Genomic DNA, 106,243 nt, shown 5'->3' with positions numbered 1-106,243 from the left:
GTCCTCCTTTATTTTTTTTTGTATCAAGTTATTATAGTCATGGATAGCCAGGATAGGCATTGAAATATTTTTTTTTTATATTGACTAGTGACTATCGCTACCGCAGTACCGCACTGGGAAAGAAAAAAAAAAAAAAAAAAACTGGGACCGCACTACCGCAACCGCACTACGGAAAAAAGTAGCTACCGCACTACCACAACCGCACTACCGATTTTACAGTACCGCGCCCACCTCTGATAATAATAACAATAGTATTAATTATTATTGTTATGATAATAACAAAAGCATGCGACGAAGATGTTTCCATGGCGAGCTTGTTATGTTTCCGTCACGCACTTCGGCGTCTCCTCTCTCACCTACCTACGATACCGTTCAGCGAGATTCATGCTACAACAAACATTTACATTCAAGTTTTTAACATCACATGATAAAGTACAGTTCTTTAGCTTCAACATTATGCAAATATATTTTCTTTATAGTAAATAACATCTCTGCTACAAGCAAAGCAATTCATCTGCTACAGTCATATGAAACACAAGGCGCCGTCACTCGCGTGGCTGGAGCTGGGTAATCAAAACTCCATCATTATCCACAGCGGCATTAGCCTATATATGCCGGCATGGCTGGAGATATGGGGGGCGGGGGCCCGGGGGTCTTGTCTCCTTGTGGGGTTCCCCTCACACGTCTACAAATGAGTATGGCAACAAATGGGGGCTCCCAAATGGACCGTTTGGGGGGATATGACCCCAACACGCCAGGACAACAAATCAACGTCCCCCCCCCAAGGAGGAGATCGGTCACCTTCCTGCTGACCTGCAGACGCTCGCTCACCGGCACGCAGTGAGGGCTGCGTAGACCCGGGAGTTTGTGTGCTGACCTGCCTCTGTCCCGAGTGAAATGAATGGTGTCTTAAGCAGCCAACAGAAGAGCAAGGTGAGTGATGTCAGAATGATCCAGTGTAACAGATAGCAGCCATGGAGACATCATAAGTGGTATATACAAAAATATGGGCCAATACTGCTCTCTCTCTCTCTCTCTCTCTCTCTCTCTCTCTCTCTCTCTCTCTCTCTCTCTCTCCTGGATGAAAATAATTTAATTGTCACGAGTGTCATAAACAAAAATATAGTTCAGCTTTATCAGTGTAGGCCGGACTCTTCGCGCTTGATTGTGGAGAAAGCAATCACATGATAAAACAAGATAAATATTTTAACGACCTCATTTTGCACACTAATAGTAAATCCACACCCGAGTGGCGTCGCTGGGTCACCATGGCAACGTGACGTGACCGCCCCCAGCAAGGCCGCGGCGCCGCCCTGCCATGGACTCACCGCCACTGATCGGGACCGTGTAATAAGCTTGTGAATCCCAGGGCCATATTTTTAAACATTTCAGCGCCCCAAGAACACGTAATTTACTAGCCTTTCGTGGGAGGTTAGGGCATTTCCAGGGGTACTTTTATGACCCTGGTGGTAGTCTGAGCCTTTTTCTGTACCGTGAACCTAAAAGAACACTCATTAGAACTCGATTAACCTCCTTTTTGGCCTCTGGAAATAGTTGGTGTGAGGGGCGGGAGCTGACAATACCAACCCCAGCCTCGGAGCTCAGCCATGACCAAGCTTTTGTCGAGGTACGTGAGTTCAGCCGTGGAAATAGCAGTCCAGTAGTGTGCATAGAACTGGAATAGCCTACGGTACCTTATGCCAGTGCTTTGAGGAGGTTATAATAATATACGTTGATCATGCACGGTGCTGCGTTTTGGTCTTTCGTCAGTAGTCTCATATTGGGCCGTATTACTAAACATTTCGTCTCCAAAGTTCACCTATTTGACAAGGCTTTCCTAGGAGTTTGGGGCATTTCCAGAAGTAGTTTTATGATCCTGGTGGTAGTCTGACCCTTCCTCTGTACCGTGAACCTAAAGAAACACACATTTGACAAGGCTTTCCTAGGAGTTTGGGGCATTTCCAGAAGTAGTTTTATGATCCTGGTGGTAGTCTGACCCTTCTTCTGTACCGTGAACCTAAAGAACCACTCACTAGAACCCGACTGATTCCCTCTTTGACCTTTAGAAGTAGTTGCTGCGAGTAGCCAAAGTGTCTTAAAATACCGACCATTTTGTTTCGTCCACATTCATCACCTACCAGTATATGTCGAGCACTGCATAACGAAGGGGTAATAAATAGGCTAACTGTGCTTTGATATACTCGAAAAAAAGAAAAATAGGTGGTCATCTCGTTAAACGGACTATTATATTATGGGCTGTCGGCTCGAGTTCTGCTAAAACCAATACACAGCACTTACACATTTGGCGGTTCATACTGTAAAGTCACCTTATAAATGATCATGGAACATTGCAAGCCAAGGCGTGCTTCAGAAACGGGGACCGGAGCCCAGCGAGGGGTGTCAGTGGCCGATAGGGGGGGGGGGGGGAAGCACAAAAATCTATAATGGCGGCGCCGAAATATAACTAGAATATTTTCTCAGAATCCTCCAAGTTCGGGATAGATAGCCACTCAGAGAACGCGACAGAGAAATATGTCAGGATGGTCAATATTATGCATTACGAAGGACCAACCGGCTAGATCGAATTAGTGTTGGATTAATTAATGGAATGTATATATAGTAGCAACCAATTGGAGTTCCTTTACATCAGGGATCTTTCTTTTAAACCCATATATTTTTATCCTATTTTAGAAGTAATTAATTATTGTGCAGTGGGTGTTTGGTAGCATAGGCGGATCCAGGGGGGGGGGCCACGGGGCCATGGCCCCCCCCAAACGCTCTGAGAGTATGTTTTGGCCCCCCCCAAAGAAATTCGTTACAGATACTGTCAGCCTCCCTCAATCATATACATATTTATGAAGTCTGGCTCTGGCACTCGCCGAGCGCAGCTGAAGTGATAGACTACTGTGTCATCTGGACTGGACAACGACATTTGGCTCTTGCGAGAGTAGGTCCGATTTTTCAAAGAGGCACAACTGCATAAACATCGTGTTTTTGTCTTTTATACGCTCGTACATGTATGACATTTAGACGTGGGGATTTCAGTTATGATGATAGAAATAGGCCTATAAGCCATACTACGAGCAAAGCAAACACGAGCAAACATAATTGCATCTGAGCATTTCATTATTATTTATTATATCGCATGACAAGTGTATATGGTAAAGGTCAAAATTTACATATGGAGGCAAGAAGACGGGGTTGTCAAGATTAAAAAAGGTCAAGGCTGATGAAAGCAATGTTTTTAAATATTACGATGTGATTATTGTGATTCTTATATGTTATATATTAATATATGCTTAATAAAGACCAAAAGTATTCTGGATCTCATTCTTGAGTTATGCCCCTGAAAAACACAATGCAATCCGATGTGACTTAATTCCATGTGTACAGTCCGTCGTCGATGAACAGTTGGCCCCCCCCAAAACTCAAGGCTGGATCCGCCCTTGTTTGGTAGTATTACAACTTTATTCTTGAATGAATTATGAAAAGTTTCTGTTAACCTGTTAGCTGCTACGCGCCTCCAAGGGGACATTTTTTTTTTTTTTTTTTTTTTTTTTGGTACTTCGTTGGGGATATACCCCAATGGAGGAAGGCGCTGCATGCCGCGTAACCCCCCAGACGGCTGGTAGAGAGATACCCAATTCTTTTAAGGAGGAGGCCCAACAACGGGGCTGAGGGTGTCGGAAAGAGCCCACTTTTCCACCTCCATGGCACGGGATCCAAGGTGGACATTAAAAATTTTAAGCACATGCGCGATGCATCCCCGAGAGCCCCAAGGACCCTTCTATAAAGAAGTCCAAAATTAAGTTCGCTTTATTTGCTGCATTAGTGAGTGTGTGTGTGTGTGTGTGTGTGTGTGTGAGAGAGAGAGAGAGAGAGAGAGAGAGAGAGAGAGAGAGAGAGAGAGAGAGAGAGAGAGAGAGAGAGAGAGAGAGAGAGAGAGAGAGAGAGAGAGAGAGAGAGATTTACATAGATAGATATACATAGAAAATCAGACCACACAGACCCCATGGTCCAGACTTGGTGGTCTGTCCTTAAACCTAAGTGATTTTACATTAATCAGAAGACTCCAAAACGTTGCATTTCTACTCTAGTTGATATTAAGTTGAAGGAAGTGACGGTCGAGCTTATTTTTGAAGGAGTCAATCGTGTTACACTGGACCACTGATGGTGGAAGCTTATTCCATTCTCGCACTACAACGTTGGTGAAGAAAAATTTGGTGCAGTCTGAATTTACTTGTCTACATCTGAGTTTTACGCCATTGTTCCTCGTGCGCAAAGTGTCATCGATCATAAACAATGTTGATCTGTCTACATTCGTGAAACCATTAAGTATTTTAAAACATTCGATCAGTTTTCCTCGGAGGCGACGTTTCTCAAGAGAGAACATGTTAAGGGTAGAAAGCCTTTCTTCGTAGGATTTGTCGCGCAAGGAAGGGATCATTTTCGTTGCCCGACGCTGAACACCTTCTAATTTAGCAATATCCTTTGCATGGTGGGGAGACCAAAACTGTACCGCATATTCCAAGTGGGGTCTGACTAAACTGTTGTAGAGCGGGAGTATTACATCTTTATTCTTGAATACAAAGTTTCTTTTAATGAAGCCCAACATTCTGTTCGCTTTATTTGCTGCATCGATGCATTGCTGTGAGAATTTGAGGTTTGACGCGATTTTGACCCCCAAGTCTTTGACGCATTGAACGCTTTTGAGTTTAACGCCGCGCATTTCATATTCGAACTTCTTATTCCTCGTTCCAACTTGAAGGACCTGGCACTTGTCTACGTTAAAGGGCATCTCCCATCTATCCGACCAAGCTGAAATTTTGTGCAAATCCTCTTGGAGGCTTTGCCTGTCTTCGTCAGTGAGAACCGAGTTACCAATCTTTGTGTCGTCTGCAAATTTACTAATGCGGTTATTGAGTCCAACATCCACGTCGTTGATGTAAATAATGAAGAGCACTGGGCCAAGGACCGAGCCCTGAGGGACGCCACTAGTGACCGGTGCCCACTCTGAGTTAAATCCGTCAATCACTACTCTTTGTTGTCTGTTGCTCAACCAATTCGCGATCCATTGGTTTACTTGACCGTCAATACCTATTTGCTTTAATTTGTAAAGTAATTTATGATGCGGGACTTTATCAAACGCTTTCTGGAAATCAAGATAGACTACGTCCAGTGATTTGGTTACGTCATAAACAGTGAAGAGGTCGTTATAAAAGGTTAATAGGTTTGATAGGCAGGATCTTTTGTTTCGGAAGCCATGTTGTGAGTCCCCAATCAATGAGTGGCTTTCAAGGAGAGAGAGAGAATTTAATTAATAAGGCATCATGCACTTCTATCCTACCACCAGGGAACGCTAAAGGACTCTGGGGGTTATGGCCGGGGTGGATGGAGACCGTGAGAACTGGGACCTGTTGGGGGAGTACACGAACAAGACGCTGAGGCTGAAGGCTGACCGATGGGGCAAGGCCGTGCAGAACGAGGAGAACCGATCCACCATCCTCAACTTCCTGGATGCGGACGCCGAGCTGGTAAGGAGAGAGAGAGAGAGAGAGAGAGAGAGAGAGAGAGAGAGAGAGAGAGAGAGAGAGAGAGACTTTAATAACGCAGCATGCACGATCTATTCTGCCATGCCGTTTCCTGGTGCTACTTACACATGTATCCTTAGTTGTATAATCACACTCTGTACTGCCTGGGGGTTGGGATGGTATACCACGCCACGCCTCCTACGCCCACGCCCACCAAGACCACGTAGAGATGAGGAACCCACGCCCACACTCACGCCAGCCTTTATGCTCCTCCCTTCTCCTTTGTTGTTTACTTGCAACAATAAACTATCAATCCAGCTATCCCGAATAACAATTAAGGAGCTTTAGATGAAGTTCGAAAGAGCGTGGCCTGGTGCTCGTTGGCTAGCCATTGATACGGTCATAGGGAAGGGCGAGATCGTGGCTTACTTTCGAAGCTATAGTTTGAAAAGAACATATTTAAGCTTATGTGATGCAAGTTCATGCCTCGCTCACGGGTGTCTACTCCAGTTCAATCCTATGCTGTCCAACGCACAAACTATAAACTGTTATCTTCATTCTTTCATCCCTTTTACTGGTATGAATTCTGAAACCGCCTTCCACCCTCGGTATTTTTCTTCCCCTACAACAACCTGTCTCAAGAAGGAAGTATCAATACCTTCTCCTTTGTTGTTTACTTGGAACAATAAACTATCAATCAATCATCAATACTCTTCTCAAACCAGAATTGATCTTTATCTATCCTTCTGCCTTTTTTTTGTGGAAGCAGCGTGATGAGTTCACTTTTTAATTTTGTTTTGCAACTAATTTTGCTTTACCCGTAGCCTGACTCCTCTGCCGTAAAAGATAAAAAAATAGTTATACCTTTCATGTAGGTTGTGGTGAGTCTAAACCACTCCAACCAACTGGTGGCGACGACCGAGGTCCCTGCTGGCCTGCGTTCCAAGGGCGTGTACTACCTGAAGGCCAGCGACGTGCCCCTGGTGCGGGAGGAGGAGAAGAGTAACGTGCGTGAACATGTAATCTTCGGGGACATATCACCCCAGCCTCTCGACCAGCTCTCCACGCTCATCGAAGAGGTAATACAGGGCCATATTCTTCAACATTTCTGCTCCCAAGAACACCTAATTTACTAGTCTTTCGTTGGAGTTTAGGGCATTTCCAGGGGTACTTTTATGACCCTGGTGGTAGTGTGAGCCTTCTTCTGTACACTGCTGGAGGCAAGAATAGAGGTCATTGCTTCATCTAATGTTCCACAGGTGGTAGGTGTTTCACTCATATCATCTCTTCTTCGTTTCCTTCTTGGTTCTCCATCTTCCTCTTCTAGAATAGTCGTCTGACGAAGCTCCTCACATACTCTGGCAAGTGATGATTTTACTTGATCAGTGACGTGAGATGAAGAAAAAAATTTACTCTTGTATCTTGGGTCAATATATGTTGCAATTCTGTAAAGATCTTCATTTTCAATCCAAGAAAATCTTTTCTCAACATCAGCTTGCATTGCTTCTTTCATGAAGTTTACTGCCTGTGTTGCTTGTCTGTCTTCATTTAACTCAATCACTGATCCTGAGCCTGGTTCATCTTCAGAGCTTGTATCTGAAGTATGAGTTTCTTCAACAGGGTTAGAAACTACTGATGTGGTATGCTGAAGAGTGTGTTTTAAGGACTTTACAAGTGGAATCACTTCAGCTGCTGTTGATGTGGAGTCACTAAGTTTTTTTGTGATATCTTCATAAGGTTGTAAGGCTTGTACACATTTATGCATAATCAACCACTCAGTATTGCTGAGCTGTTTGATTTTGGAGTTGGTAGCAGCATACACACACACAGATTCCTTTATTTCTAGTGTTCTTCTTAGCATGTGTAAGGTGCTATTCCATCTTGTGGGTGTATCATGCATAACAGAGAGTTTAGGTACTTGCAGCCTGTCCTGAATCTTTTTAAGTTCATCTTGTGCCATAGTTGAGTGATGAAAGTGCGTAGCAATACTACGAGTTTTTTTTATCATGTTTTCTATATCACAATGTGATGATAACCCAGTTTTAGCAATCAGCTGTATTTTATGCACAGTAAAATCCAAATTATTTACACCTGAGAGAAACAGAGCTTTTTTCATATTTGCCCCAGCATCACGCAGAACACAGTGCACATTTGTACGAGATATGTCCCACTTCATCAGCATATCATCCAACATTTTGGAAATATACTCTCCTGTATGTCGTTCTTCCAGTGGTTCAGCACCTAGCACAAAGTTTGTTCTTTCAAATTCCTTATTTATGGTATGTGCAGTTAAACTCAGCAATGAGACACCTGCTGAGGTATCTGACCACACATCAGTTGTGAAGGAAAGTTTGTTGTCTTGCTTCACTTCATCAATTATTTCTTTTACTTTCTTGAAAACAGACTCATACATATCACTACATATCATTGATGAATAGAAATTTCGCTGCTTTAGACTGTATAGTGGAGCAGCTTCAGTCATCAGTCTCATGAATCCTATGTCCTCAACATGACTGAAAGGCAGATCATCCATGACTAACATTTCTGCAATGCATTTATCCAGTTTCTTTGCCTTAGGGTTAGAAGCATCCCATAATTTTGCACTCTGAAAATACTCAGCAACATTCCTTTGCCTAGCATCTGTCTTTGCTTTTTGCAAAGGTGTTTTTTTCTATATTTATTTTTTCTTCCAACTTCTTTATATCTTTTGCCATTAACTCTTCAAACTGTTCTTTATGCACTGATTTCAAGTGGTTTTTCAAAGATGTAGTTCCACGTCCCTTTCGTGAATAATCTTTCTTGCACAACAGACACTGTGCTGGGTCACTTGACTTGCTCATAAAATATTTTCACACTTCACTGCTATGTGACGCCATTTTTCAGCTGCTGTAGCAGTCAGCACAGAACAATAAGGCTTTGTAAACTTGATTATAATATCCTTTTAAACCATCACTGGCAAACTGTATTATCAGCGAGGAGCAAAGCAAGGAAGAAGCAGTACTTCTTCCTTCGAAGGCAAACTCTTACCAAACTGATGACCTAGCTGCCAGTGTACTGTGTAGGACTTATGCTCAGAATGCCAGTTTACAACTTATGGATCAGTATTATAAATTTTCGAGATGCTTAGCAAATGTGAAAAGAAAATTACTTTATTCTAATGCTTCATTGCATTAAATTCTAGTAAGAAATACATCGAAAAGCCCTCTATAACAGTAATAATGATAATAATAATAAAACAATAGCTAATATTACCCTTCCTCTGTGAAAATCTTTTCATCGGCAACTCACTGTATCAGGTGAAACATGCGACACCAGGAAAACTCGTGATAAGAAGAGCTCAGCGCTGCCGGTTCATATCTTTTTTAATATTATTATTTGTATAATTATGGAAACATTCGCATTAAAAGTATTTAAGGAAGAAGCACTGAATTCTACCGTGTGAAGTGGGAATAAGGTCTAGGACTGCAATGTACGACATTACTCAGCCACACGACACACACATTACAGTCTCTCTCTCTCTCTCTCTCTCTCTCTCTCTCTCTCTCTCTCTCTCTCTCCAGCAGTAAGGCATCGGGGTGAAGGTGACAAGCAAGGGTGATAAGCCTCGTCTCTATCTCCCTCTTCACCCTCCTCACACACACACACACACACAGTGACTCACTCATCTGTCGTTACTAAGTATCTAACATTCCACCATTCACAGTTTGCAGTTTATTTACTATGTATTTGTACTTCATAGTCCCTAAGTAAAATTCGCCCCCTCCTCCTGACCTTCCCCTAAATTCTAGACACATTACGTTGTGTAAGTTTGAAAGGAAATGAATCCGTGATATTATTTGCTTTAGTTTTACTAGATAATTAATTCATTAGACACACATCAATAAATTTACTCCACATTTCTAAGCTCTGTCTGAACTCTAAGTCTGTAAGCACCAGGCAGTACTCTACTACTCTGCTAGTCTGTAACTGCGTGTCTATATATTACTCTATAATCTATAGGTTGTGCAATACACAAAACACATCCGCATCCACACATCCTCTGTAGAATGCGGATGCGGATGCGGATGTATATTTCACCACAAATGCGGATGCGGAGGCGGAGGCGGATGTTCAGTTTATCACAACTACGGATGCGGATGCGGATGCGGATGTGAAAAATATGCGGATGTTCCGCGGATGCGGATGCGGATGCGGATATCCGATACATCTCTAGCCTGTATTAACCCGTCCGCTGCGATTGGCACGGATTTGGCTGTCAGTGGTAGCCTGGCAACTTACACTCCCAAGCCTTTCTCTGCCTCTGTGGTGGATAGTGTAGTGTTTCCCATGTGGTATTGGTGTGCTGGATATTTCCTCTCAAGCTGCAGGACTTTACATTTTTCTTCATTGAATTCTAGCAGCCTCTTTTTGATCCATTCCTGTATCTTGGGAATGTCGTCTTGTAGGAAATACGCATCCAAGTGGTTAATTGTTCACAGCAGGTTCAAGGGTCAATGGGACAGAGATGAGCACCGAGGCCACGCGCAGCTATGGCGTATGCTTCAATTTAATTTTTTTAATAATAGAATCATGGTAAAAATGGGCTTGCACCAACATGATAATATTGCCTGATCAAAGTCACCAACAGTTTTCAAGCTGGGGTGCACGATAAGGAATAACAACTCACTAAACTTGAACACACACACTCTCTCTCTCTCTCTCTCTCTCTCTCTCTCTCTCTCTCTCTCACACACACACACACACACACACACACACATAGAGCTAAGACCAAAATCAATAGTCATGACATGCAACTCGTCCCGGGAGCGGGTAATTTGATGCAAGACGGTTCGTGTCAGTTGGTCATCCATGCACTGATCAAGGCGTTATCTTTCCTCCCAAGGTGATTATACCCATGCTGGAGAACCCTGCCAACCGAGGCGGGTGGCCGGAGATGGTGTGCGAGGATGTGTCCCATCAGCTGTACGCCCTCAGGGGCACCGTCTATCGGATGTGGGGACAGCTTCGAGGACAAACCCTGCTTCCCCTACCCTTCGGAATGGACACCTTAGAGAAGGCCGAAAGACACGCTCTCGACACGTATGTGAACCTCAACGAAGCTGAGCAACTAATGCCATATTTTTTTTATCGTGGAATTCTTTTAACCGTTTGGTTTCCTCGCTTATAAGAGGCAGTCCTAAATATTCAGGATAGGGTAATATAAATTAAATAGCAGCAGAGATTTTTCCAGTGAACCATCAAATATCTTATATTACTGTTCAATGATTAGTTATATTTCATGATTGAGAAAAAAATCTTACAAATCTGACATATATTTGCAGTATTGCGCCAGTGAATCGGTTGTTATTGACGACAATGAAGCTATATTATACTGAATAAATACTAATTTAGTATAATCATTCTAAACAGTTATGTATTGCAAAGGTTGTTTAGAACTTTCTTTGTTTTGGTACACCAACAACCGTAATCAGTACTTTAATGTTTCATTACACGATGCTCGGTATTTATGATAACGAAGAGCAATGGCCACCATATTACTGCCTGTGAAGCTGCTCACTACGCCAGAAAATCGTCAGGTATATTAACTAATTGTTCATAATTAGTATTCAAAGGACTCGTTAATTTGCTGATTATTTATGGGAGCGGGTTTAAGAAGGATATCCACTGTGCGAAGTAAATTGTAAATTACTTCATCATAGACAAATTTTATATTATCTTTTGCAACCAAAATAATGATTACACTCATTAACTTCTCAGAGCATTTAATTTAATTTGAGGAAGCAAAAATGTAAAGCATTTTTGGGCAAGTATTTTTCCTCAGTAGTGGAAAGCCAGTTTTAGCGCAGTGAATGTGAGTGATTTGATTTGATTTCATAGGAGTGTGAGAAGACGGGAACAAAACATCTGATAAGGGTAATGTGTAATGTAAATACTTTGATGGATATGCATGTTTCTATGTAACGGTTGCTAACACCACATTCCCGCCTCGATCGTCCTCACAGCGGGGAGATGACGGACTCGCAGCTGAAGAGTGCCATCGAGGGCGTGGTGATCAAGTGGGTGCACCAGGTGGAGGAGGTGCTGGTGCAGGACACGGACTCCCTGGCCTCCAGCCAACACTGTCCGAAGCCTCTGGAGGAGATCACGTTTTGGAAGAAGCGCCGAGAAAACCTCGCCCACATAGCAAGCCAACTCAAAGACAAAAAGGTGCTAAAGCTACATCGGACATGGAATATCATAATTTCTAATGCATAAAGGCCCAAGGTCGAATTCCTGGCTGATTGTTGGGGGAAAAATCTCAGGACTGACCATGTGTAGGCCGCCTATCCTCACGTAGTCTTCTTAGATCCTTTTGTATCCTGAATATAGCTATCAATATCTCTTGTGCTTCGAGGAGTAGAGATACCTGTTTTGTATAGGTAGGCTATTCTTTAAAGTTTAAACATATAAGATTATACAGCACTAAGTCTGGGAAACTGTATGAAAACTTTATTACATAGTACAGATTTTTTATTTTTACTGTACTCCGTCCTGATCCTAAAGAGCTCATGTCAGCTTTGTTTCTTTGTTCAGGTTATGATGATGTCAAACATCTTAGAGGTGACTGAGTCTGCCTACTTTCCCGCCTTCGTCAAAATGAGTGCTGACGTATCAATGGGTAAGTAGCGATCAGAGAATTACAACAGTTCTTCAAAACCACCTTTCTTGTTTTGATATTCATCTGAAAACTGATTTTAGCATTGCCTTCATGGTCAGCAGTCTGAGAGGTTAACTTTTTGCAGCTGTCGAGGAAGCTAGGGATATCATGGTTCATCTCACGCCCCTGAAGCCACTACTGGAAGGACTTGAGAGTGGGGAGTTTCAGGATGCACCTCCCATCCTACCGCCTCTTGTGCACTGCATTTGCCTGCTGTGGGCTGCCTGTCCCGCCTACAGGAAGCCAGACCGTATCGTGACCCTATTCAAAGAGATTACAAACCTACTTATTAGCATGGTAAGTTTTTCTTATGCCTGAATAACTTTGATGTAGTGGATATAGGAGATTAAAGATAGATTCACAGATTGAAAATAACCACATTTTTTTTTTATTATTTAGATTTTTTGTTGCATGTCTTCTTTATAAATCTACGCACCACCATCGCCTCATTCTGTTCCATCTCCACTGGTAGTTAAAAATGTGTACAGTTCTTCTCCATTGTATTCAACCAACTTAGGAATTGAATAAGCACAATGGAGAAAACCTGTATATGAATAAAAAAATAATGATAACACCATATCCATTTTTTTTTTATAGTCAATCGATTCGGATGGACCGGTGTAAATACAAGCTCTAAAACTAGGGCATAAAACTTTACTGCTGTTAGAGTTGAAAAAATGATCATGATTTGCGGTCTGGGAGGATCTCTTGTCAAAACATTGCGTTCTTGAGGAAATATGGAAGAATTGGCGAAAAGTGGTTAAAAAACATTGCAAAAATGAAAAAATAGCTCTATAAGTTTTAGATAGTGAGATAAACTAATAGAAAAGAGAAATAGGAAAAGAAACTAAAATAAAAATAAAACAGGAAGTACCGTTACAAAGGCGAACAACTGAACTTCGACGCCATTTTCTTAGTTTGTAAGCCACAGCCACCGGGCCACGCTAGATGTTACCCAGGCTGTTTCCTGTTCTTGTCTCGCTCTCGCCAAGTTGCCCACTTTATAAGCACGCAGTTTCACACGTACTATCACAGCTTCACAGGCAACACTCAAAGCCAATAAAATGAAAGCCAGGCAGCCACGTGAGGTGAGAACATGGAGGGTTGCAGGGAGGGGCGCCATTGACTGTGTGTATGTGTGTGTGTGTGTACCTAGTTGTAGTGGCCAAGGCCTGAGCTACACTCGTGTGGTCTTGTTACCTCCACCCAGAATCAACAGAGTTTATTTTGCCTCCATCAAATCTTTCCATGCATTTATATTTTTATGGGGGAAACCGTACTTTGTGTGTGTGTGTGTGTGTGTGTCCTTTGAGCTTACGCCATTATGCCTCTTCCATTTACGTAAACTAAACTGTGATCCAGATTTATCTATTTTTGGAGAACTTCATGCCAGGATATCACATAAATATGAAGTACATGGTCAAATATTTGTTCTCAGGGTCGGGCGTTCATTGGCACGGTTGGGTTCCAGGCGGAAACAACAGAACCACTGCAAAAAATCAACACATGTGCTTCTGTCCTCAAAAAGTTTAGGTGAGTATCAAAAGCATCCCATGATATAAGGTATCTTCACTTTTGATGTTTTATGTACGTACATAATCCACATATTGATATCAAGTAATTGGTAGGTACAATCTACAGTATATAGTCTTCAAGTTTGGTTCTGTCTGTTAATGATTATTGGCTAAGAACTTACTGTTTTTTACATCTTTACCAGACTTTTGATGCTGAACTTTACTTTCAAGGTGAGATGGCATTGACATATTAAGTACTGTAGCCACCTGGACATTAATCTGATGTTTCTTTCTGTTATTTACTCTAAATCTATTTTGTGTATGTGTATGCAGTTATCTCATACACAATATGTGGCCATTCATGTTCACATCCATAACACAGGTTATCTTGATTGTTGGTTTGGTGGTAGTCCCCATCCTCTGCTGGCAGAGGCAAATATTCATGATGATGTTACTTTTTGGCTCATGCTGTTCCTTCAGATTTATGAGAGATTATTAAACAGAACCCCACTTGGAATATGCGGTACAGTTTTGGTCTCCCCACCATGCAAAGGATATTGCTAAATTAGGTGTTCAGCGTCGGGCAACGAAAATGATCCCTTCCTTGCGCAACAAATCCTACGAAGAAAGGCTTTCTACCCTTAACATGTTCTCTCTTGAGAAACGTCCGAGGAAAAACTGATCGAATGTTTTAAAATACTTAATGGTTTCACGAATGTAGACAGATCAACATTGTTTATGATCGATGACACTTACGAGGAACAATGGCGTAAAACTCAGATGTAGACAAGTAAATTCAGACTGCACCAAATTTTTCTTCACCAACGCTAGTAGAATGGAATAAGCTCCCATCATCAGTGGTCCAGTGTAACACGATTGACTCCTTCAAAAATAAGCTCGACCGTCACTTCCTTCAACTTAATATCAACTAGAGTAGAAATGCAACGTTTTGGAGTCTTCTGATTAATGTAAATTCACTTAGGTTTAAGGACAGACCACCAAGTCTGGACCATGGGGTCTGTGTGGTCTGATTTTCTATGTAAATCTATGTAAATCTTACCAATTATGGGTCCAAGTTACAAAAACTCTTCCACCACTTCTAGAGTTCCGCCCTTTATGAAAATATCTAAGTTTATGTTTCTTGCACATGAAAAGGTGTGGAGAAAAGAGAACACGCACGCTGCCCACTCAACCACCGCCTCCCCTTTATGAAGAATAAAAGGAATGAACCAAGAAAGCACATTTATAACATGAAAACCATTGTTTTCTTTAGTGCTTGATGGACAGCAAATTGTATTTTTTGTCGATGATGATGCCTTATTCATAGGGTCTTATGGATCCTGGGAGCAGTTGGCCCATTTCATTAGGCAGCCTTTTCCTCTCAGACTGATTAGTGTTTTCTCTTTCTTGTTGCTCCTTGTAAATATATATCAAGATAAACAATGTTAACTTCTCATTTCATCTTCAGGAAATGGGGTTGATAATGTTGAAGGTTGGGGGAGACAGTTTTGCAGTGCTGTTACAGGTTTACTTTTCTCATCTCTGTTACTCTTTGACAGATTCAAGAGATTTGAAACAAGTCCAGTTATGTTGTGGATTGTTATTTTGAAATAATGTTATATTGCAAAACGTTTATCAACAGAACATGCTTTGAGGAGCACAGGGCTAAAGTGGAGACTTACTTCCCTGATGGTGAGAGACCACGGCGTTGGGAGTTCCACCCAACTCACGCCTTTGCCAGGATGGACCAGTTCCTTGAGCGTTTAGCAAACATTAAGGTGCTAAAGCAGCTCTGACCATTTCAGTTTTTATCTGTTAGCTAATGTAATTATCATCATAAAACCTTGTCACCCACAAACATTTGATACATACTGGGTTATTTCCTTGTGTCCTAGGGAGGTCTCGGCATTAATAGAGACCTAAAATTTACTATACTCTGAAATGAAAAAAATGAACAAATTAGGAAGACTAAAGGCAATAGATTAACTACTATTTACTCTTTTCAGGAAATATTTGATGTGGCAAAAGAGTTCCTGAAAATTGAGAAGGTAGAATTTGGTGGCCCCAAAGGGAAAGTCCTTGGAGCCAATATTTCTGCTGTTTACAGGTGGGTGGACTTAGGCTGGTATTATAAGACACTTTCACTTCTCACATCAACTCTTTCTAAAGGTCAAAGAAGGTGTCAGTCGGGTTCTAATGAGTGTTTCTTTAGGCTCATGCTACTGGGGAAGGGTCAAACTACCACCAGAGTCATAAAGCTACTCCAGGAAATGCCCTTAACTCATACGAAAGCCTTGTCAAATATGTGAACTTGGGCGATGAAATGTTTTAAAATACGGCCCTTAGTTTTGATGGTGTTCTGATGCTCCCTCCAGACAGTGAAACCATATCAAGGGAAAAAGAGGGAGGCAGCCTTACTATTTTTTTCTCTAGCAATAGGTTGATAATGTATGGTTACAACTACAGTCTTAACTACTGTAAAAATAGCAGCATTTTAACCCGGTAACAGCGATGGGCCAAATTTGTGGCTTTACCATGTAGCAGTGATGGGCCAAATTTGTGGCTTGACCATGTAGCTGCGACGGGGCAAATTTGTGCCATGATATAAACCCCCAAAAATAGATGATACATAATCTGATCACAAATGCTTTGATATATATTATGAAACGGTTTGTGTGAGGGGTGATTTTTTCTCATTTTTCTCGCTTGGAAGGACCATTAAGAAACATGATCCCCGCTGCTAATATTGTAATAATTTATATCAGGGTGTCAAGTCACTTTCTGCCTACTCATGAAATGTCTCTCGTGTTTCTACTAAATAGTGAATTCAATGAGGCTTACACAGCATTCTCCATCCTCACCTACGATTGTTTGGACCCTGATGAGGATGCTTTTAATGAGGCTCATCAGCAGTTCAAGAAGAAAGTGACTGAGCTTGAGCAGCGCCTCAGCCTCATCGTTAAGAATGCTTTGCAGGAGACTCAGAGTCCAGAGGCATATTTCAAGGTAAGGTAAAACACACACACACACACACACACACACACACACACACACACACACACATGCTCAAGAGACATAAAGAAATATAGCTTCCCACAAAGAAATATAGAGGTTTGAAACAGACCTAGTGAAGAAATAGTATCGGCGAAGAGTGTGCAGAGCTTCAAGGAAAAGTTGGATAATTATAGATACAGAGACGGGACCACACGAGCATAAGCCCAGGCCCTGTAAAATTACAACTAGGTAAATACAACTAGGTAAATACACACACACACACACACACACACACACACACACACACACACACACACACACACACACACACACACATACAAGATTTATGAAAGTATAATAAAAAAACAATGGGTTGAACATTTAGAAAAGGAAAACATGATAAATGAAGGACAATTTGGATTTAAAAAAGGAAAATCGTGTGTCACTAACTTACTATGTTTCTACTCAAGAGCAATAGACGTGGTGCAAGAGAGAGAAGGATGGGCTGATTTTGTATATCTTGATTTGAAACCTTTGCTTCACTGCCATTCTGATTATTAGACTTTTACTGTGTTTGTACTAAAATAGAATAAAAAAGTGAATGTAAAATAAGGAAAGGCCACATTTTCACAGCTTATCACAAAGGTCTTGATCTTGAAGTATGTGCTAATGTCACTTTTAACTTGAATCAAGGTGCTAATGTACACTTGATGATATATGACCTTAAAATTTAAACCAATTAGTGGTGTGCATCATGGTACCTCATCAGACTGCATTGTCATCACGCCCACAGGTAGTAGAGCTGCTGGGAAGCATCCTGGAGCGGCCGATTATATTAGCCGAGTACACCAACTGCCTCCCACACCTTATCCACCTCTTGAAGCAGGAAATTGAGACAGCTAAGGTAAGGCATGAAACAACCACTTACACTGTATCATGTTATTTAATCTTTAACCCGGTAGCTGCAGGGATCATGTTTCTTAATTAAAGGCCCCTCTAAGCGCATTAATGAAAAAAAAACATCACACACACACCATTCCATAATATATATCAATGCATTTGTGATTAGTTTATGCATCATATATTTTGGGGGTCTTTATCATGACAAAAAATTGGCCCATCGCTGCTACACGGTAAAGCCACAGATTTGGCCCGTCGCTGCTACCGGGTTAAAGGGAAATGATAATTTAATTTTGAGGTTCAGTTACAGTTTTCATGTGATGGTGCCTTCTGTTGATGCTAAAGGAACTTGGGTTGGGTATCAAGGTTTTCCTCAATCCTATTATGCCATGTAATTTTTATTTTATTCATTTATTTTTTTACAACAAAGGAGACAGCTCAAGGGCACAAAAAAAAGAAAGCAATAATAAAAAAAAAGCCCGCTACTCGCTGCTCCCAAAAAAGAATCAAAAGAGGTGGCCGAAAGAAAGGTCAATTACAGGAGGAGAGGTGTCTCCTGGCCACTTGCTGCCCTTGATTTTTATTCACCTCATAGCAAACGCACCTTCCTACATCACATCACACGTCCAAGCCACCTAATGTACTCTCCTTTGTAGTCTGCCATTTCTTACTGATCAATTTTTGCTTCATTTTCTCTCTTTTATTTTTTCTTCTGACAGTACATTTTTTCATGTGTAGCTCCTTTTTTTTTATTCAACTACAGTACCCTCCCTATATGTATTATGTATGCATTTATGTATGTTTGTATATGTATGTATGTATGTAGGCAGTGTATGGTTGTGTGTATGTATGTTGATCTGCTTCTCTTTGCATCTGGTAAAAATCACATCAATATTAGTTTGATATTTAGATGCACATGCATTGTTACCTTGAATATGAAGTAATAATGTTTCATTTAGACAAATTTAATCATATTGTACATATGTAAGATTCTCTTTCCCAGGAACTTTTTGAAAGATGGCAGAAGAGAGAAGGCTGTAGTCTACAGCAAATGGAAGAAAAAACAGAAGAAAATGCTGCGGAGGAAGAAGAGCATCAGAAGGAAAGTGAGGAGATAAAAGATAATGGCACTCCTCACCGCTACTTTCCTCCTGTGGTGGGCAAGTTAAAGTCTCTGAAAGAGGTGCGAGACCGTGTGGCTGGCAACATGCAGGCCTTCTCTCAGCTCAGTCACCCGTGAGTGATTTTACCCAGCATTATTTTTACATTCACAACTACACTGCTTAAGAGTGCCGTGTTTTATGTTTAGCATATTACCCATGAAGTTAACTTTGATGTGTCACTGAATTTTACATTGATTTGATAGCACTTCATAGAGTAGGTTTGCCATACCAAACAATTGTGAGGCAATATTGGTTGTGGGAGGTGGAAAAGTTTGAGTTAAGTAACCTGTTCAGAGAGCATTTTTGTTCTAAATAGAGGAAGAGAAAGAGGAAGGATGGAAAAGGAAGTGCCCATAAATTTCAAGCTATTGGCTAAGGCAGAGCTGTGAAATTGATAATGGAAAGAGAGCAGTTATTGGGAATATGTCAGAATATTGCTTCCCTCTAGCGGTTGAGAGAATAAGGTATTTTATAATGGTGTAATGAATTATTTTTCAGATTTGTAAGCAGTGAGGACGGTCTCCTTCTGCATCGCCAGTGGCAAGACGTGGCAAATCACCTGCAAGAATACGTTGAAAAAGTGGTGGTTGAGTGGCGAAGTGTAGCGGGGGCTGACTACACCCCTGCCCTCACCCAGCCCCTCCTCCACCGCCGCCACGACTCTACCATTGCAGTCAACTTTAGTGCAGAGGTATTATTATCTATTACAGTCGTCCCTCAAATAGTACGGTTTCCAATAGTTCGGTTTCAGTTTTATATGGATTGTCATGGAAGATGTTTTAGGATTTTTAAATTTCCTGCTCATTGGGATATTTAAAAATCCTTAAAAATCTTCTTAGAAAATCCACATAAACCAAAACCGAACTATTGGAAACCGTACTATTTGAGGGACGACTGTATTTGAAACGTAGGGAGCGTAGAGTGTGATGTTTATATATATGATCCCCGTACGGGTGGGGAGTGTAATAGCGCACTTATATATATATGTTTGCCGTAATCTAAGGGTTAAATCCTTTTTTTCTAAGTTTCGATGCATCCTTTTCACTCCAGTCAAGACTTCCAAAAGTACTTTCCACAGTATCAAAGCTTCCCCTACCATGGTTCTATCAGTCTTCTTGATATGCTTCATCATAGGGGCACCATTTGCCTCTCACATTAGTAGCATATGTGTATGTGTCGTGTCTGAGGGAATTTCTGTCGGACATAAAAAGTCATTTTAGCTCTGCCATAATAATAGCCACATTAAGATTATATTTTCCCATAAGACTGAAAACTCTAAACTCCATATTTTTACATTAGGAGAGTTTAATCTATTTGTATTTATATCTGTGTGGTTAATGAACAATTAATGCTTGACCCAACTTTCTTACACAGCTGGTTCGAGCACTACAGGAACTGAAGTATGTTTGGGTTGTTGGTGAAGGATTACAGGAAGGAGCTGAGTTGGCAGAGCGAAGGGAAACCTTTCGTAAATATACTGCAAACTTGCAGCTGGTCGCTGACTGGTGCGTATCACTTATTTTTATGGCTAATGACATGAAATAATTACTCACTCCAGCTCTACAGCTGGGAAATTTATTTTCTGCCTGATAAATAGATGGATGTGTGCATTGTAAACTGATGTGTGTGTATTTACCTAGATGTGATATACAGAAAAGGAGCTGTGCCTCTTTACAGGAGCAGAGCACAGGAGGCTTTTTTATCTGCTGTTATCTCGCCTTAGAGCTGTCTCATATGATGTCATCTATCTATCTGTCTATCTTCATCTCTCTCTCTCTCTCTCTCTCTCTCTCTCTCTCTCTCTCTCTCTCTCTCTCTCTCTCTCTCTCTCTCTCTCTCTCTCTCTCTCTCTCTCTCTCTCTCTCTCTCTCTCTCTCTCTCTCTCTCTCTCTCTCTCTCTCTCTCTCTCTCTCTCTCTCTCTCTCTCTCTCTCTCTCTCTCTCTCTATCTCTATCTATATATATATATATATATATATATATATATATATATATATATATATATATATATATATATATGTATATCATCATTCATCATTTCATGGATGCCTGCTCCTAGGAGCTCCCACCAGGGGATGGCCATGGCAGAAGAGCTTCCAACTTTCTCTATCCAGACACTCCCTCCTTGCCTGCAGAAAGTTTCTCAAAGATCTGTCGCTTCACTTCTTCCACCACTCCACACTTTTTTTCCCTTCACCCCCGTGACACATTCCAAAACGTTTGTACACAGATGTAGTGTGGCCCATATTATTTGGGTAACTTTCCACATCTGAACTATGTGCTTTTCTCTTTTATTTCACCTATATTTTTCTCTGGCTGTCAAATGAGAATGAGGATAATGATGATGATAATGATGGTGGTGGCAATGCTTTCCTTTGCAGGTATAATCACATAAAGACCAACACCAATGATGTGGAGTTTAATTTGATTAGAAAAGAAATGGAGGATATAGACGCAGACATCCAAAAAGCTGAAGTGGAGCTGACATGGAACTCTGAAAGTAAGATTTCAAGCGCTGGATGTTGTAGTCTATTCCAGGCTTCTCACTTTCTCTCTTGGCACCAGTTCCCTGCCTTGATCTGCTTATAATCAGGATGAAATAAAAAACATTATGTTTTCGTTTTATGCCAATTTAATTATATTCATGTTTTCCCCACAGGTGTGTGGGACTATATTGTAAAACTGCGTGATACCGTCAGCGACTTGGAAAATCGTGTTCAGAAAGCTCAGGCAAACATCAAGGTTATGGATGGAATTCTTGCCAGCTGGGTGTTGAAGCCCATTTTTGAAAGAAAGGATGGAAAGAAGGACACACTTCTGAACCTTGAAGACAGACCAGAGAAGCTAAAGAAAGTGTATGTAAAACCACTCATTTTTGGATAAGAGGTGCATGGTGTGACAAAATCAACACTCCTTATAGTATACAAATAGAAGTGTCCAAGTTTAAATAATCTATATGTACTCTACTAATACTTAACACAATTTACAAGGAGAAAGATAATAATTGATTGAGACAAAGTTCATGATAATCAAGATTTTGTTTGAAGTTAGCAGTGCATCATTAAACAATTTTTTCAGTGTATGGCTTGGCATATATAACTTTTCATGAATGTTCCATCAATTACATCACATGGATACTGAACTACCATTTTAATCTCTGTGACTCATTTAGTTACAGCCACATAGAGCGAGACGGAGGTAAACTGAAGGCAATGGTGGAAGAAAATCAGACCTTGTTGAAGGTGCCTGAAGATTCCCGCCACTGGGACAGGTACCTTCTCTTCCTTGACAACATGATCACACGAGGCCTAGTTGATGCTGTTAATTGCAGGTATGCAGAAGTTGATGTATGGCAAGCTTTTTGAAATACAAAGCTTTTATGTATCTGCTCCATCAGACGTAAGTTCTTTCCAATAATACACTTATGAGTCACACAGAGTATTATATTATAGAGTTACTGGCAGTAAATATTTCTCAAAAACTTGTTTAAGCAGCAGTTGAGCACTTAGAAATATATATGGGTGTCCCTCAATCAATGAGCAAAACAAACAAACAACAACAACAAATAAAAAAAATAAAAAAACATATGAAGCATTGTTACATGAGGCCATTGTAGTATGGGTTGAACTGAGGCATGTACTTCTAGACTGATGAATTGGCAATGGGTGACTTTGCAGAGGGAATAGTTGCTTGGTAACACATTTTACGTGATACACTTCATCTTAAGAGGACCTCTAAGACTCGCTACTGCACATCTGTAAGTGTCTGTGGCTCTTCAGTGGCCTGCAGCTCATCATCAGAAGACAAAAGTAAACAAAGATGGATTGAGAGACTGACGCAGAGAGTAAGGCTTTGCTAGGCACGCCATCATACTCGTAACAAGCTGCTGCAAATCACTACCACACCGTGAGGTAGTAAGTGGTGTGTGTAGCAGTGTGTGAGTGGCGTGGTAGTGTGTGTACCAGCAGACTAGTAGTGTGGTGGTGTGTGTAGTAGCATGGGAACAGTGTAGGTGTCTGTGTAGCCGCTTGGTTGGTGTGTGGTGACAAGTGGGAGTGTGTCAGGGGCGTGATGGTGTGTTTAGTAATGCATTACTTTTTGTGTCAGTCTCTGAATCCATCGTTGCTTATTTATGTCAGTTGATGGGGAGTGGTGAATCAATGAAGAGATGTGCCTAATTGTGCATGTACAGTACTAAACCTTAAGGATCACGACTGCCTGTGATTAGGCATGTCCTGTTTGAGTAAGTGCTTGCTGTAGCAAAACTTTGGCTCATTTAACAAGTGAAGGATAGTAATCTGTGATGCTCTCTGTAGTAAAATGTTATTAAATTAATGCTAGCTAAATGAGGTACGCATTTATTTTCATATACAAATTTGCAAATAATTTTTTTTTCAGTATATTTTACTTGCTGGACAATTGTGAGCCCCGTGTAAACCAGTTTCCACTTCTGGAGGCGCGCCTGGAGCTGAGGGAACCAAATCTCATTATCAGTCCCTCACCAGAAGAGCTGCTTGCCCTTGCAGAGTCTCTGGTTAATGATATCCTACATATCTCAACTCTTGTGCCTCGCCTTTCCACTCATGCCCATGCCACTTACCTGGTGAGCATAACACATGATATTTATTTGTAGGCTTATCATATATATGAAATATCATAACCCATAGATGCTAACTGTGAAATTCACAGTGCAAAAATTATGTACACATAGCAATGTTATAACTGTGGATATTTTTTCTTTTATTAAAATTTTGTTTATATGATTATTTCCATGGCTACTCTGATGAAAAGTTCATAAGAGAGCAGTTAAAACAACAATGGCTCTACAAGGGCTAGCAAATAATATGAAGCGGATGAATAAATTGATCAATATTTTCTCCATATGAACTTCAAAAGTGACTTTTTAATCTCAGGATTGTGGCACACCATATGATGTCAGTGAATAGAATTTCAATGTTTCCCATGAAATGCAGCCGACTTTGAATCTCTGTACGAAATTCCCGAGAAACTAGCTGTTGGGTGATTGTGTTCACGTGTGCTGGGGCTGGATTCACAGAGATGCGCACTAATGGCCAGTGGTAAAAGCTACCAACTAATGATTTAACTATCAGTGCTGGCTTCAGATTCACAAAGCTTTTGTTTCGTCATAGTTAGAGGCTGCTGATTGGATGAGCACTATTGATGATGTCATCAGACTCAGCGAATCACAAGCGTGTTTTCAGAATCATCCAATCGTAAGGCAACCACCTGACTTCAGCTGCGGCTTCAAAATGACCCTTTTTCTCTTCACATTTTCTTCCTTTTTACACAGTACGTATTTTGAGATAACAAGGGAGTAAAGTGGGAAAAAAAGTCAGCTTCTTCACGGGCCAGAACCAATAAGTGCTTTTTCAGTGTTTTCAATACCCCAAGTTTTGCGATCCATGAGTTTAGCGCTATACCTGCAGAACAAAGCAAGCGCGAAACTCGGGAGGGTACTGTAATCTATTTTAAACACCTATATGTTTATTTTTTATTTTGCTTCAGCCTGGTGTGGAGAAAGATGATGAAGTAGTGGAGTTAAAAGAAGCATTGCTTGAAAGATTTAAGGTTGCATCAGCCAAGACATCAGAACACAGAGATCAATTTCTGCAACACCAGGCACTGTGGAGAGACCGCCGGCAAGAGGTTCTTTCTAAGTTCCTCTCGTCAGGGGACGGTGGTGCCCAGCCGTCCTTGCAACAGTTCAAGCAGCAGGTGGGTTAAAGGTTATCTAACATACTACATGTCTTAGTTTATTGTTCTGACATTTTTGACACATTAGTTAGATAAAGCTGTTAACCCCTTAATGACGTTGATGCCGCTGTTGTCATATAGTTCTATCAGACACGGGGAACGAGCATGATGCCAGCGCCGGGGAGCAAGAAGCTGTCTGGAATTTGAAGGGCGTGCGTAACTAGGTCTCTGTTGATGCTAAGTGACTAACTGGCTCCTCTTTTGTCCCTTACCACCACTCTGTGCTAAAAATAGTCTACAGTTCCTGCCTACGCATCATGGCATCTGCAGAGCGATTATGTTCCCTCAGCTGTCCTGTTTTGGCGGTCTTCCTTTAGTTTCTGCTCATTGTGTGCGTGCCGAGCATAGTCTTGACACCTCCACTGATATACGTGATGTTCTCGATCAGGGGTTCTCAACCTTTTTAATCTTCTGTACCCCTTGAAGTTTTTCAGTGTTGGTCACGTACCCCTACCCCAGAAATCAGAATGCAGTACCAAGAAGGTTAACCTGGTAGCAGCGACGGGCCAAATCTGTGGCTTTACCATGTAGCAGCGACGGGCCAAATTTGTGCCATGATATAAACCCCCCAAAATAGATGATACATAATCTGATCACAAATACTTTGATATATATTATGAAATGGTTTGTGTGAGGGGTGATTTTTTCTCATTTTTCTCGCTTGGAGGGACCATTAAGAAACATGATCCTCGCTGCTACCGGGTTAAAAAGAAATGCATGGTTTATCGATTTGGTTTTTGAAGTATAAATTGTATTATACATGTGGAGTAGACAAACATTTTCAATCATTGAACCTATGAGCTAGTGCTGATAGGAACTGGTTACTATCATAAGGAAATACTATGTGATTAGCAGCTACCATTTACTAAAATAGACACATTTTTAAACCATTGTGGCAATAAACTAGCGTTGCATACAGTTATTTGCAGCTGGTAATTAGTAATGGTGATAGTTAAGTCAATGTGTGTGATTGCATATGAAAAAATACAAAAACATAACTACACGCAATTTTCCAAGCATATGAAAAAACAAACAAACATAACTACACACAATTTTCCAATAACTGAATTGGAGCCACTAATTACATCTTATAACTAGGTACTCATGGAATTCCAGCCAAACAGTCTGTCCAATTAATAATCTGATTTCACTGCTGAGTTATACAGATGATGTTCTACAACTTTTATTCAGTGAGATTCATTCCAGAATGAAAAACTACAAAAATTTTCAAAAAAACATTTTTTGAGTTTCACGGCAACTTTAGCTCTCTGTAGGCAGTAAATTTCCGGATAAAAGATTATAAACTATATTTTTCAGACTCCATCATGATAAAATGAGCAACTTTTCTTCAATAAATTTTCCTGTACGTCGCACCAGTAAAAAGTTGGAATTTTTTGGGAATCATGGAATTCCAGCCAAATGCGACAATCTAGAAAGAAACAGATTTCACAGCAGGGTGTGCCAGAAAATTTTCTATTAAACATCTTTTATGATGTTTTCTCAGTTTCAAAGTTCATTTACCGCTGACTTTTGTGTTCGAGGGAGATCTTCCGAGAAAAACTTTTGCATTCAAAGGGTGTTAAGCAGTAACTTGTACACTGATGTTTCAAGGATCAAATGAATACGTAAATATTGAAGAGCACCAGTCATTGTTTCTTAGTGGTATCTTCTCCAGTCCACTTTTGTCAATTTTCTTAACGTGATTCTTTCCATTTTTATTGCAGATTGATCGATATGAAGCCCTGTACACTGAGCTAGAGAACTTTGAAACTACTGTAGTGTTTGACAAGTGGTTCCGCTTGGATTTGAGACCTTTTAAGCACAGCCTCTTGGAGAACACAAAAAAATGGGCAAGAATGTACAAACAACACCTAGTCAATCAGGTCACGAACAGGTTAGTCAAACTTTGTCTTTGTTTAACTTTGTAAAAATATATTTTTTCATATATATATATATATTATAATGTATACACCATGAGCCAGATAAATGTATGTTGAACAGTTTCAGGTTGGTATTATAAGACACTTTCGACTCTCACATCACCAATTTCTAGAGGTCAAAGAAGGGGTCAGTCAGATTCTTATGAGTGTTTCTTCAGGTTCACGGTACAGAAGAGTCCCACCACCACCAGGGTCATACAATTACTCCTGGAAATGCCTCAAACTCTTACGAAAGCCTTGTCAAATATGTGTTGTTGGGCGGCGAAATGTCTTATAATGCGACCCTCAGTGTCCTCATTCTGATTTTTTGGTATAGTCTAACAGAACTTGACAAGTTTATCAAGGAAGCTGAGGTGGGTGTGGCACAGGATCTTGGCAATGGTGACTATGATATCCTTGTGTCAATCATGGGCCACCTTGTTGCTGTGCGAGAGAGAATTCATGCCACTGATGCCATGTTTGAGCCCCTCAAATCGACCATTGCCTTAGTGAAGCAGTATGGTGATGATCTGCCAGAAACAATGCATCTGAAGCTTCAGGTAAGGTACTGTGCTCTGGTAAGTGCATGTTTTGATAACTCCATATGGCAGGAAATTAAGTTATACATGTCTTTGTTTATGTACTGTATTATTGTTGACGCATACAAAGGGAAAATAATTATTCAGCATGTTCATAATGTGTTTGTTGTCAATTACTTTATTTACCCTCACTGTCAGAGAGAGAGAGAGAGAGAGAGAGAGAGAGAGAGAGAGAGAGAGAGAGAGAGAGAGAATGGTGGTGTGTCCCATTTCACTGAATAATCATTGGCAATAACTATCTTCATGTCTCTTCAGTATGTGTCCTCCTGAACCATGTTGATTTAGGAAGTTGGAAAATTATTGGAGGGGTGATAATATTTTTCACTATTATTATATATTTATTTTTCAGGAGCTTCCAGAGCAGTGGGAGTCCCTGAAGAAACAGTGTGACCTTGTACGGCAGCATGTTGCACCACTCAAGGCCAGTGAAGTATCGGGAATCAGAAAAAAATGCACCAAGTTTGAGACACGGCAAGCCATTTACCGTGACAAGTTTAAGAAATATTCCTTCTTTAGGTGAGTTCTTGTTTGTTTCTTAATTTCCTAACAATGTCAAGGGAGTTTCTTCGATTCGGAAAACCTTTTTTATTATTGCCAGTAGAAACTTCTCCTTTTCCAGTAGTAATGAGCAGAGTAAGAAAGTGATGTGCCATAAATTTCATTGATATCTGATTTTTTTTTACATAGATTTTTTATTTTTATTTAAACTCCTATATTATAAATATTTGCAGAACATTTTACTTAGCATTATATGAAAGGTTGGTGTCTATACAAACTTTTAATCTCATATTTTTTTTCAGTAATTGGTATAGTTTCAAAAGTATGAATAAATAAGTAAAAAGATCACTCTTTTTAAGAAAGTTTATTTTCAATAGCATTTATTTTAAACAAAATCAACAAAAACTCACATTTTATGAGATTAAAATTTTCCTTTATGTTCCACTGGATGTAAAACGTAAAGCAAGTAAGAAACAACTTAAGTGGTGATGAGAAATTTCCAATCAAATGGCAACAATTCACTGAAATTCACATTTTGAGAAAATGACGTTTAAAGGTTTACATGGGATCTTTTACATAGTAATAATAATTTTACAGTTTTTTTGCACATATAATGATTTGTTAAGAATTTTATAAGCTACAAGATGCATTCCTTGTTTTGTGTGTAAATAAAAAAATAAAGAAAATAAAGTGGAAAATGCTCATGCCTCAGAGGTCTCAAAATTTCCCTCCCCCATATCCCTTAACTTTTTCATCCCTGCAAGTTTTTGGTCTTCTTTTTCTCCTTGGAAGGGATATTTCCATAGACTTTTGTTTTCTCCCTCAATAGCTTCAGCTGTGAGTTGCCCTACTGGCGACTTGAACGAGTCAACATGAGGCTTCAGCGGTTAGAGGAGGAGATGTTCCAGTTACAAGAATCAGCTGTTTTGTTTGAAGTTGTCATTCCAGAGTTCAAACACATGAAGGCCTGCAGGAAGGAACTCCGCATGCTGAAGGTAATATTAAGTGGCTACATGTATGTCAAAATGAGAAGAAACAACATTCAAGTTGATATTTTTTTAAAATAAATTCTAATTGACTTTTTCTCCTATCTCAGCAACTATGGGACCATATTTGCCTGGTCAGGGCCTGTGTTGACTACTGGAAGACCACACCATGGAGGGAGGTTGATGTTGAAAACATGGACATTGAGTGCAAAAAGTTTGCCAAAGACATTAGATGTAAGAACTAGATCATTAGATGTAAGAACCAGATCCTAGCCTATAACTTATTTGATTTTACTACACATTAATTTCTTTAGCATTTCTGTTTGGGAAATGCTGTGTATGGTATTCAGTATATATATACACACACACACACACACACACACACACACACTTATTAATCTACTAAATTATGTAAAGAATTCTTATTACTCTGGCATATTTCTGTCACAGAATCATCTCCAATCTTGTAAAAATGTAGCACCTTCTGCCACCACTCAGTTTAAAACAAACTAACAAGTGCAAAGGTTTGTTGAACACTATACTGCAGCATAATTATATTGTCATACATTTCTATGATGATTTTACAACAATTCATTGAAGATGAACTTTATATTTTTCTCTTCTACCCTGTAGTGAAATGATGTTCTAAAATAAATCTGGGTGATATGGGAACTTACTGTATTATAATAGTTTTTACGACACTTGGTAATTTTCTTTACTTATTTTCCTAATTAGCTCTTGACAAGGAGATGCGGACATGGGACGCCTACATAAACCTGGATGCAACAGTGAAGAACATGCTGACGTCCCTTCGGGCAGTAGCAGAACTACAAAACCCATCCCTTCGAGAGAGGCACTGGGGCCAGCTTCTTATTGCCACTAAGACAGAATCTTCAACACAGTCTTTTGTGGTATGTCTCAGTTTGTAAATGGGTGACCAGTGTTCCGGTGCATAAGTCTGAGGTTTGCATTAATGCGCTCTAGCTGCCTGCTGCCACAAAGTGTGTTTTATTTAATGGATAGTATATGGGGCGTTTAGTGTAAAAGGTGCAACCAAGCCAATTAAGGCAGTATTCTGTTTTATCTGGTAGCTGAATTCATGGTGTATCTTGTGGTGAAGCGAGTTGAGGAAAAATTGACCATGAAGTGGGCAATTTGGTGATCACTCTAACCCTTTCCATCCGTGACGCAGACGTCGGCGTCACAGTATGGAAAGGGTCAAGCGGAAATGGAAGAGGATTAATCCTCTTCTGGCGATATTATTCTTTGCAGGCAAACTTTGTTGACAACCCCAAAACAACTTTGGCTGATCTCCTTGAGCTAAATCTTCATACCTACGAGGATGAGGTGAAGAACATAGTGGACAAGGCAGTGAAAGAAATGTCCATGGAAAAGATCATAAAGGTCAGTTACATTATGAAATTTTCTCACATATGGATGGCATTAATTTGAATAAAATGAAAGAGATAAACAACACAGTAGATACACCTCTACAAACATACACAGAAACTCATGGTATATTGTATTGGCATTTTGAATTGTGATTGTAACTTTGTGTAATGGTTTCTATTTTTCAAGATAGTATTCTGAATCACCATATTTCTTCTGGTACCTTGACAGAATTCAATCATTAGTTATGTATAAGTAAAATGCTCTTCAACTATTATTGTATGTACTATACATGGATAATGCATCCATACATACAAGAAGTTTGATTGCATGCATTTGGATATTAGGGACTGAAATGAATGATAATATGGATCAATGAGATGTTTGAGTAGGTTACGTAACAACAATTTTCCTTGTAGAAATATTCCTGTATATCATAACAAGTGTTAATAGCACAAAAACTGTGCTAGATCGGTGTCGCATGACCCTTCAACACATCCCAACAATTTACATTATGCAACTAGGGGTCTAAAATGGAAAATGCTGGAAAGTAAAGATGGTGCCACTATAAACACTTGCCTGCGCCACAATGGGCTGGAGCCAACCATCAGGCCCTACTATGAAGGCCTACTGGCGCCACAGGCCAAGACAAAAAAACAAAAAACAAAACTGACTATTTATAATGCCATGTTGTAGGGTTCATCAGGGCTAACAAATGTTATTATACAATGTCATGTCTACAATGCATGGGTAACCCAGGAAAATAAATTGAAGAGAACAACAACAACAAGAAGATGGACAATCTGTTGATTGGTGTCTGCGACGCCGATAAAAATGCAAAACATAATACACTGAATAAAGTGCACTTTATTGACAGGAATTGGAGACAACATGGGCTACACTGGAGTTCATGATTGATAAACACCCAAGAACTGGAGTTGCTCTCATCAGAACATCAGAAGAGATGATTGAAACACTGGAAGAGAACCAGGTTGGTGGTACTGTGCTTATAGATACAAACACACCATTAAGGCAGAGTTGATTAAATTAGAAAGAGCATTTAATTACAATAACTATGGAGTCAATGTGTAACCAAGGAAAGAGATATAATATTGTAGTTTTGCTTTTAACTCCTTAACCCCTTCACTACGGCCGGGCGAAAACAGCGCCCCGCCCCGTATCCTGGATGGCCATGCATGCCATGATAATGATTAAGATGATTGTTTGGAAACTTTGGACACTATATGTATCTTATCACATTATTTCTATTCACAGGTTCAATTGCAAAATCTGATGACCTCAAAATACATTGAACATTTCTTGGAGGAAGTCTCACTGTGGCAAAACAAGCTCTCTGTTGCAGATCAAGTCATCACTTTGTGGTAAGGATTAGGGAAAAGAGCATGCAACATGTAGATATATTTAATCTTTTATGCAAAAATTTATCGAAATCATTGGTAAACTTGCTTAGTTTGTATCACCTTCATCCTGTGACATGAATGCCAATAAGAAGGGAGTGTCTAGAATCTGACTCACATTCTCTTTTGGATACTTTTACTGTCTTCTGCTCCTCATCAGTCCCAAATCGAATAATCCCGTTGAAATAATACCTCCATATATCGCAAATTCCATTTAAAATGAATTTTTTTGGGTAACAGTCTTGCATTAAATGGGTCTGCTGTGTACCTATGTATATATGATTTCAATTGTTCCTTTTCTCCAGGTTTGAGGTTCAGCGTACATGGAGTCACCTGGAATCAATATTTATTGGTTCTGATGACATTCGTCGACAGCTTCCAGAAGATTCTGCAAGATTTGACCAAATTGATATCGACTTCAAGGTAATATCATTGATTACCATCTTTTTTGGTGTATCAGACACACTTTTGTTTAAGATGTACTTCGGATTTTGCAGCTATCATCTGGGGAAAGGTATTCTAGTTTTTATCTACGTCTTTAACATATCATAATCTTTTGATATTCTTTTGCAGGCTTCATAATGTATAAAACAGTCCATGGTGCACATTGCAGCTCAGGGCAGGGCTTTTTAGCTCAAGAAATAGAAAGAGTAAGTGGGATGTGTGGTTCCATTCCAGAGACAATCACCTCTGTAATGCAAAATTTCACACTATTTATTTACAGGAACTTGTGGGTGAGATGGTTGCCAACCCTCACGTGTTGAAAGCCACCAATCGCTCTGGGTTGTTCACCAGGTTGGAAGCGCTGCAGGCAGAACTAACATTGTGTGAGAAGACTCTAGCAGAATATCTAGAAACAAAGAGGCTTGCATTCCCAAGATTTTACTTTGTCTCAACTGCAGATCTTCTTGATATTCTTTCAAATGGAAATCAGCCATCGAAGGTTACAAGGTAAGATGGTGTCGCTTTGAATTTATTTTTATCCTTAACATTTCAAAAAATTACTGGTTGTTCTTCCCAATTGAAACATGTATAAAATAAGAAAATGACAATGTGTGAATCAGCCCCACTGCTGCCACCCCTCCCCTGTGCCAACACATCATCTACTTGATTATGGTTATCAGCTGAATAGCTAGCTGATTACAGTTATAATTTTTTATTACGTTTCATAATTTTATTACTTGATTGACCATGTTATTTTAGTCCATATGATTCTCTGTTTTTGTTTCATGTACTTACCTCAGATTTTTTTTATTCATATTCTATGATATTAGTAATTTTGTAAAAACAAGGAGTTTCATTTGAATGACTGGTGGGAATTTATAGTGAAGAATTAGCTACCTAATGCATGTATTCACTTAGGATGGGAAGGGGGCCTGCATGGACACTTACCCAGAGGAACCCCTGGGTTTGGTGTTGCAGGGTGGGTAAGGTGATGTATCCCCTTGTGCATGTCCCCATTGATTGAGTGATTGCCTAATGTATTGGTGTCATCCACATAGATGATATAAAAAAATAGATGTAAATTGAAAACACATAGTAACGTAAAGCTTTTTTTCAGGCACCTCACCAAGTTATTTGACAGCATTGCTGGTCTAAAGTTTTCTGAAGAAAATCCAAGTGAGGGCCACACTGCAGTGGGAATGATAGCCAAGGATGGGGAGTACGTTGAGTTCTGCTCCATCACTGACTGTGTTGGCCCTGTAAGTGTTGCCTCTCTTGTAACCATTCATATAAAACTCACTATCATCAAGAGAATAGTTAAACACGTTGATTGTAAGTTAGATCTATCTACGATATAATAGAATGACAGACAGGTAAAGTTGAGAGCATACACTATAGCTGTGTATTGCATCAGTGCTCATCTCTATCACATCTGCCTTTGATAGGTAAGAACTCATTTCCCTCTGACAAAGTTACCTACAGATAGTTGCATAAATACTTTCCAAAAACAAATAGATAAAAGACAAGCAGTCAGCCGTATGCTCCGGTGGCTTTCTTAATTACATAAATTTGTAGGTGTCCTGCAGAATGTTTTCATGTTTAGTTTTTGAAAAGCAGTATTTAAGTGAGACTGCTCAGTCATAAAGTCATTCAAATCCAAGTAGTTTTGGTCTTTGAGATGAATTAAACTTGTTACTGCTAAGTTCACTGGTTAAGAAGACACTTCGGCTGGTATTATAAGACACCTTCGCTTCTCACATCATCTATTTATAAAGGTCAAAGAGGGGATCAGTAGGGTTCTAATAAGTGTTTCTTCAGGTTCATGGTACAGAAGAAGGGTCAAACTACCACCAGGGTCACAAACCTACTCCTGGAAATGCCCACAACTTCTACGAAAGCCTTGTCAAATATGTGCTCTTGGGCGGCGAGATGTCCTCTAATATGACCCATCATATTTTATTGTGCTGCAGGTGGAGAAGTGGCTAATGAGTGTGCTGCAAGTGATGCGGAACACAGTGCGGGCCAGGATGACTGATGCTGTGGTGGCTTATGAGGATCGTCCACGGGATCAGTGGGTGGGAGATTATCCAGCCCAGGTGACGACTTCCTTATTATTTTTAGGTGTTTTTTCAATGTAGGAGAAGGGATATTAAAAGCTATATAATAAATGCCTTCAAAACGCTAATATCTTCAAGAGAAATAGAGATGTAAAAAAGAAATGCATTAACCCTCAGTTATGTGCATTATTTCAGCCAAGACCTTTGTGCTTAAATAGAGGTTCTGCATATTGTTGAAGGAATTTTTAGGACACTCCCTGACAAATTGAAAATCATCATTATTACCTTCATCTTTAGCTATTACTACTGCTTATTAATGATCTTTCTTAATGTTCTCTACCTCTGTCTAATGTTAGTGTACTCCATCCTGCTCCAGTAAAGTCTCTAATTTAATCTCTCCACCTGGTCCCCTGTATTCCCTGATGTCGTACAATTTCTGGGTTGTCACTTCTATTTTATTTGTTCATCTTATCAGTTCTACACATGATATGACCTGCCCATGTCCAGTTTCCTTCCTGACAGCCATTACAATACTTAACCCCTTCGCTACGGCCAGGCTGAGAGCATGTCTTGAGGCAAATCTGGGAATGCCGTGAGCACCAATTCTGAAACGTCATCACTGAATATACCTAGATTTAAATTTAAACCATAAAGCTAAACATAATCATCATGTATTATATATCAGCATAAGGGGAATTAAATGGAGCTTCTAGGAGCAGGCGTCAAAGATGAGTGAATGAATGAAAAATATAACTGTAAATTTGCTGTATTGTTATGGCATGGTTAATCAGAGCATTACCTAAATCCCTGCCATCTATTATTTCTTTTATATATACGTATGTTGTCTCTTCATTACCCAGGTGGCCCTAACAGGAACACAGATCTACTGGACGGTGGAAGTAACTGCTGCCTTTGCTCGCCTTGAAGAGGGCTATGAAAATGCATTAAGGGATTACTATCGCAAACAGGTATTAAACATATTCTGTATTTGAGCAGCGAGTAGCGGGCTTTTTTTTATTTTATTATAGTTTACTTTTTTTTATGCCCTTGAGCTGTCTCCTCTGTTGTAAAAAAAAAAAAAAAAAAAAAAAAAAAAATTGTTGCAGTAGGGCCAAGAAGGTGTTTGTAATTCCTGAGAGAGTTTTACAATTTTGGTATCTTAGATATGTCAACTTAATGCATGAGTATGCTACATGTATGGTTTTAATTTATAAATGGCAGAGTTCTTTTGTTATCTATATCAATGTGGTAAGAAATGTGAAATCTTAACGGAAGCATTGGTAATAGTATAAGCAGAAAAGCAGTTCTGAGGTATGAAAGTTTTGTTAAATAGAGAACTTTGACACAGAGGTAGTAGGGGGTCTCCATGGTGGGATTTTGGTGTATGCATTGTTTTATGAATGCAAAACACAAGCTGTGAATTGGAGTACCAGGGTCTAGGGCAGCTGAGTGAACGCGCTAAGGAATAAATACAGAGTAAATAATAAACACTGCCAGGAATAAGGTGGCCCGCATATTTTGAGGTCTATGATGTACAGAGCCTTTGGGTACAGGAATGATAATAATATCTGACATGTATTGATCCTTCAAGAATAGATGGTTATTCCTCATTTAACCATTTTACATAACATTGATGAGAAAATAATACAAAATATTGTAAAAGCTGGTTTTGTCATTGTTATTTTGCTCAGTCACAGTTTCCAGGAACCTATCAGTGATGTTAAGGATATACTATACTGAGTTTGTACAAGGTGCATGAGTCATACATATTTTCTTCACTGATGAAGGGTGGCAGAGAACAGTGAGCTTGAACATCTATCAGTGGATTCAGAGAGTTTTTGGTTTAGTGCCTGATCTCATGATAGTTTACACATGATGAAGCTTACAAAAAGATGAGTTAATACTGATTAAGTGATCATCTTTTCTTATACCTTTGTTTGTATTATAACAATAACAAAAGGAAAAAAGTTTCTCAAAAAATGATTAGCAAACTATTTTGAATAACCTTTTTTTTCTGTATTTCAGGTGCAACAGCTAAATGCTCTCATCTCTCTTTTACTTGGAGAGCTGACGCGGCAGCAGCGCCAGAAGATCATGACTATTTGTACCATTGATGTTCATGCCCGTGATGTGGTGGGGAGGCTCATCAGTGGCCGTGTGGAGAGCGCTGCAGAATTTGCCTGGCAGTCTCAGCTACGCCATCGGTAATTTGTTGTCGTTCTTTAGAGGCATGAGGCCATAGTAATAAATAAAAGTAATAAGAACATAAGAACATGAGAACATAGGGAAACTGCAAGAGGCCAAGTGGCCTACACAGGGCAGCTCCAGAATCCCCCCCACTACTCACAATGGGTGAGGTGTAGTTTCAGGGGTTACAGGTAGAGGCTTGATCCTCGTTTACCTTCGGTACGGGCGTACGCTCCAGTACCCTGTCTCCTTACTGCACCCACACCTCACTGCCACCTGTTGGGCTAAGACTGTTTTGTCTTCAAATTAGATATTCTGATAGCTATCCTTGATTGATATCTGATTGCTGATTGGGGAACAAAAATTAAATACAAAAAGTTTGTGTGGGACATTTGATATAATGAAAGATGGGTTTTAATGTTGTTAACTAATAACTTTGCTATGTATTACAACTTTTTATATATTTATGAACAGGTGGGATGAACAAGAGTCAGACTGCTTTGTAGATATTTGTGATGCAAGGATGAAGTATGACAATGAGTACCTGGGGAACACCCCTCGCCTCGTCATCACACCCCTCACCGACCGTTGCTACATTACCCTGACGCAGGTAAGCTTCTTTCTTGTAAGCTCATTGTCAATGTAAATGCTATGATTTTGCTTCATCTTTCATTTATTAAAAAAATAAAAAATGCAATTGATTGATTATTTTTATTAGCGAAATGATAAGTCAGACTGACCATCTTTTTCAGTCCTTGCATCTGGTGATGGGCGGGGCTCCCTCCGGCCCAGCTGGTACTGGCAAGACTGAGACAACAAAGGATCTAGGTCGTGCTCTTGGAATGATGGTTTACGTCTTCAATTGCTCAGAACAAATGGATTATAAAGTGAGTATGTTGACAGATACAGTTATCAGTGATAAATGCTTAACTAAATAGCAGCATTGTCTGAAGTGTGTTTGATGGGAGGGAAGCAGTATTTTCCAAATCCATTAATTCTTATTTCAGAAAGAGAGGCAGAATATGTATGAAAGGAAGTGCATATTAATGCTATTATATTTGGAATTAAATTTGGGAAGGTAAAGAAGAAACAACTTCAAAATGAGAAAATGAGAATCAATAGAGAATATAACAAGAAAAGTAAAACATCAATTGTTTATGAAAGAGATGAGAAATAATCAATGATAGGGAGCTAATGAAAATAATAGCATTTAATTCATATATTACCTCCCAATCAGAGTGAATCAACTCTAATCAAGATGCTGCAGAAGTCAAACTTTGCTCCTTCTTTATTTTGGAATGAGGCAGAAAGTACTTTGTTGTTGATTACCTCAAAACTCAGTTTCTCCACTAAACACTAAAATTCTCCTCTTTTATAGTAAATGTTTTCATCTTATGCTTCATGTTTTAACTGGAAACTGTTTTAGCTTGAAAAATCATCTTGGTGGTTGCATGTGGGAAAAAGAGAACCAAAGAATGACTATAAGGTAATATGATAAAAAACATTGTTATACAAGTTTTGTATGTCCTTTTTCATGTATTGTAACAAATAATCTTTCACAGAGTTGTGGAAATATCTACAAGGGTTTGGCTCAGACGGGTGCATGGGGCTGCTTTGATGAGTTCAACAGAATATCTGTTGAGGTGCTCTCCGTGGTGGCCGTGCAGGTGAAAAGTGTGCAGGTGAGATGGCTGTTACAAGAAAGCTAATATTTAGTGTGTAGAATTTTAAACTGCTATTTGCAAACCTTATTTTATATGAATCTTGTCAGATGCTGCTTTGTGGAATTTAATTGGCCTTTAATTTACTCCTTATGTTCTTATGTTGTAACTTTGAGAGAATCATTGTATGTACATTGAAGGAAACCTTTTTCTACCAAAAGTGATGATTTGGATGCTTTCTTATGATTGTATGCATTGCATCTTGTTTAGATTAACTGGATTTTTTGCATATGTATGGTATGTTTCAGGATGCTATAAGGAATAAAAAGAAAATGTTTGATTTTATGGGAGAGAATATACAGCTGACAACTTCCGTGGGCATTTTCATCACAATGAACCCGGGATATGCTGGCCGCACTGAGCTGCCGGAGAACCTCAAGGTGTTGTTCAGGTCAGCAGGGGGATGGTTTTATGTTTCCTCTCAGCATAGTGCCTCATTGATAAGATAGGGAATAAGCAACAATCAACACATGCATATTTTAATGATGGTATTTATATTTGTAATTTCAAATATATTAATTCTTACTATCCAGTATTCTGATCACTAGACACTTTGTGATTTTTGGATAATTTTTACATTCTGGAATACAGAGAAATGCATTTATTTTTCATTATAATTTTCTGACTAGAAAAATTAAGCTTTTCTCAGATGATAATTTCTTGCCCTTATGAATGCAGATTATTGGTATATTTGGACCTGCAAAAATTGGATAAGAGACTTGTACTGCACTTTATCCTGCTATCAAGGAAGGGGAATTCTGTGATTTTGTACTTTTCCCTCTAAGGCTTTTACATAGCATTCCCTAACCCTATTGTCTCTATTGATTGTTATCTTCATCAGCTACAATTTCATAAGAATGTATCACAGAGGGCTGTACAAAAGTAGTAAAAAGTCCTGCACCATGCTGCTCCTACAAGGAAAACAGACATTGTCTGAAGGAAATGTCAAATTTAGGGCTTGAGATGTTATGATACTCCCTCTTGAAAGAGTTGCAGTAGTAGGGAAGAGAATATGGTTGAAAGAAATATGTATAAGAGTTTATCAGTGAAATGGAGGAATGAAAGTGAAGATACTGCAAACTTTTGCTTTAGAAAGTTAATTAGACATCATTGGAATGAGCTTTAGTAGAACATTTTGTGCAGCAAGGCCATGGGAGGGATGGAGGGATGCTATCAAGTGCAGAAGAACAGTGAGCATGAAAATAGTTATAGAAGATAGGAGAAGGATCAACATTGTGATTGAATTTGAGAACCTATAGGGAGTAAATTGGTAAGTGTATATATTTTACCAAGGAAAAAATCACTTAATCTTTCGTTTAATCAATTTGCTTTTATTGCACATTATTTTCAGTTTGTTTTTGTTCCTTCAGACCCTGTGCCATGGTTGTTCCTGACTTGGAATTGATCTGTGAAATCATGCTGGTTGCTGAGGGTTTCATAGAAGCCAAGGTTCTTGCACGGAAATTCATCACACTTTACAGACTTTGTCGTGAGTTGCTCTCAAATCAGAGTCATTATGACTGGGGCCTGAGGGCCATCAAGAGTCTACTGGTGGTGGCTGGCTCCTTAAAGGTAGGTAACTTAGTGATTACCTTTTTAGGAACCTAAACTGTAATTCCTCATGATTTATATTACCCATATAATATGTACATACAGTTTTATTGGCATTTGCATATGTAGGAAAGTACAGGCTCTACAAATTTTTTCCTTTTTCCTTTTTTGTGTGTGTGTGCATGTGTGTATTTACCTTGTTGTATTTACCTAGTTGTAGTTTTACAGGGCCTGGGCTTACGCTCGTGTGGTTCCGTCTTCGTATCTGTCCAAGCTTGTGTGTGTGTGTTTATGCATGATTGTGTGTATTTACCCACTTATGCTCAAGAATAAGATTGAAAATAAAATGTCTGTAATATTGGCAGCGTGACGACCCAGAGAGGCCTGAGGATCAGGTGTTGATGCGAGCTCTGAGGGACTACAACGTACCCAAAATTGTGACAGATGATGTACCTGTCTTCATGGGACTCATTGGAGACTTGTTCCCTGCTCTGGATGTTCCCAGAAAGAAAGACCTGGATTTTGAAAAAGCTGTCAAGGAGGCAGCAGTTGACCTAAAGCTTCAGCCTGAAGACAGCTTCATTCTTAAGGTATTATTTGTTGTCATCTTCAGTGGTGACCTCCTATTCCTCAGGGTTTATTGGGTGTCCTGTATATCATATCTCAGTACTAGCACCTTACATCAGCAGTGGGTAGTTTGAAAAGATTACATATGTAGTTTTATTAACTGAAAAGCTAGATGGCTGGGTTAGATGGAAGTCAGAGAAGCATCTGGTAGGCACTTGTCATATTTTGGTAAGATGCACCTTTATGCAAGAAGCCCCCCCCTCCCTCTTTATTCAGTAATATTAACATTCCCATAGACTTATTTATCCATCCTCTCTTTACAGAAGGTTAAGTCTCTAATAGTGATAACAAGTAGCAGCTAATCTGCAATAACAATCCAGACATTAATTGTTAGTAGTAGTTCATTGCACACTGATGGGCAGATGAGCCGGGGGAGGAATATAAAGCAGATGTGTAAACTTATGGGTAGCATTAAAGATGTTTGGATAGGTGCACTGATCCTTCGTCCCCTCTCGTCCCCTCTCCTTCGTCCCTTCTCCTTCGTCCCCTCTCGTCCCCTCTCCTTTGTCCCCTCTCGTCCCCTCTCCTTCGTCCCCTCTCGTCCCCTCTCCTTTGTCCCCTCTCGTCCCCTCTCCTTCGTCCCCTCTCGTCCCTCTCCTTTGTCCCTCTCGTCCCTCTCCTTCGTCCCCTCTCCTTCGTCCCTCGTCCCCCTCCTTCGTCCCTCTCGTCCCCTCTCCTTCATCCCTTCTCGTCCCCTCTCATCCCCTCTCCTTCGTCCCCTCTCCTTCGTCCCCTCTCGTCCCCTCTCGTCCCCTCTCCTTCGTCCCTTCTCGTCCCCTCTCATCCCCTCTCCTTCGTCCCCTCTCATCCCCTCTCCTTCGTCCCCTCTCCTTCGTCCCCTCTCCTTCGTCCCCTCTCATCCCCTCTCCTTCGTCCCCTCTCCTTCGTCCCCTCTCATCCCCTCTCCTTCGTCCCCTCTCATCCCCTCTCCTTCGTCCCCTCTCGTCCCCTCTCCTTCGTCCCCTCTCGTCCCCTCTCCTTCGTCCCCTCTCCTTCGTCCTCTCTCGTCCCCTCTCCTTCGTCCCCTCTCCTTCGTCCCCTCTCCTTCGTCCCCTCTCCTTCGTCCCCTCTCCTTCGTCCTCTCTCGTCCCCTCTCCTTCGTCCCTTCGTTCCTAGGTTGAGAAATTTATCATATGAACAAAGGCTTAAAGAAGTAAATTTATTCAGTCTATCAAAACGAAGAATGCGAGGTGATCTAATAGAAGTGTTTAAAATGTTTAAAGGATTCAGTGATATTAATGCGGAAGATTACTTTACAATTGATCGATCAAATAGAACAAGAAGAAATCAAAATTTGAAGATAAGTGGTAAAAGATTCTCGTCCCACGAAGCTAAACACTTCTTCTTCAGTCAAGTTGTTAATGTTTGGAACTCTCTACCCTGTGATGTTGTTGATAGTACAACAGTTACGGACTTCAAGAATAGATTAGACAAGTGTTTTGAATCCAACCAGCAACTAAGATATTACTCATTGTCGTAATAATGTTAAGTTCTTTCGAATACTGGTGTCCTTGTCCGCTTTTATTGCCTGGTTAGTGGTAGCAGTAATGGTAGTTCTTTCCTCTTTCCTACATAATTTCCATGCAGTTTTTCCATGCTGCATGGTTCTTTTTCCTTTCCTGCCAGCTTTGGCTGGAGGGATGGGGGGGTGGGGAGGAGCCTTCGCCTTTGCTGTCCTTCATCTCCCACCTTTGATTAGATAGTTAGTGTAGCTTGCCACAAACAGCCTTGTAAGGATCAGCAGGTCTGCTGCTGTTTGTTCTTCCTTTGTGTCTCTTGTGTCCTTGTTGCTCAGACCTGTTCCTTTGTATTTTGAGCCTGTGATAGTTAATAAACCCTTGTCCTGGTACTTAACCTTGACTATGATGTCTGGATCATCTTGATTTAGCTTATTCAGCTTTCCCTCACATTGGAGGGTGAACACCTGAATTTTTTGTTTTTGTTTCTGTAGTTGAATGAAAATAAATTTGGACAAAAAGCATAGCATACTGCTCAGGAGGGCTTGCACAAAAATATAGTGTACTTAATTATGATGAAATAAAACTTAGTTCTCCATTTTTGAACATGTTTGTTGTGTTGGCAGGTGATACAGCTGAAGGAGCTGCTTGAGGTGCGCCACAGTGTGTTCATCATTGGACAGGCTGGCACTGGCAAGACTCAAGTTTGGCGAACACTTTTCAGGACAATGCATAACATGAAGAAGAAACCTACATGTTTTGATCTTAATCCAAAGGCAGTGACCACAGATGAACTGTTTGGTTATATTAACCCTTCTACCAGGGAGTGGAAAGATGGTGAGTAGATTAATGGCAATAAAAGAAACCATCATCATCACATCAACATAATCATCATATGACATATGGCTACATCACTGGGTTGAAAGGGTTGAATACCACTCATGCATATAAAGTATGGTTATCCCAATTTTGGTTGTGGTTAAGACCATTGCACAAGCATATGTACCATATTTTAGTGGACTCAGGAGGCTAGTTCATGTGCTGATTTCTTGGAGACTTCTTCCTAGAGGGAAAATTCACTAACCTCAGTTCTGATTATAACACATTTTTTAAGAATTTTTAGTCTTACTAGCTGCACTAGCAAGAAAACAAGGCAGTGTCCTTGAAGAGTGGGGCATGTGTAGTGTTTTGATCCGTGATCTTCTTAACACTGCGATGGTGAGGGTTGTGTGCTTGGCCGCCCTGATGACTTTTTTACATTTTTGTTACTCATCATTTGCCTGGGTTGTGTCTGTGGCTAGGGCTTGTCTCCTCACTACTGACCAATGAAAAAGTGTCAAGTGTAAATGAGTGATAGTGAAGGTAACTTTTTACCTAGTAAGCTCTCGATGTCTTCCTGCTGTTGCTAGAAATGGTGCTATGAAGATGATTGATAGCGGTAAGGATCTTATTATTTATTATTTATATTGATACAAATGTAAATTCTCTCCAGGACTCTTCTCAAACCTGATGCGAGACCAAGCAAACATGGTGGGTGACTCCCCTAAATGGATTATTCTGGATGGTGACATTGATCCCATGTGGATCGAATCTCTGAATACACTCATGGATGACAACAAGGTGAGCTGCTGTTATCCTCTGTAAGCTTGTCATAATTTTAAGGGGATCGGCTATACTCATATACAGTATTCAGATAAAAGAAATTACAAAATATCTGAAGAAATTCTCACATATTTGTGCATCTTTCAGCCTCCCTGTGACTCTCAGGGAGGGTACTGTCATTGCCGTCTCGACATAGAGAAGGCCTGACAGCTTGCTGCTGCCAATGTGCTCAAGGAGTAATAAATGTCCAAGAGCATTTTCTCACCCCTTTTAATTTCAACATAGGAATTTCCTGTGCTTGGGCAGCCCATATGCCATGCCACTCCAGTAAGCAGAAGCCCAGAGTGAAGGGGCTAATAGGAACAAGCATCCTGGAAAGTTTTGTGCATTCTTTAAATTTTTTAACATTTAATAATAAGTAACATTTAATCACCATTAACCACTGAAAAATCAACTCGACAGATCCTGACTTTGGCTAGTAATGAGCGCATATCACTCACACCTTGCATGCGCCTGCTCTTTGAAATCAGCCACCTGCGCACCGCCACACCTGCCACAGTGTCTCGGGCAGGAATCATATACCTCAACCAGGGGGACCTTGGCTGGAACCCGTGAGTATAAGGACCTACTAATGATTATTTTTTTCTAATAATTTTTCCTTAGATTTACACTACAGTGGGCACTCACATTTAGCAAGTTTTGGCTTCAGGAAATCGCATTTTGTGACAACATGGGATGGTGACCAAAAAATGCTCACATTTGTTGGGTGCCAGTGTGGAACTTACTGCTTAGGAAATGTTTTCATTCCTAATGGGAACAAAAGGCATCCTTGGGTCCTTAACCCTTTGGCAGGCAATCAGTACATTGTCCCCTCATCAGTACAAAGTGGTGGGATGTGTCCCAGTGTTCCCCTCACAAAGGATGCCTGTCTCTGTATCTAGTTGTATGTTTTTCTCACAGATTATTTAGTTTACATGTCACCGATTTGTATTTCGGGGACATTTTTGGTGCTGTAACTGTTAAGATGTTCAGTTGTGGTAAATTTTTGTCATATATCCAATTATTTTGTCAATAGAAATATATTAGTATAGAATTTTTCAGTCCAAATTTGGTTATGGATGAAATTTTCACAGACTTCCTTTTCCAGATATGTCACCAGCTGGATAGACCGTCGAGAGGTGCAGAGTGAGAAAGCCAACTTGATGGTGCTCTTTGACAAGTACATTCCAACACTGCAGGATATTTTAAGAGTCCGCTTTAAAAAAATCACACCTATGCCAGAGATCAGCCATCTAATGATGCTGTGCCAGCTCCTTGATTGCCTCCTCACACCAGAGAATGCCCCACCTGACAGCCAGAAGGAAGTCTATGAACAATATTTTGTTTTTGCTGCTGTTTGGGCATTTGGTTCTGCTCTCTATCAAGATGGGGTGAGTTAGTAACTTTAAATAGATTTACTTTAACCCTTTCCATTTGTGATGCAGATGTCAGCATCACAATATGGAAAGGGTCAAGAGGAAATGGAAGAGGATTAATCCTCTTCTAAACCTCTCAATCCTCCTCTAAATTCCTCTTAATCCATTTCCATTTCCTCTTAGGAGGTTAAAAAGAGGATTAAGAGGATTAAGAGGATTAAGAGGTTTAGAAGAGGACTAACCCTTTCTACACGGTGACGCCGTCAGACGCCGACGTCGGTGTCGCCGGAGTGAAGGGGTTAATAATGTGATTTATTAATTTGAAGAGAATGCATCATGATAATTAGTTTTGTCGTGAAGCAACATTGCTCCTGCACTATCCCTCCTCCTTCTCTACCAACCTCGCTCCCACATTTCCCTTCCTTTCCTCTCCCTCTCTCTATCATCCCTTCTTACTCCTCCTTCCCCACCTGTCCAACACCCACAGAGATTATTTTCTTACCCTTGCCTTACTCTTTGCCAAGCTGTGATTATCCTTTACCAATCTCTCTTTTAGAGGTAATCTCTTTCACTTCTATTGTTCTATTCACCTTTTTACCTATATTTGACAGCCCTTGATTTTTTTTACCATTGATATAAATTTTAGGTAAACGACACTGATTAGTTTTATAATTGCAAGAAAAAGTAAAAAAAAATAAATAAATAAATAAATGAAGCTAACAGGTTATGTCAGGAGCACTCAGCAGAAATCCATTGCCTAGTGGTTTGTTTACAAGACGCTTTTGTAATTTCCTGTTTATGATGCATCGTGACAGAACCCCCAAAACTTTTAAATTTTGGAGGTTTCTGTATGTAAGAATTCTGTATAAAGGATTTTGAACCTGTATAATATTTGCTGTACATATACTTTTCCTCTGTAGCACTGTGCTTAATACTCTCTTTTTCTTTCACTAATTTATACAGAACATTGACTATCGGGTGGAGTTTAGTAAATGGTTTCAGCAAGAGTTCCGCACCGTCAAGTTCCCGGCAACTGGCACAGTCTTTGACTACTACATTGAAAGGGAAAGCCTCAGATTTGCTCCATGGACAGAGAAAATCCCAAAATTTGAGTTGGACCCTGACATGCATATACCTATATATATATATATATATATATATATATATATATAGATATATATATATATATATATATATATATATATATATATATATATATATATATATTTTACATAATAAATATATATATATATATATATATATATATATATATATATATATATATATATATATATATATATATATATATATATATATATATATATATATATATATATATATATATATATATATATATATATATATATATATATATATATATATATATATATATATATATATATATATATATATATATATATATATATATATATATATATATATATATATATATATATATATATAATTTTTTTTCTTATAGTTTTTTTTATTAATGTGGTGTAGATATACTTCCATTGAAATTTGTGACTAAAGTTTAGAAGGAAGTTTTCTACACTACATACCTTGCTCTAATCTGTTTGGTCCCATTGCAGGACATGCTTCCCATTGAGTATTTTAATGCTGTAATTGGTACTGAGGGAATCATGTTTTAGAAACATCAAAGGTTGTAAAATGGTGTCTGGAATACCAATTATTTTTATTCTAAGCATAGAAGCTTTCATAATTTTGAAATAATAACAGCTCTAATTCTAGAAACTACAAAATAACACAAAATTTGGTGTTGAAAAGAGATAAATTTTAGACAGAAATACTAGTCTTATGATTAGTACATTTCATGGAGGATATATTAGCATTGCAGTTTTGTACAGACAGCTGAGTATTCGTAACTAATTAGCGATTAATGTTGCTGTACTCAAGTTGGACTGTATAGGAGATGTTGCAATGGTAACAGCTGCGACTTCTTACCTAATGATGATTGGGTGTTAAATCCCTGACTAGGATATCGCTTGTAGAAGAGAGTGCACTCATCAGTCATAAAGTATAGGCAGACCTGTGTTAGTGATGGAAAGTCATATCTATAATGTACTCAAATCATGAAGATCCTCTGATAGCTATCAATGAGGGCTGCTTCTTGAGGAAATGAATGATTTGACTTTTGGTAATATTGAACACACTATTATGGGTACAAGATTGGATGCATACATCTGGAAATTTAAGAGTCTAAGAAAAGTTTGAGGTTTTACTTTGCCTTGTGTAAAAGTTTATAATGTAGTAGGAATGAAATATGTCTTTCTAGTGAAAGTATTCACAGTAAGTGATTAGAAGTGAAGCCATTCAGCAAACAACCATTTCGCTAATAACAACATTTGGCGTGCCAACTAAGCTGTGAAACAACCAGTTCTGTGCTTCTTCAAGGGATGCCTACCAGAAACATGAATAGCACCTCTTTTTTAATACAGAGAGACTTAGGACATTATAGAGAGGTGGCTAAGGATAATAAAGTTTAAGTAGTTACTTTAATAAGGCACTATGTGGTTAAGGAGGGACATTTTTTTAGGTAATACAAACCTCCATTTGGTATACCTTGTATCATATATTTTTGTTGATTTTGGAATATGCAATACTGTAAATGCACAACCTCACAGAGTCTATGAAACTCATTAGGTTTTTAGACTTTTTCTGAGTATCATGTTGCTCATTGTGCTAACTCTGTCCAGTCCTTGCAAAGGTTAAACTAGTATCCACCATTACCATCAGACTGATGGTTGACTGAACTTTGGTACGCCCGTGTTGTTTCTTCTGCAAATTCATCAGGCAGAGCTGACTGCGGGAGTTTAAAACATCTTTTTTTTTATATATTGGACTTAATATTTTCAAACAGCAGTGTTTCAAAACAGTAGATGCCATCATTTCATCGACTCCTGCTCCTAGGAGCTCCCACCAGGGGATGGCCACGGCAGAAGAGCTTCCAACTTTCTCTATCCAGACACTCCCTCCTTGCCTGCTCAAAGTTTCTCAAAGATCTTTCCCCCCTCTCCCTAATGTACTCTTGCACCCTATCCCTCCATTTCACTGGAGGTCGTCCTCTAGCATTCCCTCCCTCTACCTCACTCACATACACCCTTCTGGTCATCTTACTCTCCTCCATTCGCTCCATGTGGCCAAACCACTTTTACCAGTAGATGCCAAACCCACATATAAGACTGGCCAGCTATAAACACACACACACACACACACACACACACACACACACACACACACAGATTTGCTCCATGGACAGAGAAAATTCCAGACTTTAAGGCCAAGTCAAGATGGTGGACGGACACAGCTGAACTCCTGACGTGTCTTCATACTATCATCAGGCTGCGCGGGAACTAAACCCTAGACATGGAAATTAAGGTGGGAGCTGTGCTAGGTGGTAATCATGCTGTCCCGAAGTATTAAAGGCCAAGAATAGTGAATAACACTGAATAATAAGTGAGGAGAAGGCGCGGGCGGCGGCACCGTGCCACCGCCGGGTTTGTTTACACCTGTAAGCGGGGGAGCCAGGACAAGGGAGATGAAAGAAATGAAGGACAGAACGGGGACGTTGGAGAGAGAAGTTGACGTCCTAAAGACGGAGAAAAATGTATGGAAAAATGCATACAATGACCTGCACTAACTGGTAATGTTGAATGAGAAGAAGGCAGAAGATACAGAGGTTAAAGTCAAGGCATTAAAGGAAATGCATAAAGTCTGGAAGGAGGAACAAGAAAAGGAGAATGTTTGCTTTAAGAAAATTGTGGAGGAGCAAGTCAAGGCGAAGGATGAAGCTATAACTGAAAAGGTGATCAAGGTGATAAAAGAAAAACTAGAAATAGTGAGGGACTCCGCTGAAAAAAAGAAGTCTAGTAGTGGTGGGCATTACTGAAGAGTTCATGCCGATCAAACATACAAGGGAAAAGAAAGAAAGGAGGCAGTGGAGCAAGTAATTGAAGCAATTCAGGAAGGAGGTCATGAGCTGGCAGGGGAGATCAAAGAAGTATTCAGGCTTGGAAAGTATGAAGAAGGAGCCCAACGACCAGTAAAAATTAGATTTAGGTCTCAAGTGGCTGCAGAAGAAGTGGTGGGAAAGTCATGGAAGTTAGCAAGAACAGAGACCTACAAAAAAGTCTGGGTAAGAAAGGACAGAAGTGTGGAGGAAAGGAACATGATAAGAGAATTGAAGAATCAAGCCAATGAAAAGAATGATGCAAGGTCAGAAGAGGAGAAAAATGAGTTTTTCTGGAGAGTGATAGACATGGACGTAAGGAAGTGGTACAGAAGGGAAGAGGAGACAGCTTGAAGGTGGCATACACTAATGTGAACAGGTTAATATCGTCACTGTTAGAAATAGGAGATTACCTGAGCAAGGAAAAACCAGATGTTATGGGGATTACGGAAACCAAATTGACTGGTAGTATAGATGCATTTAACTTAGGGGATGGTAAATATAATGTATGGATGAGAAATAGAGAAAATAAACCTCTTAAGAGGAAATGGAAGAGGATTAAGAGGAATTTAGAGGAGGATTGAGAGGTTTAGAAGAGGATTAATCCTCTTCCATTTCCTCTTGACCCTTTCCATACTGTGACGCCGACGTCTGCGTCACGGATGGAAAGGGTTAAGGAAAAACTGGACAAGTACAGATATGGAGACAGGGCCACACGAGTGTAAGCCCAGGCCCTGTAAAATTACAACTGGGTAAATACAACTAGGTAAATACACACACACACACACACACACACACACACACACACAAGACAAGAGTGGATATGGAGACGGGACAGCGCGATCGTAGCTCTTTTCCCGTATGTCACAACTAGGTAAAAATACAACTTGATAAATACACACACACACACACACACACACACACACACACACCATTTTTACTTTTGAGGTTAACTTTTATATTATATCAATATTTAAGTTTATGAATGTATATGAATTACTTTCACAGTATAATTTTGCAATAAATATACATATATTTATGAACCTCTATATCTGTGTATCTGAGTGAAGTCTTACCATTCCCGCAGGAGTCTCTCGGTCCTCGGGTATTGTCGGTGAGTTGTAGGATGTTCTGGTGCTTCTGGGGAAAGACTCTGCTATCTTGCCAAGAAATCATTATATTTTATTTTACAGTATTTATTTTCATTCTCGTTAGGCTTTGATGCCAATTAGACTGCTGTCACCTACTTATGACCGATGAATCGCAGAGAAAAAGAGAAAAGGTGGTCAAGTCATTTTATCCCCAGATGTACTTAGATCCGATGCCATGCAGATCTCTGCCTCTAACCCTTATAAACTGATTTGAGCATGAGCGTGTTTCATCTACGTGTGGCGACTAGTCTTGAGTCTCGCTAACACAGCCAAGTTACCTCACGCCAGTCTTTACTCCTGCTGTGTCACTGCTTCCCTCTCGTGTGTGTCGTCGTGTCTTCAATGTCCCTCGTCCCTCGTCTGTTTGAAAGAAGAAAAATGTTCCTCACTGCCAGTCTGAAGTTTAGGTTTATTGTTTTAACTGCCTCTGTCAAAGGCTCTGAATAATCATACATTTCATTTACCATTTGATTTGTTATAGACTTAGACCTTGCAGTGAGAGAAATTTATGTACATAGATAACTATGCCATGCATGAGACCTAAAATGCATGTCATAAATCTGTCATAAATAGTGCAATTTTTTTGGATAAAGTTTATATAACTAATCCTAATGCGCTGTGTATATATATGCCTGATTTTTTTTTTTTTTTGTAAGGGAAAACAGTTGCACATGTACATAGAGACATGTACACAAAGCCTTCATGAAAATGATAATGTGGTATGTAAATAGTACTTCCTTTGTGGGTGACTTTTATCTTATCTATGAAACTGTTCTTTACTGAGCTTTGTTTCACAGGGTTGGCAATCAAGAGTGGGTGGGAGTCCTCCACTAGATTGCCTTCTGTTATTTTTGTCTTGAAGTTTCCTGTCTTCATAAATAGGTGCTGTAAGACTGTCCATTGGAAGTTCCCCATTGACTTTTCATGTTTGTCTAGAAAAAAAAAAAATAATAGTAGATTTGCATAGTTGTGTGCATGTTGAATTTAATCATATGCAATACCTGCATATGTGGTTTTTTTTTTTGTATATATATATATATATATATATATATATATATATATATATATATATATATATATATATATATATATATATATATATTTATATATATATATATATATATATATATATATATATATATATATATATATATATATATATATATATATACACACATTCGTGTGTGTGTGTGTGTGTGTGTGTGTGTGTGTGAGAGAGAGAGAGAGAGAGAGAGAGAGAGAGAGAGTGCATGTGTGTGCACACAATAATGCACGGGGTGTGCATGTCAGACAGTAAGTTAATATTACGGTTCATTAAGAGTCAGGCACTAATGATGACATAAGAGTGTCCGGTGTCCCTAAACATATTGGCACTAAGTGCGGCTGCAGTGGTGGTTGGTATTGGAAGTTATAAGAAATGGAAATTTGTGAGGAGTCCTACTTTTTTATAGTGACATGTGTATTTTTTAGAGTTGCTTTGTATAGGCACAGTCTTCAGCTTCATAGAAGTTGCAAATGTTGCCTGAATCATGTTTCATCATGAATCATTGCTACATAAGCTCGTCACTTCAGAAGCAACACACCCTCAAAAGATCCAACATTCCCTGACGTCATCTTAACAAGCACCATAATTATTAGATATGATATATCCATGTCACTCAAAAACTTTTCATAATAAGTTCAACTTTCTACATAGTTTGACAGTCTATCCTATCTTTGTAATTTCTGTCACTATTACTACCACTATATAGCTACTACAGCTACTACTACTACAACTATACTACTACTACTACTACTACTACTACTACTACTACTACTACTACTACTACTACTACTACTACTACTACTACTACTACTACTACTACTACTACTACTATTACTACTTTTATAACTATTATTACTACTACTACTATACTACTACTTCTACTTCTGCTACTATTACTACTTCTACTACTACCATTATCTCTACAACTAATATTGGTATTACTTCTATATCACCACCACCATCACCACTACAACTAATATTGGTACTACTCCACTCAGTCACCACGACCACCACCACTGCTACAACAACCATTACGACCACCATCAGTACAGCTGCTACTGGTATTACTAATTCTTCTACATACCCTACTCCTACCACCACTACCACTTCCGGCATTATGCTACTACTACTACTACTACTACTACTACTACTACTTCTATAGTCAGTTCACCCAAGTCTGAGGTGTGCATTATCATGCGCTGGCAACCTGCTGTCACACGGCGCGTCTGATTTCTTGGATAATGTATGATAGCCTACACATAGGAAACAGTTGTCATGATCAGTAACATGCAGGCAACAAAGACAAACACCCAGTTGTGATTGATTTTGACCAAAGATTATTCGTACTGTCGCCAACAGCTGTTTTGTTAACCTGGTAGCTGCGGCGATCATGCTTCTTAATGACTCCTCTTAGCGAATTATTGAGAAAAAATAATCACTCACACGAACCATTATATTATATGTATCAATGCATTTGTGATCAAATGTGTGTATATATATATATATATATATATATATATATATATATATATATATATATATATATATATATATATATATATATAGATATATATATATATATATATATATATATATATATATATATATATATATATATATATATACACACACACACACACACACACATTTTGGGGGGTTTATGTCATGGGAATAATTTGGTTCATCACTGGTACGCGGTAAAGCCACATATTTGTCCCGTCGCTGCTGCCGGGTTAATTTACACAATCTCTGATTATTATTATTATCAACAGCCTTGGCGCTTCCCCCCACTGGGAAAATGAGCAAACTTTATATTAACAAAACAGCTGTTTGCAACAGCAATAATAATTTTTAACTCAAAATCAACTATAATTGATGGTATTTGTTATTGTTGTCTGTTGTCTGACTGAAACTAATGACCGTTTCCTACACATTGGCTGTCATGTATTATCCACACAATTGGACACGCCATGTGGCAGCAGGTTGCCAGTGCACAATAATGCACACCCCAGACCTGGGTGAACCGACTGTATTATTACTAATTACCAGTACGCTTAACTACAATTAAGACTCATATTACGACTCTTATTGCTAGCATTACCATCACTATCTCAATTACTATTACTATTATTATTCTCACTATTGCAAAAATATTCACCACAACCACAACCACCGCCACCACCACTGCCATAGTATATATCACCATTACATATAATGCCCTGGGTGGGAAACTTGTAGATAAACTACTGATATCAACACTAGCCTCACTGCTCCTCCAGTAGATCCTCCGGCACATCTCACATGGCACCCTTTGGCTCCTGATGTCTAGCCATCACCATGTTCACCCTGGACACCTAACACAGCTTACCATGAACACCCAACACAGCTTCCAGAACAGTTTGGAACAGATTCATATGTAACTAACCTACTGCTGAAACCCTCACACTCACACTAACAAGGTGTACATGGCATATGGTATACACAGCACACTCATTTCTCAGACATGTTGAAACACTTGCATCTTGTTTACCGTAGTTTCTGTTCTTATATATTTAAAACCTGCATATAGACATATATAGATACCTACGTTGATAGTTAAATAGATAGATAGATAGACCTGTAATGAATGGATAGATAGATACATAGATAGATAAATGTAACAGACATAGATAGGTGGATTTATTAGTAAATTTAAATAAATATGACTAATACCATCAAATCATTAGCTTGTTGATGAAGACACAATGGTGCATACCTACACTTTCAATTCAAAACTGAAGTGAATTATTGTGACATGAAAGGATATTCTGACAATGGCAAACTGATTGTTCAAGATATTAAGAACTGTGGAATTATGATCCTTGTAGACACTGTAGCTGGAGGACGTCATTGGCCACTTTGTGCTAAATTGAAGTCATACAAAGTGACGGCAGTGTAAGGTCGGTATTACAAGACAAATTCGCTTCTCACATCACCAATTTCTAGAGGTCAAAGAGGGGGTCAGTCAGATTCTTATGAGTGTTTCTTCAGGTTCATGGTACAGAAGAAGGGTCACACTACCACCAGGGTCAAAAACTACTCCTGGAAATGCCCACAGCTATGAAAGCCTTGTCAAATAGGTGTTCTTGGACGAGGATATGTCTTATAATACGACCCTAAATGAGTCGGTGCTTTATACTTAAACTATGCTGGAGCTGCAGATGGTTTTACCACTCATAATTATTTTTCACTTCCTTTTATTTTGTAAGAATTCATAGTTCAAAAGTTAATGATGCTTCATGTCCATTACTGCCACATGAGCATGGCAGTTCAGGTGCCATGATTTCATAATCAACTAATCATATTCATCAGTAAATACGATAATGAATTATTTTTTGCAGTAGTTTCTTCCGGAGTAATGGAAGCATCAACAGCTACCAATAACAAGGGACAAGACCCATAGAAGGTCCTGTATTTGAATATATGGTTATTTTATGTTCAGTAAAACAATAAGCAGTTAGAGCTCTTCAGCGACAGGAATTTCCTCCTGGCTAAATCAGTACATTATAAAACTGAAAATGCTATGCAACGGTCCTTTGTTGTCAGGGGTTAATTTTAGTAATACATTATTGTTTGCTTGTGTCATGCTTCCCTCTGGAACTCCTCTTGGTAACTGTTATAACTGAAGTTGAAATCAATGGCTGGCACATTAGTAATCTCATCTAGAAGACTGGTAAAAACTAGTTAGTAGTTGTATATGGGATCCCATGTTTACCAGTTCAGTCCACTGACCCCTCAGCTGTCACCTGTAAGATTGAAATGGTGAATGCAAAGAAGTCGACAAATCATTCTGAAAGAGCTTCACTCAGAATGAATGATTAGAATTGTTGTTTGAACTTAGAAAGGAGAGCCACTGCATGATGCAGACAGTTGGGCAACATAATGTTGTGTAAGCAATGCTATAAACCTTTATCCCTGAGTCTAGGCAACAGCAGTAGTTGTTGTGTAACTGCTTTGCTGATCATTTAACTTTGTAATTTTCACCATGAGAATTATTTATCTAGTTCTGTCCTGTCTCAAGGTTCTGTATTTACGAATTCAAGCTGTTTTTTCTTAGTTCATCTCAGCTTTCTTTACCAAAATAATATTACTAAGTTGCACGGCTCAGGATCTCTGAGGTAAACAATGTTAAGTAAACAATCAAACAATATATTCAGGGATCCCTAAGAATTACTCAGGTTGCCGTAGTTACATATCTCTAATGTCACAAGAATTCCATTACAAATACAGTGTACTAACAAGCACCAGTTTTTTGTCCATGTGAGACTTTGTAACCTGGAATATTGCAAAGTTTTAAAGGTTTGGGTTTTCTAGTTTGATTTTTCAGTATCCACCGTTCTGTTATAAAAATAGTTCTGTACACTTAAAAGGGTTTTTATTAAAATAGTTGACATACTTTCACTTGACAGTGACAAGCATATTTGTTTTGAATACCTTGACATTTTCACAGTTGATTTGAATTATTTACAAAAAGTCAATATGGTCTTGCATTTTAGCATTTCTGGACATTTCCTGTACCAGAGCAGCCCATCAATCACTTTCTGTCACTGACCACAGTCACTGATGGTTCACACAAGTGAAACTGTGCGGCTCAAATTCTTCATCGACTTACTGATGTCCAAATGCCACCCTGTGATGCTGGTTGGGTCCTCGGGTTGTGGAAAGTCAGCACTTCTGAATGAAAAACTTAACTCGCTGCCTGAAGAATATGCAGTCTGCAATGTTCCCTTCAACTACTACACTACCTCAGGTATTGTATAAATTTTCAAAATGGCCACAATATTTATGTATTATATTTGATAAATATCAGCCCTTTTACCATGTGCCCTTGAATGTATGGCATCTCACAAACTAGTATATTGTAGCAACATTTTTTTGCTGACACTTTTCCCCTTGATGCTTTCTTTGTAAGTTGACTTTAGAGTAGAAGCCTTTGAGTGAAAGTGTGGGTAGGAAAACAGAACAAAGAGGAAAAGTGGGAGGCATGTTGCAGCAGTGTAAGCTTGTTTACAGTTGCCATAGAGATATACACTAGAGCAAGTGCCCACTGTCTTGTTAAGTATGTTAATGAATGATTCCAGTGAGCCCGCGTGACTCGGCCACTCATTTCCCGGAATTGATGAAAAATATAAGAGGGTGCTGTAGGGTGTTCATCACGGGTGTCTGGTTCACCCAATGTGAATGCATTGAGAAAGCCTGCTGTGTGGTTGGTTCTCTACATTTCATGTAGAGGGATATGGATGGATATCCCTCTGCTCCACAAGTCCTTGGTTGTGCAAACTCTACTGAAGCAGAGTATGAGAATAAAAGCAATGTCTCAAAAAATAATACAGGAGCTTCAGCCTTGGGGCACATTTCATCACAGTTAACAGTTTGTCTTAACACCATGCTTGTTATAGCTAAATATGTCGAATACTTTTCTTTTTCATGCCAAAATTTTATGTTTATAATCATTTTTTCTCCAGAGTTACTTCAGAGAGTGTTAGAAAAGCCTCTAGAGAAGAAGGCAGGGAGAAACTATGCTCCGCCAGGCAACAAAAGATTGGTCTACTTCATTGATGATATCAACATGCCAATGGTAAGATGTTTTTAGATATTCACAAACTTGTTTACTAGTAATTTATTTAAGAAAATTAAATGGTAAATACTTAAAAATTCATCATTGACTAACATGGTAAATTTAATTATAACTATAATGCTTCTGTGTCTAGTATTGTTTCTTTCTTTGAAATGCATGAGATGATATTCAGTTATGATAGAGCGTGCAGATATAAGTATCTCAACTGACACATTTTGACTACTCAGACATCTGGATGCTGAAGGAATATACACACTTCATGGGTCTAAACACGTTGATAATTTTCATCTATCTACTACCCATCTATCTATATGTCTGACACCCTGTTTCCTCATGGGAACTTCCTTCCAGGGGGTGGCCATGGCAGAAGTGTCTCCATCTCTCCCTGTTCTGGCATCCCCTCTCAGCACACTCAATCCTGCTGCTTCTAACTCACTCGCTCCAATACTCGCTCACCCTATTGATCCACTCCAAAGGTGGTCTTCCCCTGACACCTCCCTCAATCCTTCCCTCATACTCTTAACAAATTAATTCCCATTCATTCTCATCACGTCTCCAAACCATCTCAGTGCACCACCCTTCACCCACTCTGCCACTCCACAATCCACTCCTTTTTCTGTCACACCCATACCAAACTGCTCATACATGCTTTCATTACTTCCTCCATCTCATCCTGAAACACCACATGCACCTCTTATATAACTTTCCCACTGTACGTATTCTTGATGGCTGTGCTGCATTCCATGTCCACGTCTCAGATGCATATGACAGAGTTGGCAGGATAGTGCCCTCTTTACCCCCACACTCACACTTCTTCCTCTCATAACTCTGCACCCGCCACCTGTCTGCCCTTCGCTTCTCTTTCCCTCACTTCACCTTCCATACTTCCATGCTTACATAAAACTGTCCCTAAATATTTGAACTCAGTCACCTCCTCCATCCTCTCTTCCCCCAGCCATATCCTGCTGTTGGAAATTTCTGTATATAAAAATTACCTCCCAGCAAATCATATGTCATTAGGGAGGAATAATATACTATTTGGTGTAAATTGCACATCGGGTAATTAGTAAGATATAATTCAAATAAATCTGTGACGGTAAATCTTAAATGGGAGAATTCATTACACCAACAATTCCTGGCTGGTATAATGGCTAACGTGGCAAGGAGTGACGTCACGTGTCAAAGCTTTGAAGCTTCTCTGTAACTGATGACACGTACACTTGAGGCACAAAACCTCTCACTCGAATATAAGACAGCGGCCCCCCAACAACCTGCTCCCCAAGTTAATTACTGTCTCGCCTTTCCACTACCTTTGTGGTTAACTTTTCAATTGTACACTTGCAAATAAGTACAATGGTCAATATAGCATAAATATACATTGTCCATGGCCTACAAGAGGTAGGTAACTCAATCAGACGGCTTCTATCTCCACTATGCTTCACCCATTCTAAAATCACCCGAGCTAAGTACATTGTACTGATATCCCTTGTGCTTTTTGGGAGATTAATATATCACCAAATTCCCTGTACATATAACGGATCCGTCATATAGGGAACAATATCCCAAGCGGGCAACTCGCTAGACTCACTCTGCACCTGCGCACACACACCCCATGCCTCGCAGATCATTGTCCTCAGTTATCATGTTTCTGGGAATCCGTAAACATGTCCGGCAGTCATTTGTCATCCCATTGCATCGTTGACCAGGCATGCCACCACAATGATGTGGCAACGGCTGGCAGCCCATCACTGACAGCCTAGGTGTGCCAAGTTTGAAACACCAGGCCTAGCAAGGGACCTTCAAATGCTGTTGCGGGATTTTCTGATGAATTTTGTATTGACAGCAAGGGTTTTTATACAATTATTCATGTTTTTAGGGCACTTGTGACCATTTGAAAGAAATAATATTGGTAAAAATGCATGGGATTGGGGTGTAGCAGTGTGCATTTATAGCCTGGGGTTCAATGGGTTAATAAACATAACTACAAAAATTTTCTTATGTCTTTTCAAGGTGGATATGTACGGAACTGTGCAACCTCACACTCTTATACGCCAACATCTTGACTATGGCCACTGGTATGACCGAACAAAACACACTCTGAAGGACATCCACAACGTGCAGTATGTTGGCGCCATGAACCCCACGGCTGGCTCCTTCACCATAAACCCTCGCCTTCAGCGGCATTTCAGTGTCTTTGCAGTAAGGTGAGGGTTCATTTTTATCTTTAACCAGTCCGCTGCAATTGGCACAGATTTGGCTTTTACTGGTAGCTCGGTAACATATACTCCCATGTCTTTCTCTGCCTCTGTGGTGGATAGTGGAGTGTTTCCCATGTGGTATTGGTGTGCTGGATATCCCCTCCCAAGGTGCAGGACTTTACATTTTTCTTCAGTGAATTGTATCAGCCACCTTTTGTTCCATTCCTGTAGCTTGGTGAGGTCTGACTGTAGGAAATCCACAGTCAAGGAGTTAAGCATCATCATCATCATCATCATCATGTTGTTTCTCTCATGAAGCATAAGAATAGGTGTTGTAGAATGAGAAGGGATTCCCCAGTGTGTCACATTTCCATTCATTGATCATTCAAGTAATGCTTCCTTTTGTTATCATTCAAGTAATGCCTCCTTTTATGTGATATGTCTGCAGTTTGTATGTGATGTATGCAGGATTAATATGTGACAAATACTGATTTTATATCATTAAATTTTTTCATGTCTGATGTAGAAGTCTAATATTAGCATTATTGTAATTCACAGCTTTCCGTGCATGGAGAGTCTCAACCTTATCTATTCCTCACTTCTTGACCAGCACCTCAAGAGCCCATCCATGAAATTTAATCCAGCTCTCATTAGGGTAAGGCCCAAAGATGAAAGTCAACACATTTAATTTTTATAATGAAGATATTTAGCCACAAGTATGCTCTGTTCCACTTAACTATTCAGCTTGACATATTTTATTCAGACCACCATAATGGGAGAGCCTTGGTATATGTTATTATGGAAGGTCCATTAGTCTTCTTGTTACTGGTATACATAAGTGAAGTTGTGAGCCAAAGTCATTGTGGAGCAATTTACCTGCAAACCTGCAGGTAAATATTGGAGTTATTATGACATGTCTGTTGTGTCTGGTCAGTGCAACAATTTACCATTGATCCATTACAGAGAGGTAGATGAATTGAAAACTGATAGACAGGCAGCTACATAGATATTATTTGATTAATGACTTAATTTTCTTTTTTCCAAAATATGTATTTATGCATATATTCATGTTATACATGCAACTTATTTGTTTTTGTTTGTGTGCAGATGACTGAGCCGTTGGTACAAGCTGCCCTCCAGTTGCACCAGAAAATTACTTTCACTTTCCTTCCCACTGCTACAAAATTCCACTACATCTTCAACCTCCGTGACCTCACCAACATATTTCAGGTACTTTTATGAAGTGCTTTTGCATCAACATTTTGAATGTCTTTAGTTTCATACTATGTTTATCTTGTAGACGGATTGGGTGAACGCACTGGACACTGGACTCGCACGTCATGCACTGGTACTCAGGTTTGTGTGCATCACCTGTTGCACATAGAGGGCACCATTTCCACCAGGCTGTGGCATGGTGGTGCAATGTCCTGTGCCTGCAGGTGGTGGTGGCCCTTGAAGTCCTTAGGGGGTCTGGGTGATGGGCGGTTTGCTCTGGTTAGGTGTCTGATGACCCATTAGGATGCTGGCTGCTGGCACCTGACCTTGCTCCTCCCTTACTTGGGTCATGTTTTTTTAAACTCAGTCAGTGGTGGGCATCGCTAACTGAAAAGTTAACTTCACTAACTGGTAGTCCACTAACTAAAAAGTTAGCTTCGCTTATGCTAAACTGATTAGAAATTAAGGGTAGCTAACTGCTAACCGTTAACTTTTTTATATGGATTTAGCTTCGGTTTAGTATTTTGGCTCTAAAACCTTTGAAAACAGACCTAGTGACCTGAAATTTCAATATGGTATAGCTTAGTCATAGAGCTTTCCATAAAGGTATAGCATGCCAAAATCAGATGATGATGAAGGTTTGGAACGAGAGAGAAACAAGAGGACATGGAAAGAAGTAAATGCCCATATATTATGAGTCATTACAAGTATGGTATGTCAAACAGTATAAACCTCGACCTGAGTTTATAATAAGTTGATTTTTAATTATATAACCTCAATTTTTTGGGGGGACTACATTAGACAGTTTCCTTTCTCCACTCAGGGCCTACTCTTTTGCTCGGGAGAAACAATGAAGGCTCCCATTGAGTTACTGCGGTGCTGGCTTCATGAGACTCAAAGAGTGTATGGTGACCGCTTGTTGGAGGAGAAGGATCTCGAGATGCTCAACAAACTACAGGTTGATATAACAAAGAAAATCTTCGAGGTAAGAAATGTTTCCAGATGTAGTGTTTTGACTGCTTTTAGTGTCACTCATTCACGTCAAACATTTTTAATTCATCAGATGAATGTTTTAATACTTGTATATATGTAAAAAATACACACACGACAGATAGGGAAGACCATGCTGGATCATATGAAGAAGTTACTGAGGAATATAAAAGAGGAACAAAACTAGTGAAAATTTAACATGATAGCAAAAAAGTCCTAAGGGAAGCAAAAGAAAATTTGAAAATCAAATTTAAGATAATAGAGTTCAAGGGAAAATGAATCAAATAAATAGTATACAGTACCCTCCTGAGTTTCGTGCTATCTGAGTTTCACAATCCTTGAGTTTCGCGCTTTGTCCTAAATTCTTAACATCCTGACTATTGCGCATTATTGCACTGAGTTTTGCGCTGCTTTGACATGTACGGGTCATGTCTGCCAACCGTCGGCATCACACACGCTGCCTAAGGTTGGGTACCCATTATTCCATTTTTATGGTGGTCGTCAACATTAATGATGTCAATAGCGTCCCTGTATGAGTGACGACAGTTGTAGCTGGGCACCGTTTCGTCCTCCGTTGATGGCAACATCGAACGACAAGAAATTAAATCAAGTTAATTTTTTTTTCAGTGACGGCAGTGGTGGTGACTGTCCAATGATGTTGAATATTTTAGATATCCTGTAATGAACACCACTAAGTGCCGGGGATCGAACCCGAGCCTTATGAGTAGAAGTCAGGGCAGCATACTAATTACGCCACCGATGAGCTAAAAGGTCACCGCACCAGTGGCCACCTCTGCGGCTTATACCTGATGCTCCCGCCCAGCACTGGGGACATGAAGTGAAGGTGACCCCGCCCATAGTCGTGATAGTTGGAAATGCTTTTATTCATCCCCCTTGGCACATACAGTGTATATATACAGCATTGGTCATAGGAGATTCCACCCCCCCTATAAAACCAATGAGGAATACGCGTGGCATGACAGATGTCCAATTCAACTACGATCTATGTGGCAACACTTTTGGTGGTATCTGGTAACCTCAGCGACGTTCCTCAAGTCTGTGGGGTACACAATACACGAATCAGTGGCTCCCAGGCCTTTGTATGGGGAGCTACTTTGCCGCTATTTACCACCTGCAACCCCAGATTATTGTATGTTCGCTATTTCTTGATGCAACAACACTACAAATGTCTCAGGATGGGGGCCAAGACCTGTACCAAGGAGGAGAGGGCTAGAATTTTGGCTCTGACGGAAGAAAATGTCCCAGTACAAGAAATGGCGCGCCGTCTGGGACGTGACAGATGCACCATTCAACGCATACTGGCGGCCGCTCGCCACCTGCCTTCTGGGGCCTTCCCTCCACCTAAACCACGCCTAGAGCCTGCCAGAAAAACCTCATCTAGGACAGACATAATCCTGAAGCGTGAGGTTACCAAGAACCCATTCATTTCAACCAGCCAACTGATGTCTCTACGTATGTCTGTTCTAGATGAGGTTTTTCTGGCAGGCCCTGGGTGTGGTTTAGGTGGGCAGGTGGTGAGCGGCCACCAGTATGCGTTGAATGGTGCGCCTGTCACGTCCCAGACGGCGCGCTATTTCTCATACTGGGACATTTTCTTCCTTCAGAGTCAAAATTTTGTAACATGGAGGTTTACCTCTGATTTAAGTTAATGCGGCCTCTTACGGGTTAATGAGCAAAATGTTTGCCTTCTTTTAGAAAATGCACAATGAATGTTTTCTTCATAATGATGCATGATGAAAGAATGAGTGACTAGAAGTCTGCAGTAGATTCTCCCAGCAGGAGGTACATATTAGCCTGCAGCCCTTATAGAGCAATCACACCCAAAAGTAGACAGTAACAGTTGAACCACAACCATTTTCCTTCATAGCTTTATCCTTATCTTATTTAATTTTTTTATGGTTCAGAGCGACGATGAAGAGAAAGAGACAGTTATTGAGGTATTTACCCTTTGTGATCTTGGCACTGCTTGTCCCTGTACAGATCCTCGGTGGGGCATGTGCCCCTGGGGATGTGGACCTCAGGGCTCTTATGTCCCACAGGGTTCTCTCCCCTTGAGGGTCCTTTCCTCACTGGATATATGTGTCTGCCTTGCTTGTCCTCACTGCCAAGGACAAAATAATATTTGTCAGGGGGAGAAACCATGCCGGTTATAAAACGAGTGGCATGATTAAAATGCACTGTGACAAAATGTGATAAGTTACATGTATAAAGGTACATCCATATTTTTGCAGGTTTCTATGATTATGCATAAATAAATGAATACATATATATTTACATCAGCATATATTAAAAATATATATCTATACATATATTTATGTATTAGGCATATTTTCTGAAACAAAAATGGATCATTGGGCATGAATCTTCATTAATTTTCTCATGAACAAGTAGGAATCATGTGCAAATCTGTCAGAATTTATAGACTTCTGATTGTACAAGATGGCCTAAATAATTGGGCTTCCCGTTATATTTGCGTCCATGAACCAAGCACCGACCTCCATTGTCAGGATGGAGATCATTAGATGGTAACACTATAAGAACAGAAAACATCATGGCTTGTGCCACAGTTAAGACAGAAAATGAAAGGTTCTTTACCATGCTATAAATAGAATTATAGGTTCTTGAAACAATGAGAAATTGATCAGGGAGATACCAGGGACTAAGCATAAAGCATAAAAGCATATGATTGTGCAAGTAATGCCTGAAGGTTTTCCCTTAACCTGAGTGGCTTCCTGTTTGCCTCATGTTTGTGGGGCTCTGCACTGCATGGATCTCTTTCCCCTGAGATCAATTTCTGGTGTTTCAAGTTTTGTGGTATTACATGTGGCCAAGTGTCTAGGCGTAGTGTTTTGGCATGCAGTGACCATTATATGTACTTTTCCTCACTCAGTCTATTTTTCCATTGCATTATTTATATTTTCCTCCTTTATGACTTGATGGTCACACTTCTTACCAGTGAATTCAAGAGCCTTGAAACAGTAAGAAGTTGATCTTTGAGCTGCCAAGGATTAACCCTCTGACGGAACAAACAAGGCAGTGGTGTTACTAGTTGACATGTAAGACACACCATGGCTCAGGAAACTTTTTTTCTGCCTTATGATTTTTGTCACTATAAAAGGCATGATAGTCACTCTTTTGTGTTTTCTGTATTGTAAGAACATTTCTGGAGATGGATAAAATTGAGGCAAAATGTAAAACATATTGAAAGAATGAGAACCTCTGGGTAAAGTTTGTACACCGTTCACTCCTTATTAAAATGTTTTTGTGCCCAAATTATCTAAGTTACCCAAACAGCATTCACTGAGAACAACATTACCTTCCATGCACGGCTGCATCAAGCGAGAGAGGCACAGTGAAATGGCATGAGCCTCGCCTTTCATGAAATCTACCTAAGATTCATAACATCAAATAAGAAAAAAGAATGAATAGTAAGAATTGATTGGTAATAATGACTGAAACAGTAATAATGAACCATGAATCTTTTGGTGAGATACGTTTAGTTTTTGGGAGTTTGACTTGACAAGATTTTTGTGCATATAGATGTTATGATATGAAGGGTCCATGGATCATGTATATATCACATAATTGCCTTGGCTGATATGGATGTACATTTATGCATGTACTATGCATTTCAGCGGTGGACAAACGGTGTTTTTTGCAGATATCTCCTAAACGAATCGTTGGATGAGTAGTATTATATTAATATTTTTTCCACAGATGTAAATCTGATTTTCAGATCTACAGATCTCTTAGAGATATATATGAATGAGAAAGAGGCAGGCCAGTGGTGTATCTTTATTTTCAAAATAACATGAATTTCTTTCTTTGGTGTTAAGCAGTCATTATAGTTGATTATTTTGTTTATGCATTCAACTCCTATTGGTTGTTTATTTCCACCTATATAAAAGTACTACTATGATAAATTTATCTTGCACCACTAGCCTCTTCAGTTCTCACAAGTAGTAGAAACAAAATAATAGCATCTTAAATTGTAGTAAGTTGTCATAAGAGTTTTATCCCTAAAGCAGATATGTAATGCCCTGTTTGAGCCTCAGGAATGAGCACTGAGGAGTCACCACTTGCACTTGATACTTTCATTTCCTCCACCAGTCCCCTCTCTTGATCCTGCCATCTCCACAGATTGCTCTTCACATTTTCATCACAGTCATTATTTTTTAATGTACATGTGTGTGTGTGTGTGTGTGTTTGTGTATTTACCTATTTGTAGTCTACCGGGCCCGAGCTAAGGTCTAATAGTCCCGTCTCCATATCTCCATTCATCCAGCCTTTCCTTCATTTGTTGGACACTGTTTGCCTCCACCACCTCTTCCCGCAAGCTGTTCCATGTGTTAACACTTCTTTGTGGAAAACTATACTTTTTCAAGTCACTCAAACAGGTTCCTTTATTAAGATTCTTTCCATGTCCTCTCAGCCCCTGTGTTCTCGCAGTTGAGAAGAGATCATCTCTATCCACCTCATCAAACTTATTTATCTAACTCCATGTGTGTGTGTGTGTGTGTGTGTGTGTGTGTGTGTGTGTGTGTGTGTTATTATTTGTCTCAATTTTCATACTGGTTAATGTTAAACATCATAGTTGGGATTTTATATCCTTCTCTGCCACATGCAACCACACACACATTCTTGCAATGGTCCTCCTTTGGACAAAAGGAGCTGGATGAAGGGGAGGTCATGGCCGCGCCAAATGTCTTTTGCCACTTCGCACGTGGAGTTGGGGAGCCTCGCTACCTGCCAATACAGTCGTGGGGCGACCTAAACAACACTCTGCAGGATGCCCTCACAACCTACAATGAACTCAATGCTGCCATGAATCTGGTTTTGTTTGAAGATGCAATGGCTCACATATGTCGGTAGGAGAAAAGAATTGCATGATTTAGATATATTAATTGAAACTATTAGTATTTGTCAAAGCATTAGCAAAGATCCTTAGTTACTGTCATGTGATTTAAGTATACAAGATAAAGAAGATAGAATTAACATTTTCTTCAATATATATAACTTTTTATATGACCATCATCATTCAGATTAACGATTAAATATATTTCAAGATATTTCAACAAGTAATACTTTCTTCATGAAGTATCTTCTCTTCATTAACTTGTGTTATAAAAATCTTGTTCCTTTTTATTATTGATCCAGGAAAACCAGCAGTTTCTTGTTCCTTACTTGCACTTACTCATAGGATCAACCGCATCCTGGAGTGTCCCCGAGGAAATGCATTGCTGGTGGGGGTTGGAGGCTCAGGGAAGCAGTCCCTGGCTCGACTGGCAGCCTTTATTTCTGGCCTTGAGGTGTTCCAAATCACTCTCACTAAAGATTATGGCATTCAGGAACTGAGGGTAATTATTCTGTTTAACATAAAAAGAATACAAAACATTTTGAATCACTTTTCCTCATTGAGTAGTACATCTGGTGAGGGGAGAGGGGCACGATAGATGAAGTGTGATAGAATGAGATGGTTTAAGAATGTCACAAAGATTTTTTTAAGTGTGTCAAGGGTCTACAATTTTGGAAGAGGAGTTTTGGAAGGTGGTGTTTTTTCAATCTCTTGTTATCGCTAGACACGGGCCTCACTGTATAGAGAAAGAGGTAGATAAATATGAAGGTTGCTACATAGACTGATGTGTTATATATATATTGTGTTACATGTATGGATTATTTGTAGCAGGAAGGAAGGCAGCTCATCAACAAAAATGAGAGTTATAAAAATGCCTGCTATAACTCACCAAGCTAATGTAAATTTCCTGGAGCAACAGTTTAGTAATAAATAAGTTTGTTAGAGAGAAAGGCTTTGTCATACTGAGATAATACTGAAGACAGGTTGAGTCAGCCTTTTGACCCTTTATATGCAGGCTTCCTATAAGAAGGCATCACCAAGCGACAGGAGTGAAGCAATAAGTGGCTGCTACAGTTCATTGAAGAAAAATGTAAAGTTATGCACCTTCGGAGGAGAAATCCATGATACCAATACCACATGGGAAGCACTCCAATATCCACCACAGAGGCAGAGAAAGACCTGGGAGTATATGTCACCAGGCTACCAGTGCAGGCAAAATCTGTGCCATTCGTAGCAGAGGGGTTAAAGTCTTGCTTACTCTGCTCGTATACCATCAAAGGTATACTGGGTAACCTTGGAGTCTGTGTTTGACGGTGCCACTAATTATAAAGGAATTACTTTCAACAGAGATGCAGGTTTTTGTGGGTAGTGTTTCCTGATATGGTATTTCCTTGCATTCATCACAGACAGACTTGGCAAATCTGTACCTCCGTGCTGGCCTCAAAAACCTTGGAACTGTCTTCCTCATCACTGATGCTCATATTCCTGATGAAAAATTCCTCGTCCTCATTAATGACCTTCTGGCCTCGGGAGAAATTCCAGACCTCTTCCCCGAAGATGAAGTGGAGAACATTGTTTCCTCAGTGAGGAATGAGGTGAGGCATCACACGGTTGAGGGTGAGTTATTATCTGAAATACAAATTGCAGATTAATGGTAATCAATTATGCTCATGTTCTTGGATCCATAAACTCTTGTGTAGATTTACTAATCCATTGTCTTTTATGATTTTCTTTCCTGCACTTTAAATATTTTTAATATTTCATCTAAAACATTTCTGTCAGCTTTCATGCTCTCAATGTAAATATTCCATCACTACTTTTCAGTCATCATACAGAAATGCATTACACGTTACTTGTATATTATTTACTAAATTTCACCCTTAAATATTGCCTTCAAAATAATCTCTCATTGATTCCATATCATTGCAAAGCCTGTAATGACAACTTCCTGTCAGGAAGGTAATTCACTAGCACATGTTTTGCAAAGGGTCATAACATGACATTTGTGAACATTTTCTATAGGCAGAGCTGTGTGTTTGGGGTGGACTGTACACCATTAGGACAGCCTCCTTGAAAGTGATGCTAGAACATAAAACATCTTGAAGACCTATTTGTTCTGTGTGCCCTATCCTTTAAATATTTTTATTCCCAACTTTAGCAGAACATATGTATTGTGCTAAGGAGCACAGGTAACCAACCTTTCACAGAGTCTTAGGCATCTTGGTGTTCCCTTTTATTTCTAGGTAGTTTGACCTTGTAGATGTTTTCACACAGGGACAGACATATCCTACAACAAGATAATCAGAAAAGTATGTAGATTCAGGAACCATGCTTGAAGAATTAATGTAATTAAAAGTTACAGAGTGAAGAGGAGTTGAAGCCTAATAAGTGGAAAAATAATGTTTATGGACTATTTCCATTAATCCTGCGCTAAGACCACACTTACAAATTTATACTTTTGCAATGCAGAATATTCACAAGAAGACAATGCTGGGCTCAGTTTTTCTTAATATTAAATAGTAGTGTCAGGAAATCAGGTACCTAACACTCAGCTCTGCTTCTTCAGCCTTGGAGTCATATGATGAAAGTGAATTGTTTGCATTGAAGACTTGGGACTGACTGTGACATCCGGATTACTATAGTTACCAAGTCTCCTTAGACACTCATTTCTTAGCTAACCCCTAAAACAAAATGGCTGAGCGGGTGGGCTGTGTTTTGACATGCCTTGCTATGGTCATTTTTCCAAAATTTATTTATGAAAATAAAACTTAATATTTATATGTGATATTTCAGTAACTGGTTAAAATGGCATTTGAAACGATATGGTTGAACTGCTATCATTTCATGCACTCTCATGCTCCATTGAAATTTATCATGTACATTTTTTTCATGATTTTGTTTATACATTTCTTTCTGTCTTGCATATAACAGAATTGCTGTCTTTGTGTTTCATATGTACAGGAAAGTTACCTTAGAGATGATGATTTTGAAGAATATGAAGATTGCACACATTATAAAAGTGTCAAAGCTTACCAAAACCCATAGTTGTGCTATTTTTTTCTAAATGGTGCATTAAACTTTAATGTTAATACAAGTAAATGCTCCTGATTTTGATGGCTCATTGAAATTGTCAATGACATTAAAATAGAGTGAAAATAGGTGTCAGATCATGAAAGGATACTGCAGTGTTCCCTTACCAGGGGTTGTGGGCTAGATATCTCTGCACTGGTCAAAACCATGATAACTCATATCACTTCTAAGCTTGTCCAGTATCAATATATTTTGCTGTCACTCTCAATAATTTTCTGCTTCTCTTGAACACTTCCAAGCTTTTCTATTGATATTTCTTTGATGTGGCAGAACTATATCAGGGTGCCGTGTGAAAAGCTTGTGATGAGGACCATGAAAATACTGCCGTCACTGATTACCATTCAGGTGATGCACGCCTGGGGAGTGAGGTGGTTGGGATGGCGGTGGGAGCCCCAGGTAGTGTTTGTTTACACTGCTGTCATATGCGTAGCATGAATTTCAGATTTTGCTACATATTTAAGAATATTTCACATTTACATTTTTCTGGAATAACCTGCAATTAATAAATCCTCAAACACAAAGGGAACACTGTACTGTTTTTCTCATGAAACTGATGAGTGACTAAAATAGTTATGTGCTGGCAATTTTTCTCAAGATACTGGAATGGCTGGCAACAAAAAAATGATGGGAAATTGAGCATGAAGCTGATGGTTCCCTTTTTATTCTTGGTGATAGTGAAAGTAGCAAGAGATTACTGAGAGGCATTAGTAGAGTTCTCTCTTTTGTTGAGGTTTATAGCACTTTCAGGGCATATTGAAGTGTACTGGTGGTCGGCGGTTTTTTCTTATGTGTAGTGAATCCACCTTTTTTGCTGACTTAGTCCATGCTGTGTCACATGTGCTCTGCTTGACTTGAGTCACAATTGAAGTCAGGAATGATGACTAGCATGTGGGTGACCTTAGGACACTCATCAGAAGGTCTAACATGATCAGCCATCAGCTGATGGGACTTGAGCTTGGTTTTTACCATGATGCTCAATGCCCACTGTCTTACTACAGCCTGGGAATATTTCCACATCAGTAACTGTTAACATAATGAGGTGTAATGTGCAGTGTGAAGTATGTAAATAAAGTGCAAATGATGGTGATTTCTGAGGTGAAGAAAATCATTGTTAAGATCATGAAGTGCCTAGAGGCAAAGCACAAAGACTGCCATCCTGTTGCAAAATCCTCATTTTCATCTGAACATAATCTATTCTCTTCATTCATTGTATAAGTAGTGATATAATAAATAAGGACATGCATCACGCTTCATTCATTCATATATTTTAGGTACCATGCGTGCCTCTGCTGCATGTATGACTATCTTTTTTTCTCTCCTTTTTCTTTTTCTTTTTAGTTCTGCCTTAAATCCTTTGTGTATGATAACAGACCACAGTACTGCTTTCTGCTGCACACTGACCAGTAGTTTCTCATGTTGTATTTCCTATCCAAGTGGTGGCTCAGGTTTTGATGAGGGCACAGTTTTTGAGGTGGGTACCTCTTTGAGTCCCCTCGATTTGCGCCTCAATTTTCTGCTGCAGACTGATGCATTCGGACCAATCCAATTTTTAATACATGTTTACCCACCAGTTGCTGTTCCAGTCTCTTTTGCCTACTATTTTTGGCTGATACATGGTCCTTTTGATTACTAATTTATGTATATATATATATTTGTTAGAGTCGCACCAGCACAAACTTCTGTACCAATCACTGAAGCACATTTCTTGTAGAATTAGTATTTTGCTTAAATTGTCTTATCCATAGACAGTAGTGTACAATGCAGTGTTACTTCATGTTACAATAATATATATATATATATATATATATATATATATATATATATATATATATATATATATATATATATATATATATATATATATATATATATATATATATATATATATATATATATATATATATATATATATATATATATATATATATATATATATATATATATATATATATATATATATATATATATATATATATATATATATATATATATATATATATATATTTATTTATTTATTTATTAGTTTACATAAACATTTTGCCATATAATGGTGATGAGTTCATAGTTAAATGAAGAGGTGTTTCAGAATATGGTCATCCAAAAAAAAAAAACGTTTAAGAAACAACTGTCCATTCTCGGGAGTTACTGGTATTAGACAGATTTACACATTTGTTTATGTAAAAAGCACACCAAAAACAAACGTACAGAATATAGCAATTAATAATTGGTAAATAAGGCACACTTACTACAATGTTAAGTTTGGTTCTGTCCAGATTGACTCTTCATCCAGTGCCCTAGCTGCCTACCCTGGGGCTGAGGGTTTTCACATTAGCCCACAATATGCACAGATTCATTCAATTCAAACAGTTATGTTGCTTTTAGTAAACTTGAAATGATGGTATTGACTTTGTTTACGGTTATGAAAAAGACTGATTCCAGCATTTCAAGTTTGATCTGATGCTGCTCAAAAGGCAAACTGAATAGTTTAAGGGTTAAAGATTTGCTCATAAAAAAAAAGTGTCATTTACGTTGAGTTTGCCATGTTTCCACCTGATACATTGTAAAGCAATGCCCTCTTATCAACAGTTTGTTTGCTTTGTTTATCATCAATTGCCCTGATAATCTTAACCTTGATTATCTGGAATAAACATTCACATTTTTCTTGTGATGTACGTACATCTCACACTCAGTTTTGCTTACATCTCAAACCGTTTTATGGCTTGATGGTCTTTCTCTTTACACACTGAGAAACTTTGCTTGATCAACTTCATAAAATCAGTACTTAAAAAGAACATTTCTGGAGTAGAGGAAGCCAGGCTGTGAATGGTAAAATTAGCATGTGGTTGCCCACTTCATGTTCATGCTGTTTTCAATGCATGATTTCATGTCTTGTGAAATCATGCTCTGTCCCAAATGATGTACTTCCGTTACACACTCACTCAGCACTCAGCTTAGTAAACTGTGTCTTTATTTCCTCTGTCCTTTGAAGTAGGGCACTCATGTCATCTGTCATTGTTATCTCTGCTAACTAGGGCCCTACCAGACTCGAAGGAAGTAATAAAAAACTATGAAAATAACTCAGTTTTTCACACAGGGTGCAAACACGAAAAATTCACTCAGCAGGAGGCATTGTTGTATGCATAGACTGCCAAGAAATTTATGTGGCAAGCATGCAGGACAAGCATGCAATATTCACATGAGCATGTTTTCACATTCCACTTTATGGACAAAGAAATGATGAAGAAAATAACATCAATGATAAGACCAAAGCTTGAATATGCTGCAGTTGTGTGGTCGCCTCACAAAAAGAAGGAAATCAGAAAGCTTGAAAGGATACAGAGAATTGCAACTAAAATGGTCCCAGAACTCTCGAATATGACGTATGAAGACAAATTGAAGGAGATGGACTTGACGACACTGAAACAAATATCATCAGAGAGCTTGGTGAGGTGTGGTGTCTGTGATTGTTGTGAAAAAATTTGGCATTTACTCACAGGACCATTATTTTCTTAATTAGCCTAGTCTGGATAGAGAAAGGTGGAAGCTCTTCTGCCGTGGCCATCCCCTGGTGGGAGCTTCTAGGAGCAGGTGTCGATGAAATGATGATGATGATGATTAGCCTACCCCTCAAAAAATGGCAAAGTGGAAAAAAATTATTGTGGTTGCTTGTACTCTTGAGCCAATGTGTTGAGATGGCAGAGGCAGTCTGTTAAAATGAACAGTGAGGAATTTAGGACTAATATATAGTATGAAATTTAGCTCAAGCAGCAAGGGTAGAGAATATGCCAGAAAAAAATAAGAAATGAAAATATACCACATTTAATTGCATGTAAGGTGAATGGGCATTTAAGACATTCAGTTTTGGGAGGCCTTTTCCTGAATAAAAAGTTAGCTCATATATAAGTGCTCCTTCCGGAAAACCGGCCGTAAAACACAGCAAATATACGTTCAAAATTCACCCCCCGCCCACTCCGCCTGCTCGCCCACCACTGCCCAGCCTTTCGTGGCACCACAGGCGGCAAGAAGGACGGCGAAGGGTGCTAATCCGCCAGTAACGGCCTCCTCTGCCATCAGGAACCGAGGATATCACGTTATAAAAGACTCTCCGCCTTCGTTGTCACTGTCTTCACGCCTGCCATGTTGATTCACACCACTGATGTCATGATGGTACAGGTATCAGATTATTGGTTCTAGTTTTGGAACCGTTATTGGTGTTTTGGTACTGATAATGGATTATTGGCTCTAGTTTTGGAACCATTACTAGTATTTTGGTCACTTACCATCACTTTGTGACGCATCATGTCAGCATTCAAAAACTGTAGGATTTTGGAGGTTTTCAGATTTTGGAATTTTGGATAATGGATTCTCAACCTGTATAAACAGAGATCAACATAAATTGGTCTCATATGGCACAGGGCACAAGACAGACAAACTGTAAATTGTGTATTCACAGCACCCATGGCGACTCAGCATCCAGCGGTCAATGGTGCAGAAACAATCATTGGCTCTTGTGTCATAATTCTGATTTTTTAAAGACAAATACTTGTAAATTGGTGTATGACTATATATATATATATATATATATATATATATATATATATATATATATATATATATATATATATATATCTATATATATATATATATATATATATATATTAGGTTTATTGTTGTATTATTACCATACTCAAAGTACACAATATTTATGTAGAAAGTGGTTTTCATGCTTGATACAAGTGACAGAATAAGTTTTCCTTTCCGTTCCTTGGCATGTACAGATTTGTGTTCTGTACAGCAGACGCAGTGATCATGCAGCACAGCAAGCAGTGGCACAACATAATGCATGCTGCACAACACATCCTCTGCATTGGCACTCCACAATGAGCTCTATACTTGAGATCTTGAAGTAGCAGAGCATTCAGCTCTTTGCTCCTGTCTTGCCTTGTCTTGTCTTCATGTTATAGATAAAAGTCCCCAGAGAGGTGACCATGATTAACAGTGATGTGCTTTTCTGTCCTGCGTCTTGTGGTGACCAGCGGGAGTACAAGGACGTCTGGATGGTATGTATCTCGTCGTTTTTTTCGCCTGCTCGTCTCAGGTCATCGACTTTTCTTCCCATTCTGCGCCTTGTTGAGATAGAAAAAAAAAAAAGAATTTTTCAAATACTGACAAATTTTGTAAGGAGATTTTCCTGGCTATTTTAGCTGGCTCCCCTCATGTCAGTATATAGGGCAGAACACGCCAGTCTCACAATGGGCCGCCAGCACGTAAGACACCTTTGCGTCCCTCACCCTGATGGAGGCAGCTCCCAGACAGCCATGTAGGTAATGCATCACCATATATATATATATATATATATATATATATATATATATATATATATATATATATATATATATATATATATATATATATATATATTTGCATGGTTATTTATACTACTTCCTGTATTTATATATTTACATAATTTCTTTAATCATTTATATATTTTCATATTGATTTCAGATATTTAATAAACTATGTAGAGAATTGTGCAGATGTATGGAATAATATATATATATATATATATATATATATATATATATATATATATATATATATATATATATATATATATATATATATATATATATATATATATATATATATATATATATATATATATATATATATATATATATATATATATATATATATATATATATATATATATATATATATTTATATACAAAGGTATTGATTAATTCCGGCATTATGAAGACAGACAGATTAGCCAAAGAAGTGCCTTGTGATTGGTGTATAGTTAGGCAGCAAGAGGAGGGGAAGACACTCAGGTTCCAGGAAATTTTACATAAAAATTGTGATGCAGCAGAAACAATTGAAAATAAGTCATAGAGTAGAAAGTATATCAGATTGGTATCCATCAGCTTCTGCTTAACCATATTCTGAGTAAATTTCTTACAAACAACCATAGGAGATGTGGCTCATATTAGGATAACATGATGCTTTAGAATTTCATAATTTTCATGGTAGAGGAAAGTGTCAAAGTTATTTACTGTCCTTATTTCAATGGAGCTTATTCAGTAAAATAAATATATGGTTATTAAGAATTTGTTGATAGATGTGGCATTTCTTTGTTATTCTGTCTTTCTGTCTGATAAAAGATAAATCAGTAACTTTGTGTCATTCTATACACTCAGAATTCCTGGAAGATACTGGTGCTCTTAACATTTTTCCTTTGTATGAAGGAAAGCAATAGGTGATCTCAAGAAGTCAGTTTGTTTTTATTCATGATTTATTTCTTATGAAACTGAACCAGAAGGCATTCTCTTCATACTTATTCAGCCATAAACACAAGCAGCCTCAGATTACTGCTGTGTTGGCTGTCTGGAGGCCAACTCTGTGGTGTTAGAGTAGTTTGAACTACCCACCATGGCCTTGATTGTCCCACCAGTAGCCCTCAAGACCACCGTAGCCCAAATTTGCTCCATCACAACAGCTAAGACCCGTCCACTTTCGTCTTTTGCGGTCACGTGCAGCAGAAAGCCATTTTTTGCGTAGCTTAGCTGTGTCTATTGCAGTATCTTAGAACTGGACAGAGGCAGAGGGTGGTGAGCAACAGATATTCTTTGGCAATTCACAAAATTTGATCCATGATTGCTACTTTGGCTCCATTTCCAGGTGTGTTGTTTCCTATCAAATTAGTCATGTTTTCACACTACATGCCAGCCAAGGTAAGCTTAAAGTCTGTGTCCAAACTGAAGCATTTGACATGGACTGACCTAAATGAAAATGATCACCCTCTGTTCTGCCCTACTGCATGATGATTATTAATCTTAAAGGTTCAGTATTTATAAATGAGGGATTTACATCATATGCTTTATTTTATAAGTAATTTTTAAATGCAACTCTTTAACTATATCAGGTAATGGTCCCTGATGATAATTAAAATAAACAAACTTATCTTTTATTAGAAACAAGAATCTTGTTTCCCTTAATTAGTGTTTTGATATTCTTTGCAATTTACCAGAATGGAAATTTTCAGTTTAGTTTTGTTTTATGAAAACATTAATTTTATATTTTGACATCCTTTAAAAAAATTTGTTTATGCTAAGAAGAAGCAGCAGAATGCATCACAATTTTGTATAGTTTGTTTGTCTTGCAGAATGTTCCTACTTGAACACTTGATAATCTCTCAGCGCTCATGTTATTGTATACTTTGCATTCCTTTTCTCCTTGGCTTCAACCCAAACAAATGCAGGTTAAGACCACTGGGCAGCAAGACACTCGCGACAATTGCTGGAGGTTCTTTATCGATCGTGTCAGAAAGAACCTCAAAATGGTGTTGTGTTTCTCCCCTGTTGGCTCAACTCTCAGGTGTGCTATATAACTGAATACTATTAATATATATGTATACTCTTGACTGATAATTTTATCATGCTAACTTACCTTTGTACATTTATTTATATTCACTTGTAGTACATAATCATTTATTTACCATATTCATTTATATTCATTTGAGCAGAGTAAGAGCCCGTCAGTTTCCAGCAATTATTAGTTGTACTACAATTGACTGGTTCCATGAATGGCCACAAGAGGCTCTGGTGTCTGTTTCCGAGACTTTCCTGGGTGGTATTCAGTATTTACCGGTACGTTATGTCAGCATTTCCTCTCTGTACTGTCATTTTTAAGTGGTGATAATTGGCAACATTATAAAGGTTTCTTCAGAAAAATACCGCATCTGTTGAACATGTTTATCTGTCATTGTCAATAACAAACCCTTAATGACTCATCTTACCCCCTTAGGAAGGTCTACGAGAGTCTGTATCAAAGTTCATGGCTCATGTTCATGGTTCTGTGAATGAGATGAGCCGTATTTACCTCACCAATGACAGACGCTTCAACTACACCACACCAAAGACGTTTCTGGGTTTCATTTCCCTCTACTCCAGTCTTCTCACTGCCAAGCACAAGGACCTTCAGGGTAAAATTGAACGCCTAATGAATGGCTTAGAGAAACTAAGAACAACATCAGCTCAAGTAAGTTCAGATACTGTTTGAGAAGCTGTACTCAACTATTCTATAAGTACCTAATTGTGCTTTTACAAGATTGAGTCAAACTCGTTTAGTCCCATCTGTTAAAATAATTACATATTTTTTTATTAGAACTGTGAATGTTTTTTTTCTTTGCATCACACAACTTCTTCCGGTAATATACTCCTCTGCTTCTTTTGTCTGGAAAGCTGAATTTTTCACACCTTTGTTTATTTTTTATATGATTTCTTGCTATGCCCTCATGAAGATGACAATCTAGATACTTTATATTAATTAATCTTTTTCTTTTACCTAAACACGTCTATATAGCATGATCATATTATTGCCTCTTTTTCTTATATTTTAGTTTTATTGATTTTAGCAACGGTAAAGCCACAAATTTGGCCCGTCGCTGCTACCGGGTTAACACATGCAAACATTTATGCAGCCTTTCAAAATGAGACTGAACTGATGGTATAGTGTAGATGCTGTGTAGATATGATATAGAAGCAGTGGATTTTTCTCACATGCATTTCTTTTCCACAGGTTGATGACCTGAAAGCCAAGTTGGCAACACAAGAGATTGAATTACAGAAGAAAAATGAAGCAGCTGATAAACTTATTCATATAGTTGAAGCTGAGACGGCAAAGGTAAGAAATTGGAATTGGTGTTTTATGTTGAAATCACTTAAATTTGATTGTACTAAATTTAAGAAGAAGGCTGAAAGATAATTTGCCAGTAGTTTAGGTGATCCCTTCATTAGAGGCTTCATACCAATTTTTTTCCTATTAACAACAATTTCAATGCTGGTGTTTTCAGTGTTTTATCCATTACTACAACCAGAGGGTAAATATGTACAATTATTCAATAGGTTTCAAAAGAAAATGAAACAGCCAATGAGGAAAAGCGACGAGTAGCCATTATTGAAGCTGAAGTAGCAAAACGGAGGAAGGAGTGTGAAGAGGACTTGGTGAAGGCTGAGCCGGCGCTTGAGGCAGCAAAGGAGGCTTTGAACACCCTAAATAAGGTTTCTCTCTTTCCAGTCTGCTTATTGGATGAATGTGTGAGAAATGTTGTCCAGTGAAAGAAACTTTTGAGAAAATAATGTTTGATTGGAAATTACTTTCTCATTGTGTTCCGTTACTTCTTATAATTTGCTTATCACATTTCTTGCTATGGCATGCAAGAAATGAAAGAAGAACTAAAGTTATTGAGAAAGTAGGCATAGGGAGCTCACTCTCTATTTTTGTTTTAACAGGAAATTTTGTTTCTGGGAACTAGTTTCCAGCCCTTAGTCCACACCCTTAACTCTTAACTGCCCAAATTATCTTTGGTTGGCTGAAAAATATTCATTACTATTTGTCGCTGTGTCAACATTTTAAAAGGTTCTAGTGAGTATTTTTAAATATGACCTTTCGTGTAGCAAAAATGCATTGCCAAGCAATTTGTGGAAATGAGCATGAGAGAGGCTGTCCCAGGACACAGTGATGTCATGTGTCGGGTAAAAAAAAATTGCATAACCGTGCAAAACCATTGGCATAATTATAGTTTTCTCATGAATTACAGTTTTCTTAAAGAAGTATCCAATATCTAAAATTAAGTAATAATTTATCTTGAAACATTTATTTTAAAAGCACATATGGCAAGTATTCCAACAGAGAAACTTCTGTTTCATCCAGTATAATTATTTCACTAAAGTCCATTGTAGGTTACATGTTAAATAAGCAAACAAATTGATAAAAGAATAAATATCTACTTTGTAAAAATAACTGTCATCCTTTTATGTGTGAATTCATGTTTGGCATTGCGAAAGTCCACAAAGCAGTTGTTGCTTTTATTTCAGGAACTTGCACCTCATGCAAAGTATGTTAGTTTTTGCACTGCATCATCCCTGGCTGCTTCCTGCACTGCCTTCTCGTATGTCCCCTCGCTGCCTTGGGCCAGTGGCCAATATTGTCCCTCTGTGCTGGTGCTTCAGGGCAGGCCTTTGGTAGTTTTCTCACTCTTCTTGCCTTGCCTTACACACATACACACAGATGTACACATAGTGTATTCAGTTTTTAAAAAGAATCAACCACTGACGGCTGACGCCATCTCTATAACTCCTCACCACACGTGTAACTGTTTGTAGCTGTTGCCACCTTTGAATTTTAAAAACATTTAGCACTTAAGTTCTTCTTTTCCTTTTTATGAACATGTCTCACCAAATATAATGTGAGTGTATTAATTATTTTTTTGCCAACTTGTATATCTTTTCACTCACCCTTCCAGGCTAATTTGACAGAACTTAAGTCCTTTGGGTCACCACCGCATGGAGTGTCTAGTGTCACAGCAGCTGTGATGGTTCTTCTTGCTCCCAATGGCAAGATTCCAAAAGAACGCTCATGGAAGGCTGCCAAGGTGAGTATCACTTCTTTTTTCAACTGTCATAAAAGGAGAATAATTATTTTTGTGTTACAGGTATTGGGTTCTTACCCACCACAGGGTTTGAGGGCCAATGAGAAGAACCTCCAGTGATTCTGTGAGGATTATGCATCATCGACAAAATCAAGATCAGGGTCCTTGGGTATTGCCAACAGATGCTCCACAATGACTCTGAATCCTAACTCTCTAATACCCTCCTCATACTCTGAATCCTAACTCTCTAATACCCTCCTCATACTCTGAATCCTAACTCTCTAATACCCTCCTCATACAAGCATTGAAAAGTGATAGGGAAAGAACATAGCCTTGCCTCACTCCCATGTTCATAGGGAATATGCTAGATACACTCTCCCACACCCCACACACGCTTCACAGCACTCTCAGTCCCAAAGTACAGGCCAGTCAATAGACCAATGGTCGTGGCAGGAATCCCATGGAATCACAGGAGATGCCAGAATACCTCATGATGCACTGAATTAAATGCCTTCTGGAGGGGAGAGAGAGAGAGAGAGAGAGAGAGAGAGAGAGAGAGAGAGAGAGAGAGAGAGAGAGAGAGAAGAGAGAGAGAGAGAGAGAGAGAGAGAGAGAGAGAGAGAGAGAGAACTCTGAACTGACAAAACATCTTTCTTACAGATGATGATGGCTAAAGTAGACCAGTTTCTTGATCAGCTAATCAGTTACAACAAAGAAGACATCCATCCTGACATCATCAAGGCAATCCAGCCATACCTGGAGAACCCTGAATTTAACCCAGACTTTATCCGATCTAAGTCTGTTGCCGCTGCAGGTACTCGCCCGCCTCTGTGCTCCCCCTAAACATACCATACTGACATGTGCTTTCTATTTTCTGTTCCCATTTATCATTTTTTCAAATATAACCTCTGACTACTTAGTATCTGCTCTTTATTGGTGAATAGTTCTCATACAAATTAGCATTTTTGATACACTCATACATGCAAATTCTGGTAGGGTAAGGGTCAATTTGCCTCCACTATAAAAAATAAATAAATAAATAAATAAATAAATAAATACTACTACTACTATTGATAATAATAATAATAATAATAATAATAATAATAATAATAATAAAATAACAATAATAATAAAAAAAAACTATGCTTGGCCTGTCCTCTCTCTCCTATGTATATTTCATGGTATTCTTACCCTAAAAAGGTATCATTTTATTTTCAGGTTTGTGTTCATGGGTAATAAATATTATACGATTCTTTGAGGTGTACTGTGATGTAGAACCCAAAAGGCGTGCACTGGAGGAAGCTAACGCAGAACTGGCTGCTGCTCAAGCTCGTCTCACTTCAATCACCTCAAAGATCAAGGTAAGAATAGACCTAACTACATCATCGTAATAATGAGCATTGCCATCCTTGTTGTGTTAATTCACTCCTATCCCATTCAAGACGAGGACGCGTATACTGCATCCTTGCGTGCCCCGTACCATATCTGAGGATGCACATACAGTCATCCTTCAAATAGTACGGTTTCCAATAGTTCGGTTTTGGTTTTATACGGATTGTCACGGAAGATCTTTTTGGATTTTAAAATTTCCTGCTCGTCGGGAAATTTAAACATCCTAAAAAATCTTCTTAGAAAATCCACATAAAACTAAAGCCGAACTACTGTAAACAGTACTATTTGAGGGATGACTGTATTGCGTCCTGGCTCGCTTTAGCCAGCATATGTGTTATTTCTTCCCGGATATTGTACGATAGTTTTCATAATGTAGATTGTATATGATACGGTGTCTTATTTGACTTTCAGTATTATTATTGTGTAAGAATGTAATACGGATCAGCAGAACACAGGCTGGGGTGAGGCGAGCGCTTGAGGACAAAGGTGGGGGGGAAGGGGGGAGAGTAGGGAGCACAGGAATGGTACTCTCCTCACTGCAGAACATTTGAATATTTCATTTTATTTTTTATGTTAAGTTTGAAGTTTGTTATTTTTGCCAGATGCTCCATTTTTTGTGGAACAGAAAGTTGAGTGTGTGAGCTGAATTAAAACTGCAAACTAAGCATTTGCCCCAGCTTAGAAAATCATCAAAACAACAGTTTATGAACCAAGAAACATTTGTGCAAATAATTGTTTATTGGCGATATTTCAAGTTGCAATTAACATTTATCACCCATTTTTCAGAGCCTTGAAGAACAGCTGGGTCACTTGAGAGCTGAGTTTGATAAAGCCACAGCAGAGAAGATGAGATGCGAGGAGGAAGCAAACAGCACAGCTCACACTATTGCTCTGGCCAACCGCCTTGTGGGTGGCCTGTCGTCTGAGAAGATTAGGTGGTCAGAGGCTGTATCACAGTGAGCATCTTATGTTATTGAGTTTTAGATAACTATCATCATCACCAGTCACAGGAACTTCATCATAATACTTTATGTACTTATATTAAGATCAGTCTCTTGTAAAAGTCAATCCCAAAGCCTTCCTTGTGTTGAATTGTTGAATAGATTTAACCGTTCAGTGTCTCTAAGCATGCACAAGTTGAGAAATGTAATGAGAAAGAGATGTGACCCACACGAGAGAAATAGAGAAACAGTAAAAGCTAACCCCTTAAACTTGGAGTAAGATAGTTAATTGTGAATCAAGAAACTATTATAAAGAAAGATTTTCCGGTGAAATGAGGTTTTTGATATTTTTGCACACTGTATCTCCTTCCAAGATCCTGAGACTGGCTGTGGCCTCAGCATTGTCATTGATATATTATGATTATCCACATCCAGTCAAAGGCCTGAGGTTATAAAGCTGTTTCTCACACTGGAAATGGCTCTCATAATCTCATTTTTCCCTGTGTTGACTTTCTTGCCACTCTAGTCACAAACCTCCACAACATTTCACAAGTATCTTTGTGGGTTATGTGTTATTCTATAGAAATTATAGCATTGTCTTCATGCATTGAAATGTAGATGTAGCAGTTGTTTCCATTTGTTTACTGTTTTTATTGAATTATGCAATGACAATGGATCTTGAACTAAAAATGTTTATCTGGATTGTTGTTAGAGATATTCATGACATATGACACCAGAAACTGAGGTCTTCAATACCTTCTGCTGACCAATTATTTATATGAAAGTTACAGAGGCAAACAAAGTTACACCAAAATACTGTAGCTCATATCACCCATCAAATTGGTTACATGACATTTTTGAAGCTCCACTCCATTTTTGTGTGCACTATCATGGTTGATGATCATCGGGATATCCTGGAGTAGTGTATAATGAGGGAAAACCATCTTACTACTTGTTTCCTCTTTCTTTCCCCAGCATGCACACCTCAGAAAAAACATTGCCGGGAGATATTTTATTGGTCTCGGCCTTTATATCGTATGTTGGATGCTTCACTAAACACTATCGTCTGGATTTGATGGAAAAAATGTGGCTTCCTCTCCTGCAAAAGCTTAATGTTAGTATTTGTATATTTTTTATGTTATCTGTAAGATTTAGTTTTTGACATGCATGCCTACTATTAAGCCATATTTCTCACATATTTTGCTCTCATTCCCATCAATGGCGACTCCATATCTCGTTGTTACTACCATGACCTGTGGATCCGGGGATGGCGCCACCTACAGACAAAGAACGTGAGAAATTGAATCAAAGTTTTGTTTCAGGCACAAGTTACTGGCCTCGCTAACTTGTCTGCCTTCATGTTGCACGCTGTTGTATTTACCTTCCGTCTTGCCGTCAGCTGATAATGATATCTGTCTAGAATTTCTCAAGTTTCCTCATCTCCAAATGCAGACCTGCCTTCCTGTATGTTACTTCGTGTTCCTGTAGAAGTCCAACGTTGTTTGATCACTATTTCTCTATCACGTGTGCATGTGTGTGTGTGTGTGTGTGTGTGTGTGTGTGTGTGTGTGTGGGCATTGCTTCATCTTCTACAGCACCCTATTCTGTATGAAGGTAACTGTCTTCTGTATACCATATTGATTTTTGAAGTAATATTTATCATGTAATTTTTATTGTTATGAAGATGACTTAAATTTGATATATGTCTCTAAACAAAATTTAAAATCTTCCAGTAAATATTTGTTTATCTAAATACATGTAACAACTTATCCTACGACTAAACAGGGAACATTTTTTATAAATCTCTGCCTCTGGCTTGGCTAACCAACAAAGATAAATGCTTGAACTTAAAATAAATGCTCTTAAGTAAACCTGAGTAAGCTTTAAAATGCTATTAGTACAAATAAATATGCTCTCTCTCTCTCTCTCTCTCTCTCTCTCTCTCTCTCTCTCTCTCTCTCTCTCTCTCATGATGTATAAGGTGTACCAGGAAACATGCAAAAGTTTGGCAATTAATTATGTGCCATGTTATCAATATATGAATTACTCCTTGAAAAAGTTCCAAATCTTAATCAGTATCATTCACTGGCATTCTCCTTCCCACAGAATCAGTGCACTTTAGGGTTGAGATATGTTCGTGCTGGAGGACACCTCTTTGACGTAGAATTTTATGTTATGTCTAGAAGTTAATTATTCACACGATGATAACAAAAATTAGTGGGAGGTCTGAAACACTCCCTGACAAAATATGAACCTAATCCAAAACTGTTACAGAGTTATTCCCGAAAAATGAGGGAACACGGCTTCTGAAACCTATAGTAGTTAACATTCAAGAAACAAAGAAAAACAGATTTCAATGAATCCTGTAATGAACACCTCTGAATGCTGGGGATCAAACCTCGTGCCTTCTGAGTTGAAGTCAGGACAGCATACCAACTACGCCATCGATGAGCTAAAAGGTCACTGTGTCAGCGGCCATTTCTGCGGCCCATATCTGACATGTCAGATTGGAGGGAATTCAGAGGAACCAGGAAAACAATAGAATTGGGAAATCTTTTTAAATTTAATTTTCGTATTGAAAAACAAGTGCTGAAAGTAGTATAATGGAGAGATGGAAAACGTATTTAAAAAAAAAGGTGTTGAACAGCAAAAAAATGAAAGGGATGCAACTTGGATTAAGTGGAGAAAGAGAGGCATCACTGAAACAAAGGAAGAGAAGAAAAGAACTAAAAATTAATATGTAATTAATTATTTGCAGGGAGGAAGGATGAAATTATGCAAAAAGGATAGTTGATATATATACATTGAGAATGCCAGTTTAGTGTCATCTGATATCAGCAGCAGGTGTCCAGATAGTATCTGTGAGGAAGTGGTGTATTAGCATGAGAGAGCAGGTGTTAAGTGCTGATTGACATGATGTCATCAAAATTAAGATTTGGAACATTTATTCAAAGTAATCATAATCATTGATAAAAGCAAACCATATAATTATGTTCTGAAGTTTAGCATGTTGTCAGGGACTTCCTTATTTGTAAATATATAAATGTAAATAATACTTACCAGTAGTTTTGTAAATTGTTTCAGCATAATATTTTTTTTCCATGTAGTTTGTAGTCCATCACAGCTGAATGAAACTCTTCTTGAGATTTATGCTATTTCTTGACTGTTGTAAGAATTTGGGGCTCTGCTCTGCCTCTGATGTGCACCCTACATACCTTCACCCTTTTCTTCCAGTAGAGTATTACTGCCAATAACTTTACTCCTGCTTGGCAGATTATACAGTTGTGTATATGTACAGTGTATCTATATATGTTATATATGTATAGGAGATAAGAATTTCAAATATTTGTGTGAGAAACTTTATGAAACAAAAAAATTGTTTGATGTTTTTATGAAACAAAAAAATTGTTTGATGTTTTTATTTTTTTCAATTTACAGATATTAGGTGTGTGTGTGTGTGTGTGTGTGTGTGTGTGGGTGTGTGTGTGTAGTTGTATTTACCTAGTTGTAATTTTACAGGGCCTGGGCTTACGCTTGTGTGGTCCCGTCTCCATATCTGTACTAGTCTAGTTTTTCCTTAACCCTTTCAGTCCAGGGGACGTATATTTACGTCCTGGTTGCCACTCTCTTCACTCTTTCCAGTTTCTGTATGCTCTTCTTTTCGTGAGGAGATCAGACCACTGCTACATACTCCAACCTTGGCCTTATCATTGTGACTATTATTTTCCTCATCATCTCATCCAAGTACACATACACAAATGCCGTCCTTATGTTCCTCAGCAAATTCAGAGTTTGTCCCGTTATCCTGTTGATGTGTTTGTCCGGTGACATGTTCTCTGAAACAGTCACTCCCAAATCTTTTTCCTCCACTCCTCTGCATATTGTCTGTGTGTTCGTGCGTGTGTGTGTGCATTTGTGCGTGCATATCGTCACCCTCATAAAATAATCGCCTAAATCATTTTCAAAGATTTCCAGGTTTTTGTCTGCATCAATTTTTCAACATGTGATGGCTATTTTTGTAGAGTTGCCTTGGTCATTCAGGGTTTGAGTGTTCTAGAATTGGCCTTTTCAGTTCTGCCTAAATCTTAAGACAAATGAGATAATGACAGTTTTTTTATGATTTCCTGTAAAGTAGAAAATAATGACTTAGGCGGTTTGTTTACCAAGGTGACGATATGCGTGTGTGTGTTTTGGGAGAAGAGGTGACACAGACTGAAGAGGGGATTGAAGATACTGTATATAATAATTTCATGGGCAAAGTAAAGGAAAGTATCTCCCTGAAAGTGGGAAGTACACAGGAATGTGTATTGTGAGAAGAGCCAACTGGTACCATAATGTTTAAGAAATATCAAAGTAATTGCACTTTCTGAATCTGTTGTTTCCCTCTGCAGCCTGTCATTCCCATCACCCACAACTTGGACCCCATCAAGCTGCTCACTGACGATGCCACTATTGCTGTCTGGAACAACGAAGGGCTCCCGTCCGACAGAATGTCCACAGAAAATGCAATCATTCTCACAAATTCTGATCGTTGGCCTCTCATCATTGACCCACAGGTATGTAATCACCTTGTCTGTAGAAAGAAAATTATCAATGTCTGTATAAATTAATAATGCAATGTAATACAATTTTGAAATTATTTATCCTCGTTTTTTTACTACAGCTTCAAGGCATAAAATGGATAAAAGCAAAGTATGGAGAGCAGTTAGTGGTGGTGAGGCTTGACCAGAAGAACTGCATAGACACCCTAGAGCTGGCCATTACACGAGGCAGCACTGTCCTCATTGAAAACTTGCCTGAGAGCTTGGACCCTGTGCTTGATCCCTTGATCGGGAAGAATCTCATCAAAAGAGGACGGTAGGAATTCTTTCAAGCCTGCTGTATGTGTAATGGTTTTCTTATTTTTACCTCAACATATTGAACTCAATTGTGTGACCACCTATTTTTATGCTGTCTTTTCTGTGTTAATGTTACTCTTTTTCATAATTGTACACTGTTTAAGTCTTTCATGCCTAGCTTCTCCAAATGAATAAATGTAGAACATCTGTTTGGAACAGACTACCTAGGACACTAGGAATCTGATATTAAATTCCCTACAAAAAGTGCTGAGTTGATTATTTATGTTGAAGGCCTTACTGCAAAATACATTAGTAGCCAACATCATTAGAAGTACTCCGGAAGTGATAATATTCAGTGATGTAATCACTCCGTGGTCTAGTGGTCAGCATGCCTGGCTTCTACTCTGCAGGCCCGGGTTCGAATCCCGGCCCGGGCAGTCGGCGTGCAGCTCACTCACCTGTTCATCTTCCCTTTCAGGCTGGTCGATAAATGGGTACCTGGGGAAACCTGGGGAAGGAAAACTGTGCCAGAATTTTTGACTTCCAGTGTATAGCAAGAATAAGAAAAATAATTATTCACTTTCAGGGCTCTCAAAATTGGAGACCGTGAGATTGAGTACAACGGCTCCTTCCAGTTAATACTTCACACCAAGCTGGCAAATCCTCACTATAAACCAGAGCTGCAAGCTCAGTGCACACTTATCAACTTTACAGTAACCCGAGATGGTCTAGAAGATCAGCTTCTTGCAGAAGTGGTGAAGGCTGAGAGGCCAGATCTTGAAGAACTAAAGGTTAGTTTGTCCTGGATATTACTCGGGCAAGAAGTGAGACTCATTTTGAGGTAGATGTAAATTGAATACACATTATATCATGTTTATGTGTTTTTTCTTAGTTGCTTTACTTAGACATGATATACAGAAAATAAGCTATGTTGATTTCTGCATTATTTCAAAATAAAACCTGAAACTTCATCCAGTCCTATTGCTTTCCTCTCTTCCAGCTCCTCCATTATTTTATATATCTCTTCTTTAGTTACTATTACTTCCTCCATTTGAACATCCGTCTTATCATCTTGTGGTTCATTAAATTGTGACTTTTTTGTTAAAACTTGTTGAAACTTCTTGTTTAGCAGCTCAGTCATGTCTTTAAGATCTTCAATTATCTTATTTCCATCTTTCAGTCTTTCTATTTTTTTCCTTTTGTTTAATTTTTCCATTTATAAATCTATAAAAGAATTTAGGTTCCTCCTTACTCTTTTCAACAATATCCTTTTCGTATCCTTTCTCTTCTTCCCTCTTTATTTTCACATATTAATTTCTTGCTATCTTAAAGTCTTCTTTATTCCTTTGGTTCTTATTTCTTTTCAATCTTTTCCACGCTTTGTCTCTCTTTTTCTTTGCACCTGCACATCTTGCATTAAACCAATCTTGCTTTCTTCTTTCTATTATTTATATAATGTGACATATTTTTTTACTCCTGTCCTGTCTCCTGTGTGTGTGTGTGTGTGTGTGTGTGTGTGTGTGTGTGTGTGTGTGTGTGTGTGTGTGTGTGTGTGTGTGTATTTACCTAGTTGCCTAGTTGTATTTAGGCAACTAGGTAAATACACACACACACACACACACACACAGGAAACAGGACAGGAGTACAAGAGGACAGGTGTGTGTGTGTGTGTGTGTGTGTGTCTGCATATGTGTCTGCATGTGTGCTTGCATGTGAGTGTGCGTGCGTTTGTGTGAGTGTGCATGCATACATGTGTGCTTAAACACACATATGGAACATGATCATGAACTAAATGATTTATAATATTTTTTTTCCCACAGTACAATTTAACAAAGCAGCAGAATGACTTCAAAATACAGTTGAAGCATCTTGAGGATGACCTCCTAAGTCGCCTTTCATCTGCTGGAGGTAATTTTCTGGGAGATACGGCACTTGTGGAAAACCTTGAACATACAAAAGCCACGGCACAGGAAATCCAAGAGAAGGTAAGTAGCTAATGGCAGAGTAGGTGTGGATGAAAATTACAAACCTTTAACACTTGTATTGTCCTGGTCTTGCCTTGGAGTACTTAGATCTCTGTCAAATCACTCTGCCTTCATTTTCTTAGAGCTATCCAGTGGCTGCAGCTGAAAGCAAGTGATGGCAAGCAATATCCTACCTCACTACAGCCCTAGACACATTCCCATATACTGGGCCAGCACTATATTGTAATATTTATACCCTACAATACACACATATACCATACTGTAACAGCAGCACCATGTGGAAAGTGACTTGCTCACTTTTGAGGAGTGTTACCACAGTTTTTTTATTACGTACCACACAAACCTACAAACAAGGTCAACCATGAACCAGCACCATAATAATAATAATAATTGATGCTGACAAATGTTACACTATTACCAAGCAACAGACTCTTTTCAGAATTGAACCAGTTAATTCCCCATTTAGTGTATTAAGTCAAAGGTCAAGTGTAGTTCTCATTTCTCTTGTGTCTCCTCATTATACTTGCATCCATACACTAATTTTGTAATACATGACATCTCCGTCTGACCCTTTGTTTTCAAAAGTTCTCTTCCAGAGTTCAGGAATCCTTTAAGGGATTGATTTCAGCACTGGCCTCAGAAATTATATCCCAAGAATTTTCAATGTTTCATCATTAGTGTAACTAAAAGGCACTTCATATTTGTTTACCTTCTGCATATGTTTCAGTAACATCTGTGTTTATGATAACTATTGCAGTCAATACACTATGATGATTGCATCATGTTATTAACTGATAAATGTGCATGATTCATTAGGTGGCTGAAGCAAGGGTGACCAGTCAGCAAATTGATGAAGCTCGGGAGCTCTATAGACCTGCAGCTGCAAGAGCCTCACTTTTGTACTTCATTCTCAATGACCTCCACAAGATTAACCCTATATACCAGTTTTCCCTGAAGGTTAGTGGCTTGCTCTGATATATATATAGATATATATATATATCTATATATAGATATATATATATATATATATATAGATATATATATATATATATATATATATATATATATATATATATATATATATATATATATATATATATATATATATACACATGTATATATACCGTATTTCCCGCCATATGCAACGCACTGGGAAGATATATTTCAATTTTTTTTTAAAAACTCCACATTTCTCAGGCCCAACCAGCCTTTTTTTGCCGCCGCGATACTCTACATTCCTGGACATATTTTACCCTCACAGATATATCGTACCCCAATAAATTTGGTATCAATGGCTTCATAAAGACTTGTACTAGAGCATGCACAAATAAAAATAGAGGAAAATAAACAGTGCAAACTCGTTTCAAGTCTCCATATAGAGTATTGTAGACAATAAATCCTAAGTGCCAACTCTTCCCTACTCACTAGCTTGAAATTTTGTGGGCCAACTTTTTTAGCTGAATATATGTTTTGAAGCGGAATTTAGTGAGCATTCTTATGGTATCATCAAAATCCTCATACACCAGTTAGTTCCCGAGTTACACCGAGAAAACTGTATTTTTAAAAAAATAATCTACAGAGTTGACACTCCTCATCTACGCTCCTTAGAAAGGTTGCCCGGATACTGGGCGGGGCGCTGTTTTTGCCTGGCCATAGTGAAAAGGTTAACCACCACTGCTAAGGTACCCGGCACACTGGTGACTGGCACGCAGCAGCAGTGTTGTGTTTTGTGTTTCGTGTTCACGCAGCGCCTCGCCGCGCATATTCTTCTTGTGACCTGTCCGGCTTTATCGCCTCACATGTCCTCCTCCTCTCTTCTGCTTGTTCACACTTTTTTTTTCTATTGCATCACACTATTCATTATTTAAATCAATGAAAATTTATTCCTTCGGCATATACTGCGCAGGGATAACTTAAATTTTTGTATTTTCTGAGTGAAAAACTGCGTGTTGTACACTGCAAAATATGGTATGCTACATTCTGGGGACATCTGGAAACTGTTGTGTAAAATGGAGGCGTTTTGGGTGTTGGTTTCGTACCAGTATCAATAACCCCTAGGCCTACCAAAACCATACCATCGCAGGGTGATTTTTCAAATTTTATTTTTTTATAAAAAAAGTTCGCCTTATATGGCGGGAAATACAGTATTTGTAACGGAGAAGTGCCCTGTTAACAGAGTTTTATCATATCCTAGTTGTATGTTATCAGATGCCTATATATTTGCAGACCTTCCATGTAGATGTTGTAGTACTGGAGAGATGCTCTGTAACATAGTAGAGTACAGTAATGTTCTATTTGCATGTTTATGACACCTGTGTGTTTACAGGCCTTCCGAGTTGTATTCCAAAAGGCCATTGAACGGTCAGAAGCAAATGAAGATGTGAGGCTCCGAGTGGGATCCCTTATTGATACCATCACCCACAGTGTATTTCTCTACACGACCAGAGGACTCTTTGAGAAGGATAAATTGATTTTTGCTGCTCAAATGACCTTCCAGGTTAGTGGGGATGTAAATATTTTGGGAGTAAAATGTTTAACACAAGATTTCATGGTATCCAGTTTGTTATTGATTTAGTTTATTTATTGAATTATTTTCTTTTGTCTGTTATTTTTGCTAGTTATAGAGTTGATTATCAAATAATCTTAATGAAAGGAATATTTTTACGTGCAGAATTAAATGGCGCATATAAAGAAACATAAATTAATTGATAATTTTGAGATGTAAGCATAAATATAGAGATAAAATAACTCGTATATTGTCTAAAGCGAGCCAGGACGCAGTATGCGCGTCCTCAGATATGATACAGGGCACGCAAGGACACAATACACGCGTCCTCGTGTTGAAGGGGTTAAGGAACAATAACAGAAAGATTGTCACCCACAGGTGCTTGCATCCCAAGGCCAGGTTGGAGCTGCTGAGTTGGATCTTCTGCTACGATTTCCTATCCAACCAAATGTGGTTTCTCCAATTGACTTCTTGACTAACAACAGCTGGGGTGCCATTCGCTCCCTTTCACAAATTGATGAGTTCAGGTATGATACATCAAGCTTCTCATATTCTACAGATTTGTATTAAATATAAATTTTCAGATATTTGGAATCTAATAGGGTAAAAGAAACAAAAACAAGAGAGGGAAAGAATGTTTATTAATAGAATGACTTCTTTTTATGATACAGTACTGATTATGACAGCAAAACATTTATTATTTTCATTCAAGCTAATTATGCTGCTTCAAAACAGACATTTGAGTCCCCCAGTAGGTGTGTGTGTGTGTGTGTGTGTGTGTGTGTGTGTGTGTGTGTGTGTGTATTTACCTAGTTGTGATATACAGGAATGGAGCTATGCTTGTACTGTCCCGTCTCTGTATCTACTATTATCTAACTTGGCCTTGAATTCATGGATCATCTTTGGATAGACCACATTCTTTTCTACACCATTCCAAGCCTCCACTGTTCTTTTTAGAAAGCTATTCTTCTTAATATCTCTTCTAAAGGCATCCTTTTTCATCTTCCTTCCATGTGTGTGCACAAGTGCCTGTATTTACCTATTTGTAGTCTACTGGGCCCAAGTTAAGCTCTGATAGTCCCGTCTCCATATCTACATTCATCCAGCCTTTCCTTTATTTGATGGACACTGTTCGCCTCCACCACCTCTTCCCGCAAGCTGTTCCATGTGTTAAGACTTCTATGTGGCAAACTATACTTTTTTAAGTCACTCAAACAGGCTCCTTTATTAAGTTTCTTCTTATGTCCTCTCAGCCCCTGCATTCTCACAGTTAAGAAGAGATCATCCCTATCCACCTCATCAAACTTATTTACCAAGATATACAGCATGATCAGATCTCTCTCCCTTCTTTGTTCCAGTGTCGTCAAGTCCATCTCCTTCAATCTGTCTTCATATGACATATTCGAGAGTTCTGGGACCATTTTAGTTGCAATTCTCTGTATCCTTTCCAACTTTCTGATATCCTTCTTTTTGTGAGGGGGGGTTAATGCCAACCCTGTGTGTGACAAGCTCTTCCTCCCTTGCAGCCAAATTGATGTTTTATGAAGACATTCAACTCCAAATTTTCATTCATATGTCTTTAAATAGTCTCACACAGTTTTTTCCCTACAATACAGTTTAGTCACTACACTAGCCGGGGCCACTGGTCTATATTTCACTGGCTCTTTCTTCTTTTCTCCCTTGTATATTGGCACCATGTTAGTGCATTTCCAATCAAATGGCACTTCTAGTGAGCTCTCAATCAATTTTTGTATCTGTAACTTGATCCTTACATTTTTTCAATATTGAATTTGAAAAAATATTAGGGCATGGACCCTCCTTTGATCATGTTTTTCTATAGACCCTGCACATGTGTGTATATGTTTGTGGGTCTGTTTAGAACAGGGAAGATTTTGCAACTATACCTCTTTCTCTCTTATTCTCTAAGGAACTTGGACCGTGATATAGAAAACAGTGTGAAGAGATGGAGGATGTTTTGTGAATGTGAGGCACCAGAAAGGGAGAAGTTGCCTGGGGAGTGGAAGGGCCGCTCAGACGTGCAACGGCTGATCATCATGAGAGCACTCCGGCCTGATCGCATGACAAATGCTATGCAGTATGTTGTACAGGGAGACAATTCATGATAAATTAATAACCTCCATGATACCCATCTTGATCACTAGAGATGTTATCTGCAAAGTTGAATAATTTTCCTATTATTGACATTTACAAAAGCTTAACCCGGTAGCAGCGGGGATCATGTTTCTTAATGGTCCCTCCAAGCAAGAAAAATGAGAAAAAATCACCCCTCACACAAACCATTTCATAATATATATCAAAGCATTTGTGATCAGATTATGTATCATCTGTTTTGGGGGTTTATAGCACAAATTTGGCCCGTCACTGCTACACGGTAAAGCCACAGATTTGGCCCGTCGCTGCTACCAGGTTAATTTAGTTATGATTAACAAACCTCAGTTTTTTTCTCCAATTGTTTTGTCTCCAGGACCTTTATTGAAGAGCGTATGGGGAAGAAGTATGTGGAAGGAGAGAATATAGACTTTTCACAGAGTTATGAGGAATCAGGTCCCTCTACCCCAATATTCTTCATCCTCTCGCCTGGAGTTGATCCTCTTAAGGTATGGCATAATCTGTAAAATTATATACCTACTGTCCGTCCTTCCACCTCCTCACCGTCCCAAAGTCTTTAGTGCAGTATGTATGAGTTCTGTGTTCAGGAACAAGTAAAATGTATTGTATTAGTCCTGCTTGATCTGTATTATCATGATATAGGAAGATCTTTTTCAAACAGTCTTGCTTAGTAGAGCCTCGAGAGTTAATGTACCTGGCAACAAGTTTTCAAGCTTATACATACTCCTTCCCCCTCAGTGATGATTCAGCAATTTTACTGACACAGTCCAACACTGTTTATTTAGTACAGTATGTGCCATGCAACATTATTTGTTTTATTATAATTTTAATACAGGAAGTGGAGCACCTTGGCATGCGACTGGGCTATACATGTGACAACCGCAAGCTCCATAACGTCTCTCTGGGGCAAGGTCAAGAGAAGGTGGCAGAGGAAGCAATTAAGGTTGCTGCTAAAGAAGGTCACTGGGTTATTCTGCAGGTTTGTTTTGTCCCCGAGAAATGGGATTGGAGAAATGCATTTGCGGAGGTTTTCTTTAGGGTTCGGCACCTCTGAAAAGGTTAAGAACCGCTGTTCTAAAACACAACAAGGAGGAATATGTGTCGTAGGAATAAGTTGCTGGAGGGGAGCATGTAGTTTAACAAAATGGAATGATGAGAGTGATGAAGTGGAGTATATTTTTTGTTATGGTATGAATGTGAGAGCAAAGCAAAGGGCAAAATGATGGAATATGTAAAGCATAAAGTGGTTAGACATGTTTTAAGAATGCAGGATGGTGATTTTTGAAAAGGATGTATGAGAGCAGAGCCAGGAGTGGCAGAGACAGAAATGTGAATGAGATTGTGTGAATGGGTTCCGTGAGAGAACGGGGTGTTAGAGCTGTAGAGAGAAAGTAGAATTGATTGAGCTGTAATATTCACAGAGTTTCCTTCCAATTTAGAACATTCATCTTGTGCGCCAATGGCTGCCTCGCCTGGAGAAGAAGCTTGAGGCATACTCTGATGCAGCTCACGTTAACTATCGAGTGTTCATGAGCGCTGAGCCGGCCAACAGACCCGAGAACCACATCCTGCCACAAGTGAGCCAAGCTACTTAGTTTAAAAATTACATTTAACTCCAATATATATTGATTATTTGTTGGGTGTTTCTTTGAGAGAAAAACAAAACAAAAAAACATTAAACTAATATTGATTGGTAAGGGATACATTTTTTTCTCAAAACTATGAAGCAGAAAGAACTACAGACTCAGGAAGCTTGATGACTTGGCGATGACTTGAAAAATCAGTGTGTTTCAGTGAGGGCTCCAACCAACCAAACCTAAATTATTTCATCAACATCATTTCCTTAGTGGAAAACATCTGCATCCAAGCAGTGATTGACTGTTGTTGATTACATCATTGGTATTATTTCTGTCTTATATAACTTACAAATTAAGGATTCCCCAAGCATCTTAGCATCCTCTAAAAATAATCTGTTGTGTCATGAGTGAAAGCAGCAGAAAACTCAGGCTTCACTGCATTCTATGGCATGAAATCCAAATTCTGCTAGTTTTTTCATTGACGTCTCTTGTTCGAGAAGATCTACACAAAATGTTTGGCTTTTTTAATTTTCTTCCTTTCAATTGATTTTAAAATATATAGTATTCCTTTCCTTGGCTGTAGCTACTTTTACATATACGAGACACTTTCAGTATGTAAACATCAACAACTCAACTCCGTACCTTCACAGGGAATACTTGAGTCAGCTATAAAGATAACCAATGAACCCCCAAGAGGCATGCAGGCCAACCTTCACAAGGCACTCCAAAACTTTACGCAGGAGACCTTGGAAATGTGCTCCAAAGAGGCTGAGTTCAAGTCCATCCTCTTCTCACTCTGTTACTTCCACGCGTGTGTGGCTGAACGGAGGAAATTTGGAGCTCAGGGATGGAACAGGCCCTATCCCTTCAACACAGGCTAGTCCTGTCTCTATAGTACATATTAACCTTTTCAGTCCAGTGACGTGTCTATACGTATATAATTAATTACATATACTTGATTATGTATTATTAATCATATACATATATAATACATATATATATAATTAGTCTACCATAAAAGACAACAGGACAACGAGTAGCTATCTTCTGTAGTTTGCTGTGAATATTTAGTTTATATTTTTGCTGAAGCCAGGGAGAATGATCGGAGGCCAGTGCTGTGTGGCTGAAATCACGATGCAGTGCGAGAATAGATAAGATTCTCTCTCTCTCTCTCTCTCTCTCTCTCTCTCTCTCTCTCTCTCTCTCTCTCTCTCTCTCTCTCTCTCTCTCTCTCTCTCTCTCTCTCTCTCTCTCTCTCTCTCTCTCTCTCTGATTTACTTTTTTTTTCTCAATCTGTATTTATAGATGAATTGGTGGATATAACAGATGGATACATGGATCGACATACAAACAGAGAGAGAGAGAGAGAGAGAGAGAGAGAGAGAGAGAGAGACTGACTCATCTCTCCTGGATCTATAGTATTGTGCCTGTAACTGTAATCCTTGTTAGAAGAGATCAATGATGTTTAGTGTTGGCTGTGATGGTTTACAGTGCATAAATGTACCCTTTGAGATGTAATATAATCTGGATAAGTTATATCTTAAAGTTTGCCATTTCATATTTGCTAATTTTTTTGGCATTTCTAAGATAAATTAATAGCATAGTTGAGGGATATCTATATATGATTGTTATGCATAAGATTTTACTTATCTTTCCTATATATCATACAGGAGACCTAACTATCAGTGTGAATGTTCTCTACAACTACTTGGAGGCCAATAGCAAAGTTCCATGGGAGGACCTGCGTTATTTGTTTGGCGAGATCATGTATGGCGGACACATAACAGACGACTGGGACAGAGTGCTCTGCCGAACCTACCTGGAAGAGTTCCTCCATCCTGACCAGGTTGTATCCTCAGGGAGATGTCCCTTCTCTCTTAGCTATCTTTCTGGTTGTTTGGAACTGCTTATGAAGTCTGAAAATTATCTTGTTTAACCTTATTATCATGGGCTGGGTGAAGACATCCATAGTTTAGGGAAATGATTGGTGTAGACAGTCATAGTCACTGATGTAAAAATACTAGGCTGCTATTCTAAGCATCAAATGAACAGCTTGATTTTCAGTACTCACAATCATCCTGTCTACTCAAATTCAAATTCAAATATTTATTAGAACAGTGGGTGAAATTACAAAGAGGGGGGGTGTACATACAAAGATATAATATATAATCCGTGTACGCACGGAGAGAAAGGCGAGTAAGAAAACAGAGGTAAAGGAGGAGATAGAGGGCTGCCGGGCAGATGGCATTGCTATTTTTATTTGATATTTGTAGGAAATATCTACTAGTTACTCTCTTCAAGTAGCTTGTCACTGCTCTTGTTTTTTCTTTCTCACTTTGGACAGCTTTAAAAGTTATTGTCTCAGGTATAGAATTTCTGGGCCAGTCATTAAAACAGCATTGTAATTTCAGCTTGATGGTGAACTGAATTTGGCACCAGGCTTTCCATGTCCTCCAAACCTTGATTACTCTGGGTACCACAACTACATAGACACCTACCTTCCTAATGAGTCACCACATCTGTATGGCCTCCACCCCAACGCAGAGATAGGCTTTCTCACCATGACATCAGAACACCTCTTCAAGACTGTGTTTGAACTGCAGCCCCGTGACATGGGTAACTCAGGGGGTGTCGTCATTACCAGAGAGGACAAGGTAGGGTGGAATTGTTTGTTGATCATGTCTTGCTTGTAAAGGTATTTTTATTCACTTATCATCATTTTTCCTCTAATTTGCAAATAGTTATCTGTCCTGTCTCTGTTTCTCGTCCCTGCTGCTTGGCAATGCTTGGGGCACCTGGCACCTGATTTGAATTTTTATTTTTTATTTTTGGAGTTTTTGTCAGCCACCTTAAAAAATCAGATTTGTAGATTATTAACCAGACTGAACTGTTACCATATGAAAATGGGTTTTAGAATATAATTCATAAATACATTAGAAATATTATTCATAAATACTCTACTGTCTTCACCTTCTCACATTATAAACCAAAGAATAATGTTTTTCACAGGTGAAGCAGACATTAGATGAAACACTTGAGAAGCTGCCTGAAGAGTTCAACATGGCAGATATCACTGGCAAAGTAGAAGAACGAACACCATATGTTGTGGTTGCATTCCAAGAGTGTGAACGCATGAATCTCCTCACTAGAACCATACGCACCTCTCTCAAAGAGCTGGACCTCGGATTCAAGGTATGCATTACAGCCCACTGTTAAAACATCATGCTGAATGATGTAATGTTGTGAATTTATTCTTTAGCAACACACTGGTAACACAGGGTTCTGGTCTCACTACCATAGAAAATGTGATTTGAAGAGTGATTTCAGAAAACTCAGAGCACAAAAGAAATGATCTTTATGGGAGAAATGAAGCCATGTAATGAGTCAGGACACTGATAAAGACTTCAAGAGGCCTTAAGCTGTGGGGCTACTCATTGGCTCAATGCTAGAGTGTCCACCTCCGTTCTCAGGGGCGCGGACTTGAATCGATTTATTCTCCCAAATACATCAAATTTTAAGTCTCAAGAACTGGAAATGCCCCCTACAACAATGATGCTACTTTGAATTACATATAAGTGGAACAGAGCACTGTTATGTCTTATGTGACAGTATTGTAGTGTATCATATTTTCTTTTTTTATGAAACCCTACAGGGGGAGCTGAAGATGACATCTGCAATGGAAGAACTGTGTGAGTCTCTATTTTTGGATCAAGTTCCGGACACGTGGACTGCTCGAGCTTATGCTTCCACCCTTGGCTTGACCACTTGGTATGCTGATCTACTACTTCGAATGAAGGAAATCGAGACATGGGTGGCAGATTTCCAGGTTAGATACTTCCCTGACATGTCACTGTGTGTACTTTCCATTTGAAATCAGCTTTAACTGGTGTATCTCATTGAAGCAAAATTATATATCGATTTCTATTTTTCCACTGAAATATAAAGCACCTTATTAAAAGAACAATCAGTCCATATAGTGTGCAATTCTATTATTGCATTAATATCTTATCTATTTCAACCAAACATGCAGCCATTATTAACTATGGTTTATCATGACAGGTCCCTCCATCAGTGTGGTTGGCAGGGTTCTTCAATCCACAAAGTTTCTTGACAGCAATCATGCAGAGCACTGCTCGAAAGAGTGAGCTGCCCCTTGATCAGATGTGTCTTCAGTGTGATGTCACAAAGAAAAATAAAGAAGACTTTACGTATGTATAATTCTGGTTCATAGTTTAATGTGTGTTTTTCCTAGCCATCAGCATGTCAGAAATTTGTTGTGGTATGTGAATGTAGGAGCACGAAAATCAATCTGGGTAAAATAAAGATATGATGCAGGAAAGGGAAGGAAACAGAAACACAGATACATTTGACTTGTTGAGTTGCTGTATCTTTCCGAGGCTGGCAGGAACAGTGAGATGACAGTTACGTGTGACTAGACTTGTATTATATTACAGTATGTATTATGTACATACAGGGGTGAATAACCCAAGGGAGAAGGCAAGTAATGAGCAGCAGTCCCTGATGGCTCTATTTGCCTGTGTGCCTCTCTTGAGTCTCATGGCCGTCCTTGTGCCTTTATAGCCAGCAATGCATGTTTATCTGCATCACAACATACTGACATGTCACTTATAGAATAGTAATACAGAGTGGATCACCATGTCTTGCAAGGTGATGCTTACATGCTTACATACTCTGTCCTGTTATTTAGAAAAATTTAGATATGTATATATGTTTAATAGTCCTAAATTTTAAAAAGACTCTTATTTAGTAATATTCTTTAGCCTTGTGCCAATCATAAATTCTGTTGTATCCAGGTCACCACCACGAGAGGGAGCATACGTCCATGGTCTCTTCCTGGAGGGTGCATCGTGGGACAGTGAGAACTCTATCCTTGTTGATTCAAGAGTGAAGGAACTTCACCCTCAAATGCCTGTCATGTTTATAAAGGTACCTGGCACTTCTTCTGTAAGAATAATACTGAATGATTCCTTTAGGCAATTATTCAGACAATTTGTTTCATATCTATATTTATGCTGTCACTTTGCAATATTATATCTTTCAGATTCAAATCAGATTGCTTCATATTTTTAATCTTTTTGTAGTTTATCTATTTCAACCTCATTTAGCATCAGAAAACATTCACTGATATCTTTTATGCAGAGGTGGGCACTTGCTAATTTTTTGTTAGTCCGCAATTTTCAATTCCGCTGACTTTGTTGGGCATTCCGCTAAATACTAATCTGCAAATTTTCCGGCTTTGCCGGTCCCCTATCACAAATCCATTAATGCTAACGCTAATAAATTTTTTAGTCCACAAATGAAGTCTGCAACAGTCTGCTTACCACTTTTTAGTCTGCTAACCCTTTATTACTAGTTAAAAACATAATTTCCAATAAAATTACCCTACAATTTATATATTTATTTATTTTATATATTTTTATATTTAACAAGTTTTAAAACATCTAAATACAGAATCCTCATTACAGTCATTAGTCATTGTTGTCCTCCTCCTCCTCCTCCTCCTCCTGAGGGCAGCCTGCTGCCTGCGTGCTGCACAGATTGGCTGCGCATCAGACAGATCTAGAATAGGGTGGCCAGATTTCTGGAAGTGAAATCCGGGACGCTTTAATAAAAAACATTTTCTGGGACAGTACATGAAATCCGGGACATTTTTGGGATGAACCATTGAAATCCGGGACTGTCCCAGAAAATCCAGGACGTCTGGCCACCCTAATCTAGAAGTTTCTCCACACTCAAGAATATTCTTTAATTTCCCGGAAATTTCATTGTTGGTGGTTTTTGAAAGTTTGCGTTAGCAGACAATTATTTTGGAATTCCACTAACTGCTAATGCGCTAATTTTTCAAATTTTCCACTAACGCTATTCCGCAATTTTATTGTTAGTCCGGTGTTAGCGGATTAGCGATTAGCAGACTTAAAATGCGGAATGCCCACCTTTGCTTTTTAGCATATGCATCGTCTTGTGGACCCTCCTTATGAATCTAATGTAACAAACTTTCACCTTTAATGGACTTTCTGTGTTTATTTTTTCAACTCACCTTGCCCATTTCCTTTTGTCATGACAGGCCATCACCCAAGATAAGGCAGAAAACAGAAGCTTGTACAAGTGCCCAATGTATAAGACAAGACAAAGAGGACCCACGTATGTTTGGACCTTCAGCTTGAAAACCAAGGAGAAACCTGGCAAGTGGATTCTGGCTGGCGTGGCTCTGCTTCTGCAAGTGTGAGGAAGCATGCAGCTCTGGCCCTGGTTGTACCTGGTATTTTGGTAGGTTACTGACACAGTTTTGCCCCTCTGTGTTTTATTTTATCTGTGATGCATTTTTTTATATTATCCCAAACATTTCCTTGCAAATTTACTGAGAATATGAATACATCTTGTGTGTGGTGTTACTTTAGATTCAGCACCAGCAGCAACAAGTGATATGGAAAAGTTATGGTCTCTTGAGATTCCAGATGTCATATATTTTCAAGAAATTTGCAGCAGAACTACACTTAACAGGAGTATTTGTAGCAATCATTTGTAGCCAGTCTAGTACTCATAAGTTATTACATTCCATTAGGTATGTTGTGTGTGGGGAGGTAAATACACACACACACACACACACACACACACACACACACACACACACACACACACACACACCACTCCGATAGCTCATTTGGTTAAAGCGCTGTGTTGCCAGGCTTTGCAGAGCGGCAGACAGACGTTCGAGCCCCACTCAGGCTGGGCTGTTTCCGTTGACTAGGTGTGGTTACTGTCCTCCCTCGAGCAAGGGGGATAGGGTTTGTTGTGTGTGAGGTCCTAGCAGTACCCACAGATCAACTAATGAGCCTTGCTCTAATCAGGAGGGTACTTGCTGGCGTTACGAATCCAACTTGTGACCAGGTGAAATACATACACCCACACCCACCCACCCACACATATTCCCAGTGTTTCTTTTTTTCCTTCTCAAATCTTTACATAACTATCAAAAAGCTAATATGCCATTGTAGAAATTTTTGAATTGTGTAGAAGGAAATCATAGTGGAGTATTGCTTAGACATTCTCAAGCTTTGTTATTATATTTCAACTGTGATTCCAAACTATCAGATGTAAATGATGTTTAGCAGTAGTATGTTATTCAAGGGATCTGACTTTATTTTTAATATATTCCAGCTCTAAAGGCAATATATTTAAATAAAAGTAATCATAAATCCATCAGTTAGTCAGTCATTTCCCTGCCTCAAGAAGTACACTCAACCCTCAGTTTAATGGACTACATGAGGAAACAACTTGTTCGTTACTGGAAAAGTCTGGTGCTTGGTAAACGTGTACGGTACAGAAATTAGTGGTGTTGATTGTTATTGTTTTGGTGTTCGTCTTAAGTCCGGTTAGTGGTTGGTCTTGTTTGTAAGGTAATGAAACAATTGTAGTAAAATTGGTAATCCAATAAGTCTTGGCCTTGGTCATCAGCCGCACACTGCAAGTCAAGATAAACTTGCCAGTAGTAAACTGCAAACTTCCAAAGTGATCAGTTTCCTTCCACATGGTGCTATAGTTACAATATGGTATAGGTGTGTATTGTATGGTATATACATGTATATATATTACAGTATGGTTCTGATCTCGTAGGTTTAAGGAGGAGGCTGAGATTAAAAAAAATTACTAGACAATTTTATAGAAGATGAACTCAATGACATGTGTGGTACTGGGCAAGTCTGATTCCTGTAATATACTCATATGCATTTCCACTCTCGTTTCAGCTCTGAAACTGTGCTAGGCTGTTCAGAGCTCAGCTTAGGGTTGCCAGGTCTACTCTTTTGAGGGAACCTGTCCTTTATGAGGTCTGGATGTCCTATTCATGCTAAACAAAAAAGGTCAGGCTAAGTGTACAGTCATGTGTGAATCATAGAGTAGTGTGAACTGACTGAGTGTACCTAATGTAGTGCAGTGTGACATGGCATGGATGGATGTTATGTTGTATGCTGTGGCTGGGTGGTGTATGGTGTGGTGTGGCTGGGTGTGATGCCAACCTTGCTGGTATCCTCCTTCCCAGGCTTGCTGATGTATGGGTATCCGGAAAAACCTGAGGAAGGTAAATTGAGGTGTGCCTCAGTGGTCACACTTTCCCCTTTCCTCCTCGGGTAATGGGTTCTCAGCCACCAGTCTCAAGGGCCAATAAGACTGAGGCCACTCGCAGCTACAGCGCATTCAACAAACATTGCCTTATGTTTACTACTACTACTACTACTACTACTACTACTACTACTACTACTACAACTACTACTACTGCTGCTACTGCTGCTGCTTCTACAGGTAACTCACAATTTACGTGAGTATTGTGTCCTTGAAGAGGTAGCGTAAATCAAAATCATTGTAAATCAAACAAGAGGTAGGTTTCTATCGAAAAATAAATATTCACTTCATTCAGTGGAGAGAGAGAGAGAGAGAGAGAGAGAATATCCATATCACCGAGATATCCACTCAGGCACTCAGTCTCAGCCTCACTCGTGTGAGGAAGAAATGAGGGACACCCATGAGCGACTGGCTAGTATTGGTACCGGTACCGAGCAGTCTGGTACCGGTACCAATAGCTGGTACCGTTAGTACCTGTACTGGTACCGGTACCTGCCCACTCCTATTGTTGAGTAGCGTGGCAGCGTGGGTACTGCATTGTTGTTCAAGAGGCGCGCGGGAAGAACTGAACTCAGCTGTGTGGCCGCGGCGCCGTGTGAGTCCAGTTGCGTGAGACATCTGGTGGCCACTCCATAAAATATCGCGTATAAGTGAAAAAAACGTGTAAATTAAACATTTATTTGGATTTTAGACCCCGCGTTATTTAAAAAAACGCGTCAACCAAACTCGCGTAAATCGAGAGTTACCTGTATTTAATTTTCGATAGAAACCTACCTCTTGTTTGATTTACATTGTTTTTTTTATTTACGCGACCTCTTCAAGGAGACAATACTCGCGTAAATCGAGTTACATATATATATATATATATATATATATATATATATATATATATATATATATATATATATATATATATATATATATATATATATATATATATATATATATATATATATATATATATATATATATATATATATATATATATATATATATATATATATATATATATACACACACACACACACACACACACACACACACACACACACACATATATATATATATATATATATATATATATATATATATATATATATATATATATATATATATATATATATATATACACACACACACACACACACATATATATATATATATATATATATATATATATATATATATATATATATATATATATATATATATATATATATATATTCTATAATATCTCCTTGTATAGTAAAGTTTTAATTCCTTGTATAAATCCTGAAAGTAGTCAGCCTGCTGGAGCTTTACATCACAGTGGCTTACAGGTTATTAAGGCGGCTGAGTTGCTCCTTGGCGTGGTGCGCGGCCAGACCCGCGTCACAGCCCCTCACTGGTACGCCGACGACCCGCGTTACATTGAACTCTTGCTCTGCTCCCAGGTCTCACAATGATTTGTTTCCGTTTATAATTGCCAACGATGGGAAAGTTTGTATCTTATAAATGTAAACATCCATGGGGATACAGTCCACGTCCATTTGACTTGGCACTCGGTCTTGTTTCCCCTTGCTTTCCTCAAGTACTTGTCTACTGGCCAAGTTGCGAAGGGTGATTTTTTTTTTTGCATGTACGGACGTGCGTTTGTTGTGTTGTATTGTGTGTGTGTGTGATCCACCACCACGGCCTGATCCCGTGTTGGATTCGTAATCGCCAGCAGGTACCCTCCCGACATGAGCAAGTGCTCTTTATCGTCGATCTCTGGGTACTGCCAGGACCTCACACACCACACACCCCATCCACTCCTAGTCAACGGAAAGAATCCGGCTTGAGCCGGCTCGAACCGCCGCCCTGTCAGACCGTGAAGCCTGGCAGCGCAGCGCTTTAACCAGTTGCGCCACGGTGTTTGTGTGTGTGTGTGTGTGTGTATGTGTGTGTGTGTGTGTGTTTTAAAGCACGGTCTGATCACATGCTTAACTCGTGATCGCCAGCCGTACCCTTTTGGAAAAAAAGCTTTTTACCTCGAAGGACCGATCCATGGATCCTGCCAGGACCTCACACACACCTGCCAGGACCTCACACACACCACACACCCCATCCCCCTTGCTCGAGGGGGACAGACACCGTTCCTGTCACCGAAAATCTTTCAGTGGGTGAGCCAAGGTCCCCATGAGAAGGCCATAACTGGACGCGTGTGTCAGAATTTCTCTATTAAGTCACAGTTGATTTCATCTGAATTGGTGTGAAGAAATAATCTAACAAGCAAACTGCAAGCATTGACGAGGGAACAAACCGACCTACGATGTCGTTGCGTGCAGTGCGGGAGGGCCGGGCGGCGGCGGCGGCACGGTGTTGCGTGCGTGCGGCAACATTAACCTTGGCGGCGGGGCATGATGGCTCGGTGAAGGGCGGGGCTGTGGCTCACCGCCACCCGGCGCTGAGTACGAGGAAACGATATATTCAATTACCTGTATTTTTATAGCACTTGATGCATTTGAATGATTGCTGTAAAAGAGAATTGTTTTGCTACACATGGAGCGTGTGATTGGCTGCAGTGGTCGACTGAACGAGGCATCAGTGATGAGGGTTAGTTTTCTATAATCGACGTGGAGGGAAAAACTGCGATAACAAAAGATAAACACAGCAAGATATTAAACCAATAACAAGGGCAGCAAATTCAGTACCTTGTATGTGAGAAATTCATTTTAAAACAATGCATCGGTTTTTCCTTTTGATTATATGGCGGCAGAATGACCTAGGAGGGAGACGGCGCGTGCACCGCCGGCACTGTGTGTGTCCTCCCCGCCAGGCAGAACGGGGCCACGACCACTCCCGAGGGAGCACACACACACACACACACACACACACACACACACACACACACACACACACACGGGGGGGGGGAGAGAGAGAGAGAGAGAGAGAGAGAGAGAGAGAGAGAGAGAGAGAGAGAGAGAGAGAGAGAGAGAGAGAGAGAGAGAGAGGTTTTCTTCATAATTTATGTAGTGCAGTACTTTGCTTGCAGGTATTATTTGATTATTTGATGCTATTGATTACCACTGTGGTGTATTGTGCTGAGGTACTGAGATTTAAAAAAAGAACTGAACATTATATTTATCCTCCACGATATAAAATTATCACGCTGAAAGTAATCATGTGATGGAGAAAAGCTCTTCTGTTCTGATATATGTACTCGCTGATCGCGCTTTATAATATTCTTTCACCACGGCTCTAAATATACCTTCCGGAGCGAGCACTGCGGTCTTGTCCCGCGAAACGAGTGTTATGATTTTATGAACGACTCCAGACAAATCCACTGATCCACGCGTCTGGTCCGGGAAAGTAGTGGTGGTGGTGGGGGTGGGATAGTGTCATCCAGGGGCGGCGGGGGGTCGTAGGCTGGGATGGGGTTGGATGAGGTGCACACTGCTACGAGACCTGGAGAGAGAGCCAGTCACCCCTAACGCACGGACGAGTTAGGTTCTCTGCCGCGCGCGCTCCCCATCCCTAGTGCTTATGTTCTAGTGTAGTGGTGATTTTACCTGGCCGGAAGGTGCTCCCCCGCTCGTGGCGACGGACTGAAAACCCGCCAGTGTACCTCGTTGCTGTGAATCATGTGAGTTGAAAAGGCGAGGCAAAAGTTTCTATATTGAATTTCCACCTCGCAAAATTTCAGCTGTTGGATGTGTTTTTACGTTTTGCAGAGAGACAAGGGCGATG

The 106,243-nt window shown here is 39.1% G+C and overlaps 1 protein-coding gene across 1 annotated transcript; it reads left to right on the top strand.

Moving 5' to 3' along the window:
• Positions 1 to 3,901: 3,901 nt before the first annotated feature.
• LOC126981306 (dynein beta chain, ciliary-like) lies at positions 3,902 to 101,608 on the top strand. The gene is made up of 83 exons (XM_050832236.1): positions 3,902 to 5,534; positions 6,407 to 6,610; positions 10,414 to 10,610; positions 11,534 to 11,738; positions 12,105 to 12,189; positions 12,314 to 12,525; positions 13,667 to 13,761; positions 15,385 to 15,520; positions 15,749 to 15,849; positions 16,565 to 16,748; positions 17,530 to 17,640; positions 18,640 to 18,872; positions 19,298 to 19,490; positions 20,174 to 20,304; positions 21,180 to 21,298; positions 21,458 to 21,653; positions 21,971 to 22,129; positions 23,197 to 23,401; positions 24,325 to 24,534; positions 26,298 to 26,467; positions 26,830 to 27,052; positions 27,441 to 27,607; positions 28,419 to 28,584; positions 28,686 to 28,809; positions 29,311 to 29,486; positions 29,848 to 29,979; positions 30,842 to 30,955; positions 31,240 to 31,346; positions 31,688 to 31,805; positions 32,107 to 32,333; positions 32,944 to 33,085; positions 33,797 to 33,922; positions 34,744 to 34,851; positions 35,909 to 36,087; positions 36,545 to 36,680; positions 36,823 to 36,957; positions 37,633 to 37,752; positions 38,040 to 38,182; positions 39,162 to 39,363; positions 39,708 to 39,932; positions 42,053 to 42,263; positions 42,919 to 43,046; positions 43,491 to 43,639; positions 44,176 to 44,458; positions 45,407 to 45,572; positions 55,201 to 55,398; positions 56,114 to 56,226; positions 58,237 to 58,430; positions 58,983 to 59,079; positions 59,532 to 59,654; positions 60,463 to 60,624; positions 65,319 to 65,518; positions 65,851 to 66,007; positions 66,912 to 67,100; positions 75,857 to 75,972; positions 76,121 to 76,244; positions 76,402 to 76,635; positions 77,176 to 77,280; positions 77,502 to 77,657; positions 78,902 to 79,030; positions 79,688 to 79,841; positions 80,246 to 80,388; positions 81,206 to 81,375; positions 82,336 to 82,474; positions 85,752 to 85,916; positions 86,024 to 86,217; positions 86,785 to 86,989; positions 88,019 to 88,183; positions 89,000 to 89,140; positions 90,510 to 90,680; positions 91,068 to 91,216; positions 92,617 to 92,784; positions 93,175 to 93,307; positions 93,655 to 93,798; positions 94,259 to 94,396; positions 95,047 to 95,272; positions 96,067 to 96,242; positions 96,808 to 97,050; positions 97,406 to 97,588; positions 98,049 to 98,222; positions 98,456 to 98,604; positions 99,211 to 99,343; positions 100,482 to 101,608. The coding sequence occupies exons 1-83, from the start codon at positions 5,379 to 5,381 to the stop codon at positions 100,641 to 100,643; spliced, it is 13,431 nt and encodes a 4,476-aa protein (XP_050688193.1). The 5' UTR covers positions 3,902 to 5,378; the 3' UTR covers positions 100,644 to 101,608.
• The last annotated feature ends 4,635 nt before the right edge of the window (positions 101,609 to 106,243 follow it).

This window comes from Eriocheir sinensis, chromosome 47, assembly GCF_024679095.1.
Source record: "Eriocheir sinensis breed Jianghai 21 chromosome 47, ASM2467909v1, whole genome shotgun sequence".
Taxonomy (NCBI): Eukaryota; Metazoa; Arthropoda; class Malacostraca; order Decapoda; family Varunidae; genus Eriocheir; species Eriocheir sinensis.
The sequence above is the reverse complement of the archived record's forward strand: the minus strand, read 5'-3'. Positions and strand labels throughout refer to the sequence as shown.

What these genes read in the sequence shown, in the direction of transcription:
- LOC126981306 (XM_050832236.1), top strand. Translation starts at nt 5,379, where the DNA reads ATGGCCGGGGTGGATGGAGACCGTGAGAACTGGGACCTGTTGGGGGAG. An exon ending in AGGAAATTGAGACAGCTAAG is followed by an intron (nt 17,641 to 18,639) that starts GTAAGGCATGAA and finishes TCTCTTTCCCAG; the next exon opens with GAACTTTTTGAAAGATGGCA. An exon ending in ATGATATCAACATGCCAATG is followed by an intron (nt 56,227 to 58,236) that starts GTAAGATGTTTT and finishes TGTCTTTTCAAG; the next exon opens with GTGGATATGTACGGAACTGT.